At 41.6% G+C, this 144,179-nt stretch overlaps 1 protein-coding gene across 5 annotated transcripts; it reads right to left on the bottom strand.

Moving 5' to 3' along the window:
• Positions 1 to 52,481: 52,481 nt before the first annotated feature.
• LOC148022040 (aminopeptidase (DUF3754)) lies at positions 52,482 to 125,327 on the bottom strand. Of its 5 annotated transcripts, none has more exons than XM_087697641.1 (17): positions 125,223 to 125,327; positions 124,999 to 125,061; positions 124,581 to 124,709; positions 124,331 to 124,425; positions 114,087 to 114,200; positions 77,372 to 77,476; positions 77,220 to 77,291; positions 76,726 to 76,838; positions 76,498 to 76,635; positions 70,307 to 70,375; positions 70,121 to 70,220; positions 53,938 to 54,009; positions 53,746 to 53,846; positions 53,525 to 53,654; positions 53,192 to 53,251; positions 52,979 to 53,089; positions 52,482 to 52,871 (listed from the first exon to the last, which is right to left on the bottom strand). In XM_087697641.1, the coding sequence occupies exons 3-17, from the start codon at positions 124,687 to 124,689 to the stop codon at positions 52,776 to 52,778; spliced, it is 1,485 nt and encodes a 494-aa protein (XP_087553767.1). In that variant the 5' UTR covers positions 124,690 to 124,709; positions 124,999 to 125,061; positions 125,223 to 125,327; the 3' UTR covers positions 52,482 to 52,775. The 5 variants fall into 5 exon arrangements, with proteins under 5 accessions (XP_087553767.1, XP_087553764.1, XP_087553765.1 ...); XM_087697638.1 differs by having other exon boundaries at positions 124,983 to 125,061; positions 125,223 to 125,323; XM_087697639.1 differs by lacking the exon at positions 125,223 to 125,327 and having other exon boundaries at positions 124,936 to 125,216.
• Between the last annotated feature and the right edge of the window lie 18,852 nt (positions 125,328 to 144,179).

Genomic DNA, 144,179 nt, shown 5'->3' with positions numbered 1-144,179 from the left:
GGACACGTTACAAATGGGCTACTAAGAACATACTGCCAAGGAATAGCTCTCGGATGGCACATTACACTTCCCCCCCAACTCTCCTTAGTGCCACTAGAGGAGAAAACAAGCAATGGCAACTATATCAAAGAACAATCAACTCGAGAAGTGTAAAGAAGCTAATTCCCACATGAAGCTATTAAATTAAAAATACAAAGAAATAGACTAGTTAACCAAGAAACCATAGCCAAGGTGGCTAGGCATAAAATGATATTACCATTGTTAGCCGATAATCAAATGATGAGAGGTTGCAACATGGTATGAACCCCAAACTATGATGGCCAAGAGTATGTACCCTATTGATGGTTGGAGGTAGAGACCTCAAGTATATAATGTTGTAAAATGGAAAAAATATCTTAGGCTAGTTACAACTTAGCCTTTTATACTTAACCCTAGTAGACAAAATATTGGCTAAGGAATTATGCACTTTTACTCTATTACAAGTCATCTCGGCCTAGAAGAGCTTTGTCCTCAAAGCTCCATTTGGGAACAAGATACAATGATGAGTACAAGAATAGATTGAAATAGATGAAGCCATGTTGAAATAGGAGTCCATGCTAAAGAAGACCAAATAAGTTGATGAAGAAAGACCATGTAAATGGAAAAAATTGATGTAGGCTGTCCAAAATAGACTGTAGTACAAATCTAGCCATATCTTGAAGTAGAAGTGTCTGATTTCCATGTGTGAGGTTATAGAAATGTAGATGACAATATGTAGTATCCAGCTATGCCATCAAAATCAAAATTTGATGAAGATGAAGCATTTAACTTTAGAATAGAAATTTATTACAACAAGCTAATTATTGTCCAGTGAATGAACTATCATCTTGAAGAAGCCATGAAAATTGTTCCAAATATGAAGCAAATTGCCAAAAAGATTCTTCCATAGGCAAACCCTTCCACTCAATAAGATACTCTGCAAGAACTCAGTTCCTTAGAACTTTCTCCTGCTTACCAATAATATTTTTAGGTTCATAAATGATCAAACCATCTTTATCAAGGGGAGGTAGTTCTTCAAGAACTTGGATTTTAGGGCCAACATACCTCTTGAGTTGAGATACATGAAAAACATTGTGGATGCATGTAGTTGAAGGTAAATCAAGTTGATAGGTAAGATCCCCAACTCTCTTGATTATTTGGTATGGACCATAATACTTATGAGCAAGTTTCCTTAAGAGAAGCATAATGGGATTTTGGAACCTTTAAGAAACCCATTCACCTTTGTCAAACTCCACATTTCTTCTTTTCTCATCCGCATAGGCCTTCATTGTCTCTTGAGCTTTTCCAATGTTGTCCTTGCATTGTTTCATAAGAGCCTCCATCTTCTCTAACTCTTCACACAAGCATTAGGATTTACATCATCATGAAACAATGCGGAAGGCACTTGAACCTTGTAACCATATAATGCTTCAAAAGGAGATATTCCAATACTCATGTGATGAGTATTATTATAACAAAATTCTGCAAGATGAAGCCAATGGTCCCATGCGTTATGTGTGTCATGGCAGAAATGATGCAAATAAACTTCTAGCCATTTGTTGACCGTTTTAGTTTGTCTGTTTGTTTGTGGATGATAAGCCGTGCTAGGAGTCAAAATAGTCCCCATAGAAGAGATTAAACTCCTCTAAAATCTTCCCATAAACTTGGTGTCACAATCAGACACAATCTTCATTGGCATTCCATGAATCTTAAAGACATATTCCATAAACAGGTCAACTACTTGCTTTGCTGTAAATTGAGCCTTTGTTGGAATGAAATGGGCTGATTTAGTCAACCGGTCTACTACCACATAAATGCTATTCCACCCGTGCTTTGTTGTAGGCAATCCTATTATGAAATCCATGCTAATATCAATCCACTTTCCATGAGGAATAGATAGTGGCTAAAGCAAACCACTGGGCAGAAGTGTGGAATCCTTATTTTGTTGACATGGAAGACAACTCATGACATAATCTTTAACATCTCTCGAAATCCCTTTCCAATAAAAGCTCTTATGAATATTACACTACAAGATATAGGCCTTATACCGATGTTTAAAGCGACGAAAATACAAACAACAAAATTTGCCCCCATCGTCGCAAAAAGCGTCGTTATTAACGATGCCATAGAAACGTCGCTATTGGCGTCGCTATCAGCGTCGCATTTTGCGACGCTGATAGCGACGCCAATAGCGATGCTGATAGCGACACTTTGCAATGCGCATAGCGACAGCAATAGCGACGCGAGCAGTAAATTTGCGACACTAATAGCGACGGTAACAGGGATAAAAAAATTTTGTGGCCTTGCAAAAAAAAGAATGTATACTGAAATCATAAAACTGATACATGAAATAAATACATAATCGCATAAAAAGTGATTGGTACAATCATGACAGGATATCACTAATACATAGAAAATGTCTACATAGATCAGGCGACTAAAAAATAAAGGTGTGTGAGCTCCAAGGATCCAAGGGCGAGCTACAAATCCTTGTCCCTCGAAAGCTCATCCCGCCGCAAAGGAGCATCGAACGGACTCTGCAGAAAAAGAAACAATACATCAATCCACCATACAGTAATGCATTCAAATATCTCATGGTAACTACGGATAAGAAAGATGAGTGACTTACAGGGCCGCCGCGTCTATACAATCGGTCGATCAATGCATTGAGACCATGCCTCTCTGCATATCGAGTCTCAAGGCCTATCGGATCGCGATTTGTAATGGAGTGATGCAAAGGAAACAAAATGCTAACTGTTAGAAATATGATTGTCAGTACAAAGAATATTTCAAAAAAACAAACAAGCAAAACAAAAGAAAAACTTATAAAGTCCTCCAAATATGTCATGTGGCCACCACTCCCAAGATGATGGACCACTCCGACCTCGAGTCGTGCCCTCGTCGCCTTGCGCTGCTGACTCCAACGTCCTGGAGAATCTGTAGCCTCCTCCCTCAGTCGGCGCCAGTCATCTGCATCTAACCACTCGGGCTTTGCAGCCCCACTCTTGATTGCCTTGCGTGCGTCGGATCGTCTGTGTGACATGTATGCACGCATGCAATCCATCATCCAGCCCGTAGAGAATCTATCTACTGCGGCTGGCACCGGAAACTCCTCATGCAAGGATGCTACTATGTAGTCCTTAATCCCCTTCGGTATGTTCTTCCAATGATCCAGGACGTTGTGCCGAAAAACTTGTTGGCGCAACTCTCTCATGCGAGCCATCACCCTCCTCCCCTCATCATTCATGATGATGGCTCCTGACCTACTATCGACCAGATATCCATAACCCCTAGGAGTTTTCCTAAGATGGGTCCTCTCCCATCTGCGTCCACGCTCCTGGGCATATCCAAGAGACCCCTCTACATCCGGTATACCGACAGGGGTAATCTCTCTCAGAGTGGCACCCAAAGGGGTGGCATCCAAAGGGGTGCCACCTGCTGATGGCTGCGCAAAACCAGAGTAACTGGAGTAGACGTCCCCACAGGTGTGAAAATCCTGGAGGTGAAGCAACTCCAGCTAAACGATGAGACGGAGACACCACATCCATGTCTCCACAACAGCATCCCCCTGATCCTGATGCACTCCCTCCCTCTGGCCCAAGTTGTGAGCATCAAGATCATCTGCTCGAAGTCGAAGCATCTGATCGCACTAAAGCAGATCTAGCAGAGCGCCCTGACGAAGAACGAGACAACTCCTAGTCTGCCATCTCTCTGAATCTCGCGAGCTGGTCTAGAGACATGCGTGCAAAGATGTCCTACAACTCCTCATCGCTCATCCCTCGACTCATCCTGAAAATGTCACTTGCACAGATAAAAAATAATGTTAGAATAATCAATTTAAATCATACAAAGCACACTAATATAAATCATTTTTTAAAAATCTCTCTTAAAATGCATATCTTATGTACCTTTATAAGAGATTGGTCAACGAATTGAGTAAGTGGATGCTCCAAGTATGAAGTATCCTATGGTCCCATGTTAATCTCCTGACACAACTCCGCATACACTGGAAGGTCAATAGACATGTCACCACAAAAGAATGAGTCCGCCTCATTCTCAAAAAATTATTGGACTCCTGTATTTCCATCATTGTTAGCCGATACTGGCTCCAAGCTTTTGACGGTCTCCACCCCTTGCAATATCGACCCCTCTATTTACATATTATCTTCATCTACGCTCGGAACATCGCTTTGATCATATACTCTTGCACTTTGGGGAGTTGAAGGTATAACATACCACCATCGAGGTTGTCAGGGGTTTGGATAGAAGATTACATGTTCACAAACACGTACAAGAGAGTTCAAATCATTGTGACATAAACCATGTCGTAATACAATTAGCAAGCAAATGGCTCCATGCACCTGTTCACAATGGGCCGGCAACACAAAGGTGTCGCGCAAATCCGTCCATTTTTTTTCGAAATCTATTTCGATAAATCCATATGGACCTCGTCGAACTGTTGCTCCAACTCCTCCAAGTACCACTTTGAACCATTGCACATCGAATAGTATCATGGAGAAGCTACGGTAATCCACCATAATAATACTTTGCAAGTTCCCAAAATACTCCATCTCATCCACAACCGTGTTTGGATCCATTACTCATCGCCGGCTCTCTTGCTCGAACCTTGCCATAACACCACAGTCCATTGTGGAGCACATTTTGTCAATGCGCTCCACGCAAAAATGCCGTCCGCGCGACCACGCTGCACTATATATTTTGTACTGTACATTGAAACACTCAAATTAGATGTCGCATATAAAATTTAGATTCGACAGATTCTAAACCCCTCATCACCTTTGGACTACATATCCTCGACAATTCCCACTCCTCCATTGAGACCTCTGTCCCTTCCCGAGATGCTGCGGTCAAGGCTCCATGCAACCATCGCGTTGACATAAACCGTGGCATCTCCTTCATGCCTTTGGGATATCGAATCGGTCGATGAGGTGTACTACGTCGGAATTCAACTCGCGCTTCCTCTCGATCTTGCCTTGCAATCTGGTACTTGGCGAGCCATGTCTCCATGGAGGCATGGTGCAACATACAAAAGCAATTCACCTTCTCTTCCATTGAGGCATCCATTATTTTTTCTACCCCATTTCTAACCACCACATCTCCAGTCAGTCTATCATCATCCTTCAGCGTCCATATCATTTCATTGTCTGGTTCCACCATTGGTAGCCATTGTGAAATATGCACTAATGCCTCTGACACCAACCAACCTTCGGCCATGCTACCTTCTGGCCGAGCTCGTTGTCGCACAAAGCCTTTCAAGGTTTTCATGAAGCGCTCCAGAAAGAACATCCATCGTATATGGACAGGTCTAGCAATCTCCACTTCATCCACAAGATGCACAAGAAGGTGGATTTGTATCGTGAGCATGCTAGTGGGCAGGTATTTCTCAAAGAGACAGACCGTCTCCACTGATCCCCGCCTCGTGGATTCAATAGAGGACGTCTTAATCTCTTTCTGTGAGATCCATTGCACCAAAGTCGACAACTTGTAAATGGCCCCACGAATTTCTGGAGTAAGGCATCCTGTCGCGATCGATAGGACAAACTGCCACAAATGAGAAAGCATTATGAATAATGGCCACTTTCCAAATTGCAAAATGCCCATGCTAATTACAATCCATTCGTAGCACAAACCCGACATATCTTATGCCAATCATGGGATTTTAGCCCCGACAATTAGTCATCTTTAGAAAATGCGGACGCGAGAGAATGCATCATACCCGTCGGAGTGCAGATAGACTTGATTACTTGCTTCACAATGCGTTCTTCTTTAGTGGACAAAACCCAAGGAGCGCAAGGAAGCTGCACGCAACCATCAGCACTCAACTGCGGCCAAAGTGCCTTCATCTTACCTACCTCCTTCAAATCCATTCGTGCCCCTATAGTGTCTCTCTTTCCTGTGATGTGGTCCCATAGCAAGCTGCCCACATTCTTGAAAATATGCATGGGATCCAACAAGTGGTTGACCTGTAAGTGGGTCCAATATGGCAACTCGTAGAAAACTGAGAACCGTCGCATTCCATTTGGATGTGATTCCGCGTGGACCATTTTCAGCTCGTACCAGCTTACGGCGTTCATATGTGTTGGAGGTCATCCAAGGAAACCTTCCCTGAGTTCATGATTCTCCAGCAAGAAAGCGGCATGTCCTTGATATACCATCTTCTTCATGGTTCGTGACCTTCGGGAGTCTACTAACTATGGCCCGCACAATGGACATGCATGATAACCTGAGGTAACCAGACATGTTCCAACACCACAACCTAGTGAATACTTGATTGAATGAGATAAAATATAGATATTACCAGCAAGAACAGAGGCCTGCTCACCTGAGCACTCTCCCAATCCCGGAAAGTCATGCATCGTCCACATGAGAATGGCTCGAATATTGGCTGACCAGCGACCATCGCGCCTGCCCATATCTTGCACAGTGACCCCCTCCTCCCACAAAATCTTAAGCTCATCGACTAATGGACGAAGATACACATCCATATTTTTTACTTTGTAGCGGCCTGGGACGAGCAAGCTAAGGATGAGATGTCCTTTCTTCGTAGAAAGCCATGGAGGGATTTTGTAGTTGACAAGGACTATAGGCCACACACTATAAGAAGTTGAGCGCAGACCAAATGGGTTCATGCCATCCATTGCGAGACCGAGCCGAAGATTCCTTGGCTCTCGCGCAAAGCCTGGGAAGGTAGAGTCAATGTGGCTCCATGCGCGTGAATCCGCTGTTATTCGTTGAACTCCATCCGTGGACCTATTCTGCACATGCCACGTTGTCAAGCTCACCATGCCGGACATACGAAACATGTGGTTTATGCGAGGGATGAGCAGAAAGTGTCTGAGAACTTTTTGAGGGATGGCTTGCCCTTGCAAGTCCTGTCGATACCTGTGAGCACCACACTTTGGACATGTCTCCATAGTCTCGTATTCTCCTCGAAAAAGTATGCAATTGTTGATATATGCATGGATGTTATTGTAGTCCATGCCAAGCTTCCGTAAAACATGTCGTGCATCATCACGAGACTCAGACATGGTATTTGCAGGTGGTAATATATGATATTTCAATAACCTTGAAAAAGCACAAATGTTTGTAATAATAGTGTCAAAAAAAAATCAATGAAGCCTATATGCAAGGTACCTAAATAACTCGGTCACACTCATATCGCTCCACCCGTATTTTGCTTGCACACTTAAGATTCAAGCAGTGTCTTCAATCGAGATACTCGGCACCCATCATATAATGGTATGGATGCTTCCTCTCTAAGCGGATCAGAAGTCTCGACATCCATGGGAATCAATGCATTGATCATTGCCTCCATCTCAGGCTCCAAGATTGTAGGTAGGTCTGGAAGGTTGTCTGTCTCCTCTGGCATTGACGGTATAGATTGGCCTTACGAGTGGTGGATTGGCTCCTGCACTCCATCCATCGCACGCCCATGAACTCTTCTAATTGGTCGCAAAGGGTGCACTCCCCCTTGGGACGAGACATCACCTCCCTGGATAGAAAATTTGCCAGCAAGACCCAATCTTATTGTATATGGTTTTCAATTAGCTTGCGAGTACAATGCATGATTGATATTAACTTCAAATTACCGTTTGCTGAAAATTCGCAATCGCTTGATCAATGATCTCAGATTGAAACTCGCCAAATCATTGTACATGTTCTATAGACAATTGGCGTTTTCGTCTAATTGCCAACTTGCATTGAGAGCAAGGACATGGGACACACTGATTAAGATACGCCTCGCGATCTTGAACAATAAGACCTTCTTCATTTTCCATCTTATCTACATTACAACAAACAATTTAATGACTTGTAATACAATTTGGGAAAACGAGGCTCAAATGGATAGCTTTATGGAGATGTATGTCAAGTTGCAAGTTGACCATAAGCTCTTGCTTGAGAGGTTTTAGCCTCTGCAAGAGATTGAGAAGCAAATTTTGTAAAACATTGAGGTTGATATTGATGCATCCATGGTGTTAAAATCTAAACTTCAAGTTATAAGAAATGCTTTACTGTTTGATGTAAAGAATGCATGGGACATAGTAGTTGAGAGATTTATTGATGTTATATCTCGGCCATATACCATGCTCAAGGATTTGCTTGTCCCGGTAGATAATTATTCATTATTGTAATTAAAAAAAAGCAAAGTGCATACCATTACCATAATCTTGGATATGCTATCGTTCCAATATATACACACACAAGTGGACTACATCTTGAGAAGACAAAAGCTATCCATTTGAGTAGACATACATCTCCATAAAGCTATCCATTTGAGCATACATCTCTTTCTCTTTCTCTATCTCTCTCTCTCCCTCTCCCTCTCTTTCTCTCTCATTTCCTCTCCCTCTCACAATATATCCTAACACTCTCCAAAAGCAAAAGGGAGAGGGAGAGAGAGAATGCACTCTCCCTCCCTCTCCCTCTCCCTCTCCCTCTCCCTCTCCCTCTCCCTCTCTTTCTCTTTCTCTTTCTCTTTCTCTCCCTCTCTCATTTCCTCCCCCTCCCTCTCCCTCTCTTTCTCTTTCTCTTTCTCCCTCTCTCTCTCTCTTTCTCTCCCTCCCTCTCCCTTTCCCTCTCTTTCTCTCTCATTTTCTCTCCCTCTCACAATAAATCCTAACACTCTCCAAAAGCAAAAGGGAGAGGGAGAGAGAGAATGCACTCTCCCTCCCTCTCCCTCTCCCTCTCTTTCTCTTTCTCTCCCTCTCCCTCTCTTTCTCTCTCATTTCCTCTCCTAAACAAGCAAAAGAGAAAGTGATTTAAACCTTAAACAAGCAAAAGGGAGAGGGAGAGAGAGAATGCACTCTCCCTCCCTCTCCCTCTCTCTCCCTCTCTTTCTCTCTCATTTCCTCTCCTAAACAAGCAAAAGAGAAAGTTATTTAAACCTTAAACAAGCAAAAGGGAGAGGGAGAGAGAATGTACTCTCCCTCCCTCTCCCTCTCCCTCTCCCTCTTCCTCTCTTTCTCTTTCTCTCCCTCTCTCATTTCCTCCCCCTCCCTCTCCCTCTCCCTCTCTTTCTCTTTCTCTCCCTCTCTCTCCCTCTCCCTCTCTTTCTCTCTCATTTCCTCTCCTAAACAAGCAAAAGAGAAAGTGATTTAAACCTTAAACAAGCAAAAGAAGGAGAGAGGGAGACTCACCGATGAGATATGGTGAGTGTGCGGCGGCTCCTCTTTGCGATGAAGGCTCCTCCTCTCCTTCACGAACAACGGCGGCGGTGGTGGCGACAAGTCTTCTTCCTCTCCTTCTCTCACGTCGGTCGCTCTCTCCCTCGCTCTCGCTCTCAAAACATAAAACGCGAAAACGCGAAATAAAGCCGCGCTCGATTTCGGCCCATTTTTTTTCCCTGTGGACCATCGCTATTTGCGTCGCAAATAGCGACGCCACTACCCGTCATTGCTAATCGCCGTCGCTATAAGCTCAAATCCTTGTAGTGTTATCAAATGTTTTGAACAAACCAGGATGTCTAGCTAAAAGTGAAGAGTACATCTCTTCAAAATGCGGTCATTGAAAGATGATTTCGGAGTTAAGAAAACTCATCCTTGATACTATAAAAGACCAATATGCCATTCATAATTTGGGTACTCTTCTCCTTTGCCTTGATGAAATTCCTTCATCATTTTAGAGGCTTGCTCATCAAGCAAATACTCTTCTTGAATGTCATTGATCCAATCCTTATGCATGGTTGAAATAGTAGACATAGAACATGTCCACATTCTTGATAAGGCATCCTCCACCACATTGTCTTTTCTAGCCATATAAGATATCTCAAATTCATATCCTTGAAGAGTAGCTAACTATCTTTGTTGCTTAGGAGACAAATTTGGTTGTGAAAGGAAGTATTTCAGCACACAATAATCACTTTTGACCTTGAAATGGCTGCCATGGATGTAATGATGCTACTTTTTAATAGCATGCAATATTGCCAACATCTCTTGCTCATAAACATATAATTGGCTCTCCTTGCCATCAAGCCTTTAGCTTTCATAAGCTATGAATCTATGTTCTAAACATAAAATAGCCCCAATTCCTCTTCCATTAGCGTCCGCACTTATGATAAACTTCTTAGAGAAATCTGGGCATACAAGGATAGGTGCTAAAATTAAAAGAGATTTCAACTCATTGAAAATTTGATCAATGATGGGGTCCCAAAAGAAAGCCTCCTTTTTTAGCCTATCTGTCAATGGAGCCACCACATGAGCATAATTCTTGATGAATCTCCTATAGAAGGATGATAACTCAAGGAATCCTCTCAAAGAGGTTGCATTTGTAGGAGTAGACCATTCTTTAATACATTTCACCTTATTGGGATCTACTCTAATGCCTTGCTCTCCCACCACATGACCTAAGTATTCAACTTCATTTTCCATGAAAGAACACTTTGTCATCTTGGCAAAGAGTGTGTGTCTTTGTAATGTGTCAAAGACCTCTTGTATATGCTTTAAATGCTCATCCTTAGATTTGCTATAGATAAGGATATCATCAAAGAAAACAAGGACTATTTTGAACAAGAAGGGTTGCAATATTCTATTTGGGAGGGCTTGAAAAGTAGCAGATACATTGGAAAGTCCAAATGGTATAACCAAGAAGTGGTATAACCCTCTTTCAATCCTAAAAGCTATTTTGAACTCATCTCCTTCTTTCATTCGAAATTTGATGATAACCCAATCGAAGATCTATTTTGGTGAAGACCTTTGCATCTTTAAACTTATCCAAAAGATCATCAATTAGGGGAACAGGATACCTATTCTTGAACATTAACTTGTTCAAATCTTGTTAATCAATACACATAAGAAATTATCCATCCTTCTTCTTGACTAAGAGCACAAGAGAGGAAAACGGTGATTGACTTTGCTAAATTAGACCCATTTGTATCAATTCTTTGACTTGTTCCTCCACTTCTTCCCTCTCAAACTTGGACAAGTGATAGGAAGGTTATTGATGAGCTTTGTGTTGGGCAATAAATCAATATGATGGTCAACCTCTTGCTTTGGAGGTAAAGATGAAGATGGCTGAAATAAATCCTTGTATTTCTCCAATAGCTCTTCCAATCTTGGATCCCTTTTCTTTATAGAAGAAGATGGCTAATTTGATGATTGCTCTTCATCCACTTTCGCAAGCAAAAGAGTGAAGATACATGATTTGGCATTGATTTCTTTTTGTAATTTCTTTATAGAGATGAGTTCTATATGTTTGTGGTCTATGCCTTTCAATTCTATGTGTTGTCCTCCTTACCAATTAAATTCCATTTGCATTTGCTTCAAGTCTCAAGTGAATTTTCCACGTGTCTTCAGCCAATTACATCCAATAACAATGTCAATAGGCCCCATATCCAAAGTGATCAAGTCCACTTGTATTGTGCAAGAGGGTGATAGCTCAATTGAAGTACATGGACACACTTCTTTATGTAACGTACTTGCCTTGATTTCTTGACAGATAACGTTTTAGTAGTCGCCCAAAGTTTACCTTCCAACCGTCTCCATCCGTACTCTAACCAGAATGATCAGATTTTGTCTGGCTAGTTAACCCTAGGTCTACCCCGCAAGGGAAGCATGCTGCCATTACCCACGGAGGATCTGACTTGAAGGTTCCTAATTGACCTAATAGTCACATATCAACAACTAGCTCACATCCGGAGGTGTCCTTCGAGAGGCTTCTTGTCTGGAAGGAGCGACTACCATTACCCTTGGTTCATGGAGTACAACACTTTTTTTCCAGTAGCAGACTAAGGATTTATGAAATCCCCTGCATTGATCTGGCACAACCACTGTACCTTTTCCCTAAGATAATTTATAGTTTGGATTCCGAGACCAAACCTAAGCAAGTCAGCGAATCAACACTTCCTAGAGTTTCTTCCTAATGTTTGTTTTTGGGAAAACCTCTTGGCTAACCGAGACCACCTTGGATTCATCCACCCTCTTCTCTTTATGGAAGTTCTTAGATATCTAATTACCTACCACATTACATGAAACATATAAAAACAGCTTCATTAATTAAAATCCCTTTATGCATAGTTGTTCGTTTACATAATTTACTCACGGACATACAATCAAAATAAAACAAATTCATTGATTATATTCCATAATGTGTGTTCTCCCACCCATACAAGAGAAAAAATACAATTTCACGTGCTGACTCATCTGGCGCATCTGCATGTCACCAAGATCAAATCCACCTATAGCTAGCGTTATAGGTGTCCCAAGTAGAACTCGGGCCATATAGGGACCAAGTAGTTTCTAGATGTGAAAAGGGATTTACTAGCCAGAGCCCCCTGGCACCCTATCCACCACCTACTTAATACGATCCCTGTTAGGAGACCTCTCGCCATTCCGCGGCGGTAAAAACATCCCCTCTTGGTATGGGGATTCAACACCTATCCTTGGGGGAGGTATACGTTACCCTTAGCCTTATACTTATCCATACTATCCAAGAGTTAGACAACCATATTTTGGAAGGGGAACCCCTTTGGCTCTCCCTGCGCCTAATGATTCAAAGGTGGTCGCCTCAAGGATAGACATCAACCTGATGAGAATCCCTAGACCTCCAGTGCCTATCATGATCCATCCACCAAGCAAAGCTCCAGTGCACTTTGTGGAGGAACCACTAGAGGAAGGTTCTTACTTCAACCCTTATGTCTCTTAGGACGAAGAGAGAAACCCCATATTGATGGACTATAGGCCTATGTCAATCATGTCCTTACGTAGAGGAAGAGATAGAGGCCTAGGAGGAGCTCAAAACTAGGAACCCATAGCATGTCGGGGACATGTGGCCATATGGGGCATATCTTGTCTCGTTGCCCTGAAAAGGAGCAAGCAAATAAAAAGGTCCTTGAGGTGTCTTGAATGTGGAGTCACACATTTGTTTGCCAATTTTCCTAGCAAATACCCTCCACTAGCTCAGCAATCATGCCATCTATGCCACTCAAACTCTTTTCTATCGAGTCACCTAATAACGATGCCCCGCCTATTCCATTTAATGTCATGATACAAGCCTAAATGATGTAGGATGGTATCTCATTACATGGACCTAGCAATTTGGATGCATCCTCTAGGAGTAGATGATGGAGGAAAAAGAGAATTGAGGCAAAATTAAAGATCAAGACAGAGTGAGACCACTTTAACCAAGGGAAAACAGGTCGCGGATGTTGAATAGAAACATCTACTCCTAAGAGAAGAGAGAAGGGAAGTGTTAAGATTGGAGAGTACCTTGACCCCAACCAGCAACAACTTAGGGCTATGGATAAGGTTAAGGAGTGGATAAAAGACAAACAATCTCACTTTCAAGATGTCAAACCTATCATTGAGGATGAGATTAATGAACTCTCAACCTTGATCCCACCAACCTCTCCCACATATCGGAGGGTAGGAGAGACAACACCACCATGTGAAAAGATGCATGGGCATGATGAGGGGGCATGGATACATAAACAACTCACAAGCATTGGCAAGGAGCCCATGGAGCTGAGGAGGGAAAGATGGATGGAAAATTTCTAACCTCACTAATAATAACTCCTGTGACATTGTCATTGAGAATTGCTTAGGCAATAATTAAAGCGATGGGTAGAATGTAGTAATGACCATGAGCCGCAAGATTGTCCCAATCATGATGCCATGACACACATACCAAGCCTAACACTGAATCCAATATTGAAGTATCCACAAGTAAATGCCTTTTGGGAGGTCATTGATATGCACGCAGTCTTACTTGTAGTTGCCTTAGGGGATGCTACATGAAAGGGGATAGTTGACACAAGAGTAGGGGTTAGTATACTTATTCACGTTGCCTTAGGGGATGCTAAATGAAAGGGGATAGTGGACACAAGAGTAGGGGTTAGTATACTTAGTCACGTTGGTGAGTGAAAATGAGCGACCGAGGACATGATGCTGCGTGAAGTCAAGTGGGGTAACACATGCAAATATCTTTTTTTTTGTCTCCCTAACACTTACTCATAGCGACAGTCAGGTTGATAAATGGAAATCCCAAGTGGTACCATGCATGTTCAACACGTGGTTGTGATATTTTAGTTTTGAGACACATTCCTCATGTAGGAAGAGAAGAAAATGTGTTCTCGCTTCCAATTTTGAGTCCTTGAGTGGAATTTTACGTGGCAAGGGGCATGTTTGCCATCTAGCAATTAAGAGGAAGCAAGGGGCAGTTTGGAAAATAAGGGAAAGAGTAAAAAAGTGAAGAGTTTTTTTTTTTTTTAAAGAAGAGAAGTGTTTGATACAACACAACAAGCGTGAGAGAGAGAGAGAGAGAGAGAGAGAGAGAGAGAGAGAGAGAGAGAGAGAGAGAGAGAGAGAGAGAGAGAGAGAGAGAGAGAGAGAGAGAGAGAGAGAGAGAGAGAGAGAGGGGGGGGGGGGGAGAAGAATCTTGTAGGCTGAAGAAGGGAGAAATCTGAAGCTAAGAAGAAGAAGAACAAATTGTCAGAAGAAAGAGACCATGAAGCTGAAGTTATTGGAGCCAAGGAGCATGATGGAAGGGCTACTAAAGTCAATGGGTTGATGCAAGTTTTTAGTTTTCATGTGATGGTAATAAGAGTTTTCTTTTTGTCTTGTTTCCTTCTACTGCTGCATGGGGCAGAGAGTTTGCAGATCAGTTCTGACATATGGATATGAGTGAAAGACAGCAAAGGGATGTTCTTCATCATGTTGAGAGTGATGTATGTTAGTTGTTATCTGAGGCTTCCCATCAGTAGAGAAGAATGGAAAAGAAGGATCTCTACATCTGAAATTGGGTATATGGTCTGGAATATGTGTTATGGGTAGATGTTGAATGAATGGGTTCAAGTTAGAGGAAATCTGAAAGGATTTGCAGCCAAGAAAATAATGGATCAAAGTTTATAAAGTTCAAAGCTCCCGCAACTCTTCATCAATGCAAGATATGCTAAGATGTATTTGCTGGTATGCTGAAATGACAAACTGAAATCAAAGAATGTGTCTTCCCATTTTCAAGTTTGGTTTCCCATGAAAGTCATCATGATTTCTCATTGCTATATCAATGCAAATTCTGTTTTGATGCAGTAATGGAATTTTTACAATAGTGAAATGCTTGTAGCCATTGAATTGGTATGAAAATTTTTCGTATAAAGCTTTGGTTATCTATGTATTTGGATTGTATTTATGTGTGCTTTGAGAAAAGAATAACGGAAAGGATCTACAACTAGTTTTACACAAATTGAGGTAATCATGCTTTTTGGGGCAGTTTGCTGTGTGGGGTTGCCATTCCTAAAAAATAGGAGTTGTGTGAATCTGAAAGCTCGTGTTGTGAGAGTCTTAGCCATGGTTGTTTCAGCGTCATATTCTCTCTAAAAGTGGTAAAATCTGAGCTTGAATGTTTAAGATGCTTAAGTGTTGAGTTAAAGTCTCAGTGAGGAGTGAGTGATCAAAAATATTTGATCATGTGTTCAATGGTGCTATCTCGTGGGATTTGTTGAGGTGAGATCCTCGGTCTTTATCCTGTGGTGTTGACTTGGGGGTTGTTAGAGGCCGACTACCCAATTCACCTACCATAGATTGGTGCCTCCATTGAGGATCTTCGGTGTTGAGGATCTCTTGCTGATCTTATCAATTGGGAAGTGTAAGGTTTGAAAACCAACCTATACACAAACTCAAGCATGGCGGCTTTTGGATATGAACCCTTCTTGGTACTGAATATGAGGATGCTAATCAGTCTATCAAAAGATTAGAGTGGATGGCTTACCAAGATCGAATGATGCAGATAAGCTTCGAATGATCAGCATCTTGCTTGAAGGCTCTACAAGATTATGGTGGAACTTACTGAATGAAGAGACAATGGAAAATTGGAATGAAGTTAAAAATGAGTTCCTTACAAGTTTTGCAACTTAGCAAACTCCTAAGAGTTTACGAAAATCTTTGGAAAATATGTTTCACGGAGAAAATGAGGAAGTGCCTAAATTTTCTACGAGGTTTGAAGAAAAATGGATAAAAATTACACAGAGTATGGAGCAACCCCCCATGATGTTCTTGAAAAAGGACAAGTTTGTTTCATTGCTTAGGCTTGAAATTAGAGAAAAGATTCTGATCAAAGACCCTGATATATATGAAGATGCAAAGGAAAATACAACTAAGGTCGGATCAATCAAGAGGTATCATTGTGCATGCATTTTTACGGCCTAATTAGGTTGACACTGTTGCAGGAAATGCAGGACAGTAAGTTGTGAATCTTCATGGGGCATTTGAAAGAGCGGAGAATGGGACTCAACAAGGCCATAGAAAATCCAATGATGATTTTATTAGTAAACTGCAAGAACAGTTGGCAAATCTGAATTTGAATATGAGCCTATTGCAGGCAAGGTAGCCTCAAATGCAACCTAGATTTAGAGGACCTCCAAGAAATAGATGGGAAAATTTTGAATGCTTTAATTGTAGGGAGAGAGGTCATGTTGCTTCTGATTGCCCTTATCCAAGAAGAACAGGAGGGGAGATGTATCCCATGTGCCACAAGGGAATGTTAGGCAAGATGCTAGACCTCAACAGGAACAAAGGCCACTTGAACCAGCTAGGCAACAGTTGGAAAGAAGGCCTAATGAAGGCACATCAGGTATGAATGTGACCAAAACCAGCATGTCTGATGATGGGAAAAATGTAGATGTTTTTGCTAACAAGAGAGTGTGAGAGAGGGATACTTGAACTGAAACCCAAAGGGCAGCAAGGATTAAAAAAGGAAAACAGGTTGTAGACGATCCAGCAGGAAAGCTAGACAACAAAGAAAAATTCAAATGGGGGACTTTTTTTTTGGGAGTCAATCAAGTTTCTTACAACTTGCTTGAAGGTTTAAAAGGTAAAAAGCTGATGTTACATATGGTCGGCTACTGCAGATGAACTCGTCTTTGAGGAGGCAATGACATGGTTTGGTTAGCATCAAGAAAGGAAAAACCCAAACTGGGCATGTTGAAGTGGTATACCTATCAGATGTGAAAGACATTATATCTTTCATGGACGCATGGATACATGGAAGGAAAATTGATCAAGTCTATGTTGATGGTGGTGCACAAGTTTGTGTAATGACTGAAGAAGCAATGTTGCAAATGCATCTTAAAATGACAAGGAAGTCATTGTTTAAGGTTAAAATGGCAAATAACTCAAAAGTGAAATGTTTGGGAGTCACTGAGAACTTGGAGACCAACATTGGAGGCCAAAGAGCATGTTTGGATTTCCATGTTATGCCTGCAAAAATTGGGGCATATCCTCTCATTTTGGGAGGACCATGGTTGATTGGTATGAGATCCATACAAGATTGGTATAGAGGTCAATTGGAACTCTATCTAGAGAAGCTAGCCCATAAGAGGGTGATCTTTGACATGAAAATAGGGTCCGTCATTCAAAATGGACATGAAAGTGATGTTGGAGGTAATGAAAGTAGTGATTCAGAAAATTCCAGCCTTGATGAGGAAGATAGAGAATGGGAAGCTAGCCTACTCTCTAGGGATGTTAACCACTTCAGGTTGTCAATATAGGGTTCAAAAAGAGAGGAAAAAGTGGTAATTATTGCTACATGAAGTACAGACTTCATGTAGGAAACATGTGATTAGCAACTTGAAATGAATGTTGAACTGCCTAAGCTTATGAATATGCTGGGAAATGACTTGACTAATGATGAAAGAGGTGAATATTCAGCCATTTTCAAAAATACCCGAAACTATTTGCTACAGAATATCACCAACTAAGGGGTACTAACAACATTATGTACCATATCAAATTGAAAGAAGGGTATAAAACAGTGGCTCAAAAACTTAGGAGACTTGGTACAATTCAAGAAAATGTACTTAAAGCTGAAGTTGCTTGATGCTGAATTTATCTATCCTATTGATGATGCAGAGTGGGTGTCTCCTGTTGTAATTAGACCAAAGAAGAATGGAAAGTGGAGAGTATGCGCTGATTTCAAGCCTCTTAATGCAGCTAATAAGAGGGACTACTATCCTCTTCCATTTTAGGATGAGATCTTGGATCAAGTGACTAGTCATGAATTTTACAGTGTGTGTGATGGATACTCTAGATATTTCCAAATTAGAATAGCAGAAGACGATAAGAAGAAAACAATGTTCATTATCCCATGGGGACGCTTTTTCTATTGAGTAATGCCTTTTGGTTTGACGAATGCATACGCTAGCTTTTCAAGATGGGTTAGTTGGGTATTTGCCCCTTTCATCGAGAAATCTTTGTGGGTATTTATGGATGACTTTTGTGTGTACAACTCAAGGGAATTACACTCTAAAAAACTTGATGAAGTTTTTTGCAAACTTAATGAGAATGGTGGTCAGTTGAACGCTAATAAATGTAAGATAGCAAGAACTAGAGTGATACTCTTGGGTTATGAAGTGTCTGCTAATGGTATTTCATGTGAGCCTAGTAAAGTTGAGGCTTTACTTCTTATGGATTCTCCAAAAATTGTAAAATAACTAATGAGCTTTGTTCAAAAGTTGACGTATCTATCAGGGTCATTCCATATGCTGGCAAATATGTATATCCTTTACTGAAAGCAACTCAAAGGGATCCTTTAGTTTGGATCCAAGTTGAAGAAGATGCATTCTTGCAAATTAAAGAAAAGTTAAGCACTTTGCCAGTTCTTATGCCTCCAAACTGGGATGAACCTTTCTTTATTAGTATCATGTTGGGAAAAATGCAATGAGAGATATTTTAATGTAGAAGGGAAAGGGGATGTCTTATATGAGGCTATTGTTTTATATAAGTAGATCCATTGGAGCAACTAAAAAAGCTTGGATGGAAGAAGAATTGTTGATATGGGGGCTGGTATATGCAGTTAAAAGATGGAAATCATACTTGATTCAAAAACCATTTGTAGTACTTACTAGTTCCCAATTGCTTCCACAGGTTTTGCGATGTGTTGAAAATGCTCCAAGAGTTACTAAGTGGCTGTTGGCTTTGCAAGAATTTGAATTTACATGTTTGAAGGAGGATACTGTAAGAGCTAGCTTAGCTCATATTTTGACTTATAAAGAACCTATTGAAATTGTAGCCGTTATAAGATGGAAACTAATTCCGCATCCACAAAATCATGAGGAGATGAAGGATAAAGATGCTACCTTGTTTTTTTATGGCTGTTACAGAAGAGTGCTGAAAAAGGGAGGAGTGGGTTTTGTCATTATGGATGCTGAAAATTGAGAAGTATTTTCTAGAAGTCAAGAAAGTAAAGAGATACAAAGTAACAATGAAGCTGAAATACGAGTTTACATGCTGGCCTAAAACGGTGTATTTAGTTGGGATATATGAAGATAGTTGCAAAAGAAGATGCTATGTTGGTGGTCAGAGAGGTTCAAATTTTTTGGAAAGCCAATAAAGATATTTTAAAGGACTAGCTGTTTAAGATAAAAGGCCTTGTGAGGCAGCTGCAAAAATTTGAACTTTGGCATATTGGAAGGGAGAACAACAATGAAGGTCATGAATTGGCTGAAAATGCTCTTTCCCAGTATGTTGCTGCCATGAGGGTGGATAATCCTAGATATGAGGGTAGGGAAAGCCTTCATCTAATTGAAGAGTTTCTAAAAATTGGGGAGCTAAAGTCATTGGTTGATAAATACAAAAGGTATGCCATTGTCAGAAAGGCTAGGGCATATGTGCTCATAAACGATCAATTGTACATGAAGGGGATTGATAATGTACTAAGAAGGGTGCTGGATAGTTCTGAGATTCCTGCTTTTTTATCTTCTTGTCATGAGGAAGCATGTGCTGGTCATTTTGGTTTTGAGCTTACCAAAAGGAAAATTGTGCTAGCAAGACTTACTTGGCCTAATCTAAGTGTTGATGTTGCCCATTGGAATAAAAGTTGTCATGCTTGCCAATCATATGCAAAAAGGGTACTAATTCCAAAACCTGCTAAAGCCATTGTTACCTATGGACCGTTTGAGAAGTGGGGTTTGGATTTTATTGGATCTTTGCCTGGTGCAAAAATAGGAAAGTCTTACATCACATTATGACCAAATGGCCTGAAGCTAAGGCTACAAGGAATTGCAAAAAAGAGGATGTAACTCAATTCCTCATGGATGACATATGCTGCAAATTTGGAATACCAGTAGAAATAGTGACAAATCAAGGTCCTGGTTTCAAAAATAAGCTATTGAGAGAATTAACAAGGAAACTAGACTAGAAACACAAATTTGCTACTTCTTATTACCCTCGGTGCAATAGACTAGTGGAAGCATTCAATGGAACGTTACAGAAGATTCTCGTTAAGATAGTGGAAGATCATCCTAAAGATTGGGACAATTATCTACATCAAGCTTTATGGGCTTGTAGAACAATGTAAAAGACAAGTACAAGATTCGCCCCTTTTCACTTAGTATATGGTCAAGATGCTTTATTACCTATGAATGTCATGTTCCCTACGATAAAGTTTGTAAGAAAGCATCAGTTAGATCAAACATAATTGGGAATTGACAGAGGACTGAACTTGCATACCCTACAGTTGGATAGGCAACAAGCAATGAATTGTTATGAAAAATAGATTGTGAAGAGAAGGGAATGGTTTAATACACAATTCAAGAAGAAGAATCTTGCAAAGGGAATGGTGGTTATGAGATATGACAATAGCTTGGACTCCACTTTTCAAACCAAGTTTCAAGTTAGATGGGAAGGACCTTTCCTCATCAAGCTGAAGTTTGAAAATGGCACTTACTTGCTACAATATTTAGATGGGACTATTCACAACAGTCGAGTCAATGGGTTCCATCTAAAGAAATATATCTGTAAAATCCTGTAAATAAAGGGGATGTAGGTAATGTACATACTATACATAAAATAGGTTGCTTCCAGTTTACTGTTTGGGGCAAACTCGGTTTTTTGAAATTTGGTGTTGATCAGATGGTCGTAAATGATGGACAGCATATTTAAAGTGTGCTTTGACACCTACTAAAGGTCTAGTAAGTCAGTTTGCATATTTGGCTTACAAGTACAAGGGTCGTACTCAATTCATTTCAAGGAACCAAGATTAACATAATGACATCACTTCAAACCATCAAGATGATGAATATTTTCATGGGTGTGACCCCTTCTACAAATCTGTTTATAGTCGCCCCAGTCATGTGCCTCATAAAAATGAAGTGCCAAATCAATCCAATCATGAGGACCATCAAGAAGAAAGGAGATCTTCTCAAGGATAGCAACCTTTTCAAAGGCAACCATCACTTGGACAACCTTGTTTTGATGGATAGCCTTCTTTTGGTAAATCCTAACATAGCCAACAACACTCATTTGGACAAGATATTCATAGGTAGCATTCTTTTGGCCAACAACATAGCAATGGATGACAATATCATTTTGATAAAGAATATAAAGAGAAAATCAATCTTCCTAACTTTAAAGGTGACAATCCATCTCCCATAGAGTTAGAGGAATGGATCAACAAGCTAGAAATGTATTTTTCTCTTTATCCAAGGATGGAGGAAGTAAAAAAAATATTATGTTGCCCTACAACTTGAAGACTATGTTCACACACAGTGGTGCTACATGAATAAGATTGGTCGAGTGTTTCAATCTTGGAAAGCCTTTAAGAAAACTATGGTTGATGCATTTATTTTACCTATGGAGAAAAAATAGTTGCAAAGGAAGTGGTACGTACTTCAATAAAGGGGCATGACAATAAGAGATTATTTAAGTATGTTCTTGAACCTATCAATGTATATTAAAGGTATATCATACTTGTAAAGTTAAATAAATGCATGTTTGGCCTTGACCCAAATTTATCTTTAAATGTTGGTGCCATGCAACCCGCCACTATGCATGATGCCATTCAACTTGTCAAGGGATATAGGCCAAAATAAAGGGATGCAACTAATTTTCAACCAACAATAGTGGAAAACTCTCAAACAACCCACTCCACAAGATCAGGCTAGTATTTCAGCCAACAAAGAGAAGGTTTTAGACAAGAGCAAAGATTTTCGAGCACATATAGCAAGGTCCCTACATCTCTTACAACTTATGGATGAAAATAGGGCACAAACTTTAAGCCTATTTACTTAAGCAAAAACTAAATATAAAAGGGAATTTTTTGGGGGCAAACCCTTAGCCATTTATGTGCAAAGCAAAATGAAACTAATGATAAGCTAAAGGACATGTACATGAAAGGTTTATATTTCAAATGGGATGAGAAGTGTACTTCCAATGCAAAATGTAAAGCAAAGAATGCCAAGGTCTTGTCCAAACAATTAATCCTCAATTAGAGTGTATCTTAGTACCTCTCTTTATGATGGCCCACGACTTAATGCCACAAGTTTTCACCAAGGGCTCTCCTAACTCTATGAATAGGCTTGAATTGTGTAAGATATTGAGTCAATAGTAGTCACGTTTTAATGACAAACTCAAAGCCAAACTTCTAATCTTTAAGGGGTTATTTAATAGCCCCACTTGGACATGGACTAACATCCATGAAGTCCTATTTGATAGCCCCACTTGGAAATGGACTAACATCCATGAAGCCCTATTTGATTATCATGGCAACTCCTTCATCTCCCTCATTCATGAATGTCAAGGAGGAGCTGAGAGGTGAGAGAAAGAAGAGCACATGAGAGAGAAAAGAGTGACAAGGAGAGAGAAAGGCTAAAAAATTAGGAAAGAAGAGAGAGAAGCCATGGAAGCTATGAACAAGGAGGTAAGATAAGAGACAATAAATGTACTATTATCAAAAGATGTGAAAATTTACATGTCTCACCCCTTTTATACTATGCCAATATGACAAGGTATTATTAATAATTCCACACTAAAATATATATTCTTCTTAGCTTCTTATAATCCATCTTTACCCAAAGGTTTTTGCCCGCAAAAACAAACTTACAATGGCGACAAGATGGATGAAATAGAGTACTACTCTAATTTCAACTATGCAAAGTATGGGAAATGAAAGAAAGATTGAAGATATATTGATTGAAATGAAGACATAAAGGTAAGCCTCAACTGTATACATGATCTTGATGTCTTCAAAAAGGGATTGAAGCCTTTAAATCTTCAAGAAACAAGCTCAAGAATGAATAGATAGCTTGTCATAAGAATAGACCCTAGTGAACAAATGATATCATAACTTCTGATAGAAGTATCCAAATAAACATTCCACAGGTCAAAATGTAGATATTGAAGAGTACTTTGTCACTATATAGCTGGCATATTTCTAGACTGCTATGTGAACCTTACTTGCTCCATAATAATTGGCTCCACTGTAGTTATGTGTCTTAGCCCACTAATGCATCCCATAGGTAAGGAAACTCATCTAATATAGTTTCAAGCTACCAAGAAGCTTCTTTGGGTGGCAAACCTCTTCACCTAATGAAATACTTAATGATAAAATGAGAACAAAGCTTCTTCTCACACTAACCCATAATCTCCTCAAGGATATATTGAATATAAGACCTTCTTTATCTATAGACAATAGCTCATCAACTGTATCCATATGAGTATCATAGAAGGGCTTGAGCTAACTAACATGGAACACATTATGAATCTTAGTAGAAGAGGTTCATTCTAATCTATATGCCAAATTTTCAATACGCTTTAAGTTCCTATAAGGTTCATAAAACCTGTGAGCAAGCTTGTTACTATATCCATCCTTCAAGGTAGAGTAACAAGACTTTGGTACTTTTGAAAAAACTAATTCTCTTTCTTGGAACTCTAAAGATCACCTCTTCTCATCTACATACATCTTCGTTTGATCTTGGGTCTTCCTAAGATTCATCTTACACTGCTGAAGAAGAGTCTGCATTCTTTCCAATTCTTCTTTTCCATGAGGATTGATTTTGTCATTAAAAACAACTATGGATCAGAGCACCTTATAACCATACATAGCCTCAAACAATGAAACTCCAATACTAGCATGAGTGGATTTATTCTCAATAAAATACAACTAAGTGTCCCACACATGCTACACATCATGATAGAATGGTGAAGGTAACTCTCCAACCACTTATTTACCCTTTCTCTTTGGCCATCAATTTGTGGATGATAAATTGTAGAAGGAGCCAATTTAGTGTCCATGGAGTTGAATATTCCTACCAAAAGTTACTCATGAACTTTGAATCCCTATCATGTACAATCACATGTGATAATCCATGTAATCGAAAGATCTGCTCCATAAATTGATTAGCCACCTATGAAGCAGTGAATTGTGCCTTGGCAAGAATGAAATGGGTTGCCTTGGTTCCACTACTACATAGATACTATTCCATCCCCTTTTTGGTAGTAGAGGTAAGCTAGTGATGAAGTCCATGGTAATGTGCATCCACTTGCCCTCAAGAATAGGTAGTGGCTACAATAAACCACCTTGCTTATGGGTGATGTGTTAATTCTACTGACAAGGCATATACTTCTTAACAAAATCTTTAACATCTCTCCACAATTCTTTCCAATAAAAGCTTTTACTAATCTTAGCATAGGTTTTAAAGACTCCAAAATGTCTAACTAAAGGCAAAGAATGTGACTCCTTTATAAATTTCTGTGTGAAAGAAGAAATAGAGAGAATAATGATTTTTCCATTAAACCAGATTATGCCATTTTTAAGCTAACAATGTGAGTTTTTATCCATGAGACCTTGTTGTACATACCTACATTCTGGAAAGAGAATTAGGTACCACATTGTCTTTGCCCCTCATGTGAGTGATGTCAACATCATAATTTTGGAAAGTAGATACCCACCTATGCTTCTTAGGAGTAGGATTTAAATATGTGAGGAAATACTTTAGGACCGTATGATCATTTTGAATTCCAAATTGGTTTCCATACAAGTAATGGTACCACTTCTTTATCACATGTAAAATAGCCAATATCTCTTGGTTATAGACATTCATAGCCATTTCCTTATCCATAAGCTTGTGAATTTCAAAGGCAATAACTCCATGCTCCTATAACAAAATAGCCCCTATGCCACAACCAATAACATCACACTCTATGGTGAAATCCTTTGAGAAATCCAAGCATACTAGAATAGGAGGAGAAGTAAGGAGTTTCTTTAACTGGTTGAAGCTACTATATGTAAACGCATCCCCAAAAAAAGCTTCCTTCTTCAACATGTCAATCAAAGGAGCTGTTGCAGCTACATAATGCTTAACGAATCTACAATAAAATGACAATAGACCAAGAAACTCTCTAAGTGAAGTAATGGTAGTAGATGTTTGCCAATCTCTAATACACTGCACCTTCTCAGGGTCAACATGCATTCCTTTTTCACTAACAATATGGCACAAGTACTCCATCTTAGTTTGCATGAAAGAGTACTTTTTCTCCTTAACGGAGAGTATGTGATGCCTCATTACATCAAAAACCTTCACCATATGTGTGTAGAGTCTTACTGTAAATCAATATGTCATCAAAGAAGACAAGGACAAACTAGAAGACGAAAGGTTGCAAAAACTTATTCATCAAACTTTAGAAGGTAGCTGGAGTATTAGGAAGCCCGAATGGTGGTGATGATATCCTAATCTCAAGTCAATTTTGGTAAAGAACCTAACTGCCTTGAGCTCATCAAGCAAATCATCTACTCTAGGGATTGGATATATGTTCTTCATTGTAAACTTTTTTAGATCCCTGTAATCAATACTAATCCTAAAGGATCCATCTTTTTCTTCACTAACAAGATCGGAGAAGCATAGGCTGAAGAATGAGGCTCAATAAACCCCATCTCTAGAAGCTCCTTGATTTGATTGGCTACTTCTTCATGCTCACATTTAAACAATCTGTAGGGTGGCTTATTGATTGGCTTTGTATTTGGCTCCAAATCTATAGGGTGATCCACGGCTCTCTTAGGAGGTAATGAATTAGATACTTCAAATAAATCCTTGCACTCCTCAAGAAGAGCCTTCAAAGCTAGATTATCAGGGCTGAATTCTTAGATTGATCTTCAATATCTTTATTTCGGTGTAAAATAAAAATCTGAGAGTGCCTCTTGTACTCCTTTTTGAGTTGTTGAATGTGACAAGCTAAAAATCAGATTTACTAAAGATTCCCTATAAATGGATAGGGTGTCCATCAATGGCAAACTCCATATATAATTGTGAGAAATCCAAAGTAATATTTTCTAAGGTCATCAGCAAATCACCCCCAAGTACAACATATATGGATCCCATTTCCAAGGCAATCAAGTTTATCTTTCTTTCATAATTATCAGCCAATGGTAAGGGAACCTGTGGACATATTTGAGTGCTAATTTCTTCTTCACCATTTGCTACTTGAACTCTTATGGGCTGATGTAAATCAATGGGAAGACAATTCAACCTATCTACAACTGATGTATTCACAAAACTATGCATATTGCCACTGTCTGTCAAGGTAAACACATCCTTCCCATAAATGGTACCCTTCATACGAAGTGTATTAGGCTTCTTAGAACTTGTCCAAGAATCCATAGAAATGGAACAAATAGTGGCAACATGTGTCTCATCAAGAATCCTTTCCAGATTAAAAGGAATACTACCAACTGGATCAAAAGAAAAAGTGTGAGGAGTATCATAAAGCTGTTATTGCTCACTTTCCTCTTCAACATCTTCATTTTCAATGGTAGTCATAAATGCATTTGCCTCATCATTATCATCCTCTAAATCTTCAAAGACTAATATACTATGGACCTTGGCTTTTGCATTCTTGTATACAAACTTTGTTGGATGGTCAGCTAGATACTTCCCTCCACATTTAAAATATAAGCATTTTTCTCTTCTTTCTTTGTACAGGTCCATAAGAATACATTGGCTGAAGTATACCTAAACTTGTTGTCCCCATGTCTAAAATCCAATCTTGGACTATTTGCTACATGAATTTTCCTTGAGGTCTTGAAGCATTGCATGATGGAAAAGTTGGTATTCTAAAGCTCCCACTTGGTGTGCGATTGCCGCCATAAACATTACCAACTTGTCCATGTTTTAAAACATTCATTGGCTATCCAAAAGTAGGGTGAAATTTGGACTCTCTTCTATACTTCCTTCCATAGTATTCTACAAGGTCAATGACTTGGAAAAGAGTTGTGGGATGACTTTGAAAAGAGTGGTGAGATTTTGTGTCATAACATTAGCTAATAAAGAAGGTTCTAAACCATATATCTACTTGTGGAGTTTATCTTTATCACTTATACTCTCTATATACATAGTGAGGTTGAGAAATTGGTTTTTATAATCCCACATACTTAGGCCTCTTTGCTCTAGTCTATATCATCTTCATGCCAATTTCTTTTTTTCAAGGTGAGAAACAAAACCTTATTCATTAGTGTCTTGGATGCATCCCAATTCTCTACTCTTTCTTAATGTATCTTCACCAAGTTTGTGCAAACCCTTCCAAATTAAATGAGGTAAAATTTTAAAATCCGTTCCTCTAGTTTGGATGGTGAAGATGACTGCAAATTGTACTTTGCCAAAATTATTTTATCTTTCAATTCTCTCTCATGAAAAGGTTGTTGTTCCAAAATAAATTGATCATTATTAGTAGGTATTAGACCTCCAAAATGAGATTGTACTCCTCCAAAAGGTGGTTGCGAATTAGTGTGGAACCTTGCCAATGGTAGAGGACCTCTAGAAACTTGAGGATTCCACCCATAAGCTTTGGGATTAACACCATTCATGTTGCCCAAATAGTCTTCATGCCTTTGTAAAGTCTCTCTTACTTCATATTGACTATTTGGAATGCCCTTTCATCCAATAATTCCTTAACTTTGACCATTAAGATTAGGTGGCTAAAATGGGACTGGTGGGTCACTATTTGATTGTGCTTTCTCCCTAGCATCCTTTGTTCTCATTTGCATTTGCATCCATTGAGAGAATTGAACCATAATTTGTGATTCTATCAATTTTTCAATTGAAGCCTTCTTTTGGATAGTGGAATCTATCCACTTCTCAATAGAAGACTTCGTTTGATGACTAGACAAAACCATTTGCTCAAGTCTAGATAATAGCTCTATATCTCTTCAAGCATCTATTCTCATGTTCACACATGGTATGATTAAGAGCACTAAGTTCTCCTTTCATTTGAGACTCTTCAGAGCTCTCTTCAAGTGTATTTTCCAACAAAAGTATCTCTAATTTATCGTGCATATTCATCTTGGGCCTTATTCTTCCCTTTATGGTCTACCATGGTAGTGTAGTCCTATAGGACCCCCTATGAATAAATTGGCTATAACTTGAGCTAGAAAACTCCAATTTCTAAATTTATTTATTTAAAATTGAGAAATGACACCCTCTTTGAGATGAACTCTAGCAAGTCATGATAGGTTTAGAATACAAAATTTCTAAGGCTGTGAACTGTTTAGGCATGCATCTTGTTTTAACCTGTAAGTGCCATGTTTCCACCTATGAGAGCAAAATGGTTGTACCTAAGAGCTTCCAAACCCTATGGGGAGCTTCATAGAACATGTGGGCAACCTATAGTACCTACATATGTACACCAATGATGAATCTGGTACTTGTAATGACCTATTTATTCATTGCAGTATCCTATAATAGCCTTGTTTCACCCTATTTTGATCTTCAAGAGACTTGAATCTTTGGAAGTGCTTGAATCTTCAATTCTCCACTCATGGTACTTGTGTGAGGGATAAAATGTTAGGACATGCTCCCTACATGGGCTTCGAATCATCGGGAGATGGACAAAGTTTCTCCTGGGCCGATTGGTTGTACCCCTTCGGGATCTTTAATAGTGGGGGAGGGTCACCTCTCTATTGTCCCACTATCTCCCCCGGCATCCACCTTTTTCCTTGACGGGAGTCTCAATATGGCAATGGCATGCTACTCTAATCAATTATCATGATATGCATTACTAAGATGTTCATTCAACTCATTTTGAGATGCAATAGAATTGAAATTAGCAAAATGAGTAGGAAGAAGGTCTTATCATGTAGTGACTCACTGCTGACTTATCCTTTACAATGGATTATAATACATTTTGTCATGAATCAAAAAATCATGAGCAAATGATTGGATTAGAGTTAGCAATTTAAACAATTAGTTTGTTCTTTAACAAATAGAGTTGAATGTTATCTTGTAAACTCAAGCAAAAGCTTCTAATTCAATGTTTGAATCAAGCAAGCTATGCACTCCATGAATGGGCTCATTAACCAATGATGGGCTGAAATTTGATGGGAACTTTTCAATTCTTTAATCTCTTAATCAAATGGATGAAAGTCAACAATTGGATGGATGAGAGAGATTGAGAATTGAAGAGAAATACCTCTTATATAGTTTGTTGAAGGTTTGAATAATCCCAAGTGCTTGAATAAGCCTCTACTTGCTCAATGTTGATGAAATAACCTTCAATCCACGTTCCTTGAATGCTTGGAATCGATCTTGAAGCCTCAAAAGCTTGAGATTAAAGCGTGAACCCGTTTCCCCCAAATCTTGGCTCCATGGAAGCTCAATCTTTGCAATTTCTTCAAGGAATCTTCATAAGAATGAATCCCAGGGCTGAAAGATGAAGAATCTTCAAGAAATTTGAGAAAGCCTAAATCTTGCACTCAAGCTTTCATGGCTGCCCTAGAATTGCATACTAGGGCTTCAAGAAAGCAAAAGGATGAGAAGTAGAGCTTCATTTGGGAGTTTAGACATCGGAGACTTGAATTATATTGTGCAATGATGATTTAGAAGCATCAATGCTATCCAAGAGATGAAGAAATGAAGAAGAACATGGCTAGAAAATCAGCACAAATTTTGGGATGCTTGCTAAACCATGTGGCATCATCCATGGTGATCAAGATGGTATACAACTTACAGAGTTTAATCCCTGGAAGCTTCCTATACCATCCATTCCTGAATAGAAGCAAGATTCATGAAGAAAAATGAAATTGAAGGGCTAAAGGTTCCATGGAGATCTCATACATAAAGAAGAAGAAGCTCTTTTCCAAAGAGTAACCACAGTTTGTTCTTCTCCTAAGTATGATTAACCCCTATTTTACCAAGTTTCCTTCAAAATAGCTTATAATGGATACACAACTTGCCATTTTAGCCATGATTTGGCTAAATCTCTCTAAGGTATTTGTCAAAGCTCCAAGATTAGTCTCTGCTCCAAGTAGAATGCCTACAAGTACCTGCCATGTGGCTCATGTACCTACTGTCCAAGATTAATTGTGGAAATTTGAAAAAACATATGTTTAAAAATGAGAAAATCAAGTGGATCAAAAAGCTCTAATACCACTTGTCGAGGAGAGAGCTGAGAGGTGAGAGAAAGAAGAGTAGAGGAGAGAGAAAAGAGTGACGAAGAGAGATAAATGCTAGAAAATTAGGAAAGAAGAGAGAAAAGTGATGGAAGTTGTGAATAAGGAGGTGAGGTAATAGACAATAAATGTATTATTGTCAAAAGATATGAAGATTTACATGTCTCGCCCCTTTTATACATATATCAATGTAACAAAGTATTATTCATAATTCCACACAAAAATATATCTTCCTCCCAGCTTCATACAATGAAAAAGGGATTGACATTGAGGACAAAAGTAAACTCGATGAGGAAGAACCTATGACAAAATGACCCTAATACCGATTCACTCAACTAAGATACTAATGGCCAAATCATAGGGAAAATATCCATAGATATTAAGCCCTCATAGATGCAGGTTTGCTTATTGATAAAAGTGTAGCCATACTTAAAATAGAATTGGAATGGTTGGAGCACTTAGAGATATTTGATTGTAAATGAATGGAATATCAACCTACAGAATTGGTTTCCACTTTTGAAATACGCTTGGGGCTGATAATTAAAAAGTCATAACCTTGGATGCTCCACACTGTGCCTTTGACGCTCTACTAATGGAAACTATTGACTCAAAAATAGATGAGAGTGATGATTCAGATCTTGAAATTCCACCATCTTCTAAGTTTTGCAAGGTTAAATCAAAATTTCCAATCAATCTTTGGTACAAAGACCTTAAAAAAGTTGCACTTAAAAATGTGTCCAAAAACTAAGCTAGAAGAAGCCAATGGATCTCTAAAAATGATTTATGAGATATAAAAAAGGAGATTGCATTATTGTTTTACTAGTACAAAAAGGGAGGTTCAAACTAGCAAACCCACTAAGGATCAGGTAAAGGTAAACCTTGTTGAACCAAGGAAAACCCCTAAACTAGTCTATGTATGAGGACCTCCGTATAGAAGATAAACAATGACTGGCAGATCTACTCAAGGAGTATCACGATGTGTTTATCTAGAACTACTCAAACCTCAAGGTCATTTTACCCCAAGTACTAACACATATTATCCCTTTATAACCCATCAAATGAGCCTACTAAATAATGACCCTACCCCAATATTCATACTTTCTATGCACATTACGTTTGAGAAGAGCTAGAAAACTACAAAAAGTAGGCTTTATTTACAAGATTGAGCATAGAGTCTATGTATTACCCCATCATTATGGTACTGAAGAAAAATGGAAAGGTTTGAGTATGCATTAACTACAAGAAACTAAATGTTTGTGACCAATTGAGACTATTATCCACAATCTACATGGATCATATGATTGAACACATGGTAGACAAGGAAGCTTATAGCTTCTTAGATAGTGTTTTGTGTTGTAGTCAAGTGCAAGTTCACCTTGATGATTGGCCTAAGATTTCCTTCACCCCACTGAATGGGAAGTGTTTGCATACATTGTCATGCCATTTGGCTTGAGTAATGAGCTAGCCACTTATGTGCATTTTCTATACAGATGTGCTGAGACAATGGATAAAAATATTTATGGGCAAACTTTGTATCCATTCCAGATGGCATGAACACCTAAAAAAGCTTTGATTAGTCTTTGAGAAATGTTAGGAGTACCATCTCTTCTTGAATCCCTTGAAGTTCTAATCTTGGATTAAAAATGATTCTATTTTGGGCCATGTGGTATCTCGAAAAGGCATTACAATGGATACAACTAAGAACAAAATGATAATTGAGACATCCAATGTTTCCTTTGACATACTACGTACTATCACTACTTTGTGTTGAACTATGCTTCTATATTATGAGCTCTTTATAAGCTACTAATTTTTTGAGAATGGATGAAGGAATGTCAAGCTTTGTATGAATATTTGAAAAAGACTCTCATGACTGCACCAATTTTATGAGCCTTGAATCGAACCATCACTTTCCACATGCATATCAATGCCTCCAAATTTTACACTACTTGGGGCTATCTGGTGCCAACCCGATAAGCATAATATGAACTTCCAAGTGAGCTTTGCTAGCAAACATCGCATTGAAATAGAAATGAATTATTCCACAATGGAACAAAAAGTATTAGCAATCATGTATGCCATCAAGAAGTTTCATCACTACTTGTTTAGGTTGATAAACCATGATGCATCTAGTATCCTTTTGGATAAGTGGTGGTGGATGTTCTATGTAGTGTTTGGTGCGATGGGATCTATGACTTAGATGACAAGATGGATTTGTTTTGATCAACCTATAAACTTTCATGGATGAAGCAATGGCATGGGGCTACTACTATGGTTCTTGATTCCAAGTTTGTGTAGCGTATCATAGGGCAATCATAGGGAAAGGAAATTGATCCTAATGATAGAAGTGTATTGGCATGGTCTGCTTAGGGAGCCAAATGTATATATAGCCTTGATAATACCTCAGGCAGATAGAAGGGCCTTAGGTACCCATCAAGGTATCATACATGGCGTGCACCAATTAACACAGAGCTTACTACATGTTCGTCTAGAATGAGCAGTAGTCTTTGGAAATTTGGATCTTGCTTGGGAGGTGGACTGGGGTATTTGATGGGTTTGAGGTGGCTGAGCATTGATGCTTAAAGGTCATTGGTTTTGATCTTTTTTTATTATCAATTGTGAGAGGAAGACCATATTGGTTATGGGAGCAATTTGCTAAGATAGTGGAATGGAACTACTAATTGGGGGTCATAGAGTTGAGCCCCCATGACTATAGACTGAGATGAACCTTCTACTAGGAAACTTTGAGTGAATGCATTGATCAACACAGTTGACATGGCACTCAATGATGAATTTGAATGAGAAACCCGATAGGATTTCAATTCTAGCCTCTTCTCTGCTTGTTAGAACATAGAAGAAGATTAGAATGGTTTCAATTTCTATGGTAAATTGTAGTTTGCAACACTTGCCCAAAATTGAATAAGGTTGGCCTCCATAGGGCTATAGTTTTGCATTTGTAGGTTACAACAATGATTGACCCAATTCTTGCCAATAACAATAAGGAAGGTTACTGAAATCAATACCTTTTTCGACGAGCATATCAATGGTTACATCCTGGTGGCAATCAATCGAATGTGGAGGTAAGCATGTGGGATTATAATGTCATTCTCTAATACTAGGTTACTAACGGCTACTTTAATATTGAAATTCCCAAGGACAAGACTAATTGAGGATTGATTGGCAAGTTGTGTACATTGCTCCATTTATGTGTACTGAGTTTGCTCATTCATCGTGATGGATCATAGGACGATCTCACATTCCTTCATAGATGGCTCATATAAGGAGGAGTGCCCTACAAGGTAGTAGTGTTTAATACTACTGCCATTAAAGTGGTCATCCAAGGTTTCTAACTCTACATTGCCTATCCTGCTGATGACATAGACATTTTGTCCAAGGCCTCAAAACTTAAGCTTTTGTTTGTGGCTTGATGGAGTATAATAGCACAAGGTCACCTTTCTCAAAGTTCATAACTTAACATGTTTATTGAATCAGGCCTTTCGTCAAGCTTTGTTTGCATGCAAAGCATGAGTTGAGAGTAATCATGTTCAATTAAGTGCTCAAGTTCCATATGGCATTCAGTCCAAGATTTTGTACCTTCCCAGTATTGCTATATTGTGAAGTGAAGACTCAGGATAAGAAACTTAATTCGCATAACTACATCAGTCCTGTAGTGTTGAGATATCAAGCTCCACTCGTGATATGCCAGGGTGACCGTTGTGTATTTATATCACTGACTTGTCAGTTGCAGATGCGGTTGGTACACCGCCCATGAATAATAGCTACATGATAGCTATCCTTATCTACTCTAGTTCGTGGCTCAGTTAGTATGCCACCTTAGTTAGTTGAGTTTGGTTTGAGACCCATATATAGGGTTCTTCTATTTCTTTATACGAGAGTTCTTTTGGCTTACACAACTAAGAAGAGGAAAACTATTTTCAGCCTCCACCTTTGTGTGTATTCCCCCATTGTGCAAGCAAGAAAGCTACAAGTGAGACTCCTTCCTTCTCTCCCACAATCTTGACATGGTATCAGAGCCTTGTTCGTGGTAAGGAGCTCAAGAAAGCAAGCCAATCTCGCGGCGTTCTGGTAAGAGGAGCAGTGTTGCTTTCATTTTCTGTTTTGGGAGCAAATCTCTGCAGGTAGCACAACCGGAAAGTACAGGAGTGCATTGTCTCAGGTTGAGACGCCCTTCGCGGTGAAGCAAGAGGGCAGTATATGCTGCGGGCGAGGGCTCTAGCCCTCGGCGACCTTATTTTTTGGATTTGAGGCCATTTCGGGGCCTATTTTGGAGGCGGAATTTTTCTGCACGCACTCAGGAAAAGGCCCAGTTTTATGCTGTGCAGCCACTGTTCTACAGGTCGGTGAAAAGTTACAGTAGACATTGCATCGTATGCTTGTGCGTAGAGACATTGGGAGTTACAGAATCATCCCTGTTGCCTGTTGATGCAAAATCGTCACTAGGAAGTGACTGTGTGGTCAAATACCACTTTCGTTAGTTTTGCAGATTTGCCTTTGTGAGGCTGAGGCTGTGTTCTTTGCAATGACATAATTTTTTGCAGTGTTCTGTAATGGCGTCTGATTCTCTCTCACAGATTGTCACTGAAAAGCTTGACAATAACAACTTCCAAGCATGGAAGTTTAGAATGACGAATTTCCTTATGGGAAAAGGATATTGGGAATTTGTTGCAGGAAATGAAGAAGAACCAGTTCTTCCTGATGTTCCCAATCAACAGCAAATGCAGGCATTTAAAGCATGGCATGAGAGAGCCAGGAAAGTTATGTACTGGCTGTCTATCAGCATTTCAGACTCTATGATTGTGCATATTCAAGATGCAAGTACGCCAAAGGAGGCATGGGATACTTTGTCAAAAATGTATAGCACAAATACGCAAGCCAGGAAAATGCAGCTCAAGCAAGAGGTGCACAATGTGCAAAGAGAAAGTATGAGCATCAATGACTACCACATGAAGGTGAAGAAGATTGCAGATGCACTTGCTTTCATTGGGTCACCAGTGGAAGATGATGATTTAGTCTCAGTGACCTTGAATGGTCTAGGAAAGGATTATGCACAGTTCCGAACATCCATTTCCGTCCGTGAAAGATTTCCTGATTTTGAGGAGTTAATTGCTCTTCTAATTTCTGAGGAGCAGAGAAATGGTGGTGCATCTTCTTTAGGAGGAACTTCAAAAGAAGTTGTCTTCTACTCAAATGCTGGAAGAGGTAGAGGCAGAGGTAGAGGAGGCCGATATGGAGGCCGTGGTAGAAATCAGAATATGCAGCAAACTCAAGAAAACCAGTCTATGGAGGAGGACGTGGTAACTCTAGAGGCAGGGGGAGCCAAAGAGGTCGTGGTGGATGGCAAACAGGCCAAAATGCAAACAGTAATGTTGAATGCTACTACTGTGGTAAAATGGGTCATATGGCTAAAGACTACTATAAAAAGCAGAATGACATCATGAATGGAAAACTGCAACAAGGGAATTATGCATCTTCTAGTAGACAGGGTGATGACAGAAATGAGCATTTGTTTATGGTGCAGCACATGAACAATTCTGTGACAAGTGTAGAAGAAAGCAATGATGTATGGTATGTTGACTCAGGTGCATCAAACCACATGACAGGTCATGCAGAATGGATGGAGGATGCAAGGAAAATGGAAAAACTAGGATTTGTGGAGACTGGTGATGATACTGCACATCCTATTGTGCAGATTGGAAAAATTCCTTTGTCTATGCAGGATGGGAAAAAGAAATACCTGTCCGATGTATTTTATGTCCCGAATATCACCAAGAATCTGGTTTCTGTTGGTCAAATGGTTGAGGAGGGCTTGCAAGTCAGATTTAATCTTCATGGATGCTTTGTTGAGGATATAAAAAATAAAGGTCACTTGATAGCAAAAGGAAAGAAGAAGGGCAGAATGTTTACGTTGGATGCAGACATGCCTGAATTGAGTGCAGCAATGTTTGCACATGGGACCGGTGTAGTTGCAGATATTGATATCTGGCATAAACGCATTGGTTATGTTAATGTATAGCGACTTAAATCAATGCAGGCCCAAAATATTGTTGCAGGATTGCCCAAATTCAAGGTTACAGAAATGCATAAGGTATGTGAAGCCTATCAGTTTGGAAAACAGGCAAGGAAACCATTTCCTAGACATGTTCAAGAGAGTGAGAAGCCATTGGAATTAATCCACTCTGATGTGTGGACTACTAAAGCTGCATCTCTTGGAGGCTGTCATTATTTTGTCACTTTTATTGATGACTATAGCAGAAAAGTCTGGGTGTATTTTATGAAAAAGAAAAGTGAAGTTTTTGGGCACTTCAAAACTCTTAAAGCTATGGTTGAAAAAGAAACAGGCATGCATATAAAATGCCTAAGGTCAGATGGAGGGGGAGAGTACCTCTCAAATGAGTTTGCAAGGTTCCTGCAGGAGCATGGCATAAAGCAGCAATATTCATGGAGTCATACCCCACAACAAAATGGAATTGCAAAAAGGAAAAACAGGCATATTGGAGAGGTATCTCGTGCCATGCTCAATGAAAAAGACTTGCCAGATTTTTATTGGACTGAAGCAGTTGCTACAGCAGTCTACATAATGAACAGGACTCCCACTGCAGCAATACATGGAATGACTCCAGAGGAGAGGTATACTGGTAGGAAACCTGATATTTTTCATTTGAAAATTTTTGGTTGCATTGCCTATGTACATGTGCCAGATGAGTTGAGATCCAAGTTGGATCCAAAAGCTGAGAAGTGCATCTTTATTGGTTACTCTCTGCAGCAAAAAGGGTATAGATGCTATAACCCTTCTACTCGTAAGTTTACAGTGACCAGAGATGTTGTTTTTTATGAGATGAGTAGCTGGTATAAACCAGTAAATGTGATTGATGATGTAGATGCACAAAATGGTAATGCTGCACAGAATTCACAGCAGCAGTCACAAAATATTAGTGGACCTGGAGCGTCCTCGGGTTCACATTCTTCGCCATGGACAGGCAGATTGAGATCAGGAGAATCTTCTCAAAGCAATGCAGATAGTGGTATTCAGGTATCACGAAAAGGAAAAGAGAAGGTAGATCAACCCATGTTTGATGTGAATGCAGGTCACTCTTATGTGGATGGTGAATCCAGTGGCTCAGAACAGAGCATTGATGATGAGTTGGGTATTCCTTCTATTGTTACACCTGGAGTAAGGAAGACCAGGGATGTTTTGAGAGCACCTGGGAGTGAACCTACTTTGCGCAGGTCTACCAGAGCTAGGTATCCTGTGGATAGGTTGAAATATGATGGATTTACAGCCATTCACTATGCATATATGGTCAAAGTGATACAGGAACCAGAACCCACTTCTTTTGAGCAAGCCATGGGAAAAGAAAAATGGGAGAAAGCCATGGATGAAGAAATGGATGCCTTGGAAGCAAATGCTACATGGGAATTGGTACCTTTTCCTAAAGGTAAAAATGCAATTGGCTGTAAGTGGGTTTATAAGGTGAAGCACAATGCAGATGGTTCTGTGAACATATACAAGGCAAGATTAGTAGTCAAGGGGTATGCACAAACATATGGCATTGACTATGAAGAAACATTCAGTCCGGTTGCAAGGATGGCAACCGTAAGAGCAGTCATTGCTATGGCTGCATCAAAGGGATGGTCTTTACATCAGATGGATGTAAAGAATGCCTTCTTGCATGGTGATTTGCAAGAAGAGGTCTATATGGAGCAGCCACCAGGTTATGTGCATGCTGTTTATCCTGAGTTTGTTTGCAGGTTGAAAAAAGCCTTGTATGGCTTGAAGCAAGCACCTAGAGCATGGTCTGACAAGATAGGACAATATCTTGTCACTATTGGCTTTCAGATTTCCAAGGCAGATTTCTCACTTTATGTGAGAAAAACATATAAAGGTATTATGCTACTTGTCATTTATGTTGATGATTTGATTATGACAGGTGACAGTGATGAAGATATCCTTCATGTGAAAATGCTATTGAAGCAGAAGTTTGAGATGAAGGATTTGGGAGAGCTGCGTTATTTCTTGGGCATTGAGGTGATTAGATCACCAAGTGGGATACAGCTCTTGCAGAGGCAGTATGGATTGGACATGCTGTCCAAATATGGGATGACAGGCTATAAGCCTATTTCAGTTCCTTTGGAGCAGAATGTGAAGCTGAGCACAGATGCAGGTGAGCTTCTAGAAGACCCTACTATGTACAGACGCATAGTAGAAAGTTTGATTTATATGACTATTACCAGGCCATATTTGAGCTATGCTGTTGGATTGGTAAGTCAGTTTATGCAGGCTCCAAGGAAACCACATTTGGATTCGGCTAGACGCATACTCAGGTATGTGAAGTCCACATTGCAGTATGGACTATTTTATGAGACTGGGGTTCAGATACAGCTGCATGGATACACTGATGCTGATTGGGCTGGTAGTATTTCTGATAGATGATCTACCAGTGGATATGTGTTATCTTTTGGGAGTGCTGCAGTCACTTGGAGCAGCAAGAAACAGCCTACAGTTGCCTTGTCCAGCACAGAGACTAAGTACAGGGGTGCAGCAATGGCTGCATGTGAGGTAGCTTGGTTGCATAAGCTACTTTATGATATGCATCAGCCTACAGATGGGCCAGTTGTCATTTATTGTGACAACATGAGTAGTATACACTTGGCAAATAACCCAATCTATCATGCTAGAACAAAGCACATTGAGGTGCATTATCACTATGTGCGGGAGAGGGTCTTACTAGGTCTTATTGATCTAGTTTATGTCAACACAGAGGATCAGGTAGCTGACATATTCACGAAGGCATTGGGCGCAGAGAAGCTGCGCAAGTTCAGAGACCTGCTTGGTGTGTAGGAATTGGGATTGAGCTCGAGGGGGAGTGTTGAGATATCGAGCTCCACTCGTGATACGCCAGGGTGATCGTTGTGTATTTGCAGATGTGGTTGGTACACCGCCCATGAATAATAGCTACATGATAGCTATCCTTATCTACTCTAGTTCGTGGCTCAGTTAGTATGCCACCTTAGTTAGTTGAGTTTGGTTTGAGACCCATATATAGGGTTCTTCTATTTCTTTGTACGAGAGTTCTTTTGGCCTACACAACTAAGAAGAGGAAAACTGTTTTCAGCCTCCACCTTTGTGTGTATTCCCCCATTGTGCAAGCAAGAAAGCTACAAGTGAGACTCCTTCCTTCTCTCCCACAATCTTGACATATAGGTCAACCACAAGGGTGTTTGGAATGTTGCCACCTTATAGGTTGTTCAATAAGCCCAAAGTGTAGTCATGAGCTTATTATCCCAATTTGATCAAGAATCTAAGATAGTTTTTCTTAGGACAGTAATAATATAATTTTATTAGTCACTTCCACTTGGTTGTTTGCTTGTGGATAGTAACAAGTAGACTTGTGATACAGGACCAAGAATGTGGACAAAAGGTGTTCGATAATGTCATTTAGAAAATGAGCTCCATGATCATTGACAATATCAATGGGGCATATAAAGAAAGAGATGACTTTCTTCCACAAGAATTTATCCATGGTTCTAGTATCATTCTATCTTGTGGCTCTCACCTCTACTCACTTAGTCATGTTGTCAGTGGCTATGATAATCTAGTGTGCTTGTGAGTATTGGGCAATAGGGCTAATGGGTCCCATAAAGTTTATCCCCTACTTCTCATAGGGCTGGTGAGTGATTATAAGGGAGATCTCCACTTTATCTTTTTTTGTTGAAATCTTGGTTCATTGACATTTATCAGAGTGTTTGATGAAATGCCTTGCATCTCAAAAGAAAGCAAGTCACTAATGGGAGTGTAGAGCTTTTCATACTATGGTATTTGCATCAAAGTATCCTTCTACAATCCCTTCATGTGCTTCTTATAGTGTCCTCTCAATTTTTGCTTATATATGCATCTTCAAAAAGAAGACCATCATGCCCTAGTCAACAAAATTGACTAGCAATCATCTGATAGGGTCAAGGAAGAGGTAGGTGAGATATGTATTTTCATCAATAGGTCTCTCAAGCTATTCAATATCTAATACCTGGATGATATTCTCTACCTAATGGATGTGAGGTATTCCTTAAAGAGTTCATATTCTTGTAGAATGTGGAACAAATGGATGTTTGAGAGATTATCATTAGTGACCCAAAATTACGTTGTTTTGTGTACGATTATTGAGAAGTCAAACTCTAGTAGCACCGCTAAGATTTCCTTTGTTCTCCCCGAGACACCTATATCATTACAAACCATGAGCCTAGACGCGATGACCTAATGCCTCACAAAAAATATCCGACTAACCCACCATCCCCAATTGCTCTATTCACCATGCAAATAGGGCAACTTTGCTGGCAATTACAAAGGATCTAGTACTTTATCTAGCAGCCCCAACGTCCCTACATACCCTACTTTTAATGCTTCAAGATAGTAAAGTGCTTCAAAGCTAGTAATAGGCCATAAAGTTGAGCCTACACAAGGTGATAGTAGATCCAAAAGTAATTCAGCAAATATTGGCAAGTTTATGCCTATGGATCTTTTTAGAAAACACAAAGAGAAGGATCTATGCTTCAAATATGGTGAACAATAAATGACTAATCATGCATCTAAGTGCACATACAAGAATGCCAAAGACAAGAATTACAACATGGTAATATGTAAGGATATGGATGAGGAAGTCATTGAAGAACCAACAATGAGTGCACAAGCTAAATTTGAAGAGCATGATGAGGATCATGAGCCCAATCAATCTTATGAGCTAGCTGATGGATTTCCATTTGACCCTAATGGGCATGTTCCCTTTGACCCTTGTGGGACAAATTTTCATACTACTACCACTACCTTTGTTCTATTTCCACGGATGTTTTGACAGGTTCTAAAAGCCCTAATACACTTTGTATGAAGGGTACCATTTATGGGAAGGATGTGTTTATCCTAATACATAGTTGCAGTACACATAGTTTTGTGAATAAGTCAGTGGGGGTGGACAAGTTGCATTGTTTTTCCACTAATTTACAACCCAAAAAAGTTCAAGTAGCCAATGGTGAAGAGGAAATCAACACCCAAAATGTATCCATAAGTTTCCATATTTGGCTGAAAATTATGAAGCAAGGTGAACCTGATTACTCTGGAAATAGACCCATAGATGTTGTACTTGGGTGTGATTGAACTAGTGAGGTTAGGGGAGATTGCTATGGATTTCTCACAATCATACATGGAATTTGCCATTGATAGGGAGCCTATCCATCTATAGGTAATCCCTAGTAAATCAGATTTTCAGCTTATCACCATAAAGTGGCTCAAGGAGTATAAGAAGCACTCTCAAATATTTGGTCTACATGTGAATAAAGAGGTTAAGGATCAGTCCAAGGATTCAGTTGAGCATCCATCTTTAAAAAATCTACTTAAGGAGTATAGGGATTTGTTTGAGGTGCCTACTTTATTACCTCCCAAGAGAATAATGAATCACCCTATAGGTTTAGAGCCATATTCCAAGCCATTTAATAAGTCACCCTACAGATTGTCTAAATGTGAGTGTGAAGAACTAGCCAAGCAAATCAAGCAAATTCTAGGGATGGGGTTCATTGAGCTTAGTTCTTCACTATATGCTTCACTAGTCTTGTTAGTGAAGAAAAATATGAATCCTTCAAAATGTGTATTGATTACAAGGATCTAAATAAGATCACAATGAAGAACAGTTATCTAATTCCTAGAGTAGATAATTTTCATAATGAGCTCAATGCAACTAAGTTCTTTACCAAAATTGTCTTGAGATTAGGATATAATCAAATTCATATGCGAGAGGGTGATGAGCTTAACATAGCCTTCAGCATTGATCTTAGGTTATACCATTTTTTAATGATACCATTTGGGCTTATCAATACCCTACCAATCTTCCAAAGTCTAATGAATAAGGTTTTGCAACCTTTCCTCTTTTAGTTTATTCTTGTTTTCTTCTAGTGACATATTAATTTATAGCAAGACATTGGAGGACCATTTGTTATATATGAGGAAGGCTTTTTATGTATTGAGGCACCACAAATTCTTTACTAAGGAGAATAAATATTGTTTCATGCCAACAAAGGTGGAGTACTTAGACCACATTGTTAGTGGGAAAGGGATATAAGCTAATCCTAAGAAGATGCAGTGTGTCAGAGATTGGCCAATAGCTACCACTACTACTCACTTAGAGAATTTATTGGTCTATTATCATTCTACCATAGATTTAGTAAGCATTATGTGGCTATAGAAGCTCCTTTGACTAATAGGTTGAAGAAGGAAGCCTTCTTTTGGGATATCCTTGTAGATTGCAACTTCAACTAATTAAAGGAACTTCTTACTTCTGCTCCTGTTTTGGTATACCTAGATTTCTCTAGATAGTTTACCATACAATGCAATGCTAGTGACCATGACATAGGGGCTATATTACTATAGGAGCATGGAGTTATTTCCTTTGAGAGTTGTAAGCTCATAGATAAGGAGATGTCTATGAATGTCTATGACCAAGAAATATTGGCAATTCTTCATGTGGTAAAGAATTGGCACCATTATTTGTGTATGGCAACGGAATTCAAAGTAATCATAGGATTCCAAAGTACTTTCTTACCCAATCAAATCTCACTCCTAAGTAGCACAGGTGTGAGGTGTTTGCCAGGATCATTCCAAGGCGCACCTTTTTGTAGTCCATCAGTAGATTTTCCAAAGGACGCTGCTCGACGCTCCATTGGAGTATCATGGGGTTTGTCACTTAGACCCTATTGAGTCTACATGGATAGATGAGAATGTTCTTTATCAACAATATCCACGGTTTCTCTCGAGATGAGGACATCTCGATTCCCTAAGGGGAGGAGGATGTAATATACCTGTGCCTCTAATATATTTTTTTTAACATAAATGTAAGTTAGTAAGTTAGTTCATAAGTTAGTGAGGTCAATTAGTTGGTAAGTTAGTTCATTAGTTAGTAAAGTTAAATTAGTAAGTTAGTAGGTAAGGTTATGGGTTAGTAAGGTTAGTAAGGCTAACTTATATAGCTTACTAACCTTAATAACTAATAACTAATGTTTTTAAAAAGACTTTTTTTAAAGAGGAGATGTCAACTAATCACCACCGTAAAGAGTGCCTCCAAATCAAACAGACCACGGGCCATACCATCATCATCCTTATCATTGTCATCATCATCTTCTTCATCGTCATCATCATCATCATCATAATCATCTTCTTTATCACCAAAAATGGCATCGACAACCTCACTACCTCTTTTTTTTTCTTTTCTAAATTAAATAAAGAGAAAATAAAGTAATAAAGAGAGAGAGAGAGAGAGAGAGAGAGAGAGAGAGAGAGAGAGAAGCTCCCACTCTGAAGGAGTTGTCTTGACGCAAAGATAGGAGAAAGGGAGGGGAAGAAAGAGGGAGCATTCACTCCCTTCTACCTATATAAAGGCATGCCCTCTACTCAGTTTAGAGGTCGAAGGAGACCCCGAGACGTTGCGAGAGGGAGGTAGAGAGAGGCTACGAGAGGGAGATAGAGAGAGAAAGAGTTAGAGAAGAGGGAGAGGGAGTTACCCTTAGAGGCTGCGAGAGAAGGAATTAAAGAGAGGGTTAGAGAGGGAAAGAATTAACTCAACCCTCTGTCTCGGTCTTCAACTCGGAAATCTTCTCTCACACTCTCCCATCCTAAATTCATTCCTCCTTCTCTATCTCTCGAACCCACTTGCAAACAATGGCTCCAAAACAACAAGGTGCAAAGACCATGAGATCCATCGCAACCGGTCATAGAACGGGTATTGCTAGAGATACGCGAGTGCCCAAGGTTTTCGAAGTTGCCATTACCAATGGAACATCGGGTGTGGCGAATGCAAGTGCAAGAAAAGACAAAATTCCCAATATCATCATGCCAAACCAGGTTATTCACAACTCAGAAATAGGCTATTATTTTCATATCGCCACATAAAATAATAATATTGTTATCAAAATTTTACATAAAATATTAGCTTTACATTAAATGGTACAAGAACTACTTGTTAGATTTCATGGAAAACATCCATATAAGAATTAAGTAGATAAAATATTAGCTTTTATATTTACACTTACATGAAATGACAGTTTCATCTAGAGAGCGTATGAATACACGCATAAATGGTTAACTACTACCCATGATTTGTACTTAGATTAATCAAGATTATAATCCGTAGAATCATGATGGAAATAGTTGTAGGAGGATATTGCACGGAATGAGTAAAGGACTCTATGTGCACTCTAGGTTAGTGGGTAGCCCATTTTATTCCCACAAAGACAGTTTATCACCTCATAGGTGGCTAGTATGTTTATGGAGCAAGTCTTTAGACTACATGGATTACCCCAAGTGATTGTGCATGATAAGAATACAAAATTTACGAGTAACTTTTAGTAGGTGGTATTTAGCTCCATGGGTACTAAGTTGGCTCCTTTTACAACCTATCATCCACAAATTGATGGCCAAACAGAAAGGGTAAATAAGTTGTTGGAGACTTACCTTCACCATTTCTATCATGATATGCAGCATGAATGGGATTTCTTGTTGCATTTGGCTAAGATTTATTATAATAACTCTACCCATGCTAGTAAGGGGCCCTTACCCACAATCATCTTCAATGAGAATATTAACCCTCATGGGAAGATAAGAAAAGGTAATCTCTAGAGTTCTAGGAAGAAGAGTTAGTTTTACTAAAAGTACCCAAGTCTCATTGCTCCACATTGAAGGATGGTTCCAATAATAAACTTACTTAAAAGTTTTATGGAGTCTACTATTAAAATGTATGTGGTCCCATCAACAAAGCTAGAATGCTATAAAAGAATGTACTTGGCTCATATTCCAATCCAAGCAATAGAAGAAAAATCTTGGAACAATGTCTTATAAGTGTTTCTCTCGTTAGGTTCTTCTACTCGTTTTCTTCATTTTCTTAGTTGAAATTTCTCAATTTGATTTCTTTTCACCTTAACTAGCAATCTAGCTCTAAATCCACCATGAATTTTATCATGGCATCAGAGCTAGTTGAGCTAGTTAGCTAGTTAAGGTTAGGATAAATTAGATTATTCTTGTCCTCTTCACTATTCCAATACATTTTAAGCTCCTTATCTCCTCTTAAGTAACTGTTAGTGGGTTAGGGATTGAATCCTTCTTGAGCCTCCTTTAGCTTCCACTTTAAAGGGAAGTTGCAATACGAGTGACAGAGAAGATGTTGAGATATTGAGCTCCACTCGTGATATGCCAGGGTGACCGTTGTGCATTTATGTCACCGACTTGTTAGCTGCAGATGCGGTTGGTACACTGCCCATGAATAATAGCTAGATGGCAGCTATCCTTATCTACTCTAGTTCGTGGCTCAGTTAGTATGCCACCTTAGTTAGTTGAGTTTGGTTTGAGACCCATATATAGGGTTCTTCTATTTCTCTGTACTAGAGTTCTTTTGGCTTATACAACTAAGAAGAGAAAAATTGTTTTTAGCCTCCACCTTTGTGTGTATTCCCCCATTGTGTAAGTGAGAAAGCTACAAGTGAGACTCCTTCCTTCTCTCCCACAATCTTGACATGGTATCAAAGCCTGGTTCATGGTAAGGAGCTCAAGAAAGCAAACCAAGTTCGCGGTGTTCTGGTAAGAGGACCAGTGTTGCTTTCATATTTCGAGTTTGGGAGCAAGTCTCTATAGGTAGCACAGCCGGAAAGTGCAAGAGTGCATTGTCTCAGATTGAGACACCCTTCGCGGTGTAGCAAGAGGGCAGTATATGCTGCGGGAGATGCCTTTAGCCCTTGGTTGCCCTGTTTTTTTTATTTGAGACCATTTCGGGGCCTCTTTTGGAGGCGGAAGTTTTCCGCACGCACTCAGAAAAAGGCTTTGTTTTTTGCTGTGCGACCACTGTTCTACAGGTCGGTGAAAAGTTACCGTATAAATTGCATCGTATGCCTGTGCGCAGAGACATTGGGAGTTACAGAATCATCCTTGTTTCCTGTTGATGCAAAATCGTCACTAGAAAGTGACTGTGTGGTCAAATACCACTTTTGTAAGTTTTGCAGATTTGCCCTTGTGAGGCTGAAGCTGTGTTTTTTGCAGTGACAGAATTTTTTGCAATGTTCTGTAATGGCGTCTGATTCTCTTTCACAGATTGTCACTGAAAAGCTTGACAAGAACAACTTCCAAGTATGGAAGTTTAGAATGACGAATTTCCTTATGGATGGGAAAAGGATATTGGGAATTCGTTGCAGGAAACGAAGAAGAACCAATTATTCCTGATGCTCCCAATCAACAACAAATGCAGGCATTTAAAGGATGGCATGAGAGAGCCAGAAAAGTTATGTACTGGTTGTCTATTAGTATTTCAGACTCTATGATTGTGCATATTCAGGATGCAAGTACGCCAAAGGAGGCATGGATACTTTGTCAAAAATGTATAGCACAAATACGCAAGCCAGAAAAATGCAGCTCAAGAAAGAGTTGCACAATGTGCAAAGAGAAAGTATGAGCATCAATGACTACCACATGAAGGTGAAGAAGATTGCAGATGCGCTTGCTTCCATTGGGTCGCCAGTGGAAGATGATGATTTAGTTTCTGTGACCTTGAATGGTCTAGGAAAGGATTATGCACAGTTCCGAACATCGATTTCCGTCCGTGAAAGATTTCCTGATTTTGAGGAGTTGATTGCTCTTCTAATTTCTGAGGAGCAGAGAAATGGTGGTGCATCTTCTTCAGGAGGAACTTCAAAAGAAGTTGTCTTCTACTCAAATGCTAGAAGAGGTAGAGGCAAAGGTAGAGGAGGCCAATCTGGAGGCCGTGGTAGAAATCAAAATATGCAGCAAACTCAAGAAAACCGGTCCTATGGAGGAGGACGTGGTAACTCTAGAGGCAGGGGGAGCCAAAGAGGTCGTGGTGGATGGCAAACAGGCCAAAATGCAAACAGCAATGTTGAATACTACTACTGTGGTAAAATGGGTCATATGGCTAAAGACTGTTATAAAAAGCAGAATGGCATCATGAATGGAAAATTGCAACAAGGGAATTATGTATCTCTAGTAGACAGGGTGATGACAGAAATGAGCATTTGTTTATGGTGCAGCACATGACCAATTCCTTGACAAGTGCAGAAGAAAGCAACGATGTGTGGTATGTTGACTCAGGTGCATCAAACCACATGACAGGTCATGCAGAATGGATGCAGGATGCAAGGAAAATGAAAAAACCACGATTTGTGGAGACTGGTGATGATACTGCACATCCTATTGTGTATATTGAAAAAATTCATTTGTCTATACAGGATGGGAAAAAGAAATACATGTTGGATGTATTTCATATTCCGAATATCACCAAGAACCTGGTTTCTGTTGGTCAAATGGTTGAGCAGGGCTTGTAGGTCAGATTTAATTCTCATGGATACTTTGTTGAGGATATGAAAAATAAAGGTCGCTTGATAGCAAAAGGACAGAAGAAAGGCAGAATGTTTACGTTGGATGCAGACATGCCTGAATTGAGTGCAGCAATGTTTGCACATGGGACAGGTGTAGTTGCAGATATTGATATCTGGCATAAACGCATTGGTCATGTTAATGTACAGCGACTTAAATCAATGCAAGCCCAAAATATTGTTGCAGGATTGCCTAAATTCAAGGTTGCAGAAATGCATAAGGTATGTGAAGCCTGTCAGTTTGGAAAACAGGCAAGGAAACCATTTCCTAGATATGTTCAAGAGAGTAAGAAGCCATTGGAATTAATCCACTCTGATGTGTGGACTACTAAAGCTGCATCTATTGGAGGCTGTCATTATTTTGTCACTTTTATTGATCACTATAGCAGAAAAGTTTGGGTGTATTTTATGAAAAAGAAAAGTGTAGTATTTGGGCATTTCAAAACTCTTAAAGCTATGGTTGAAAAAGAAACAAGCCTGCAAATAAAATATCTAAGGTCAGATGGAGGGGGAGAGTACCTCTCAAATGAGTTTGCAAGGTTCCTGCAGGAGCATGGTATAAAGCAGCAATATTCATGCAGTCATACCCCACTACAAAATGGAATTGCAGAAAGGAAAAACATGCATATTGAAGAGGTATCTCGTGCCATGCTCAACGAAAAAGTCTTGCCAGATTTTTACTGGACTGAAGCAATTGCTATAGCAGTCTACATAATGAATAGGACTCCCACTGCAGCAATACATGGGATGACTCCAGAGGAGAGGTATATTGGTAGGAAACCAGAAATTTCTCATTTGAAGATTTTTGGTTGCATTGTCTATGTTCATGTGCGAGATGACTTGAGATCCAAGTTGGATCCAAAAGCTGAGAAGTCCATCTTTATTGGTTACTCTCTGCAGTAGAAAGGGTATAGATGCTATAACCCTTCTACTCGTACGTTTATAGTGAGCACAGCAACTTGTCATTACAGAACCCTGCCATGCATTTGCCATCAACACAAGCCTTTGAATATTTATCCAAATCACAATGCAACAATCCCTTGATTGAAAGAAAAACATTTAGGGTGTTGTTCAATCAACCAACAAAACTAATTGTATTTTTTCCAAACAATATGATAATAGACGCGACAATAATTCCATTTCATATTCGCTCTCCTCCTTGGAGCCAAAGAGTAGAATTTACTTAATATTCCCTCCTTTAGCCTAAGGCATATGCTAAAGGTTCCAATACTATACATGACGTAAGTCCTATCATTCCAATGCAAATTAATCAATCTAGCAAGAGCATTTATGCCTCTTCTCTAAGTGACAATTATCTTTTAGCATTTTCCTACTATGCAATATTTTTTATTGGCTTTATCTTCCTTTCTCCTAAGGTAAGGAGTCGCATGTCATCGATGTAAAGTTTACATAATCTCTCCCATGTATGTACTGTGTATATGCATTTGCTAACTTTAAACAATATTATCCTCGGTAAAGATTAATCAAACACTCATCGATACTCAATACTTTAGTGTCCCATATGTTGCTTATGCTTTGCATGGATTCATCACATAGCAACTAGGTGCAATTTAACTCCCTTTGATACAAGCACTTTACAAACTCCAACTTTGAATATTTGAGGTGCAATTTATCCTTTTCAATGACCTATTCTAGCACCACAAGGTACGGAGCCTAATGTATCTCTTGTGAGCATTAAAACAAGCATCTATCAATTTGAAAATATATTACTTACAACCGGTACTGCAATTGGATTCATAGTGATGCCTTCACCTGAAGCTCTGTTGTTGGTTGTAGGATTGTCATCCGCACGCGACATTCTTCGCTTGGAGGCCATCGTCTGTAAGTAGACTCAAGAGATTAAGAAGGTGGAATAGATTCGAGATGGGAAAGCGAAAGAGAAGATGGTTAAAACGAGGATCGAGATAAAGGGAAATTATACGGCCTCTCGGGGTAACTCCTCTCTCTCTCTCTCTCTCTCTCTCTCTCTCTCTCTCTCTCTCTCTCTCTCTCTCTCTCTCTCTCTCTCTCTCTCTCTCTCTCTCTCTCTCTCTCTCTCTCTCTCTCTCAAGCTCTCTCTCACAATCTCTTGGAGGCGTATACTCTCTCTCTCCCTCTCTCTATTGCAACCTTTCAAGGTTCCCTTATGCTCCCTTATGCCTCCTCATGCCTCATATTTATAATGAATTAGAAAGGAGGGGATAAGTCTGAGAACAAGAGTGAATGGGCTCTTAGAAGACTTAGTGATCTGATACTCAGATCATAAATCCGATGGTTGCATTGGCTCCAAAAGGAGGGTAAAACTCCAAGACACTTACTTAAAAAGCTATTAGTTCGCTTCTTCTTCTTTTCTCTGTTCAAAGTATTGTCTACTGCCTGTAGACTGCGATCGCGGCATGCGCGATTTTGCCTGTCACTTTTTTTTATTTCTTTTTATAGAATCTCCAAAACTAACTAAAACATCACTTGTCTTTTCTTTTAAATGACTTTTAGTTCTATCTTTTTAGAATAATATCTAAAATATAATAGTTTTTTTTTCTTCCCCAAAAATCTAATATTTTTGGACCATTCAAACTATACACATTAATACTAGTGATTTCCCGTTCACATTACACTTTTCCTGAAGGGTGGCTACGGTCCTTATCAATCCGAGAAAAATATCAGATTTATGACTCGATTTTTTTAATATATTTTTAATTGAATGAAAATTATTAGCTATTAATGCTAGTCAATTTTTATCTTAGTTAGTCTTTAGTTAGCAATCTTATTAACTTATCAATTGACTAACTAACTTTCGAACTAACCAACTAACTTTTATTACGTGGAAATATTACAATATAGCATAAATCCAACACTCCATTGAATAATAATGTCACAAGATACTTTAACACTAATTAGGCTTCCATATCCACTTAATCAAATGAATTTTCTAAATGAGATACCTTACATTGCCAATACATAACTTAGAAGTGTCCAATAAAGAGTGATATACAACATGGTCACAAGTATAACTTGACTAGCCACCACCACCCTCCCTCCTTTACACCCAATATAGAAAGTCTTATCAAATGTTCAAGGTATGGGTGCTACTACTTTGAGGTAACACCAATGTCTAAATGATACCCAAGTCACCTCTTTGAGGTTCCATGAAGAAATCAAAGTTTTCAAGGGGCCTCCAATCTAATTACTAAATATCATAAATCTAAAATCCAACAAATTTGTGCCAATACTCATAAGGCTCTACAAAAATCTCCATCACGTAATCATAAAAACCCTACTGTTATATTCATCCCTATTAAGAGAAGAGTTATATCATCCACAAACTCCACAACTTGAATTTCCTAAAACTCTAGGATAGGTACCACTAGGAAGATTTTGATATCATTTAAAGATGTTAAGAAAGTTTAACGAGTGTATTCCCACCAAATAGTAATCCCTGACAAACTTATTACAAACAAACTCCAAATTTGTTGGACTTACTCTTCAAATAGTGTTGAGTAGCAATAACAAATATACAAAGGAAAATACTTCTCCCCTTAGAAATCTTAACAGTGCAAACTCCAAACTTGTCAGACTTCACGTTTCAGGAACCTATCTTCCCATTATGTATAACAAGGTTTGGAGCAAGGAAAATGAAGACACATAAAGATGTTATTTTATCTTGGAAGATTCCGAAGGACAACAGTATATAATTGGTCTTTGAAAACCTAACATAGTATTAACATTTTCAAGGCGATCTACCTTGGAAAATTTACATAATTCCCAACCAAAAAAATGAACTTTTTTTCTAATGATATCTTTTTAAAATAAACTCATTCTAAATTTCCATCTAAATGAACTCTAGATAATCATCCTATGATTGATTACCCTCTATTTATCAAAACAAGGGCACAAAACATTGCACATGAAAGATGAAAATCTTCTCCAATCTATTCAAAGCCTATAAAGAATTACATATCCAAGTATGTACATATATATGGTCACCATGACATGTTTAGCGAGTCTCAAGTCAACACAAAAGACCATTTTCTTTCCATCTTTACAATATCAAATGTGATGATGAAGAGGATTAAGACTTTACTTATTGTATACCCAAGCCCTTTAATCCACACACGAGGTCTAGCAAATATTTTCACGATGTTTATCCCTTCTTAACTGAAGAATATGGTATGCATTTTACTCCTCTTTGTCAACCACATTTATAGAAGGTTATCCAGCATTTTTAACCTTGTTTTGCTACTTTCTTTTAAGCCCCATAGTACCTCTGAGGGAATGGCTACACTTGGGAGTTCAATAATCACAACCAAACATTCATAATTAGCTCTTGACCAAATTTCTCCACACAAAATAAGAGCCTAATTCCCCATGTTAATTTAGAAATATATTTTTGCATATGTCTACATTCTGAAATGGGACCAGTAGTACACATAAATTCCAATATTCATGTGTAATGTCTAATGGCAGATATATATGTCTTCTCTCTGGTAGAACATTAGCATATCCATGAATTGCAATATCTGTCTCTTTCCTGGAACTAAGCAGTACACACACAATGTCGTTAGCGAATGTACAAATGTGTTGACATCCACGCATGTAAGCTAAAAGCTGGTCACTTAGGAAACTTGTTCTGTGTACTTTGTTTTGTCTTTAAGCAGGCTTTTGTAATTACATCGTCTTGTTTGAGTCCAATCTTTAAGCTTTGGGCACATAACAAGTTCAAATGTTCCCCTATCATGGAATATTTTGATTGTTAAGTTGAGCAGCCAGACAGTCAATGGCTATGCTGAGGGTGACCAAGGTGAACATGGACTTGAATACAAGAGTTTCAAATCGTTAAGCAAGCAGCCACAATGTTGATCAATGATACGCTGAGGGTCTTCACTTAAATACAAGCTCTTCATTTACATACAAGGTCTTCAACTTACATAAACTGAGATGCAAAGTGCTCAAAATGCCAAATAGAAAATGTGCCATATACAGAAGCTCTTACACTCAAATGGGTGGTCATAGTGCTTGGAAAAAATGCCCTAGTAGAAAACTGTGCTATTTACAGGTTCTTACACTCCATGTGTTGGTTGACACTTTGGAAAAGCTCTGCCATATAACTCCACAGGTAGTGTCAAAGGTACCTTATCCCGTGCCAATAATTGACAACCTGCTTACATATGCTACAAAGCTGGCTTTGCTACTCGCTCTTCTGTTGTCAACCCTATTATGTCATTTGCCCTCTTCAAACTTGCATGACAGTATCTGCCAAGTGAGTCCTGGAAATTTTTCAGAAACAGGAAATTAGAGATTAACCAAAAGGCAGGAATAAAGGACCACATTGAAGATGCAACATTCACATACTTCAAGGTCAAACTAAACTCACCTTGGTCACTATCCCAAGCCTCTCCATTTTCTTGACTGCATCATCAATGTCAAAATTGCATTTTTCTTCAAACTCCTCTTCCATAAGCTGTTCACACCGACTGTCAAGGTCCTGCACATGAATGGCAGTGCACATAAAACTTCCCTCTTCTAAAGAGCAGTGAAGCAAGAAATTTTTTGGCGACTCTGTACAAATATAAATTCAAAAACACACCTCCAGAGTCGCTCTCCCTTGTGAAATTAAAATAAAGTATGCCACAATTATTTCTTTCACCTGCAGAGAAGACAAGATTCGGAAATGCATTCCTTATTGAAAAGTATATAGTGCAGCACTCATCAACACGAATGAACATGTCAAGGTTACACAACAAATTGAACCATGCATCACAGGGCTTGATTTGGTTTTTGTGATTAGTCTCAGTAAAGTGCCCACCATCAGACAATATTTGACTAAAACTTCTACCACATGAAGCCATTGTCTTCAGAACAAAAGATATGCACCAGGCTGCTTCCACCTGTCTACAAAAAAGAAATGACTGGAACAAACCTCTTGCTGGATGACATCATCACACATATGAAGCAGTGTTCCCCTTCCGCTATCAAGCTGTTTCTCATACATTGATCTTGTTATGAGATTCTGATATTCAACAAGACTCTGTTGGAAACTGTCAGATTGACTGCCGAAATTAGTGCATCCACAAAAGTTTCAAAGACTGCACATAAGCCAAGACTTGATAAAGATGCCAGCCATAATGAGAGAGAACTCACGTCAAAAATATCTTGACACAATAACCAACTATGCCACCAAGAATAGCTAAGACTACCCAGAAGTCTGCCTTCGGCATTTCCATTGAGGTCACCAGGGTAACCTGCTTATTTCAGTGAGTTATTACTATCAAACAATCAATCGTGGTTCCAGCACTAAAAGCTCTTGTTTTTGAGACTAAAAGTTTAGCATACCAGACCGATTCCTGCTGAAACGAGCAACTTAGTCCAGTCCATGGGAGTCAATCCAGGGTTCTTTTTCTCTGGCTGATACAACCACAACAACAATCTCATAGAAAATAATTTAACGGATAAATTTTGTAAAAGATACATTTAGCTACTCCAAAAGAAGAGGGATGGGTTTAATCTATTGCCTTTTTGGGTTTTCTTTTCTTTCTTTAGTTTTGTTGTTTCCTTTTTTAATTTTTGGGTGGGGATTAACATCACTAAAGTCATGATCCCAATACATACATTGCTCAGACAAATGAAAGGAAACATTGCCTAAGCTAAAGCTAAGTTCTGAAGCTGAGAAAAGCATGCTAGACGACTGTAGATCTATAACCATGCTAGGCAGGAGCAGGGCACATGCACATGCAGCATGAGAAAGCATGATAGTGCTAAGGGGGAACAAGAATCCTGAGGAGAAACTGGCTCAAGTGGGGAATTGTGTGTCATCTGAGAATAGCCCTCATGGACGTGGACTTGACTTGGATGGTGAGCCGGGCACCCTGTGAAATGTGTAACAATTGAGCTGGATTCATCCATGCTAGCAGTCTCTGTCTCACCTCTTGGGCCGTGGGCAAGTGAATCTGCAAGCCTCTATGGCTCTATCCAGGTCTACTGTATAAGGTATGCTGTATACAAAGATATGCAGATATGTACACGGGCGCAGTGCGTGTGACTGCATGTCTCCACCTCGATGATGCAACCTGCTGTCCACCTCGAAGTACGCTGCAATCTGCCCGATCTCCTGCTGGAATCTGCAATCACAAGTGAGAAACAGTGTGCTGGCTGCCGGCTATAAATAGCCTGAGAAAATGCGATAAAATATGACAGATCGGCTGCATTAAATGCAGCCGACTGGTACAGATCTGGCCGACCTGCACCAGACTGCCACGTGGCAGCTGACCTGGCTACTGGCGTGGCAGCTGGTCTGCTCCGTCAGACCCTGTCGGATCCGTCAACCTGCTCCGCACACTGTAAACCTCTCGGGTGGCTGTCCGGCTGGAAAACACACTGTATACTGCTGTGCAAACCCTAACTGTGTAGAAACCCTAACTGTGCCTGTCCAGGGGATGACAATCTCTGTCCAGGGGATGACAATCTCTAACAGACTCCCCCTATCCTAGTATAGTGCATGTATGGTGACTCCCTACAACCGGTCTATGACTCACATAAAGGGGTAGTTCCTTCGATTAACACCTGGACTTTACATACACACACATAAACAGAGACCTCTCTCCCTCGCTCAACACCAAATTGGCCCCCAAGACCGGCGCCCCTCTCGGTATTTCTTTATCAATTAAAAGATTGAAAATTACAAAAATGGTAATGTTCCAAACTACATAACCTGTGAACAGTTGGTTTTCATCTCTTCTAAGTAAAATCCCAGCTACATACGAACAATACAGCATGTCCAGATCAACATCCCTTACTGTCCAGCATGTGCACAATTCACTGTTCTTACTGTCCAGCACACTGTTCTTACTGTTCAGCATGTGCAGAGTTCACTGTTCTTATTCAACATGAGCAGAGTTCGCTGTTCTTACGATTCAGTATGTGCAGAGTTCATTGTTCTTATTCAACATGAGCAAAGTTCACTGTTCTTACGATTCAGCATGTGCAGAAAAAAAAACACAGAATTGTACCTTCGATGGAATCAATCCATCATGCAAAGCATTTCTTCTGAGAATAGAGGGAGAGGTGATCAGAGGGAGCAAGCTCTACCTCCGTGCTTGAGTCAAAGACGTAGAAGTACTCTCCATGGCTGGTTTTCTTGTAGCAATCTGCCCTCAACTCCTCCAAACTTCATTCTCTCATCTACCCCTTATGCCTATTACGTTTTTTTTATGTTCTCTCTCTCTCTCTTTCTTTTGGGAATTTGTGCCACATGGCATACATGTAACAATTTTCCCGTTTAAACCTTCCGGTCTAAAATTCTCCAAGATCAGTGCAAAATTTGACCTCGGCACAGACCAGAGAATTAATCCTCGTGTAAAAATGAAGACAATGACGCGAACAGATTCTAGGGTCCAAAAATAGTAACTCCCTAAATTTTAGGGATGGTGACCCCTACATTCCTCAAGTTGTTATGTGCAACTTTTATCATTGTGACCACATCAAAAGTGTAATGTGGCTCAGTTACAGTGACTTTTATTCCGTGAGTATTCTCACATGTGCACCTTCTATATTGGCCAGGCTCATATTCCTGCACCATCTCCAGTGGCTAAGCACACAAGCCCAAACCACTGACATTCTATTCTTCAGTGCCCATTCAATATCGAACTGGTCCTAAGGCTCAAACAAACTCATTAGTCCAATTTGTCCCAATGGCTGCCTCTTCTGGCCATGCAAAGATCCCGCTTATTCCAAGAGAACTCTAGGGGTAAAAAGCAACAACAACAAAAGAAAAAAAAAAAATATTTATATATGTAAATAAGAAAAGCAACTGTAAAAAGTATCACCACCTGGTGACACTCCCCCAATGGAAGATGTCCCTTGAGCAAAGTAACAATCTACAATGTTAATGTCTTCGATGCCACAAGTTTGATCATCAAGCAATGGACTATCCGAGTAGAAGGCTCTACAACAAGTGGCCACTCCGTAGTAGGTAGAGCCTACCCCTATGACGGATGATGGATCCACCAAAGTCCAACACCACTAGGTAGATGCAAGGCAACAATCAACTTTTATCATTGCAACCACATCAAAAGTGTAATGTGGCTCAGTTACAATGACTTTTATTCCGTGAGTATTCTCACATGTGCATCTTCTATATTGGCCACGCTCATTGTCCTGCACCATCTCCAGTGGCTAAGCACACAGGCCCAAACCATTGACATTCTATTCTTCAGTGCCCATTCAATATGGAACTCGTCCTAATGCTTAGACAAACCGTTAGTCCAATTTGTCCCAATGGCTGCCTCTTCTGGTCATGCAAAGATCCCGCTTATTCCAAGAGAACTCTGGGGGTAAAAAGCAACAGCAACAAAAGAAAAGAAAAATAAAATATTTATATAAGTAAATAAGAAAAGCAACTGTAAAAATTTATCACCACCTGGTGACACTCCCCCAATGGAAGATGTCCCTTGAGCAAAGTAACAACCTACAATGTTAATGTCTTCGATGCCACAAGTTTAATCATCAACCAATGGACTATCCTCGGTTCAAGTAGAAGGCTCTACAACAAGAGGCCACTCCGTAGTAGGTAGAGCCTACCCCTGAGACGGATGATGGATCCACCAAAGTCCAACACCACTAGGTAGATATAAGGCAACAATCCAAAGCTCAACACCCCAAACACATACTCAAACTACAAGTGATACACCTCATCATCCCATTCTTTCCCATCCGTCCCCCCCTCCTCCGCCCCCCCCCCCCCCCCCCCGCCTGCCAAAAAAAAGAACAAACCCATCCTCTTCTCACCACCTCTCCCCATCCACTAGTAAGACATTGAGAAACACATACCGTCAATCTCACCTACAAAGAAGCAATGAACAAGCAAAACTATGGAGACTAATAAGCAGCTCCACTTCATCTTCATCTACTAAGGGTTGCCCTTACCACACCCAATTTTTTCTACAAGAATTCATTTGCAATGGACCTTGGACATATTTGAACATTGTGGGCTATCCCCCTTCCTTTGGAGGTTGGAACCTTTGTTCTTGGCAAAGCCCTAGATGGCAAGATACATTTACTAGCCCCTCTAATGGTCCATGCTATGCTTTCATCATTCGAGCTCTCTCTTGGTTCAAACAGACACTAGATAAGACCATTAGGCGTAGATGGAGGAACATAATGTTTTGCTAGTTCAAAAGGAACTAAAGCTGCTCTTAGAAGACTAGCCATTCTACATGATGGACATACACTGGGAGCATTTACAAGGTATCCCCACCTTAGCATTATTCTCCATAGCACAAAGCAGTGGCACCTTCCCATGAAATCCTATGTGGCTAGTACCATAGAGGACCTACTACTAGAGTATAACAAAGACCCACTTCATGGCTTGGCTATTGGAGTCTCAATCTATCGAGCAAGAGGCCAACATGTGATGTCTCAACCTTGGGGAGTGCACATCTATTCAAACCTAGGGTACCGTCACATGTCCTATACTTCTACCTCTTTCATCTCTGTGACTATACCAAGCACAAATTTGTTACAGTCAAGTCTAGACTGTTTAAAACCAGTCCCCCATGAAGTGCCATCACATGTCCTTTACTTCTAACTCTTTCATCTCTTTGACTATGTCATGCACAAATTTGTTCAGCCAGGTCTAGTCATCACCATGAGTTTATAATCGATATATTCGTATATCAACATGCTTCAGTTCAATGGAGCGCATGACCCAATAAATTGATTGTTCAATAGGGTTTGCGCTCATTGATGGTTGGATATTCTTTTATGGCATGAACACAAGCCATCTTTCTCATAAGTTAGACATGTCAAGAAAGTACTTCCACATGGGTCTTTCAAGTTTTAGGAGTATTCAATCAGCACACATGCCCAAAATGGTGGGGGGTATCCACATTTATAGGACTCCAACCTTCCTTTCCTGTTGGAGAGAACATGAGACTATTCTAGCAAGACAAACTCGAATTCTTTGAATCATGCTCAATATCCGGGATTTCTACATTGGGATCCTCAACACCAATGCCGACAAAAGTTAGAACTACAGCTACATTCTAAACTGATGTGGTAACAAGTCTACTAGGCATTATTGCTTATTGGAATGTTGGAGATAAGTTCAACAATCTAGACACTTGGGAGGATCAACAAGGCAATGCTACAATTTCTCAATGTATTGCAAATATAGAGCAGGAGGCTTGGAGGCCTCTCTCCATGTTGGTGCCAAAATTGTGTGGAGATGCCCTAACTTTCATCAAAGAAAAGGCTTTGTGGAGAACTGTAACCAGCCTATCTTCTCGGATAGGGTGGTTTAACCTGATTAAGCACTTAATTACAGCAATCAACAAATGAACATAAACGGAAATGCTCACTTTACCTTCATAAACTTGGACAGTGGGCACCCTATTGGCCCCAAAACCGGCGCCCCTTTCGGTATTTCTTTAATTTCAATTGCTAATGGATAAATTACAAGCCGAGATTTCATAATCTCCTTGGCTGATTCAAAAGCCCCTTGCTATTCCAATAATCAGCAAAGCATTCGGGCAAATTGCCCCTTGATTTTCACCCAGGACTTGCTCTAATGGAACCCCAGCTGGTCAAATGCTGCCCCTTATTCACAATAGATGGGCTCGCATCTGAAATCCTCACAATTCCACAAATTTCCGGTGCTGATTTCAGTGTATGATGCCTTTGACTGATGGCACAGGTCCCAAGGTGGCTGCTAAACCCTAATTACTGCTGTAATTTAGGGTTTACAGCAGTAAACTCTCTATTGTCCACCAAATTTGACTGTACTCTGCTACCAATGGCTGAGAATTACTGAGAATGCTTGAGCATAGACTAGAGGAGATGAGAGAATGTTGTAGAGAGAGAGAAAATCAACTGAAATGTATCTTTTAATTCGTAGCTCTGATGGCACCAACAGCTTCAAAAGGGGGGTAAAACACCAGCTTTGCTAGCTTTGCTGGCGAGCCCTCCTCTTCTACCGCCGCCTCTCTTGAGGCGGAAGAGAAAACCTACTGCCCCCTGTCCTGTCGCAGCGCGCAATCAGTCGTCATCGCCTCTCAGAGCCAAATCTGATCACCTCCTCTCCCTCCACCAAGCTCAGAATGGCTGCAATTCAACTTCCACCACCCTCCAACAACCTTCTCCCTAGTTGTATGGGAAAGTTTTGCCAAGTGGCAGCCTTCCTAATGCATTTTCAGCCATTAAATTAATTTTTCAAAATTGATTAATTCTGAAAATTAATTTCAGCCCTTTTGACTCTGCCCAAAATTAAACATGCCCATCTGTAATTAAATTGGCTAGGCCATTTGCAACTTGGAGTGGTTCCCAACCTTTGTTGACCCTTAGACTAGCATTAATTAATTAATTAATGCTAGTCCCTAGTGTCACCACTGACACTTAATGGCCAAACAATTATCCTAGGGTCCAACCTCGCACCAACTGACCACCAAAACCCAGTTGGCATAACTTAACACAACTTTTGCCTTTAACACCCACTGCATCCTCGAGGTCCTTGGCTCGTTCCCATGAAATAACTGCCATGTGTATCACATGTGCTAAACAACCTTGCACATTTGATTAATAACTTAATCAAATGTTACTAGCAAGATTAAAGCATCTCAAAATTTCACGTCCCCGTGTGACAGACCTCCCCCAGTGCAATCGTCCTCGATTGCACTGCATTGGGCCAAAGCAAAAGTATATAGCACTGGAATTTCAATTTGGCATGACAGTCACCACAACATTGGCTATTGTTGTCGAACCTTTGCATATGCGCAAAACTTATTGAAATTTTCCAGCCAACAAAACATAATAGAAAACTGAAAAACAGTCCAAAACTATTGCTAGATACTCATGTTTCTCAACCGTTCTGACTTCAAAACCATAGTAAAGCATATTCTCAGCATAAACCATGGCTGAAACAATCAATGACATTCATTTACATGCGGCTGTCCATGGAATCAACTGTAAACCATTAAAAACTGAGCATGACCTGATCATAAACTGATCATGAACTGATATGAGAACTAATCACAAATGGCTGCAAATGTAACTCCAAACTGATCACAAGCTGATGGTAAAAAAACTGATCAGAAACTGAGGCAAAAACTGATGCAAAATTGATCCCAAAGTGATCATAAACGATTCTCAAATTGATCAAAAACTGAGCTGAAACTAATCAGAAATTGATCTCAAAACTGAGGCAAAAACTCATGCCAAACTGATCCAAAACTCATGCATAAGTATAGTCTCAGAGCGGCGGTGACAACCATACTCATATACATGTATCTCACAGTGACTAGTACATCGAGTAGTGACCTCATGGCAGACATACTGTCAACACAGTACCTTGGATCCATGCTAAATACATCCGAGATCCACTACATACGAGAGCTGTCCAAAACCAGTGGAGTGGAAGTGCTACCTCCCCCTTAAGCATCAGGCAATTGCTCCGAACCCCCGCTCTGCTGAACTTGAGTAAGTCCGATCCAAAGTCAGCTCTAACTGAAAGGCATCGAGATAAAGTTGCAACAACTGAGGATGGTCTGCCAAGTCATCCTCTTCCATCCATATTGCATCCATTGGTGAATAGTTTTGAAACTTCACCGAATATCTTCTGGAAACTCTACCTCTGACCTTCCTTTTCTTATGTGCCAAAATCTGCTCAGGTGCCAAGATCTCATCTAGTTTCTCAACCTCTAGCTGAATTTCAGCAGATACATCTTCTGGCACATCACCACAAAAAGGTCTCAACAAACTGACATGAAAGGCATTGTGTATCCGCCAATGTGGAGGTAATTTCAGCCGATATGCAACATCGCTGATCTTTTCCAACACTTGAAAGGACCCATAGTATCTCATGCTTAACTTTGGATACAACCTCTCTCTTCCCTTCATCTTTTTCAGCCTTGCCTTTTCGAAACGCAGCAATATATAATTGCCCTCTGCAAACTATAACGCACGTCTATGGGGATCAGCTACCCACTTTTGCTTGTCCTGTGATCTTTGAAGTGCATATTTCATATTTACATAGGTTGCATCCAAGCTTTCCACAAAGCGATCAGCCTCAAAGATCTTATCCTTAGTGTGCAAAATAAGTGGAACCTTCTTGCCACCCTCAACCATCTCAAATGGAGCCTTCCCAGTGGAACCATGCACCGTATTGTTGTATGCAAACTTAACCAATGGCAAATACTGCTCCCACTGTGTCTTGTGGTCTAAAACATAGCACCTCAAAAGATCCAACACTGTGAAATTTGCTTTCTCAGACTGACCATCTGTCTGTGCATGAAAGGATCATGAGAATTTCAGTGTGCTACCCATATTCTCAAACAACCCCTTCCAGAATAGACTGGTCATCGGAGGGTCTCGATCACTGATGATCGACTCAGGCATACCATGATACTTGAAAATGTGCTACATAAATAATCGTGGCATATGATCAGCCTTTATCTTCTTCCTCACCGGAATGAAATGGGCTTGTTTACTAAACCTGCAAATAATAGTCCATATCCCATCATTCCATGTAGATGTCCTAGGAAGCTCAAAGATAAAGTCCATAGCAATGCTTCGCCAAGGCCTATTTAGAATAGGCAAGGGCTGCAACAAGCCCAGCATGTTTTGCCTATCATGCTTTACCTTCTGACATATGATCCATGCCCTAACATACTGCTCTACATCATGCCTCAAAGTTGGCCAATAAAAGAAATGATCCACTGCCTTGACTATTGCATCAATACCTCTGTGTCTTGCATAGGGAGGAGCATGACTTTCAATGATCACTCTAGGCCTCAACTGCTTTGTGACACACAGTCGTCCATGCATCATCAAAAATCCATCTCTTAGCATAAAATGCTCATGCCTTTGGCCATTGCAAAGCTGATCATAAACATTAGCAAAGTCCGAATCAGCAGTATATCGCTCTTTCATGGCATCCAACTCAGTGTGATAAACCATAGTGACGACTAAAATTTGTGGCTTATGTGACAATGCATCAGCCACAACATTCTTTTTACCATCAATGTGTACAATCTGAAAATGAAACATAGAGAGAAAATTTGCCCATCTCATATGCTTCTCTAACAACTTTGTTTGCGTCAGAAAGTACCTCAAAGTCTGATGGTCTATCTGCACTGTAAAATCAGCCCCCAACAAATAATGTTTCCACGTAGACACTACATGAATTATGGCCAAGAGCTCTTTCTCATAAACCTATAAATTCTTCTCTACACCGTGGAGAATTCGGCTCTCATAAGCCACAACTCGGCCATCTTGCATAAGGACACCCCCAATGTTGTTACCACATGCATCACACTGAACCACAAATGACTTCCTTAGATCAGGCAACACAAGCACAGGATCTGAAGTCATCTTTTCCTTCAACTTTTCAAATGCTGAAATTTCCACTGTTGTCCATCTAAATTGCACATCTTTCTTTTGCAAAACATGCAATGGAGATGCAATTTCAGTAAAAACCTGCGTACATACTTCCTATAGTAAGAACATAAACCCAAGAAGCTGCAGATCTCATGAACATTCTTCAAAGCTGGCCATAAACGTATTGCTTCAACCTTAGCAGGGTCCATACGAATACCATCAGCCGATACAATATGTCCCAAGAAGTGGATTTCATGCAAAAAGAATTCACTCTTCTTGTCATTGATAACCAGCCTATGCTTACGTAGCTCATTGAAAACAATGTCCAAGTGCTTTCTATGCTCCGTCTCATTCTTTGAATAGACAATCATGTCATCAAAGAAAGTACCCACAAATGCTCTATGTGGCCGAAAGATGCGATCCATCATCCGATTAAAAGTGACAAGAGCATTCGTAAGTCCAAAAGGCATGACAAGAAATTCATATAACCCAAAACATGTCCTAAAAGCTATCTTAGGCACATCCTCTGGTCTAATGCGTATCTCATGATACCCACTTTTCAAAACTATACGTCTGAATATTGTTGGCCCCTACAATTTATCCATAACATCATCGATCTGAGGGATCGGAAAGCGGTTCTTTATCGTAATCTTGTTCAGAGCACGATAGTCAATGCACATACGCCATGAACCATCCTTTTTTCTGCACCAAAAGCACCGGAGAACAGAAAGGAGATGAGCTGGGCTGAATCAGTCCTTTTTCTAACAGCTCATTTGCCTGACTCATAATCTCCTCCTGTTGGGCTGCACTGACTCTATAGGGTGATTTATTAGGAGGGCTACTTCCAAGGATAAGGTCTATGCCATGATCTTCAGGTCTTTCAAGTGGTAGTTGCCCTGGAAGTGACTGAGAGAAGCAATCAACATACATTTTCAGAAATGATATGCAATCCTTCTCTAATTTAGACATATTTCCAACATTCTCACTATCATCCTTATCCTTAGCAAAAACTAAATACATTGAAAGATGATTTTTCATTACTTTAGAAATAGCAGCTGCAGATACAACAACGACAAATTTCCCTTTCAACTTTACATCAAGTGTGAGTGTCTTTCCCTTATGTTGAATAGTGATCTCTTTTGCATATGAATCAATCACTGCATGCATACGGTGGCACCATGGCATACCAAGCAACACATCACAACCCTCAAGTGGAGCAATGTAAAACTCTTCGCTGTCCATATATCCTTGTATGTGTAACCGAAGCTTTCCAATGAGTGATGTGACAGGTTCTGCATGACCCTTACATGCCATTCCAACTTCCCCCATGGCTCCCATCTCATCCTCTTTGATGCCTAGACGGGCTGCCATGTAGGTAGAGATGAAGTTGGCTCGTGCACCATTATCAAAGAAGATCAACGCATGCTGATCCCTAATTTTTCCCCATGCTCTGCACAACTCAGTAGCATCATCATTGGGCTTATCGCTAACAAAATCGGATACCAATCCCACTGATGTTTTGGGGCTTTTACCTTTAGGATCTCCCTGATTTTCTAATTTTGCAGCTTGCTGCCTATTGGGACAGTTCTTTGCAATATAACCCTCCTGTTCACAAATAAAGAATTTATTTGCAGCCATCAATTTCCTACGTTGTGCCAATGTTTTCGAGCCCTTTCTTTGCTGTTTTGGCCTCTTTTCAGGCTGGTTTTCAGATATGCCCCTTTTCTCAATCTTAAACAACTTTTTATTCGGCTTCTCCCCGCTCTCTTGGAAGCCCAAATCCTTTCCACACAGCAAAGCATCGGCTGTAGCAACAATCTCTATGAGCTGAGACATGCTAGACACGGCGGATTTTATGCAAAGATCCCTGATTCCTTTGGGCAGCCCACATACATATTTTTCCACTTGCTCATGAAGGGGTACGGCACGATAAGAAGTGACGGGCAGTAATGCATCCCAAAACTTCTTATTGTATTGCTATAAATTCTTGCATTCCTTTGCATCAAGCTTGTTCCAAGCTGTCATGATGTCCACCTCAAAGGTACTAGTCAACCAATTCGATGCAAACATTTGCTTGAATTGTACCCGTGTTGACGGTGCTCTACCTTGCATCAAGAGCGTGGACCACCACTGCAATGCATTCCCCTTCAAGAAAGTGGCTGCCTTTCGAATCTTAGAAGATTCGGTGAAGTTTCCCCTTGAATAGGCTGCTTCAAACTGCTGAATGAAGGTCAAAGCTTTCAACCTATCTTTCCACGAATTTCCGGTGCTGATTTCAGTGTATGATGCCTTTGACTGATGGCACAGGTCCCAAGGTGGCTGTAAACCCTAATTACTGCTGTAATTTAGGGTTTACAGCAGTAAACTCTCTATTGTCCACCAAATTTGACTGTACTCTGCTACCAATGGCTGAGAATTACTAAGAATGCTTGAGCATAGACTAGAGGAGATGAGAGAATGTTGTAGAGAGAGAGAAAATCAGCTGAAATGTATCTTTTAATTCGTAGCTCTGATGGCACCAACAGCTTCAAAAGGGGGGTAAAACACCAGCTTTGCTGACGAGCCCTCCTCTTCTACCGCCGCCTCTCTTGAGGCGGAAGAGAAACTCTCCCTCCACCAAGCTCAGAATGGCTGCAATTCAACTTCCACCACCCTCCAACAACCTTCTCCCTAGTTGCATGGGAAAGTTTTGCCAAGTGGCAGCCTTCCTAATGCATTTTCAGCCATTAAATTAATTTTTCAAATTTAATTAATTCTGAAAATTAATTTCAGCCCTTTTGACCCTGCCCAAAATTAAACATGCCCATCTGTAATGAAATTGGCTAGGCCATTTGCAACTTGGAGTGGTTTCCAATCTCTGTTGACCCTTAGACTAGCATTAATTAATTAATTAATGCTAATCCCTAGTGTCACCACTGACACTTAATGGCCAAACAATTGTCCTAGGGTCCAACCTGACACCAACTGACCACCAAAACCCAGTTGGCATAACTTAACACAACTTTTGCCTTTAGCACCCACTGTATCCTCGGGGTCCTTAGCCCGTTCCCATGAAATAACTGCCATGTGCATCACATCTGCTAAACAACCTTGCATATTTGATTAATAACTTAATCAAATGTTACTAGCAAGATTAAAGCATCTCAAAAGTTCACGTCCCCGTAACAAGAACTCTTGAGATTATGGATGATTCGGTAGCATCCTCCGAAAGCATATTCATCATTTCAGATGCTAGACTATGGCCCTAAAGAGACTACAATGCTACATTAACCTAGGCACTTCCATCCCTCCTCTGTGAAAGCCATCAAGAGAAAGAGAGAGAGAGAGTTATCTCCCATTAGACTAGAGAGGGATGTACTCATCTATCTCCACACTACCCTGGAACACCCATGCTGAGACCCGGTCTTGGTAGAAAGGCCTCCTATAGAAGTGTATAGCCAACCCATCACCTCCTCTACTTATGATTCTTCCATAAATATGCCCATAGAAAAATCACACAAAGTACTACTTTTGAACAACTCTTTACACATCATGTCCCCTTTTGAGCACACAAGGCTGCAAAGACTCAAAAGGAGAACATCCTCCTGTCTTTGATAATGGTGAGGGCTAATCTCACTCCAAGATCCTATGCTCAAAGGGTGTGATCCCTAAGGGACACTTATAGCAATGCGTGGATAGTTAGAAAATCCTTGTGCAACACCCTCTCCTCTTGCACACACTACTACCTAGCTCTTAGCCCCTCCTCTTAGCATATTTTGTTAGACTCTCAAATGATTTATTGGCTCTCATCAAAAATCCATGCAACAAAGTTCACACATCTATCTACATACCTCTTTTTCGTGAATAGAGCAAGTGAGGGACCTAATAAGAGGGAGGACCCAAGGTAAAAGCAATGGTGTCAAGTGGTAGCAATTGCACACAATGCTAGAGCAAAGGTCCCAAAGCTATCAACAAGAGATCAATAAACCCAAGGTAAAGACAATGGTGTCAAGTGGTACCATTTGCACACAATGCTAGAGCAAAGGTCCCAAAGCTATCAACAAGAGATTAATAAACAGCCAGTCATTGGAACAGATAGGTTAGGGACAAGGATACCTTGCACTTTGTGCTATTCAGTGAGCAACTTGGGAGTCTTCCCCTGCTCATTCTATTAGTTTGGAGGGATATCTATCAGGTGGCCAACAAGTCAATCGTAGCATAGCTTGGAAGTAGGAGAGGGATGGTGGCTTGTATACAGGAAATTGAAGCCATGATCATCCACAAGTGGCTACCATCCTTGCAGATGCCTATGCCATTGAGTAGTGATTGGGCAGCCCAGTACTCCCCTTTGGGTGTCCAAGTTGTCAAAAGATGATGTACCAGCGAGACAATAGGGTTTGCGAGGAACACAAAGTGAACTCGGCAAACATGGAGAAGAGAAGAGAAAAGAGAAGAAACTGTAATGAATGGAATGATGAAAGTCTAAATCATGGAGTGAATGTGATACAAGGGAACAAGGGTGCAGTAGCACAAGGAAGATGATGAAGACAGCCACGAACCACGAACGGCAATGTCCTCCTAAATGGGTGTGAGGGTGGTGGAGAGGCTAGAGAGAAGAGGTGACGGACTGAATGAATCAGCCGTGAGAAATGAATGAGAAAGTGGCCGATAAATAAGCACAATCAGTCTAAGATGGCGCCCCTTTTTGGGGCTGCAAACCCTAAACGCAAACTGCGGGTGAAGGGTGAAGGGTTTCTCAACACAAGTATAGGTCATATACTTGTTCTTCAACAACCCCATTGACACTTTCTTCACTATGCAAGGCAGTGGCAAGCTAGTAGCGGATTAAGGGAAGTGGGATTGGCCTTCCCTAACCTCCCATGGAGGAGGATCTATTTTGGCAGTTTGAGGGGAAAAGCTTGGATGCTCGATCACCCAATTGCTTGGAAGGATATTCATGAACCTTTGGATGTGGGAGTGCCATCCCTTGGATGAAATGGTTTGGATCTTTGGGGAATGACACTAGACAACCTTGTCAGTTTGGCAAGCCTCTGTGAGTTTCTTTTCCTAGCGGTGATGGGTTGGCAGACACATTTTGAGGCAAGATGATGATGACAAGGCCCCTGCCCATACCTGACAGTGGGCCAAGCAGAGCATCACTGAGCTTTTTAGACGTACTTTCTAAAAGTGCTTACAAAACAGTTGGTGTGATTTGTGAGAGGAGGTGAAGTATATAGTAAAGAGGACTCGCAAGGAAGCAAATACTACCACATAATTCATGGCTCATTAATAGGCAAGCGTCATTCACACTCCAAATTTTACTCCGGAGATTGAGCCAAGGACTTGTGACATATGAGAGCTTCTTTATAGCATGATTGCTAGTATGTCTGAAAGTAAGATGCAGTAAGGCTATCAAGCAATAGCATACCACCAGCTCCAAGACACTTACTCATACCTGCACTTTAATCATATGTACCCTCAGAATCCCAATCAGAGAGGTAACAGGGTAGCTCAGAGTGCATGAGAAAGAGGCAAGAGCCATTCCAGCCATTTGGGATACAAGCATCTTCTATATCTCAACTCCTTGCATGTTTCAGTATTAGAGGTGCCAAACTTGCTCTTCTTACAGCCATTATACAAGACACTCTCCCTAGAAACCTAGAAAGTGACCTGCATCAAGGAGATGTTTGGGATCCTTGAATTTCATTCCACCTTAGCAATGTACATAGCCATGGTGTAGAAATTTGCTTTTATTTGAGGAGTTTTTTGACCAGCAGGGTTTAAAGCACATGCTGGCACTGTTGCCCTTTTGCATTGGCCAGTCTTCCTGGTAGAATTTTATCAGCTAGATTGGGATGCTTCTAAGAGTCAAAAGCAGCTCGTGATTGCTCACAAAGCATCAAAGTGCATACCCACAGGTGCTACAGGTGGAAGTTCATATTGATTATTGTAAACGCATAGACTGGAGAAGACTCTTACAGATCCATGTTCATACGCTGCTGACACCAACCTCATGAACATCTGTTATCTCATCAATCCCCTTAAGAACATCTTCAAGTTTTAGTATGTAATTGACCTACATCCTAACTTGGTAATGCCCTTTTTTTCAGAGGAAAGAAAGATTCTACTAATAAATCCCCCAGGCACAAAGTATCCCAAGGCAAAGATAAAAAATAGGCTGTAAGGGACTTCCAAAACTACAACAGAGGGCGCTGACTCAATAATGCTTGGAAAAGGTTGTTGAAGACAAAATCGACCTTTGAATCATCCACCTTTGGAGGAATTGCAAGGGATTTAAGAGAACAAGGGATATGAGAAGCAACCACCATACCTGATACCAATTTCCACTGCCCCCAAGCAGGATCCTCACTATGACTCATTACAATCAAGGATGGAAACAGCCCAAAATGATTAACTGAGAACTCAGGCCACAACAATGAACTTAATGCTCAATGCGTGTCTCCATTCACAAAGGTTTGGCTCATCACTTTCTGTAACTTAAGGTTTGAGCTAGGTTGAAAACACATTCCCAACAGCACTCAGAGAGATACGCATGATAGTGTTTTACTCAAAAAACAAAACCTCGCAAATTATCACAAGAAGAAGAGAGTATCATCGGACTGGGGTGAAATAGATGTGTTACTCTTTCTTCTTCAAAGTCCGTCTCAGAAAGCTGACACCTAAATGGCAGCACTATAAAGAAGCCTTGACAGGTGGCTTAGAATTTGACAGATATTATTGCTAGCAGATCAAGTTTCTCCAGATTGGGAGACCAAAGCTTCATTTGAGAGTACAGTCCATTGAACACTTTCTGGCTAACAGAACCTTTCTCCCAGAATACAAGAAACATCTTCCACAACTTTTCTTTCGTCATCTTACCTCATGTCAAAGTGTGTATCACTAGACCAAAGCTTTATTTGAGAGTACAGTCCATTGAACACTTTCTGGCTAACAGAACCTTTCTCCCAGAATACAAGAAACATCTTCCACAACTTTTCTTTCGTCATCTTACCTCACGTCAAATTGTGTATCAGTACAACCAAAGTATCACTAGAAGGGTCCCCTCTTAGGAAACAACATTTCTGCTTTTAATATCCGTCGTTTAAAGACGTCAGACCATAGTGCTAATTCTTTCAAGAAAGGATGAAACATCAAAAACTGTATTATTTACCAGAACAAGCTCCATATCAGCCATTGGGATGTTTCTGAACTGCTTAATATGAATTGCTCGATCTCCATATTGTGAGACATTGCTTGGCAGTGTTGCACGTCTGATCATTTTTGCATGTACAGCATCTATTAGAACCAAAAACCAGCCACAATATGATACTTTCAACATTCATGTCATATGTTCTACCTGTACACAAGGATTATCCTCTCAAAAGTAGGCTCCTGCACAGTGGTTTTGCTCAGCAAATTCCTTATACTGCAAGCAGTGAAAAAATGCACAATCAAGCTCATATTCTAGATTTCACTTCTTTAAAAAGCAGAATATCCATTTTTGCATGCATCCATTGATTCACATTCTCTCTCTCTCTCTCTCTCTCTCTCTCTTTTTTTCGTAAATCTCTCTCTCTCTCTCTCTCTCTCTCTCTCTCTCTCTCTCTCTCTCTACCAAGTCCATAATCAGTCCACCCAAAAAAACATGATCCCCAACCCATCACTAATCATTCAAGGATGTGGGCGGAACATTTCTTTTTTTTTTCATAATATTGTGAAAAAAGTACAAGATTACATGATTACAAGATGTAGGATGGCTCTAGGTCATCGTGCATAAACTCGCTGTACAGAAGATCAAATAACTTAAAGAATACAAAAGGCACAGCAAAGAAGCAACAGAGATTACTGCATGCCAAGGGACCAAGTCCTCCCTGGAAAGGAGATCAGTGTGCTGAATAAGGTCAAGCTGCCAATGTAGAAGACCTTTCAACTTGGTGAGGTGGGTTTGCACTTCAGATGTGATTCAAAAACAAAAAGCATTCTGGGTTATCCAATAGTGCCAGCAGCCCCAAAAACGAAGAATGGAGGGGGGTTAGCATTTCTCTTATGCCTCTACCAAAATAGCTCCATTTCTAGCTCCTCTCTTCAACGGGGCACTAGTAGAAGGTTTTCTCCACACTAAAGAGTATGCACACCATGACCCCCATTCACAAATCTAGTAACCCCATGGATGCCAAGAATTACAAGATCGTTGGTAGCCAAGGTATATGGATTAGTATTTAGGGAAGAGCTTAGTGACTTCACGAAAGGAATGCCCTTAGAGCTCCTAGAGAGCCGGTTTTCACAATACTCTTTACATGCTATAACATATTCTCATATTGAGGAGCTTGATTAAGCAGGCTAAGGCCACATACTTTGTTGCTACTTTTTGGATTACAAAAAGCCTTTGATAAAGGCAATGGAACTCGCTTCTCCAAAGACTAAAAGCCCTCCAAATATTTGTAAAGAATGTAGGGGATCATTGCACCATATGAAAGAGTGGTGGGGCGAGTTAGATGCGTAGGTGGTTTATCAAAGGAGTTACATGTTGCACTATTGAGGTGAAGCACAGCTGCCCACTCCCCCTATCACAACACAACCAAAAAAAAAGTACTCTTTTTATTAGATTTGAGTATTTAATTTGTTGTTGAGTCTAGCCACAAATGAGTGGTCACAAGTTATGGTGGACCCATGCAATGGGTTAGAACAAAGATGGTGCACGTTTCCACCTATATGAGCCGATTGGGCACTTAGGACTAAAACTCAAAGCATATAAGGGTCAAACTCGTGCACAAAAAGGATTAAGCCTCAAGAGTGTGGGTTAGATTTTCCCAAAAAACAATTACAATTAGCAATAGGGTATGATCATGAAAAGTTTGCACAATGTGTATGTGTGGGCTGCGATTTCAGAATGCAAACATAGGAATCTCATAGCAAGATTCTAGGAGGATTTTTGTTAAGTGCTCAAAAAGAGCTTTCACATCATATTCATATTGGGGGTTCCTAAATTTTAAGAAATGCCTAAATTTGAGGAGCCTAGGTTTGGCCTTGAAATGCTAATCCAAAAAAGTAGGGATGATAGCGTTTACTAACTTTAGTTGTTTCTATTCTTGATTGTTTTTTGCCAAAGAAGGAAAGCCATAAAGAAGAGAGAACTGTCAAACAGCTTTTCATTCAAGCTTCCAACCATCCCTCCACTTGTCCCACTTCATAACATGATGCTGGATACTTAATTGTGCACCTCCACTTTCCCTCTTTGTACTCAAGCCTTGATCTCCTTTAAAAAAGAGCTCCCTTTCTCTCATCTTTCATCACAATTTCCCCCTTCTCTTGTTGTTGTTTTTAGGACAAGAGACATGTAAATTCACATCAGCATCTCTTTTCTAAGCTCTTCTTCCACTTTAGGATTGTAAAGGAAGCCATGTCAATATATTATAGTACAAGCATGAAGAAAGGCTGGTTTTCCCCTCTTTTCCTACTCTCACTTTGTACAAAAATCAGTTGTATTGTTGCATAACAAATATATGCATGTGATGAATGTGTGAGCATATACATCTTTTGCATGATCTTGTGAGTAAGAAATATTTCTCACTTAAGAGTCTCATTCAGTTCCTCAATCTCTAGTTGAACCTTGTCATTAATATCCTCTAGACATTCCCATAAAAAGGTAAGGAGGCTCTCACAAATGCATTATAAATCCTTCAATGATATTCCAATCAATATATCAATATCGATCCATGAGCTATAGGAGTTTTGAATCAGAAAGAAGATGATTTGAAAGTCGAGATGACTGAGTACAGGCAGTTACTCACCAAGTTTGCCACTATTGGCTTACCAAAATTAGATGACAATAAAGTAACATTGTTCTTGAACAAGCTACCTCCTAATAAATACTTCCACTTTATGCAACAAGGCATTTTGTTACCTTGATTGTCAACCTTCCATGCATTTGAGGTTCACCTTTTGCGTTATGCAAGACTACATGATCAAGTCTAGAAAAAGACCTCTCCCACATTCTAACTTTCAGGGGGCTCCAATATCTTCTTCAAAGGGGAAATTCAGAAGTGGCAAAAACTCTCAAGACAAGAAGGCAACCATTAACAATGAATAGATTTTCCATACACTACAAATGTTGGGGTCATATGAACGAGGAGTGTCACATCAATGACCAAAGTCTCCCACCCAAATCATCTTCATAGCATGCTGCAACTACCTTCATGGGCAGTCAAGCTGCAACTACCTCCACAGGCAGTACTCCCCCTAGACAGCTGAGATAGGGTACTCGAGTTGCTTCCCCTACTGCTCCTCCGCCTCATACCCAACCACCTCAGTGGACTACCACTAGACATGGTTAGATATTATCCAAAAATGAGGAAGAAAAGGCTCCCCTGAACATCCTCATAGCCAACAGTGGACAACATCAGCTGTAGGCCATCTCATGGGCTATGCGTTGATGTCCTTTGATCCATGATCCGGGCTCCCTAGACATTTAAACTGTCATTAAATGCAGATGTTGCCCCTAGTGTCCTAGCACTAAGTGACACTAGGGTTAGGGTTTATTTTAGGGTCTCTTATGACGATTAAGCCGTTAGGGCTTCATATTTTACTATTTAAAGACATCTTGTGCCTCATTTTGCATAAGTGTGGCATTATTCAGTGTAATCGCCTAGAGCATTGTACTCTCCCTCTCTCATTAATTCATTACTTCTCATTCACGATTAAATATTGTCGTACATCGATTAATTCTCTCATTCTCATTTATTTTCATTAAGTTAATTGCACAATCACTCCACGGCTAAGCTAACAATGGTATCAGAGTGACTTTTGTTCATTGCCCTCACCATTGCTCGCGACCATTTTCTTGCCGCCATTGCCATTGAGTGCCACGCCTCGGCTAGCTGCCGCCCAACGCCATCGCCATTGAGCTCCTCCCACTCGGTTGCCTGTCCTCGATCCATTGCCCTTGTGCCGGCTCAATTCTGTCATGACTGCCTTTTCGCCGACCTACCAACGACACAAGCGCCGCATGTCCCACCGCTATGTCATTGTTCAACCGCCTGCACACAAGGACAGATTGACCACCGCTCTATCACCATTACTTTAACAAGCCCAATTCAATTTAAAAGGGGCCCATTATCTATTAATTCTCATCTTTTTAATCAGCAAGCCCTTGTTTCTACCATCTACCCCATCTAAGCACAAACTGTGCAAAAGTTGGGGATTTCCTTCAAATCTCCCAACCCAACCTGAATTTGCACAGAAAGTTTGGGGCTTTTCATTAGCTCCACCAAATTCTTCGTCAATTCAAAGAAAATCAATAGTGTCATCATCGCATTTGGGGCTTTTCATCAATTTGACCGAATTTCACTCCAATTCTGTCACCAAATTTGGGCTTTTCGAGAATTTGGCATTCTTCATCAAGATTGAGGCAAAATTCATCATCAAGCGGCAACATTTGGCATCTTCCGGGTAAAATGCTGCAAAAGTTATCAAATTTCTCTTCAGTTTCCCAATAAAATTTGGGGTTTTTCATCATTGGAGCCCAACTACACCCCAATTTCTTTAGAAAATTTGGGGCTTTTCTTAAATTCATCAATATCGAGACTCAATTAAGCTTAAGGTGTGGCATCGGCATTAGTTGAGTAAAAATTTTACCCAATTTCTTCAATTTCTCTTCATTTTTTAGGTAAATTTTGGGGCTTTTGCCCAATTCCACCACCAAGGCGCCCAAAATTTGGGGCTTTTGCCTGAATTCATCGTCTTGGCCCTCGATGTGCTCCAAAATTATCTTATTTTGCTGCTGGCCCTGTTCTTTCCCGACACTGAAGACAAAATTGATTATTTTGGTGTATTATCGGGTGAATTTTCAGTATATTCTACGGCTGTCCACATTATTGAAGCATTTCCAGCCATTAATCTCTGATTTCAGCATATTGCTGATTACCACCTTGATCTGGTAATATTTATTTCTGAAAATTATTTTCTGCATATTTTTCTCTCTCCTCAGCAAAAAAAACAGCAAGAGAAATTATTATTCTTTACATTGTTCAACTTCATTGAGGTGGGCAACATATCTTCTATCAGTGATTTATTATTGTTCGGGCATCTATTTTCTCTCTCTTCACTTGGAAAATATTATTTTATTGCTGATCATCACTTATTGCCAGCAATAATAATGATTTGTTGGGCATGCTCGGCGCCGACAACAAGCTCGACGGCACCAATTACCCAATGTGGGCTTACATGATGTAACATGTTCTTGTTGCAAAGAATCTATGACATATAACCAACGGCACTGAGCAAAGACCAGCTTCTCCAACACCGGCACCACCTCCTGCTTCCACATCACAAGGAGGTTCTCATGATGTCGAATCATCATCTTCTTTGATAAAACCTCACGCTCAAGATCAGATTCGAGCAAGGTGATGATGATGATGATGCTTAACCAAAACAATTATTTGATACAAAGGTGAAATGTGGACAAAAATCATCAAAACTCAAATAAAAGAAATAGTCTAGATTTTCCTTTTTGGGGCTGTTCTAGATCCCAATAAGTTGACCTTTATTTCTTACTTTATTAAGAATAGCTTTGACCTGCTCTTTCCTTGCTTCGCGATAAATTTACTAGTTATCGCAAGTCTCAAAATCAATGCAAATCTAGTGAAACAATGTCATAACTAGAGAGATATATTCACACCTTTTCAATGACGAGGGAGATACATTCACACCTTTTTAATGATGTCCAGAGGTACAATGATGCAGAAATACTAGCCTGGTGGGATTAAGGAAAAAAAACAGACAACTCAAACGGAACCCTTCAGAAAATATTTGTATTGTTATAATTTTACACATTCACCAGCTTTGGTGCTTAGATTAGTGGGCATCTCAATAATATAGTACCTTGAAAGTACATAGAAGTCTAGTTTTGTCTGAAGGGGTGTGAAGTTGAATTGGGACCCATTGCTTTTCTCCCAATAAGAAGAATGTGTCAATATGTTTACTTAGTTATTACCAAGGAACAGTCTGGATCAGCAGTTCAGGTTTTGCAAATATAACATGGACATCAGAAAGAAGCACTACAATTAGTCACCACCAGTATCAAGTTAAGGATCTCATCTCTGGCTAAAGGGCCTGTAATATCCTCCTTTTTCCAGAGAAAAGAAAATGCTATTAAGAACCTTGTAGCTCTGCCTAAAGGCCTATAAGATCCTTTCATGGCATGGTTATTCTTTTAAGTTTCACTATTAAATCCTGAACTGTCTAGGCAACTGATTAGTGAAGCTAATGACATCTCAAAGATTGTATGTCTTGTAGAAACTTGGAAAACCTCCAATATTGTCTGTTTCTTTCCAGGTAAAAGAAAGTGATGCATCATGCACAGGACATAAATTATTGAACAATGTTGAGTCCTTTAAGTCACGATCTTCATTAGTTCTTAAACAGCTATTAATTAGTATGAGAAAGATCTGTTCATTAAGCTTCAAAATGAAAGATACCTAATTCTCATGTTTTGGATGCAAAAATACACTCCAATTTACGGAGAAAATGAACATTAGAATGTACAGATACCTGATTTTCATGTTCTGAATGCGAATACGCTCGACATACAAATCCTCCACGTCAAGATCATTGTTTGGCACACTGTCAAGAATTCTGCTGATACTTGGAGTTTGATCTAGTTGTTTGCGGAAAGCTAGCTTGTGCAACCTGAGTGCATATGTAAAGCTCTCAGTCATCTAGATTAACAGACAGGAACTCTAATGAGCAATGAGTAAATAAGCATTCTACAAGACAAACCTTGATTTGGTAAGTAACTTATCCCAAATACGAGAAATCAGTGAATCAATTTTCTCTGTGAAAAAATATCCTGTGGTTCGATCAACTCCAACACCTTGTCGAAAGATAACATACTGCAACATAAAACTTCAACATCCCTTATCACATGAAATTTAGCAGTAGCATGAAAACATCATCCCATATGCATGCAAACTTCACATGATAAAAAAGACATGACCGGTTCACCTATTGACTAGTATTATTCACCTCTATCACTTTCCCAGTCAATTTGAACAATTTTACATTTGTTAAGGAACTTCTTCCCTTCTTTACTACATTCTATGCCTCAAGTTTTAATAAAATTTTGGGAAGAAAAGAGAGAGTACTTGTAGGTTTTGCTCTTGCAAAAGAGGCACCCAAACCACTTCGTATAAGTCACACAGGCCACAAAGACAAGCATAAGCAGATATGACGTGCAAGAGTGACTTAAGGACATCAGAGAAATTTGATGTTACCTCATTCATAAACTCAGGCAGTTCTTCTACAGGATGCTCTGTAAAGTATTGTTGAAAAAGCTTCTTATCAAGCTGCAAACAGTATAATAAAACAAGTAAATAAATCCTAGGACCCTTTGAAAAAATTCACTTTCAATGCAGATCGATATTACCTTGGATCTGTCCACTGCAATTGGCAGATTAAGAAGATATTGTCCAGACCTTGCTATTTCAAACTCCTCTTTGCTCAAAAGTTTGTAATTGCTCTTTTCCATGATCTGCAGTGCACGATAAACCTCTCAAACAAGTCATACACCTTCTTTTCCTCCTGCTGATCAATATTGCAAACTAGTAGGAGAGCGGTAAGGTCTTTATACACACATACAGCTTCTACTTTACCTGTCATTTCGTATCACATCAATTGGTCTTTAGCAGGCAATATAATAAGTCCCCCCCTCCCCCCCAAAAAAATTCCCTCCCACCCTGTGTGTGCGCATGCACACAGGCGTGTGCAGATGTGCTTCTGCATGCAGGAGGGAAATATCTGCATATAATTTCTCCTTTAAATGAACTTGGGATTATGTTTCGATGTTTTCTAGGTGTCCGAAGCTCTTGGTAACCAGGTAATGTCAAATTTTAAAAACACTATGTAGAAAAATATTTGCAAGAGATTGAAGGCTCTTAGGGACTGGGAGACCCAAATTGTATTGTACTCTCTCTCACTTTGTCACTGTCACTCACCTGCTCACTCCTCCAACTCCAACACACTCACAACAACTGGTATCAGAGCTCAAGGTTCTGCACATGTCCCAAAACCAAGGGCAACTGACAGTGCAGGCAACTCGCAAACAAGTCGCGCTGAAGATAGTCACGGATTCTCAGCTCAGGTGACATGCAGGCAGCCTACGGTAGGTCCAGCGAGGAAGCGCTGAGCGCTAGCGACAGGGGTGACGAGCATGGAGACTAGGCATCAGCACTGCACACATGGGCTGTGTGCAAGTCCAACGGTCGTGACCAACAGGGACCAAACAAGTGACGACCAAGCGTGGGCAACCTGGTGGGTGTTGGGGGTAAAGGCGCCTCCGTCGTGCCGCCCCGTGTATTACTACACTGACAGTACCCGCCACTGCACACTGCAGGTGGCGAGCGCCCGTCACGTCACTTTATTCTTTATTCTTTTAGTGACAGTTTGAATAAAGGAAGGCCCGGTCACACATTGTGACTGTTGGAGTTCCCATTTCTTGTCTCTCTCTTTCTTGCTCTTGCTCTCCCGCCATAGCTCGCGTGCAAGCTTCGATCCTTCTCACCTTTCAACTGGTATCAGAGCTTGGCATTCTCTTGCTCGAGCTCGACTCGGTGCTTCCCGACCTTCGCATCGACTCGCTTCACGCATTGGGTCTCCATCCCGGCAGCCATAGCCGACCTCTTGAGCTCCCGACTCTCCCCGGCTTCCCGAGCTCCATCCTGGCCTTCTTGAGCTTCATCAGGGCCTTGCCCTTGAGGTATTGCTTCAGCATTTGCAGGCATTTGAGTGTATTCTCAGATTGAAACAGGGCAGGAACAAAGGGCAGCCACTCTTCTTGAGCTCCATAGCTCATATCTTCCCTCCCCTTTGCATTGGGCCTTCATGGCTTGGTATGTGCCTACCTTGGGCCATCATTGAGCCCCCCATTACCCCCTTTTCAGCCCATGTGGAGCAGCAGCAAGTTCAGCACCAACAAGGCAGATTGCATCATTTTTTCCAGGCTGTGAGCACTCATCTACTTCAGCTCCACACTTGGCCATTGCTTCTTGCTCTCTACCTTGATCAAGAGGGCTATAGACTTCATGTTTGATGTCATTAAAGCTTTGGGCATTGGTCTTGATCTTTCGGGGCTGATTTCTTCAGATTTGGGACTGTCATAAACTGTCATAACAGGCTGAAAACAGGGCAGCACCATTGGCATTAGCATTTGTTGCTTATACTCCATTCCGGTTGTGCTATTTGATGCCCGTATGCGGTCTACATGATGCCTAGTGCCTTGGGAATGTATGCACATGATTATGCCATGATTTTGGCTTGAAATATTGGCTGATTTGGGACTGTTATTTACTGTTATACAGTGCTGGAAACAGGGCAGCCACACTTGGCATTGGCATTTAATGCTTATACTCTACTCCGGTTACCTTGTTTGATGCCCGTATGCGGTCTACTTCCTACCCGGATGTATTGGGGATGTATGCATTTGGTTTGACCATGATTTTGGCTTGAATTTGGGGCTGAAATCTACTGTTTAGAACAGTAAATACATGCTGGAATAACAGTGGGCTGAAGGTACTTTACATGCTTTGGCACTTACCTACCGATACCGGATGTATGCTTTGAGCTTTGGCATGATATCTCTGACATTTGGGGACGACTTGGAGCATATGTATGAGATTATGGGATGCTTTTGAGCTTCGCATTAGCTCCGTCTTCACTGGCATTTGGACCGACTCGGCATGCTCGTGGACCGCCTATGCCTCATGTCTCTGCTTGACAGTTAGGCTTTTGCATTACATGCTTTGGTTCGTGACATATGCTATTTGGTTCGTGTATGCCATACCGACATTTGGAGCTTGGATTTGGATGTATTTGAGCATTCCTGGCTTACTTGATCACTGATCTTGGTTGCTATTTGGATGTCATTGAGTTGACCGAGAGCTTATTTGGGCTTATGTATTGCTTCATGGTTAATACGACCGGTGCTTCATGTATGTCATGCTCTCTCGGATGCGCTTGATGCATTGACAGGGTCACTTATCACTGGTGCTTTCTCTTGGGTTATTTGAGCTTCTGAGCTCGCTTTGTACGCCTTTTGTGCCAGTGGGAGCATTTTACATGCTTTCTTGACCTTTGACAGTTGCATGCTATTGGAGCACTTACATGTATTTGAAGCAGTTTATGTCTTGAGCAGCTACATATACATTGAGACTTTGGGATCATACTCCAATCTTTATGGATATGCATTGATGTACTCTTGGTTCACAGGATGCTTATGAGCTGAGTCTCATATTTGGATCTTTCTCTTTGAGCAGATACCTATTTGTGTCAGGTTTTGGCAGTTACAGGAACACTTTGCCTAGAGTGTCTGGGGGTGTGCCTTTCACTGGCAGATGTTATTTTGACATGCTTGGTGTTGAGCTCATGTTCTTTTCACTGTCATTGGCCTTGCTTATGTCCGTTTCATGCCGGCTTTGGACCTAGCATTGTTTGCTTGACATTGGATCCTATTTTGGGACAGTTTGCTCTCTAGACTGCATACCTGCAATTTATTACAGCAAGCAGTTATTGGTGGACTGAGGTGTACTTTTCATGCTGAAATATCCTGATTTGGTGTACCGCACCTAGTACTAAGTGGGCAGCAACTTTTGGCACACTTTGCTCACCCTTTGGACCCCGTTTTGGTCATTTTTGGGCAGTTTCTGCAGTAAAACAGCAAGCAGTTTTGGACTGTTTGGGCATTTCCAGCCTGCATAATGGCATCATCTTCGCATGATAGTGCCATCTTTAACATTACAAAGTTGGATGGTACCAACTACTCTTACTGGAAGAGTCAAATATGGCAGGTTTTGGTGCAGAAATCTCAGATTAAGCCACTTCGGTTGAGTGGGGAGCAGCCTGAAACTATGGACATTGACGACTGGCTTGAACTTGATGAGCTATGCAAGTCCACGATTGTATTGTCTCTCACTGAACAGGTACATTATAATGTATTTGAGGAAGCACAGAGTGCATGGGATCTATGGAATAAGATCAAGAATCTTTATGATAAGAAAAGTCCGGCGAGTCAGATGTACTGGTTGAAGCAGCTTATGGATCTGCGCATGAAGGATAATGCGACTATGTCTGCTCACTTGAGCCAGTTCCATGCTATACTGAAGAACCTGGCTTCGCAGGATATCACCTTTGGAGAGGAAGTAACTCCTCTTTTCTTGCTTGGAACTCTGAATGAGTCATGGGATGTATTCCGCACTGCTCTTTGTGCCTCTAGTGCTACTCTAAAATTGGCAGATGTTGAGAGTGCTCTTCTTCAGGAAGAGGTGAATCGCAAAAACTTGGATGCCTCTCGTGGTAGTCATGCTTTGACAGTTAGAGGCAGGAATGACAGGTATGACCGTGGTAATGGCCGAGGCCGTGACTCGCAGAAGGGTCGGTCTAAATCTCGTGGTGGCAAGTCGCGTAGTAAGTCGCGTGGACGCAATGCAAATGTCACTTGTCATCATTGTGGGAAAAAGGGCCATATTAGACCACAGTGTCATGAGTTGCGCAATGAGAAGCGCAAGGATAAGGGGAAAGATAAAGTGCAGGAGAAGTCCTCTGATCGCAGCATAGTACCTGCGAAGTCCAACGTCAAGATTGAGGAAATTAATGTCACGCAGACTGAAGAGTCCGATGGTGGTGATGAGTTTATACTTGCAGCTAGTTCTTCTGATGCTTCACACTTGACTGAGACACCTAGTATGTATGCACAGTGCTGGTTATTGGATTCAGGTGCGTCCTTCCATGTGACGCCTTACCGTGAGTGGTTTCACTCTTATCGTACTGTATCTGGATCAGTCAAACTTGGAGATGACAGGTCTCTTGATATTGTGGGCTGTGGAGATATTCAGTTGCAGTTTTCCACTGGCAGTTCCTTTTTGCTCAGGGATGTACGTCATGTACCTGCGCTTACGCGTAGTCTTATGTCTGCAGGACAGTTGGATGATGCAGGATTTCATGTCTGTTTTGGGGATTCTACCTGGAAGATTACCAAAGGCAGACTTGTGCTTGCTAGTGACGCCAAGGCTGGCAGCCTCTATCCTCTTGTTGTATCTGGGTCTTCTGTAGACCATGTTTTGGCAGTGGGCTCTATCCCACATGTATCACTTTGGCATGCCCGTTTGGGGCATATGTCTTTGAAAGGAATGAAAATGTTATCTGGTTTGCAGTATCTTCCGCCTTTGGATTATGCATGTTTTGACTCGTGTGATCATTGTCTTTATGGTAAGCAGAATAGGTCTACGCATAAGAAATCGGGTAGGCCACGCATGAGTGAGCCCTTGGCATTGGTGCATTCCGATGTTTGTGGGCCTATACCTTGCATGTCTATGGGTGGCGCGAAGTACTTCGTTACCTTCATTGATGATTTTTCTAGGAAAGTGTGGGCTTATCCCATAAAGCAGAAGTCCGATGTCTTGGCAGTTTTTCAGAGATGGCTTGCTCTTGTTGAGAACCAGACTGGGTATAGGCTGAAATGCCTTAGGACAGATAATGGGGGAGAATATGTCTCGCATGCTTTTGAGCAGTTTTGTGATGACAAGGGTATTAAGCGTCAGTTGACCGCCCCTTACACCCCACCCCAAAATGGTTTGGCTGAGCGCATGAACAGGACTATTCAGGAGCGTGTGCGCTCTATGCTTAGCCATGCAGGCCTACCCCCGAGTTTTTGGGCTGAGGCAGTTAGTACATCAGTGCATGTCATAAACCGATCGCCTTCCAGTGGATTGGATTTCCAGGTTGCAGAGGAAGTTTGGGCTGGTAAGCCACCCTCTTATGCGCATCTCCGTGTCTTTGGATGTGAGGCATTCTGCCATGTGCCCAAGGACAAGAGGAGTAAATTGGATCCAAAGAGCATTAAATGCATATTCCTTGGCTATGGTGAGTCAGGAGAGATGGGCTATCGCCTATGGGATCCGCAGGCGCGGAAAATAGTACGCAGCCATCATGTCGTCTTCCATGAAGACAAGATGCACAGGCAGCCTGAGAAGGTGGTTGAGATCCGCAGAGTGATCTTTCAGGAGGAGCCTAAAGCTCCAGCACAGCTAGTAGTACAGCCTGCAGCAGTTCCTCCACAGGGCCAGGATGTTGGACAGGTAGTTAGACAGGCAGCAGAGCCTGCGGTGAGACGGTCTGCTAGAGATAGACGTCCACCTGACAGATTTCAGCCCTCTATGCATTATGTTTTGGTTACAGATGCAGGAGAGCCTTTCACTTATGATGAGGCTATGCGCAGGGGTGACAGTCACTCCTGGGAGAGGGCTATGCAGTCTGAGATAGACTCCCTGCATAAGAATGAGACTTGGGATTTGGTTGCCTTGCCTAAGGGCAAGAAGGCTTTGCCATGCAAGTGGGTGTACAAGCTGAAAAGTACCCCTGGACACCCCAAGCCGGCATACAAGGCTAGATTGGTAGCAAAGGGTTTTAAGCAGGAACATGGTGTGGACTTTGATGAGGTCTTCTCTCCTGTGGTTAAGATGACCACCCTGCGCTTAGTCTTGGCTTTGGTTGCACAGCTTGACTTAGATCTATATCAGATGGATGTCAAGACGGCTTTTCTACATGGGGACTTGCATAATGAGATCTATATGGATCAGCCTAAGGGCTTTGCAGAACCTGGCAGGGAGCACCTAGTGTGCAAGTTGAAGAAGAGCTTGTATGGCTTGAAGCAGGCACCTAGGGAACGGTATCATAAGTTTGATGCCTTTATGCAGTCACAGGGCTACAGCAGGAGTGCTATGGATCCGTGTCTTTACACGAAGAAAGCCCGTGATGGCAGTTTGCTTATCTTGGTACTCTATGTTGATGATATGCTGATAGTAGGGAAAGCTCATGATGAGCTAGATGCTCTTAAATCTCAGCTAAAGAAGAGCTTTGAGATGAAGGATTTGGGACATGCCTCACATATACTTGGGATGCGCATTAAGCGCGATAGGCATCAGGGACTTTTGTATCTCTCACAGCGGGAGTACATTCATAAAGTCCTTGAGCGCTTTCGCATGCAGGACGTAAAGCCTATTGGCTGTCCATTACCTTCTTATGTGAAGGTATCACAGGCCGATTGTCCGCAGACAGATGAGCAGAGGGCCGAGATGGCCAAGATCCCTTATGCATCAGCCGTGGGCAGTTTGATGTATGCCATGATAGCCACTCGTCCAGATATTGCACATGCAGTTGGTGTTGTGGCACGCTATATGGCTACACCTGGCAGCAGACATTGGGATGCCGTGAAGGGTATCATGAGGTACCTGAAGGGCACAGCAGATATGTGTATTTGCTATGGCAGCCAGGATACAGGGGTCGTGGGATACACTGACTCCGATTATGCAGGACATGCAGATAGTAGGAAGTCCACTTCTGGCTATGTATTCACCTATGCTGGAGGGGCTATCTCTTGGATGTCCAGGGTTCAGAAGTGTACGGCTTTGTCTACCACTGAGGCCGAGTATGTTGCAGCCACTGAGGCTTGCAAGGAGGCCATATGGTTAGGCCGTCTAGTTGCTGACCTTGGGATTGATGCTACACCTACACTGCATTCGGATTCTATGAGTGCCATTCAGTTGGCTAAGAATCCGGTCTTCCATGCGAAGACGAAACACATTGAGGTGAGGTATCACTTCATACGTGGTGTCGTGGAGGACAGGTCTGTTGACCTTGTCAAGATCTCCACTGACGAGAATCCTGCAGATTTGCTCACGAAGAGCCTCACTACTGAGCGCTTTGCCTTCCTCAGGAGGTTGATGGGCGTTGGATGAGATGTCACCTTTCCTCACCTATGTACATTTGTACTGTCTTTTCTTTTTCTTTTCTCTCTCACTAGGGCAGATTCGCCTTTAAGTGGGAGGTTGTTGGGGGTAAAGGCGCCTCCGTCATGCCGCCCCGTGTATTACTACACTGACAGTACCCGCCACTGCACACTGCAGGTGGCGAGCGCCCGTCACGTCACTTTATTCTTTATTCTTTTAGTGACAGTTTAAATAAAGGAAGGCCCGGTCACACATTGTGACTGTTGGAGTTCCCATTTCTTGTCTCTCTCTTTCTTGCTCTTGCTCTCCCGCCATAGCTCGCGTGCAAGCTTCGATCCTTCTCACCTTTCAGTGGGTGCTGCACGTGGGCTGGCGACGAGCGTGACGGTCGACGAAGCGCACGCGGCGGATGGGTTGTCAGTCGTGGCGGCAGATCAACGGATCCCCCCCCCCCCAGTCTTTTTTTTTCTAACACAAAATTTCAAATCCCTTTTATCCCCTCTCTCTGATGGGTGTTCACACGTGGAAGCACAGGTTCCAAATCTATGCAAATATGGCCTGGAAAGTTGGGGCTTTTTCCAAATTTGATCCCATTTGTGCTTGGCGGTGATATTCGTGTCAGAAATTGCAGACATTGTGCATGTTGACCTCAATTAAGTTGGGGATTTTGCCAAATTGGTTGGAATTTCACTCATTTGAGTAAAATTTCTTGACATTGGACCCGGAAAAATTGGGGCTTTTCATGTTTTACTAAAGTTTTGCTCAGCTGGGTCAGATTGGCTGACATTAATGCACTGTTGGCTCTGGAATTTTTGGGATTTTGTGAAGATTTTGGTAAATTTCTGCAATATTTGCCCGTGTGGTGGCTGGTTTATGTAAAAACAGCAAAGATTTATTACTGTTTGGGCAAGAACAGCAGTGTATTTGCTGGTTCAGCTTGTGCTCTTGCAGCTCAATGCATTTACTCTTGTGTTCGTGATAAAAATGGCTGCAACTTCTTCCACTTCTGACATTAAGAGTTTGATGGAAATCAAACGGTTTGATGGTCAAGGCTTTGACCTTTGGAAAGACCGTATGCAAGGCATATTGTTCTTAAACGATTTTGAGGATGCTTTGTAGGAAGATAAACCCGCACAAATGTCTAATGTAGATTGGGCCAAAGTCAACAAAAAGGTTGTGGCTTATATAAATATGGGTGCCACTGATGACATTTTGACATAGGCTTAGATACTGGCTATGCAATGGGAGAAGTTGAAAACTACCTATGAGATCACCACACCTGTTAATCTGGTGCATTTAATGCGCAAGTTGGTGAATATGCAACTGGATGAGTCCAAGCCTGCAGCTGAGCACTTGAGTGAATTTATTGGCGTTTTAAATCAGCTCAAGGATGCCAATTTAGATTTTGATGGTAAGTTGAGGACGATCTTTCTGATCATGGCGTTGCCCGATTTTTGGGAGACTTTGGTGGTTTCTCTCAATAATAACCCCAATCTCTCATATGATGGTGTGAGGGGTTCAATCTTCAATGAAGAAATTAGACGTAAGTCTAGTGGAGAAGGCAGAAACTTAGCTTATAATGTTAGAGGCAAGGCTAAAAAGAAAAATGCAAATGTTGGACAGAGAAATAGAAGCAAGAGCAAAGGAAAGGAAAAGAGTGATATTACTTGCTATCAGTGTGGTCGGAAGGGCCACAAGAAGCCTGATTGCAGGTACTACAAGAAGGAACAAGAGAGAAAGAAAAATACAGGAGACAAAAAGAAAAAAAAGGATAAGACAGATGCATCTGAGGCAGCCAAAGGCAAGGAAAAGGCCATTGTGGCCTCCACTGTAGTCATAGAGGAGCTTTCGAATGCAGAGGCTGATATCTTATGTGCAGTAGATTATGATGCCCTTGTATGTCACATGCAGGATATGCAGATTACCAAGGCTGATGTGATTGATGCACTTTTATCAATTGATGATGGTGTCACTTACACTCGGATTGTAGACTCTAGTGCCTCTTTCCATGTAACTCCCTACTTGGAGTGTTTTGCTATGTTCAATGTAGGCAGTTATGGAAAAGTATATCTTGGAAATAACCATGCTTGCAGCATTGATGGGATAGACACGGTACACTTGTCTTTGGATGATGGGCAAGAGCTTGTGTTGAAAGATGTCAAATATGTGTCTAGCATCAAGAAGAGTTTACTATCTGTTGGTCGGCTTGACTTGTATGGTTACACTACACTATTTGGTGGTGGTTTGTGGAAATTGAAAAAGGGTTTCATGCTGATTGCAGAAGGAAAGAAAGACACTTTGTATTGTTTACATTGTAAAGCTTTGAATGGCAAAGTTTCTTGCAGTTGCTGAAATTGGTTGTCGTTTGGAGATGTGGCATAAGAGATTAGGCCATATGAGCCAAAAAGGACTTGATATCCTTACCTCTTTGAAGAAGGTTGATGGAAAAGGCTCTAAACTTGACTTTTGTAATGAGTGTCAGTTTGGAAAGCAAATGAAAATTTCCTTTTACTCTAGTGTCTCTCATAAAACCAATGTCTTGGACTTAGCGCATTCTGATGTATGTAGCATACCCGTGAAATCATTGGGTGGTGTTGCATATCTTCTCTCTTTTATTGATGATTGTTCCAAGAAGATTTGGGTTTATTTGTTGAAAAAGAAAAGTGAAGTGTTTACTGTTTTTAAAACTTTTCATGCATTTGTGAGACCACTCAAACAGGTAGAAAGCTAAAATGCTTGAGAACTGATAATAGGGGTGAGTTCACATCTACTGAGTTTAAGTCTTTTTGTGACTTACATGGAATCAAGAGGGAGCTAACAACTCTTTACAGTCCTTCTTCATTGGGTGGTTGAAAGATACAAAAGGACTTTATGTGAAAGAATGTGGTGCATACTGTCCACTGCTAATCTCCCTCATGAATTTTGGGGAGAGGCACTTAAAACCGCGGTTCGCATTTGCAACCGCTCTCCAAACACATCCTTAAATAATGGCATCCCTAAGGAGGTTTGGTCTTGGCAAATCAATCTCATATGGCCATTTATGGATATTTGGTTGTGATGCTTTTGTGTATGTTAGAGATGAGTTGAGAAGTAAACTTGACCCGAAATCCACCAAAGGCATTTTCATGGGCTATGGTGATGAGGGTGAATTTGGCTATAGAGTGTGGTTACCTTAGTCCAAGAAAATTATTCGCAGTCATAATGTTGTGTTTAATGAGGTAAAATTACTGAAAGGTACTTTAGCCTCCGATGAAGACATGAAAAATGTCAAATTGCAAAATTGCAGCCACCTATTACTTCAGATGATGAGCCTCATGGTGCTGTACCACAAGCTAAAACTGATGATCAGCTGGTTATTTTTGAGCCAGATGATGATGGATAGCAAATATAAGCACAAGGAAGTCATGGACAGCAAGATAGAATTGCTGATTATGAAAATGCAAGTGCTGGTAATGAAAATGAAGGTGTTGTACAGCATGAACAGTATGTTGAAAATGTCTTACAGCAGCCAACAAATGCTGAAAATAACATACCTCCATATGTAGACCCAATTCCTGAGAATGTACATCATTGGGTACGTAGGTCTACACGCTTAAGAAGGCAACCACATAGATATGACCCCTCTTTGCACTATGTGATGCTTATAGATGAGAGTGAGCCTCTTACATATAAAGAGACCAAGTCATGCAAATTCAGCAGCAAATGGGAGCTAACTATGCAGAAAGAGATTAAATCTTTGTTTGCTAATGATACTTGGGATCTTGTGTCGTTGCCCAAAGGAAGAAAGCCTCTTCCAAACAAATGGGTTTACAAAGCAAAGACAGTTGATCGAAAACCCAAGTACAAGGCAAGATTGGTTGCCAAAGGATATGCACAGAAGGAAGCGATTGACTTCCAAGAGGTCTTCTCACCTGTTGTGAATATGATCACTCTACATGTGCTTTTTGCTCTCACTACTATATTGGACTTAGAGCTGTACCAAATGGATGTGAAAACAACTTTTCTGTATGGTGACATTGATGAGGAAATCTAGATGAAACAGCAAGAGGGCTTTGTAGTTCCTGGAAAAGAGCAGTTGATGTGTAAACTAAAACACAGCTTGTATGGGCTGAAGCAAGCACCATGGTAGTGGTACAAAAAGTTTGACACTTTTATGCTCTCTCATGGGTTTACACGCAGCCATGCAGATCATTGTTTGTACATAAAAAAGGATACAGATGGCAACCCCATCATACTTGTTTTGTATGTGGATGATATGTTGCTAGCTGGAAAAAGAAAGACTAGCTTGGATGCTCTCAAAGATCAGCTGAAATCAGCTTTCTCCATGAAAGATTTGGGGAATGCAGAGCATATATTGGGCCCAAATGAGGATTCGCAGGGATAAAACGCAGAAATTGTTGTTCTTATCTCAAGAAAAGTACATTGAAAAGGTACTGGAAAGATTTAACATGGCTGAAGCTAAGCCTTTTGGGGTGCCCTTACCTCCATATCTTAAGCTTAGTAAAGCCAACAACCCACAAGATGACATGGAAGCCAATGCTATGAAGGGAGTCCCTTATGCATCAGCTTGTGGCTCTCTTATGTATGCTATGGTAGCTACTTGTCCAGACATTGCTCATGCAGTGGGAGTTGTTAGCAGGTTTATGTCAAATCCTAGCAAGACACATTGAGAGGCTGTCAAATGTATTATTCGATACCTAAAGGGTACACAAAGAAAGTGTATTTGCGATGGGTAGGGTGCACTAGTTTGCAGGGTTATTGTGATGCAAATATGACATGTGAATTGGACACTCGCAGGTCCACTAGCGGGCATGTCTTTACAGTTGCTGGTGGGACCATTTCTTGGTACTCTAAGTCATAGAACATCGTAGCTCTAAGTACTACTGAAGCTGGATACATATCAGCTACTAAAGCTTCTAAGGAAGCTATATGGTTGAGCAGACTTACAGAGGATCTCGGCATGTCTATGAGTACTCCAATGTTGGGATGTGATAGCCAAAGTGTTGTGTATTTGGCTAAGAATGCCATGTATCATTCACGCACAAAGCATATAGATGTGCGATATCACTTTATCAGACAGATTCTGAAAGATAGTCTAATCACATTGATCAAGATCAAAACACACGACAACCTTGCAGATGTTTTCACTAAAAGTCTAAGCAAGGCTCAGTATGAGCATTGCATATGACTAGTGGAAGTTGGTTAGAGATTCACTTTGGACCTTTAAGTGGGAGGTTGTTGGGGTGTAAAGGACCTTTTATTCACCTCCGTCGTGTATTATTTAATTGTACATGTGAATGCACCCTTACATGTCCTAAGTATAAATACATTCTATTCTTTGTGTACCAACACGTTGTTGGTACACCCAAATCGTATTATACTCTCTCTTGCTCTGTCACTCTCACTCACCTGTTCACTCCTCCAGCTGCAACACACTCGCAACACAAAGAAACAAACCATGAACCAATGAACCTCTATAATGAAGCTCTCTAGAAGCTAAATTTGGCGACTCCTAAAATTTAGGAGTTTACTATTTTTGGAAGTTGCTCAAATGGAAAATATATTCACGTCAAAGGCTTTGGAATTTTGCAAGAAATAATTTTGTCTTCAACAACTATCTCAAATTCTTAACCATTTGAGAGATTTTTAGAGTAGAAGGTTTGGAAGCTTCTTTCTCCAGAACAGTGATGTGGCATCTAGAATAGAACATATGTCATTTCGAAGAGATAAGTGTCCCTAGCTTGTCATTTTCAGCACACTTGTCATTTGTAGCCTTTGCTTCCCACTTTTGAGCACCCAAGCATACTCACATGACTATGGTTAGAAGTCTCACGTGTTGTACCAACTGACATGAATGCAAACCTGAGTAATGTACTGAGATTGCAGATGCCAAGGTACTGAAATTATAGATGTACTCAAATTGATATGACATGAATGTACTCGGAATGACATGAATGCAGACTTGGGTGAATGTATTGATGCACTGACTTATGGACTAGGCAATGATGCATTGACTTTGATTTCGATCATGTCCTGGAATCTGCAGTAATGCAGTGATTGGGACTGCGACTTGTATTTCTGCAGCGATTGTAAACAGTGTGAAGGCATTTGGACTCATAAAAGATTACTGGGCTTACAAAAATTTAGTGAGGGGGTTAGGGAAACCTTGAAAATTTGTAGGAATCATAGACATTGCTCTGATTTGACAATACAAAGTACAAGCTGAGTGGCTTTGGGCACAATGTGTGAAAGATGGATATTGTAAACAAATATAAGCATAAAACCATGGAAAATGAAAATCTGGGAGACAAATCTGATCAAGAACTAACACAACCGTCCATGGAAGCAATGTTCAATACCCCTTCTAAGAACACACAGTACAAGACATATGGTCGTAGGGTCCATGATTGGACGGTCTCCCCAGCATCTGACAAGCATGAAAAGACCTCACGTACCATGAATGAAAGGAAGTACAAAGAAATTCATCTCATGATTCGCTCTGAACTACGAATTATGAGACAAGAATTGAAAAAAGAAATACAAGAGCAAGTCAAAGCCAAATTAATAGTAAATCAGAAGGCAGAAATGCAAGACATGCAGATAAAGATTAAGAATGACTTACAGGCACAAATGTTATCCGAAATGCACATACTGAAAACTAAAATGTAAAAAGTGATTGATACCTACAAATTTGAAATCTTAGAACTGAGGGAAGAATTTAATACATTTAAGAAAAAAGAAATGAACGTGCAAAAAGAACTACAAAAAGAAAAAGAGGCACTAAAGGCATGTAAAAGGGAGATTCACTCATGGGCAAAAGTGGCAAAGACAACACAGAAGCAAATAGAAGAGGCCAGCCCATGGATTGAGGTAGTAAAAAAGAATAAGGAAACATCAGTGAACAAGACTAAAGTAATGAATGCTACTTTGGAAGAACAGGCTAGGAGACGGGATAGGGTTTTGCATGTACATGTAGTAGGGTGGGAGGAAAAGAGCAGCCCATAGGAAGATGCTAAAACACTTGTCGACAAAATTGGGGCTTCAGATGTGCCTATAGTCAACGCTTGGAGATTGGGGAAAGAGGACTCTAAGTCCAACGCTCTACTTCTTCACTTTGGGGACACAGAGAAAAAAAAGGCCTTCCTCTCTAAGAGGAGAGCCCTCAAAGATGAGAAGATTTATTTGGTGAGGACCTTACCCCAACATAGATAGCACATCGCAGAGAACACATGCCCAAGGCATTGGTAGCTCGCAAGAGGGAAAATGGGCTGTTTATAGGGATGGACAAATCATCACCACTGACAAAAGGACTTCATGATAGTACGAGGCCTATAAGACACTTCAAATATCAATATGGAATTGTAATGAAGCCCTACGCTTGGATGCTAGTTACTTTGCAGATAGCTTCTAAAACATTGATATAGCAATGTACACAAAAACACACCAATAAAGGTAGCCAATTACCAAACGTGCAAGGATACAGGTAGGAAAGTGCATTTCATCCAATGGCTAGAAAACCAAGCAGCACTAGGGGTTCTAGAGGTGTGGCCATACTATACTAGGAAGACCTCAAAGGGATAGTGCAAGTAATGAAGAGAGATAATAATGCATGATACTTATGGATTAGGATACATGTAGAAAGACCACAGGATATATTCATTAGAATATGCTACTTTCCTCATGCAAACTCTACCTATGTCACATAGGATGGATCTCCCTTTGATGTACTTTACGAGGATATCATGAGGTATGCTAGCATTGGAAACATATTATTAGTAGGAGATTTCAATGTACACATTGGAGATAGACAGAGTGACATTTATATATATGATAATGACATGTTCAAAGAGATGGACATAGATGAAATAGGCCTACGCAAGAGAGCCCAAGATAAAGAAGTCAGTATCTATGGGACACACCTATTGGCTTTGGGAAGTGCACATAGACTAGCCATCTTTAATGGTCTGCCACAATGGTCAAGATCTGACAATTTGACATATTGCAATCACAAAGAAGGGGCAAGTACTGTGGACTACTTGATAGGCTCACCAGCATTGATACCAAACATCCAAAACTGTAAGGCATCTAAGAGACCAATCAACATAGCAGCAAATCATGCTATTATGGCATTCATGCTCTCTTGTGGACATATGAAACATGAAACACCATACCTCCCTAAACATCCCAAATACTACTTAATAGAAGACACCTCACACATCTACAGTGGTTCTCTACAAACCAATTTACATACATTGGACTTGAGCAAATCGTTGGAAGAATGTACAAGGGATTTAGCAAAGGCCATACATGGATCAACCATGTATGCATTCCCACACACCTTGCCCCAATGTAGACCCACACGCTCTACTGCTCCGCAAAATAGCTAGTATGGTGATGAGTGTAGAGTCACCCAAGCTCACTTATAGAGAGAAGTAGAGCTAGGCACTCAAACACATCGTCAAGCAAAGACGTGCTTCAAATGCCTTGTGTAGAAGAAGAAACAAGCCTACTTAGCGAAAGTAGAAGCAGAGATATATCAGCTATTTTTGGGACGGGATAGCAAGAGTATATGGAATATGTTTCGTGAAAGGCAACCCCCCATACAAATTACATTAGCATATGCTTGGCTTGACTATGGGAGACAGCTGTGTGACTTGCCAGGACAGCCACCTATGCAGCCCCCATAGATTACATCACCATATGCTTGGCTTGACTGTGGGAGACAGTTGTATGACTTGCCAGGACAGCCACCTATATAGCCCCCACAGGCCTATAGGCCAACACAATGGTCTTTCTTCACCTAGAAAATGATTAGGGATGCGATTTATAGATTACAAAATGGGAGGACATAGGATGAGGATAGACTATGGACTAGTGGCAAAACACTTCTCACATGCCTATGACTTACTAGCACGTATGTTCGATAGAGCAATATGTGAAGCTTCCCTATGAGTTGGTCACACAATACTATATTTCCACTATTTAAGAGTGGTGATCCCCTAATCCCTAGCAACTACAAGACTATCATGATCGGTCATACTTTGGCCAAGATATATTGATCTATATTGGAGCATGAACTCAGTGAGGGGGCTGAAATGCAAGGCAAGAGAGCACAAGGACAGGCAAGATATATTGATCTATATTGGAGCATGAACTCAGTGAGGGGGCTGAAATGCAAGGCAAGAGAGCACAAGGGCAGGCATGTTTCAAATGAGGAATCAGAACATACCACGTTGGACCGACCATATTCTCACACTTAGAGCCATTATTGAGGAGGGCCGAACCCAAGACAAGAGGACCTATTGATGCTTTGTAGACTTTCGCAAAGCTTTTGATACAGTGTCTCGTATATGCATCATGCAAAGATTGCAAGATATTGGAGTACCAGAGGGTATACGATGGGGTATCTATGCATTATATTAATCGTGACAGGTCATTTGCGAGCACTTAGCCGGCTATCAGAGAGGATTGACAATACCATAGGAGTGAAACAAGGATGTCCGCTTTCACCCACAGTGTTTGGTCTATACATAGATGAAGTGTCTCATTACATTGACCGAGAAGGAGGAGCCGGGTGCTGATACTGATATTATTGTATGCTGATGATATTGTTCTCATTTCAGATTCACCGGAGGGGTTGCAGTGCCACCTAGATGATTTGCACATCTTCTATAGAGATAGAGCCTTCACAGTGAATCTTGGAAAGAGCAAAACCATGGTTTTCAATACTTCAGTAGCATGGGTGACTAGATCTATGTACCAGTTCACATTTGGGGGAGACATAGTGGAGCATGTGAGGGAATATGTCTACCCGGGAATCACCTTCTTTAGTCCATGTTTTTCGTTGAGAGGGGCATCAGAGGCACGTCTAGCACGAGGATATGCAGCACTAGGGGCACTCAAGAGTCAATGTGCTCACATACAGTTCCAGGAGCCCCGTACCAAACTATGGCTGTTTGACACCCTAGTCACACCTACACTACTATATGGAGCAAAGGTATGGGTTTGCAACTTGTACCACAAGCGTCTTAGCCCACTCACTGATCAAACTGGAGCAAAGAGGGATTATTATGATGGCTAGGATAGCATGGAAAGGCCATTGATCATGATGATAGCACGTATGATTAGGAGTGAGCCCTTCATCCCACATCCCATTGTCATAGCAGAGCTAGGGGCAGCACCTATAGTTATGGAGGCACTCTTTAGGGCAGTGACCTTTCGGCACATATTATGGGAACTTCCACGTCATAGATACTACAAACTGGCACTAACTTCATCTAGACAACTAGCAACAAAATGCAAAAATAAATGTTGGTTTTCACAAATGGCTATTTGGATGAGCCTACATGGATTGAATATTGACTACCTTCCACCTTTTGATTATAGCCTTGACTTCCCTACATTTTCTCTCAGCCGTGATTAGAGCTAATATCTTGAGGATTGAGACAACAAGGACATGGATCCACCCACCACTCCCTCTAGGATCAAGAATGGAGTTCTACAAGAGTCATTTCTTGTCTCTCTCTGATAATAGATTCACTATTCGGCCAGCATATATAGACACCCATCTCTCACATTGCATATGGGCTGCTATCGCACAGATTCGTACCCCCTCACATAGGCTTCAAATGGAGACAAGCAGATGGACAAATACCCTAGCAGAGGATAAGACTTGCCAGCTTTGTGGTCGATAGTCTGAGACGGAAAAGCCCCGCATATGCAAATGTACAATATACTGTGACATACAAGGATGGTACCACTGCCTCTTCCGTGATGGTTTTGGACCCCTTCGTCGTGTCATGGAGTACGAGGACCAGTCCTCCTGGAGCTCCAGAGGCATTGCACAACACTACTGCAAAACAAGAGGCCAACTCATCTAGAGGGACCCACACAGAGAGCAGTGACAGACTTTTTCCGTAGACAAAACCCTACTAACACTACTAGCCTAGCAAAGACAGAGCCATCCCGCCAGACACCTTACATGCCATGTCGTGGAGTCACATTGGATAGAGCCATTCGCCTTCGTTGAGCACGACGACCCCGTCTACCAGGACCACATCCGAGGAGGCCGCACCACAATCGAATCAGAGCCATTATCACAAGACACCGAAGACTCGCCACCAGGCATATCAGTGAAGGGGCTAGGGACCACACCATAGCTGAGATCATGTGCAGATCTTGAGATCAACTATAGCCTATAGTCTCCACCACATTTTTGTACATGGTTCTATCAAATCTGGTTCTCCTTTTCTTTTCTACCAATGGGACAATACTACGCATGATTCAACCCTAGTATAGTCCCATTGTATAGTTATTCTCAGCATGGTTTCATAGGCCACCCACTTATTTTTAATGTTATCTTTACCTTACTGATGAGATGACATTAGACATGGATGTACTCTGGATTTTGTCTCACAAGCTACATTGGCCTTATGTAGACGTTAATATATCTTTCTTTCTTTCTTTCTGGCTGACCTACACCAAGAGAGGCCATAAATGCTCGTCGGCCTGCAATAAATGTTGGTCATTGATGAATAAAATGCTAAAAAACTAGAGGTGACCCTGGAAAATCCTAAATGACAATGACAATGACAATAACAAAGTTCGGCAAGTGTAGGCAAACTGTGGAAAGCACTAATTGGCCTAAGGATGCACACAGGAAGCCAACCAATAAAGAAAATGCACCTAAACTGCTAGAGCTCCTATGTCTCTATCAAACTCTGATAGGAGCTCACAACTAGGAGATGATAGACTGGCATAACTAACATAGACAAGCGATTAGGCTGATGACGATGGCAACACCAAGCATGGAGGATCGGAGTGTGCACTTGCAAAGGGAAGACTAAAGACTAAAGAGTGTGTATATCTGCCGAGGGGGAGGAGGGGGAGGTTTTTTGCTATAAAGTGACCAACACCAAGAGAGGCCATAAATGCTGGCCAACCTGCAATAAATGCTGGTCACTAAAGAATAAAATGACAAAATCCCAGATGACAATGACGTCTAGGAATGCACACAAAAAGCCGACAAATAAAGAAAATGCACCTAAACTGCCAAGCTCCTGTTTCCGACAAACTCTGACAAGAGCTCACAACCAAGAGATGACAAACTGACATAACCAACGTAGGCAAGCTAGCACCCCCTCCTAGTAGACATCCTAGCTATAGGTGCAAAAGTCTCAAAACAGTCCAAGCCTCCCCTCTAAGCAAAACCCTTGGCAACAAGCCTAGCTTTGTGCTTGTCCAGGGGGCCATCTACAAAGTTCATGGGAAGACCTCGTGGCTAAGGATGTGAGCGTGTGAAGCCCACTCTCCTAGGATCTTGTCCAAAGAACAGCACCTGTAGAAGCATCCTCCCCTGTCACCACAACTTGTGTAAATACCATGCGGGTACCAAAGCATGTAAGACCATGAACGGACAATAGGGTAAAACCTAAATCTGATACAAAGTGAACTTTGACTGAAGAAGATTGTCTGTCTAGCAGTAAAGGAATAGTCCCCACTCCTCAAACAAGAGTGAAAGAGTTGTCACCAATGGTGACTGTGCCCACTCTGGTACTCAGATAATACTGCATGGGTATCAAGCCATGTAAGACTATGAACATAGAATAGGTTAAAACCTAAATCTGGTACATAGTGAACTTTGTTTGAAGAAGATTGCATGTCTAGCAGTAAAGGAATAGTCCCCACTCCTTGAACAAGAACACGAGAGTTGTCACCAATGGTGACTATGTCCCCTCTAGTGCTTAGATCTTTAAGCCAATCCTGTTTGTAGGTCATGTGAAAAGAGGCCCCACTCTCAACGAGCCAAGGCTTCTCTTGAGAAGAAAAAGCTAGAGTTGTATCCTCCTCCGCATATGCATAAAGATAGTCTTTGTCATCGTCAAGGCAGCCTTCATATCCTTCAAATCCGCCTTCTCATTTGGCTTCAAATGGGGGTACTTTTGCTAGCACTTCTCCTCGGGATGAGTGTCCTTCCACAGTGTGGGCACTTAGGCTTATTCTCCTTCTTGTCCTCCTACTTCTTGTCCTTGGCCTGTGCCTTCTTCTTCCCTCCATCTATACCTATAGTAAATGCCTTGGTGGAGCCAGAACCACCAGCCCCAACTCTAAGTCACTTGTCATGCTCCAAGAGAAGCGGTGAAAGCTCCTCCCATAAGAGTGTCTTGTGGGTCCTCCATGTGATAAGGTTGGTGCAAAAGACATCAAACCAATGAGATGGCAGCTAAGTCAAAAGGATCGTAGCCATGTCTTCAAATTATATCATCCAACCAAGAGAGACAAGCTGATCTCTCACATCCTCCATCTTCATGATGTGCTCCTTCATAAAGAAGGAATCATCAAGACTAAGCATCCGCAACTTCTTCAAGGGAAATCTTAAGGGCAAACATCTCGTGCTAATACAAAGACGCAAGCTTCTTACACACTTTTGCTGCAATCTTCAACCTGCGCACATGCACAAGGATAAATTCCTACAAACTCGTTTAAAAAAAAGGATCTGACTTGAGAGTTGAGCAGATCCCACAAGGTTGCATAGTCCACATAAGTCCCATTTGCTAGATCCTCTATATGACGGGGAATGGAATCTCAAACAAGAGGCCAAAGATCGAAGGTGTCGAGTATACACTCCACCTTACATGACCACAAAGAATAGTTCGAACCATGAAGGGATGGAATCTTAAAGAAGAGCCCAAAGATCGAAGGTGTCAAGTATACACTCCATCTTACATGACCACAACGAATAGTTTGAACCATCGAATTTGTCTTCTTTGGGAATGGAATCTTAAACAAGAACCCAAAGATTGAAGGTGTCAAGTATACACTCCACCTTACATGACCCAGCTTACCTGACCACAATGAATAGTTTGAACCATCAAGCTTGTCTTCTTTAGGTAACGAAGGTAAGACAAGCACTTGCACTAAGGGTATCAAAGATGGCATCTTCACTGAGAACAAAGCCCTTGGTGAAAGATGAATAGAAAGGGGACGGGTGCGAATGGGGGACTCCTCTCGCCAACTATAATTGCAATAATCACATCTCCACTCAAAAGAGTGTCTAAAAAGAAGCTCCTCCTCTAAGTCATCAAAGCTCGTGAACTGATAAGACATCTTTGATCCTGCAATCACCCAAAATTCTACATTTATCAAAGAAATAAATGTTGCCTACCACGAGGAAGCTATTGCCTACCACGAGGAAGCTGTTGCCTGCATAGAAAGTTATCGCCTATGCCCAAGAAGCTATAACCTACAACAAGATGATGTGACCTACACCATGAAGAGGTCATTTGCTGCAAAATGAAAATTTGCATTTTTTGCAAAACGCAAAAACAGATGCCGGCTAACACACGTATGTTGCCGCCTGGGTCCTAGAGGCTATCACCTGGTTGTCAAGAAGATTAAAATGGACCACCTATACGAGCTGTAAATGCAGTAAACATAGGCTAAAAATCTGTATTTTGAAGATATGGGCTGCTTCTCCATGATGAAAACCTGCTCTTCTGCAAGAAATCTCCAAACTGTGTCCTCACTTAGGTGATGATACCATGTGAGAGTGCACAACGGAAGAGAAACACAAACACAGAGAGAAGCAAAGAGAGGAAGAGAGGAAGTAAAAGATAAAGGAAAAATATTGCATTGACCAAAGAATGTTGATACAATGAAGATGGATTGATCAATCCCTGCATGCAACCCAAAGTGTCAATGAGGGCACCAAATGAGGCTGATGATGATGGTAGCACCAAGCACAAAGAATTGGAGTGTTGGAGTGTGTGCACCTACAAAGGGAAAACTGAAGACTGAAGAGTGTGTGTATCTGCCAAGTGGGGGGGGAGGGGGCTAGCTATAAATAGCCATAAATGCCAAAATCTGGTTGACCAGCACCAGGAGAGGCCATAAATGCTAGCTGATCTACAATAAATGCTAGTCACTAAAAAATAAAATGCCATAAAAATAGAGGTGACATCAGAAAAATCCCAAACGACAATGACAATGTTCGGCAAGTATAGGTAGACTCTGGAAAGCAATAACTGGCTTGGGAATGCACACAAGAAGCCGACAAATAAAGAAAATGCATCTAAGCTGCCAAAGCTTCTATGTCTTTGTCAAACTCTAACAAGAGCTCACAACCAAGAGATGACAGACTGACATAACTAACATAGGTAGGCTAACAGATATGACTCGGGAAAAGAGTTCAATGCCATGTTTATCAATTCTACATCCTAAATGACCTCATCAACATTGAGCAACTACTCATGCAAATCTTGTATGTGTGTGAGGTGATCTGTCATACCATCACCTTCATCCATATTTACATTAGCCAACTCTCTATGAAGATAGGATATCCTCGCCTCATTGTGTGTTGCAAACATGCGCTCAAGTACATCCCAAGCAGCCTTTGAAGTCCTACAAGACCAAATGTGTAAAATAAATGTCCTTTTCATTGACAAGGCAATCAAAGATAATGCATGTATATCCTTGGAGTCCCACCTTTGTTGATCCTTGGTAGGAGGGGGAGGAGGGGGAGGAGGGGCACCAGCACCAGTACCACTAACTTGTCCCCGAGCGTTATGCTAGGGTATTTGAGGTGCAACACCTCCTAGTCGTTGCAAATCACCAATGACATAGTCCCACAAGTTCTTCACCACCAGAAGGTTGTGGACCATGAAACTCCACGAGTAGTTTGTGCCATCAAGTTTGTCCTCTTGAGTAAGGACACCAAGGATGCTCCTCTAATCATTATGCCCTTGGCGTGTCATGCTATTAATGATGCACAAAAATCAGCAGCCAAATACTTCAAATCGCCACTTGGACCGCTCATTCAGCCAATTGAACCACCAATTCTGACCGCAAAAACTGCGACTTGGAGGTCCCGATCTCTACACGCTTCCCAAGGTGCCCATAATTTGGGACTTTCCTCAATTCGACTTCCAATGCACAAATCAACACCTGGCAACACAACATTGCGCAATTTCTTCTCGATTTATGCAAAAAATTTGGGGCTTTTTGGTCTAGAGGCTTCGACATGCATTAGAGGCAGATTCCAACTATTGTTCATTGTCGGCACGCATCCTAAGCGATATTTCTACAAACATGCAGATTATAAGGTATAAATTTCTTTAATTTCTTTGAAATTTTGTGAAGAAATTTGGAGGTTTTGCCCGACACGCATTCCAAGGCAGATAACAGGTAACAGCAACATTAAATTGTTGTGATAGTCAAATTTGGCAGCAAATTTTGGGAAAATTCAGTAAAATTTGGTGAGACTCAGCATTAAATCGCTAAATTTTGTATTTTTGGGCATGCATTTCGAGGCAAGTGCAGTACAGCAATGCATTGCTGTCATTTGTAGACTGAGTGCTGATATGTGCAACATTGGGCAAGGCGGCACTGTGCTGAGTACTACAGCACTGGTTGGCAGACCTAGGCAGTGCAGGTGCTGCAAGCAGGCGCAGCACTAGCATTCCAAGTGGCTACACTGGTGGTTCTGGCGGGCAGCAAGCTGGACAACAGCATAGGGTGGAGCACGCTGGGCAGCGCCTCTAGTGGACTGAGCTGGCATGGAGAACAGTGCTGCTAGGTAGCAGAGGCTACAGAAATTTAGCCTATGAGGCACCTTGAAGGCGGCAACAGCACCCAAATCTCAGCTGAGCTGAGCTGTTCGCAGCTCTGTCACTTCCTTGTGCCAACCAAGACTGATGGCAACACGACCTCAGGTGCAGCAACACCAGCTGAAAGTTAGGTCAAGGTGAGTTAGGCTAACTTACTCTAGTCCCTAGTGTCACTAATCTAATGCCAAGTCACTAGGTACACACACTAAATTGACACTTCTTAAAGTGTCCACACCACACAAATTACATGGACACTACCCAAAATTGGCAAATTCTAACACACACAGACTACAACAACTATTGCAACAATGTCTCTTTCATCCATCACGTCCCACTAGTGGCTCTCTCCTAGTGTGAGAGATGCTCAGTCTCCAAATTTTAGCACCATACAGGGTATCAATGTGACAAGTTTGTCAAATAGCCAAGCTTAGTTCAAGGTTCTTGAAAATGTGTCCACTAGCACCTAGGGCAGCTCCTCAAGTTAGTCTTGCATATGATACTTCTTTCATGCAATACTATGGGCCCTTTGGTGTAGCATTGATGTATACAAATGATCTAATAATCTCCATCAAAGGCAAGCTAAATGTATTGATCTAGTTAACTAGGCTTGCACTGTATTAAACACCATCACTAGCTTCCCTAGCTTTGATAGAAAACAAGAGAAAGAGTGTCATGGGGACATGAAATGTTGAGATTTTTTAATCTTGCTAGTAACATTTGATTAAGTTATTAATCGGATGTGCAAGGTTGTTTAGCACGTGATCAACACATGGCAGTTATTTCATGGTAACAAGCCACCCCAAGGATGCAGTGGGTGTCAAAGACAAAAGTTGTAATAAGTTATATCTGCCAAATACTAGGTGATACCCGGTATCAGATTTGGGCTTAGACTAATTTATTGGCCGCTAATGTCAGTGGTGACATTAGAGACTAGGCATTAATTAAATAGTCAATGCCAGTCTAAGAACTAACAAGGGTGCTTGGAAGATAAATTGGCCTAGCCAATTTAATTATTGGCTGGTGAAATTAATTTTTTTAGCACTAGAATGATTATCAAATTAATTTTCAAAATTAATATTTTGAAAAGTAATTTAATAAGTTAGATAATGCTAGAAAATGACATTAGAAGGCTGCCACTTAGCAAAACTTGCCAAGCAAGTGGAAAAAACGTTTATAGGGGCTCGTGGAGTCTATTCCAGCCACTGTGAGAGAAAAGGAGATTGTTAGAGATCAAGGAGATGCTGCTGATGTGATTTACAACCACTAGAGACCTGTCCTACAGCAAGCGACAACAATTTAAAGCCTTCCAAGAGCAAGTGACAGCAGCCCAAGGTCCTTCTAGTACAAATAACAGTATATTGGAAGGGGTAGTAGTCTTTCTAGTAGTCCTAAGTTGTAGGTGATAGCTTCCATGGCTGTTTAAGCAGAGCAGCAGTAGCTTTTCAACATTTCTCGTGACGAAACTCTAAAATTTCTCTCTCATCCCCTATCTCTCTCTTAAGTTATCTCAGCATTTTCCAACTGTTTGAGAAATCATAGGAAGAGCTTTCAATCAATCTCTATTGTAAATCCTAATTACACTAAAATTAGGGTTTGGACAATTTCCTTGAGATATGTGCTTAAAATTGAGGGCCTAGGACTTGAATTCCAACAAGAAATCAAGGAATTTCAAGGAGATTCAATAAACCAACCAGCCAATATCGAATTTGGGGCCAAATTTATCTTTCAAGGAGCACAATGAAGACCAATCCCCAAGCAAACCAAGGGGCAAATTGATTTGGAGGCTTGCTGGTCAGTTTTGACAACAAGAGGCACTTAGATTAGCGGAGAAAATCAGAGGATCTCAGTTATACTTCTTCCATTTGCAATATAAGATTTAAAAATATTGCATGGGGCAACAATTTTGGGGGCAACAAGGTGTCCAATGTCTCATTATTAAAGTGATAAAGTATGCTTTTTCAATTTATGTGAATTTTGTGCTTGTTGTAATTAGTACTTAATCAGGTTATTTACCACCCTATCCAAGGAGAAAGGCTGTTTTTTCATGGTTCCATCGTCAAGATACCACTCAATCCCTTGATTTGGTGGGCCTAAGGTACCTCATTATCAAAAGCTTTGCTCTAGTGCTGAAATTGTATTCAGCTAAGCATTATAACAAGAATCTATTCAGATAGTGAGATGGGATCAAGCTGGGATGATGCCTCTCAATCTGAAAATTCACAAAGTGTTGGGAAAAGTGCAATGCCTAATCTTAAGCAAGGCGCGCAGCATGGGCAGCAAGCTGATAATGTTGATTTAGACCAAAATGTGGGTCCTTCTAAGCCTTTAGAAATTGATAACCAACAAGCACAAGAGGAATTTGATGACCATTTTAAAGATCAGCCGATGACAATAGCTAGAATGTTTGTGCAATTGGCAAATGATCCTCAATTTATGCACTTTTTGAATCCTTAAAGCAAGGCGACAAAGACAAGGAGAGGAAATCATCTTCAAGAGGTTCAAGGCAGCAAGATGCACCAAAGGAAGATCCAAGACAGCAACATGACGTTCCAAACATGGATAGTTAGCATAAGCAAATGCCAATGGGACAATTAATGCATACGCAAGGCCAACTTGGAAGTGCCAATCCAATGCTTTTTGGATAGCAGGGGATGTATATACAATGATGGGGCAGCCATGATACTTTGGTGGTCGCAATAGTTTCCATGCTATGGTGGACTTGGGACCTCATATATGGATGTATGACACAACTCCTTATGGTATGCAGCAACCAATGCATAGTGTGCAAGCCCCAATGTATCCACATATGGTCAATAGTATGCATAACCCCATGTATAGAAATGTTGGTATAATGTTGGGGCACAATGTGGCAAGTTTGGCAATGCATATATGCAACCCAATGTGTTTGGAACTCATGGTATTAATGCTAGTCATGCAAATCCTCCGTATATTGTTGGCCATGAGGACAAATGTAACTAGTAATGCATGCAACATATGGGAAAATGTATCTTGGTATGGTTAGTAGTATGCAAATTCCCATGCACAGTCACATTGCAATGGTCCAAAGTATACAAACAATAATGTTTCCTAATGTATATGGTGCTCCTAGCATGTCAGGTACACATGAGGGACTATTCAATTGGATACAATGTTGCATATTAGTTAAGTTGGAATTGCAACAGTGTGAAAGTATGAAGCATCACAATGCTCAAGGGGAAGAAAGATCTACAACCTAGTGGAGATTTCGAGGCAAGTAAAGTTAGAGGTAAAGTTTCCATATGCTTCTTGGTGAAGCTTCAACATTATTTCATCAATAGATGCAAAATGGATAAAAGAGGATGACTTTGCAAACCATGCTCAGTTGTTGCAGCTTCACCTAGATGCCTTTCAGTTAGAGCCAACTTCAGTTCATCAGGCTCAATCGTGTTCAGTAGAGCAGGGGTCCGAAGTATTGTTTGATCCTCAAGGGGGAGATAGCACTTCCACTCCACCAATTGTGGACAGCTATTGTATCTAGTGCATCTCAGATTTATTCAGCATGTATCCAAGGTACAATGCTAACAATATGTCTGCCATGAGGTCACTACTCAATGTACTAGTCATTGTGAGATGTATGCAAATGAGTATGAGTTTCACCTGAGCTGAAACTATACTTTTGCATCAGTTTATGGTTAGTTTCGCATGAGTTTTTGCTTCATCTTTGAGACCAAAATTCTTACGAGTTTCAGCTCAATCTTTGATCAGTTTGAGAAGTGCTTATGGTCAGTTTTTGCATTAGTTACTAATCAGCTTTTGCAATCGGTTTGTGATCAGTTTGGGGTCACATTTGCAATAGTTTGTGATCAATTCTCAAATCAGTAAATGATCAGTTTATGATTAGATTATGTTTAGTTTCCAATGGTTTACAACTAATTCCATGGACAGCAACATGTTAGTAAATGCCATTGATAGTTTCAGTCATGGTTTATGCTGAGAATATGCTTTACTATGGTTGTGAAGTCAGAACAATTGAGAAACATGAGTTATGGATGTAATCCAATGGGTTTCTAATAACAATTCTAGGCTAATTCTTAGTATTATCTGATGTTTATACTAGTTGGAAATTTTCGGCAAGTTTAGGCATATGGCATGGTTGGACAACAGTGGCCAATGTTGTAAATGTGATGCCTTACGAAAATTCGAGTGCAGTATGCTTTTCCTTTGGCACAATGCAGTGCAATCGAGGACGATTGTAGAGATTTCAAGGGAGAGATTTATCACAGGAATGTGAAAATTTGAGATGCTTTAATCTTGCTAATAACATTTGATAAAGTTATTAACCAAATGTGTAAAGTTGTTTAGCATATGTGATGCACATGGCAGTTATTTCGTGGTAACATGCCAAGGACCCCGAGGATGCAATGGGTGTCAGAGACAAAAGTTGTAAGAAGTTATGTCTAACAAGTACTAGGTAGTACCCAGTGTCAAATTTGAGTCTAGTCCAATTTATTGGCCACTAAGATTAGAAGCCTGCCACTTGGCAAAACTTGCCCATGCAAGTAAAAAAAAACGTTTTTAGGTGCTGGTGGAGTCTATTCCAACCAAGAGGTTGTCAGAGAGCAAGGATATGCTACCGATGTGATTTGCAACCACCAAGGTCAGTTCTACAAGTGACAACAATTTGGAGCTCTCCAAGAGCAAGTAACATTAGCCCAAGGTCCTTCTGATATAGATGACCGCATATAGGATGGGACAGCAATCTTTCTAGTAGTCCTAAGCTGTAGATGACAACTTCCATGGTGGTTTGAGCAAGGCAGTAGTAGCTTTTCAACATTTCTTGCGGTAAAACTCTGAAATTTCTCTCTACAGCATTCTCTCTCATCCCCTAGCCTTCTCTCAAGTTATCTTAGCATTTTCCAGCAGTTTGAGCCATCAGAGAAAGAGATTTCAGTTAATCTCTGCTGTAAACCTTAATTACAACAAAAATTAGGGTTTTGACAGCCACCTCGAGATGCATGCTCAAAATTGAGTGCCTAGGTTGTTGAGATGACAAGCTCAACACATGCAGACATTAATGATGAACCGCCTGGTTAAATGGGTCCACACGTCTACACTTAGCACGTCGGTGGTCATTATGACTCTCACATGGCCACTAACTCATTACTTATTATATTCAGGTTGTTACACCTATTTACAACTGGCATAGTTATAGCGTCAGTTGACTAGTGTAGTCAGTTATGCATTGTTTGACTTAGTAGGCCACTTTCCTTTATGTTGTATCTTATCTATACTTTGTGTACATTATAAAGTGTGTGGAAAAAGAAGAAGAAACCAGCAAGAAAACGTTTTGGCCTCCATCTCTCTTCTTGTCTCTTGAGTGAACTTCTCCTTGTGCATTCTGTGTGTGTTCGGCGCAACATCTTGAGCAAGTCCCCCCACCACGCGATTCTTGACATAGTATCAGAGCTGCACCACTTTGAGGCTGGTTTTGAAGGCTAAAGCGAAGGAGAGGAGCCAAGGATTCGAGCAAACAAGCAACGGGTAAGAAGCTCTTCCATTCTCTACTTCTTCTCTTGGATAGTACCTATGGAGGTACCGAAAGCAGGGCAGAGCAAAAATCTCAGATTGCAGTGAGATTTGGTGTGCACGAAGAGCGCTGTGTATTCTGCAAATCGGCCCTTTAGGACTTTCCCGCTGCTATTTTGACCATCTGAGGTCATTTCAGGCCCCGTTTTAGACTCGCAAGGTTGCGGACAGCAGTTCAAGGTATCCAGCAATTTCAGCTGTGTCTGCCTTATACAGGTGCACAGGTTACAGATTTTAAATCTGTAAGTTCAAATATGTTTACCAGCGAATAAACACAAGGTTTATCTGCAAACTGGTTGCAGATTGTATGTATTGTTAAACAGACAGTGAAAAAGGCTCTCTGGTGTATTGCTGTGCACTACAAGTCAAGGGTTACAAAAGATTTGCTTGCTGTTTAGTATTAGTTTTGTGATAATGGCAGAGAACAATGGAAACCCCATCATTGAGAAGCTCGACAAGAACAACTACCCTTCATGGAAATTCCGTGTCACGTAGCTCATCTGGCACATGAATATATGCAACACAGCCAAATACCTTCAAGTGCGATACATCAGGCTTATTGCCAGTAAAACATTCTTTAGGAGTCATCCCATGAACTGCAGTTGTGGGAGTTTTATTTATAATGTAGACGACAGTATGGACAGCCTCAGACCAAAAATGTTTGGGCATATTCTTTTTAGCCATTAATGCCCGTGCAACTTCTGCAATATGCCTATTTTTTCTTTCTGCAACACCATTTTGCTGTGGGGTATACCTGCATGTGAACTGTCTCTTTATCCCATGAGACCTCAGAAAATCACTGAACTCATTCGAGAGGTACTCTCCCCCTCCATCTGACCTCAAGCACTTTACTTTCAAGCATGTTTCTCTTTCAACTGCAGCCTTGAAAGTTCTAAAGTACTCAAACGCTTTACTCTTTTCCTTTATAAAATATACGCACAAATTTCTAGAACAATCATCAATGAATGTGACAAAGTATGAACTGCCTCACCTTATGAAATTCTGCAATTCTAAATGTAGGCAAACTTGTAACCAACCCTTTGGACTACATTAATTTTAGCCTTTGTACATTTGCATGTCCAATGCGTTTGTGCCAAATTTCAATATCTGCAATAACACATTTTCCTTTAGCATACATAGCAGCATTCATAGTAGGAATTCGAGCATTCAGAGTAAACATACACCCAACTCTACTTCCCTTTGCAACCAACCTACACTTGTCATTGAAGTCTTCTACAAAGCAACCCTTTGCATTAAATCTGACTTGCAACCCTTGCTCTACTATCTAACCGACTGACACCAAGTTCTTTGTAATAGATTGCACATGTAATATATCTGAAAGACTCTTTGTCTTACCATCATACAAGGACAAGGGAACTTTCCAATGTGTGAGATTGGGTGGCATGAATCATCACGCGTCTGCACATAACCTGTATTTAGCAAATCTTACATCTCTCCAAACCATTCTGCATGGATGGTCATATGATTAGATGCACCTGAATCAACATACCAAACATCATCATGTGTTCCCTTTCCTGTAACAGCATTCAGCATATGCTGCATAACAAACAGACGTTCATTTTTGTCTTCATTTTGTCATGAAGACAATGCATAGTTTCCTTGCTGCAACTTAAAGAAGCTTGATCCAAAGACAGAAAAATGTGTCTTTACTCTTTAGAGCAGAAAGGGTATCGCTGTTATAACCCTGTCACATGTAAGTTCAGAGTGAGCAAGGATATCATCTTTGATGAAATGAGCAGTTGGTATGCATCTAGTGGTGATGCATTGGATGATGATGATAATCATGACACTCATCTGCAGGCTGAAAAGCAAGAATCACGGACTCTTAGTGGACCAGAGACATCATTTGATAGTCCTTGGTCTGAGAGACTAAGGAGCATCTCTACATCTTCAGGTGCATCTAGTAGCACTACAGATAAAGACAAAGGAAAGAATAAAGTGTCAGATGGCATTGAGCAGTTCTTGATGGAGACTCCAGTGGCTCAAAGAGCTTGGGTGATGAGCTTGGTATTCCTTTTGTCAGGATACCAGGTGTACAGAGAGCTCATAGTAATGTAAAGGCTCCATTGAGTGATCCAGTGGTACGCAGATCTAGCAGGGTCAGATACCCTGTTAAAAGATTTGGTTTTGAAGGTTATGCAGCTCACCATTATGCTTATATGGTGAAACTAGTTGAGGATATTGAGCCCACTTGGTTTGAGGATGCTATTGGTCATACTCATTGGGATGCAGCAATGGATGAGGAGATGGCTGCATTAGAGGCCAATAAGACTTGGGATCTAGTATCATTTCCGAAGGGCAAGAAAGCTATTGGATGTAAGTGTGTTTATAAGATTAAGCACAATGCAAATGGTTCTATTAGTAGGTACAAAGCTAGGCTGGTTGCAAAAGGCTATACCCAGCCATGTGGCATAAATTATGACGAAACCTCCAGTCCAGTTGCTAGGATGGCAACTGTCAGATATGTGATTGCTTTGGCAGCAGCCAAAGGTTGAAGGTTACAGCAAATGGATGTGAAGAATGTCTTCTTGCATGGTGATTTGCAGGAAGAAGTGTATATGGATCAGCCAGCAAGTTATGAAGATTTAGAGCATCCCACATATGTGTGTAGGTTGAAGAAGGCGCTCTATGGGCTCAAGCAAGCACCTAGAGCATGGTCTGACAAGATCAGAGAGTATCTTGTCAATATTGGTTGTTATGTTTCTGATGACGATCACTCACTTTATATGGAAAAGGGAGATGTAGGTTTGGTCATCATAGTCATCTATGTGGATGACTTGATTATTACAGGTGATAGTGATAGTGGGATTGCTGAAGTCAAGGATTTTTTGAAGAAGAAGTTTGAGATGAAGGACTTAGGTAAGCTAAGGTACTTCCTTGGCATTGAGGTAATCAGATATGATGATGGTATATGGCTGTCCCAAAGACAGTATGGCTTGGATATGTTGTCTAAGTATGGTATGACAGCATGCAAACCACTTTCAGTCCCGTTGGAGCAGAATGTAAAGTTGAGTGCTGATGTTGGGGATGAGATAGAAGACCCTACTATGTTCAGGAGGATAGTGGGGAGTTTGATCTACATGACCATTACAAGGCTAGACTTGAGCTACGTTGTTGGTCTTGTGAGTCAGTTTATGCAAATACTTAGAAAGCCACATTTGGATACAGTCAGACACATATTGAGATATGTGAAGTCCACATTACATTATAGACTTTTCTATGAGGCAGGTATAGATATACAGGTGTTTGGATACACAAATGCAGATTGGACTGGTAGTATGTCTGATAGAAGATCTACCAATGGATACATGTTCTCTCTTGGTAGTGTAGCAGTTACTTGGAGCAGCAAAAAGCAATCTACAGTTGCTTTGTCGAGTACAGAGGCTAAGTATAGAGGTACTGCTGTTGTAGCATGTGAGGTAGTATGGCTGCAAAAGTTATTGGCTAATTTAGATGTGCAGATGGAAGGTCCAATTGTCATTTATTGTGACAACATAAGCAGTATACAGTTGGCTAGAAACCCTGTGTTCCATGCCAGGACAAAACATATTAAGGTACACTACCACTTTGTGAGAGAGAAGGTACTAGCAGGTGAGATTGCCTTGGTGTATGCCAGCACACAGGATCAGATAGCTGATATCTTCACGAAGGCATTGGGTAAAGAGAAGCTTCAAAAGTTTCGAAGCTTACTTGGAGTTGCAGAGATGCAGTTGAGCTTGAGGGGGAGTGTTGAGATAACAAGTTCAACACATGCAGACGTTAATGATGGACCGCTTGGTTAGATAGGTCCATACGTCTACACTTAGCACGTCGATGGTCATTATGACTCTCACATGGCCACTCACTCATTACTTATTATATTCAGGTTGTTACACCTATTTACAACTGGCATAGTTATAGCGCCAATTGACTAGTGTAGTCGGTTATGCATTGTTTGACTTAGTAGACCACTTTCCTTTATATTGTATCTTATCTATACTTTGTGTACATTGTAAAGTGTATGGAAGAAGAAGAAGAAACCAACAAGAAAACGTTTTGGCCTCCATCTCTCTTCTTGTCTCTTGAGTGAGCTTCTCCTTGTGCATTCTGTGTGTGTTCGGCGCAGCATCTTGAGCAAGTCCCCCCACCACGCGATTCTTGACATAGGAGTTAAATTCCAACAACTAAAATCGAGAAATTTCAAGGAGATTCAAGATTTGTGGCTGAATTTATCTTTCAAGGAGCACGGTGAAGGCCAATCTCCAAGCAAACCGAGGAGCAAATTGGTTTGGAGGCTTATTGATCAGTTTTAACAACAAGAGGCACTTAGATTAGCAAAGGAGATCAGAGGATCTCAATTATACACCTTTCATTTGCAATATAAGATAAAGAAATACCACAAGGGGCACCAATTTTGGGACCAACTGGGTGTCCAATGTCTAATTACTAAAGTGATAAAGTGTACATTTTCAGTTCATGTGAATTTTATGCTTGCTATAATTAGTACTTAATAAAGTGTGCATTTTCAATTCATGTGAATTTTATGCTTGCTATAATTAGTACTTAATCAAGTTATTTACCACCCTATCTATAGAGAAAGGCTGATTGCAAAGAGAAAACAAGCAGGCCATAGAATGAGAGCAGTGTGATCTTTCGAATCTTCTTCCATTATGATCAACAAACAAAACCAAAGTCAATAAGTATAGAATAGAACTAAACTAACTATGGTTGAATTAGTGTGACACAACTAATTCTCCTATACACACAAACATGACATAAGAGAGATCACTCCCTCTCGACCTCAAGTAAGATACTTCACCCCAAGTAGCTCTCTAAAGTATGTTAGCTTTCTTTAGCTAGTGACTTGAGAGAGATATAGCTACTTGGTCTTCAGTCTTCAAATGGATGAAATGGTAAGTGTATCTCAATGTGCTTTGTCTAGGCATGATAAATTGGATTACTTACCAATGCACACTACTTATATTGTCACAAGAGTCAGATTGGCCTATCCATATGCAATCCGAAATCCTGTAGTAGCTTATGAAGCAAAGCCATCTCACATCCAGCCAGTCCTACACCTCTACCTCTATTATGCCATTGTGAGTTGCTTTTTGCTCCTCCAACTCACCCCTCCACTACCAAGGTTGAACGTAACCATTTGTGGATCTCCCATCATTGGCACATTCTGCCCAATCTATATCTATGTATCCAATCAGTTTTATCAACCTTGTCCATGCTCATAGGAGAGTCCATACTCATGGGTAACCTTGACATATCTCATGATCCTCCTCAACACATCCAAGTGAGGCTTTCGGCTTTTGCATAAATTGACTAATAAGACCCACAAAATACCTCAAATCAGGCCTTATAATGGTCAAGTAGATCAAACTACCAACCGTTCACCTATATAGAGTTAAATATTGTATCTCGGCTCTATTTCTTGCCATGAGCTTCAAATTCTGAACCAAGAGGTTGCCCATCAGTTTGCATTCCTTCATCCCAAACCTAATGAGCTTATCCAACACATATTGCCTTTGATTGAGCCTATACCATCAAGTGTTCTCACCATCTCTATGCAAAGAACAGATGTCAAATCCCCTATATCGTTCATGTCAAACTCTCTCTATAACATGCTCTTGACTTCATCAGTCCAATAATTATCATTGCAAGTCAAAATCAAGTGATCCACATAAATTACAACCATCACATAACCTGCTTCTGTACTTCTCGAGAACAAACTGATATAAGATTTCCCAACTATAAATCTAAGTCTTTTTAAGTATGTCCTTCTCCGCTTCTAATGTTGGGGGATGCCTGGCCTTTACCATGGCAACACTGGACTCAAGTGAATCCATCATCATCATCCGCTATAGGGTGGAACTCTATCTAGCGACTAGTCTCCTGCTTACCCCTGCACCACATACACTTTCTACCCTGATGTCCAAAAGCATCCAATCTGAGACACTAACTAGGTTTTCCTTGTGACAATGATCTACTAATTGAGGGAGGAGTTAACAGCCACAATCTATAACTCTTTAGGTATTCTCTTGAGATCTGCAACTACCACCATGCCTTCAGCACCCCTGCCCTTATAATCGCATCTGTGAAGGATGCATGGAACACAATGCCAAAGAGGCTTCCAAAGTCCTCCATCAGCTGGCAGCACTCCACCCCAAGGCCTAGAAAGAGGAGAGTAACAGGTGCCAAGGCAACCTATGGCACATTCTAGTCAATGCAAAGAGTAGAATGGAGCTATTCAAGGAGCTGTCCCCAGGAAGGTGAATGGCCTGCAACCTGTTCATGGATCACAGTCTCCTTCAACTTCTTGTGGCCCAGACTGTTTAGAGCTGCTCCTCAAAGAAAATCACACACGAGTTTTTTGCTTTGAGTGCAACCTCAAGTTGTGCCAATGTAAAACCAGAGGTTTCTTTTGTGTGCACTTCTCTGAGGACCTCTTGAGCAAGTTGCTACGCCGACCAAAGGATGGGGGAAAGGCTACTGCAGGGGAGAGTAAGATGAACACAGCTGGGAAGAGAAGTGAGGCATGAGGAAGTGGGTTGGTGTGGTGGGCTGATACCACAAGCACGCAGTTGGCTGCAAGGGTGGCATTGGCAAGATGTCAACAGGAAAGGGGTGGAAAGGGGGCTGAGGTGGCAGCACACAGGTAGGTCGCTGGTGGGACAGGCAGGTGGAAGGGGTGGCACAAGCAGATGGAGCAGCAGAAGCAGCGCAAGGGGCAGCATCAGCAACTGGGGAGAGGTGTCAGCAGCACAGGCAATGTTGAAGCAAGCAGGGGAGATGTGAAGGAGCTGTGCTATCAGCAGCAGCACTGAGCAGCAAGCAAGGGGGTGGCTAGTCAAGTCACTTTGCTAAAAACTTTAAAATTCTAATTGATGCTTTCGTTAAATGTGGTTGCTGCCCCAGATATGGATTTGACTGCGTGCGAACCAACAAAAACAGTTGCACAACAATGTCACGCAGCTTCTTACATCTTTGTGTCTAAGTACATGATTTTAGTCCCTGCTTACAAACGATAGCATCAAAACTTTTTATTCACTTTGAAAAATCTGAACGAGGATTAGTTACATGCTTTACCTGAATTTGAGAGCCAGAAAAAGAGGGAGAATAAAATAAAACATGATTAAGAAGCAAGAAAAGTATGATTAAAAGGAAACATTATCTTAAGTCTTCATACCTTGAAGAGATGATCCAAAAACTGCCGCTCAAATTTATCAACTTCCTTCACAGTGAACCTTTGTTTTTCCAGTTTCTTAGCACCGTATATTGGATCAAAAAGAGAATACAATTGCTGACAAGGCCAACATGTAAAGCAACATGCCGAGTGTGAACTTGTCGTACATGAACAACTCAAATTCATGATTTGCAAAATGATACTTATGAAAATCAAGAATGCAGCACACATAACAAGCAATATTACTGTGATAATGGCCTCTGAAAATATGCTAACGAACTCAAAGAAGAACAAAAGCAAGAAGAAACTGAAGATTGAATGAATAGTGAAGGGAAGAGATACAACTAAGGGTGCTCAAGGGGCAGAGAATGTCCAATAGCTATCGTCTCTCATAGGAGTGGGCGGAGGGAGAGTCTCGAAGTGTCATCCTCCATGAACAGATCCCAAGTGCTGCAATTCACCAATGTCAATGAAGAATGATGCCAAGGAGCTGAGGAGAAGGCTGTGATCACCAAAATGCAGCATCCCACAATCTATGGAGGCTGTCCGGAAAAGTAGACAGCAGTAGGAGATGATTATGCAGCCTGGCTAAGTGTGCAGACTGAGAAAAGAGCAGCAGCTGTTCCGAACACAGCCTGTCTAAAAGGGAGTGACTGTCCAACAGGTCTCCAAGCTGGTATTGTAAGCCAGTCCCAGTGCCATTGGATCAGAATATGAAGCTAAGTGCTGACGTGAATGAGATATTGGACAATCCCACAATGTACAAGAAGATAGTGGGACGTTTGATCGTCAGTACTATCACCATGCTAGATTATAACTACATAGTTGGTTTGGGGAGCCAGTTTATGCAGGTTCCCTGTAAGCCTCATTTGGATAGTGTGGGTTGTATGTTGCCATATCTTAAGGCCACATTGTACAGGGTGGAAGCTGGCTAAGCAGAGCAGAGTCACCAGCTTACAATGTGGCAGTTTCCAGGGGGCAGACGGCAGCCTCCAACAACATGCAGTGGTGCCGACATATGTATGAAGAAGGTGATGATGGTGATAATGGAGAGCAAGCACAAACAAGGGTGAGGAATGATGAAAAGGAGATGGAAGGGAATACCTACAAAATGTCCTTAAATAGGAAATTTTTGGGCCTTTGTCCTACCACTTAATAAACTATCTTTTTCTTTATTAATTCTTTGTGGGGTTGTTTTTGTGGAGTTAAATTAGGCCAAAAGCATGATAATATATATAAGAATATGATTGAGGCCTTCAATTTTACATGCTCAAGACTACCTTCTACCTTTTTGAATCATAAGCATCATTAAACATAGCACATATCTACTCATGTGGTTCCCAATGTGGGAATGCATTACCATCGCCTTAGTGTAGGGCATCTCAATTCAGCAAGCTATAATTGGCTTTAATCTTGTTTCTCCAAATAATCAAGGTTGGGACCTACAATTCGTCATAAAGAACAAAAATCAACCTTTCTAATTATAGATTCATCTAACATATGGAAGTTGAATGATGCATTTTTGTTGTTCTCTAATTTCATCCCATACATAATATTCAATCATATGGCATGGTTTGATAGGTCTATACAATGTGGAGTGTTTTTGGCAATTGGAACTCCTATAATGTTTGAGATTTGTACTTTGTTATGACAAGCCATTATTGAGATTCTAGTATTTTTTTGCGCTGTAGGTTCCTCTTATAGAGACTTCTTACATGGGTGACATAGTCTCATATGTTGTCTTTTTCTTTCTGACTGACATTCACCAGTTTAATAATGAGATTATTAGAGTATCCTATCTCCCAAAATCTCTTGATAAAGAGATCCTTTAGCTAGGTGAAGTCATTACATTTAGTATTATCTAGACTGGTGAACCAAGTTTGTCCCTTGTCTCCTAAGGCACAAACCAAATGCTTGTGCTCATTGAGCAAGGTTCATGAGGTTATTAGCCTCACATACCTGCTCAAACTGCCCAATGAAGCTATATGGGTCATTCTTTGCCAAGTATTTATCAAGTTTATTCACAACTATAGTAATTTCTTTTTGGCTCCTGGCATTTAGGGTAGCAATGATGCCACCAAGGCTACCCTACTTTGCTCAGTGCTAGTAGTATCTAGCAATCTCTTGGTGACTAGCTCGCTTATTGTAAGATTGGCTTCCAGAACTCTCTCCCTATTGGCATTGCCTCCTTTCTATTCCTACTTGATATGGCTAGGATCTTGTGAACCTCATTGAGCTCTCTCTCATGACATAGCCTATGAGCCCTTTGCTCTTGATTATAACTTGATATGTGATGCAATGCCATCCTTGTCAATCTCCCCTCTTCTTCAAGGTCAACTATGACGTCTGCCACTAATCTTCCATGGTGCACTATCCTCATCTATTGGTCATATTGTGTGATAAGTCACCGGATGTCATCGGGGTGCTTGAGCTAGTGCCTGCCATCATAGTTGCCTCCTCCTGACCCACTAGTGCATCTATGAGGTCAAAGAAGTTACCTAGAGATGTATCCCTAATCTTGGTGAGCCTTTCCTTCACTTGGCAATGTGATGGTTCAGTCCCCCTCTATGTCTTTGTCCTTGGTTTTCTGGGTTTCTTGTTCGATTCCTAGGGTTGTACTCCTATTAGTGGGTTCATTTTTAGGTTAACTCCCCTTAATGTGTTCCTTGTTAATCCCCCATTCACAATTGTGAAACACTTATACACCATTGCAAAGTTATTTCTTAGCATTGTTTCATAGGCCACTTACACCTTATTTGTGCATCATGCTTTTCTCTTATACATCCAATGACTGAGAGATCAGGGGCTCAACTTTACAAAACATAGGATTTAGTCAATTTAATATTATCTTCACCATCCTGATGAAATGACATTAGACATGGATGTACTTTGGATTTTGTCTCATAGGGCACATTTCCCTTACGTGTATGTCTTTTTTTTTCATAATAGATAATTGTATTAATTACGAAAAAAGTACAAGATTACGTGATTACAAGATGCACGATGGCTCTAGGCCATTGTGCATATCCTTGCTTTACAAAATATCAAATAACTAAAAAAGTACAAAAGTCATGGCAAGGAAGCAGCAAAGATTGTCGTATGCCAAGGGGACCAAGTCCTCCCTGGAAAGGAGATCCATGTGCTGAATAAGGTTAAGCTCCCGATGTAGAATACCTTTCAACTTAACGAGGTGAGATTGCGCCCCAAATTGTGGAATCAAAAATAAAAGCATTTCAAGTTGTCTAATTGTGCCAGCAACCCCAGAAACGGAAAAACGGAAACAAAATCTTCATATGTAGTTGTGTCGAAGAAGGATATTTGGACTAAGCAAAGACCCAATCAAAGGAGCGTAGTGAAGTACCGACCACATCCCACCAGATACCATACATCATCATGTCCTCCCTTTCCTACAACAGCATTCATCATATGCTACATAGCAAATAGACGCTCATTTTTATCTTCATTCTATCATAAAAGACGATGCATGGTTTCCTTGTTGCAATTTACCACTACGAATGTCATCCTTCTTAGCATAACATTGGGATGTAATATAATCAATTTTGCCACAATAATGACAAACAATACCAAAATTACTAAAACCTATGTTCCACCATTCACCTCTTGTTGAGAAACCCTTCACCCGCAGTTTGCGTTTTTGTGTTTCTACATTTTGCATTTAGGGCTTACAGCCCCAAAAAGGGGCGCCATCCTAGACTGACTATGCCTATTTATAGGTCACTCTCTCATTCATTCCTCTTCTCTCCAACCTTTCCACTACACCTCTTCTCTCCAGCCTCTCCACTACCCTCACCCCCCTTCAAGAGGACATTGCGGTTCGTGGTTCGTGGCTGTCTTCATCATCTTCCTTGTGCTACGACACCCTTGTTCCCTTATATCACATTCACTCCATGATTCAGAACTTCATCATTTCATTCATCAGAGTTTCTTCTCTCTTCTCTTCTCTTCTCTTCTCCATGTTTGCCGAGTTCACTCTATGTTTCTCCCCGCAAACCCTACTGTCTCGCTGGTACATCATCTTTTGGCATGGTATTAGAGCTGAATCTGCTCAAACAGCGGCAAAGATCCTCCACTCCAGTGAAGGCAAAGACCAGTGGCGGGTTCGGCATCCACTTCTCTTCTTCCATTGCATCAATATCTCGTTTTTGCAGGTTTCAGGTGTTTTCAGCTTACTGCCCACACCCCTTTCGCGGAGGACATCGCAATCTCAACTGTCCCTTGCTGTCATCTACAAGCTGGCACTTGTTTCCAGCCTTCCACCTGCAGTTTGCAGCTGTTTACAGCAGAGCGACTGTTGCTGATCACTCTCCATTCAGAAAACAATCTCGTTTTTGCAGATTTCAGTCTCTTGCTACTGGTCACATCCTCCTCCAACTGGCAGCTCACTTCCAGCCCTTCCACTACCTTCCCACCCCTTGAGGTGGACATTGCGGTTCGTGCTTCACACTGCCCTCACATCCCTTGAGGCCGACATTGTGGTTCGTGGTTCATAGTGGCTGACCTCTTCCTTCTTCAGCAAGGCACACTGGTATCCATGGCTTCTTTACCAACAGATGACCAAACTATTGGATGCTCCTACTGTGGCATCACCGAACACACCATCAATGCTTGCCGAGTTCGACCTTTACTCCCCACCCCTCCAGAGTACATGCGTCTTCCACCAGGCACTCCTTGTGCCACCTCTCCTTTCTAGACCACAGAGATTGTTCTGCATCGGCTATCAAAGTACTATGCTCAAGGCAATAAGACGCATCTGCTGCGCACTAAGTCCTATTGAGCCCATGGAGGATCGATTGGCGCTACAATCTCCTAGAGATCGTTGAATGCCAACGGCAGTCTTCTCCCACTTATTTTCAGGTACAGTGGCTTCCACGACCTACGGATCTGCCACCAAGCACTCCTTGTACCACCTCTCCTTTCTGGGCCACAGAGATTGTTTTGCATCGGCTATCAAAGTACTATGCTCAAGGCAATAAGACGCATCCGCTACGCACTAAGTCCTTTTGAGTACATGGAGAATCGATTGGCGCTACAACCTCTTGGAGATCGTCACAATGCCAACGGGCCAACGGCAATCTTCTCCCACTTATTTTCAGGTACAGTGGCTTCCACGACCTACAGATCTGCAGTCCACTCCATCGAGAGACAGTGATTGTTTGATACCGTCTCCTTGTCAGTCTGCTCCTTCGAGAGACGGTGGCTGCTCGACTCCTTCCTCTTCTTCGGCTACCCAGTCCGCTCCACTGAGAGACAGCGACTATTGCCCACCTCTTGCTCATTTTGAGCCCCACCCTTCCCCACCCTCGACTACTCAGATTCGAGAGGCTACCTCTAGGAGCTCTTCCACACCCCAGATATCTTCTTCAGCACGACCGGAGGCACTTCCTTCATCATCAGACATTTCGGAGTCCGTGATCCATGAGTTTTTGGATTCCCTCTCTACTTCAGAGGGGGATTCAGAGGGGGATGTTATTTCTTTGTCCTCAAAGGGAGCATCTACTTCTTCTTCAACTTCAACGGAGGCCCTTCCACCTCCCACCTCGGAGGGGGAACCTACTCCACATGAAGTTATTCACCCATCCTCTACTTTCTTGGGGTGGCTATCTTTGACCAGTCATCTCTTCTACTGATACCCAGGATCTTCAGGTACCACCTAGATCGGGACTTCAGAGGTTCAGTCGCGACTTGGTGACAAGGCCTTCGTATTCTTTCCAGCAAGGATGCATGGAGCTAGTGGCTTCTCTCCCAAGGTTGTGTTTCGGGTTCTCCAGTTCACTTAGTCTACTGGTCTTTACTGTAGATTCCCTTTCCAGGGAAATCTTAGATCTTAGGGATCCTCTACATCTTCTTCCTCCTCTTCTCTTCTTGCCTTCGTCACTTGGTTAGCATGGAGCCATCTCCCGAGATTGAGTATGGGCATCTACTTATGGTTCTCAGCACCACACAAAGTCCGACATTCCTCCTATGCATTGCATGTTTTCATTGTCTTTGTACTAGGGCGCTTGGGCAAGTGAACAATTTCTCCATGAGGGACACTGTCCAAGTGACACTTGCTGCATGAGCATTCTTTAACATGCAGCATTGCATCTCCACCTCACTCTTCTATTGTTCCCCTTTTTTGGGCCTGAGAGGGGGTGTTGAGAAACCCTTCACCTGCAGTTTGCGTTTTTGCATTAAGGGTTTACAACCCTAAAAAGAGGCTCCATCCTAGACTGATTGTGCCTATTTATAGGCCACTCTCTCATTCATTCCTCACACAGCTGATTCATTCAATCCATCACCTCTTCTCTCCAGCCTCTCCACTACCCTCACACCCCTTCAGGAGGACATTGCGGTTCGTGGTTCGTGGCTGTCTTCATCATCTTCCTTATACTACGACACCCTTGTTCCCTTGTATCACATTCACTCCATGATTCAGAACTTCATCATTCCATTCATCAGAGTTTCTTCTCTCTTCTCTTTTCTTCTCCATGTTTGCCGAGTTCACTTCGTGTTTCTCCCTGCAAACCCTACTGTCTCACTGTTACATCATCTTTTGACACCTCTTCCTTTAGAGCTGCCCTATCCCTGAAATTACCACGGCCTCCTGAAACCTGCATTTCATTGAACTGTTAATTTAACCTATTTTGTTGATTATCACCAATATGTCCCATACCACAACCTCTTGAAGAGAATCAGCCACGTCTCTTTCTTCAACTTGACTAAAATGCCTGGACCTATTCACCACTTCTTTCAGATGATTCACTCTACATATTGATCTCTTCAATGATTATGAGAGAACTCATCAAAAATTAGAAGCAGCTTCCGTACATACACAAAAGTAACAAACGATTTTCAAGTCTTCTTATTATTAAGGCCACCCAAAGTAGATGAAAGTAAATCATCATTATTAAGCAATATACCAATAGCTGCTAAGGCATCTACAATGCTTCTCACTTTCAAAACATGCTCATTTATAAACATCTTCCCTTTTTTCAAAGCATTCAACTCTTACTTCAGTTGAATCTTCCGTATTTTGGTATTTATTGAAAGTATATTCTCAAAGATTATCTAGGCTGTATATAAAGTTTCTACATTTTTTATTGTCCCAACATAACATTATCAATGACTGCAGATGGCCAATGCGTCACCTTTTTATCTTTTGCATTCCATTCTTTTCACACCTTTAATTCTTCTATAGTTTTGCAGAATTACTTAGCTCTGACTCCTTTTCTTTACCTGAAACAAACTCATAGAGATCTTTTCCAATAAGAAAGTTTGTCACATGAAACTTTCATGATGAATAGTCATTCTTATCTAGATTCCCAATGATAGGATTTCCATTGTTCTCTACCATTATCACAAAATTGATACAAAACAACAAGCAAATCCTCTACAATCTTTACAACAAATACACAGTAACACACCAAGCAACCTCTTTCACCGAGACTGCTCAATAATTCATGTAATCTGCAACTTGTTTGCAAATAAAACTTGTGTTTGCTTTCTAGCAAATACCTCAAAACTTATAGATTCAAAATCTGTAACTAGTACACCCACTTTCAGTTGACACAATCAAAATCGCACTATGCCCTGAATTTGTTGTTTGTAACCTTGCAAGCCTTAAACGAGATCCGAAACGGCCCCAAATAGCCAAAAAAGCTAGGGTAAAATCCTAAAGGGCTTATTTGCAAAATATATAGTGCTCTATTCGCACATCAAATCTCACAACAATTTGAGATTTTTGCTTTGCCCTGCTTCTAGTATCTCCACATACATTATTCAAGAGAAAGAGTGAAAGAATGGAAGAGCTTCTTACCCATTGCTTACTTGCTCGAATCCTTACTTCTTCTCCTTCACTTCAGCCTTCAAAACCAACCTCTTAGTTACGCTACTCTAATACCATATCATGAATCACGTGATGAGAAAACTTACTTAAGCTGTTGTGTCAAACACACACCATACACCAAGCAGAAACTCACTCAAAAACACGAGAGAGATGGAGGCCAAAACATTTTCTTAATGGTTTCTTCTTCTTCTTTCACACACAATACAATGTACATATAGTATAGATAAGATACAACATAAAGCAAAGTGGCCTACTGAGTCAAACAATGCATAACTGACTACACTAATCAACTAGCACTATAACTATGTCAACTGGTGATAAGTAGATGCAATAAACCAAATATGATAAGTAATAAGGAAGTGACAATGTAAGCATCATAGTGACCACACATGTACTACGTATAGATGTGCGGACCCATCTAACCAAGCAATCCATCATCAATGTCCACACATGTTGAGCTTGCCATCTCAACAACCTAAACTCTACTAGATACGTAGTGTTGGGCATATAAAATGCCACTCCAAAGGTTACGATAAAACCCTAGGAATGGGTTTGGAGAGACCCCTTTACATAGGCACCTAGAAATGTCCTCTCTTTTGATAGACCACCAGATTAGAAAAAATGATATAAATGAGTTGAAGATTTTAAGTAATGTCAGCAGCAACTAAGCATTGGATTGCTCAGGGTGTCATACAACCTTTCCTTGCTAACTTCAAGAGAAGATTGGACAATAGCTTTTGAACTAAAATAGGTTTCAATCTTTTTGTGGTTATTAGCATACAAGAGCCTAGAGCCTAGAGCCTAGCACTTGGCACTTGGTTCGGTTATATGAAGATCCAATCACCTATATTAGATGCCACAAACTAAAGAAGATGGAGGGGCGTCTATATAGGAAATAGTGAAGCCGTGCACAAGGGCAAGTCGATCAACCACCCAAACATAAAATCTACTACCCCAACTACTAAATATTCCACCCACTAATGCACACTAATAGAGTGCCCAAACCCATAATGTGTACAAAAGTAACATCCTATATATGTATGACTTGATTATTACAAGGAGTCATAGTAAGTGCATAGCTCACACGAGAAAGATGTTAAGCAAGGAATTTAAGATGATAGGTCTTGGTCTACTTCATTGAGCTTAAGGTGTGTCAATTACCCTAGGGCATTTTTATCTCGCAGCCAAGGTTATCTTCGTATGTAGTACGAACTAATCCGCACGGTACGATCCGTACAATATGGTACGGTACATATCCATACAATTTAGTACGAAAATATATATACTTTTAGGCCACTCTCCTTTAAGCCTACAACTTTTTTTTAATCTCTTTTTTTTTCTTTCTTTCTTATTTCTCTCCCCCAAGCCTCTCTCTATCTCTTTCGCCTCTTCCTCTCTCAAATATAGTTGCACTAGTACCACATACGAAAGATTTCATACTATACCACACTTAAAAGTATCGTACCTTATGTATTAGTACCATAAGGTGCCAACTTAATGGATACATCTTTTCCCATTCGAACTGCACTTCGGAATGAGCTAAATGCTCCTTATATTAATATGATTCTCCCATGAGATTAGATTATTTGAGATTTCAACAACTTCTCTCAACCTTCTCTCTCTCAAGCCCACACTTCTCTTATTTGTATGATCATTCATGTATGACGTATACACTCCCATCTATGTAGTTGTAAGTTGTAGGTAACAATAGCGCATGTTGCGCATGCAACATTAGGTTTTGGCATTTTACCCTCAAGTATTCATCTTGTATACTCTAATACCATTGCTATTTAGACTTGAAATATCTATTCTATTATCTTTAGTTCAAAATAATCAAGTTTTTTTTCGTACTAATATCGTACCGTACCTTATAAAATCTTAAGGTACCATTTAGTACCGTATTTTATTGTACTGTACTGTACCTGACAACTATGCTCGCAGCATATATGCCTTAAGTTGTTGACAACCTTTGACATGACTGCTTGCAGGCCTATTTCATGCACCATGGACTCTAGTAGGGTCCAAGCTATCCTAACACACCCAGTGTACACTAACACATTTGTAGGTGTTTATTTATCTCCATGGCCACCTTTACTCCCTCAAAACACAATGTAAGTGAGTCCACGGTCTTGTCTTGTGCAGTACTTTATGAGAGGTGAGTATACAGCTTGTACACATGCCATGCCTCACCTACTACTCGCTACATAGTGCACACATATCAATTTTGCAGAAGTGTGTTTTGTAACCTGCAGTGTCCCTGTGCTAATGTAGGTTCAACAGCTCCTATAAAATTATTGTCACTAGTCTGGTCTAGCTGATTCAAAGATCTACATGCATGGACACCAATATAAAAATCACCTTTCACGCTTAGTAAGACTGTTGCTTTTGGTAGAGGTCTCACCATAAGTTCTTCAAATTGTACATGGTACCAAGCACGGACAGTTGCATCAATTCGCTTACATAATGTCAAAAACTCCTGCTTGTCAGACTCTAGCTCTGCACAGCGTGATGACTAATGAGGAAGGGAATACAAGGAGCGCTATCAATATCAAAAATTTGTTACAAGCTGCCATAATAATACAAAGAACGAATAACCCATCCAAGTCCAGCAAATTTCCTCCTGAGACTGTAGAAGTAAGATAGGCAATAACCCATAAGTTCTGCTAATCCCATTATTAATTTTGGTTTCATGGTCATTATGACAGATTCCCGCTCAATGCGCATGATCTCTTTCTTCTTTGCTTTAGGTTGAGACGCCATGATGACTTTAAAATGGGTCCCTAAACAATAGAAAACAGAGAGAGCTTCATCAGTACCATATGACTCTTTTTTCTTTTCTTTTCCTTCTTTGTTTTTGGGACTGTGTGAGGGGAGTGAAACAAATTTGAACAGAAGGAAGGACAACACATTCTTGAAGTCAATCTAGCATTCAATCTGTTTATGCATTGAAACAGATAACAAACCACAATCAACAAGTTTTGGCAGAATGAGCCAGGCAAGTTTTACCCTGATCTTCAACAAAAATCTACAAGCCAATATATTCAGGACATAACTGGTGGAAAGCCAAACCAATCCAAGAGGGTGTTATTGAGTCTTCAACGCCAAGATGTGGTTAACTGCATTGCTTGCAAACTGCCCAAAACACAGGAGCTCCATCAGGGTTATAGCCTGAGCCATGAGAAAACCCCCAAGTGGGTTATGTACTGCTAAGCGAGCTGATTGCAGGCACGATGAGACCGATGAAATGCAGTGCCAATTTGAATGCAAAGACATGCGTATCAGATGGGTTTGACCTGCCGTTTATGATAAGCAATGCTATCGTCTCTCTGTCGGGCCCAGAAAGCAGACAGAGCTCCGAGTTCCTCATCGTCGGGCTGTAAAGTTTGCACGTCCCGGACCCCACCCATGATATTAGCTCATGAGTGAGAATATTGAAACTTAAAATATACACAATTGACCTCTGAGTGCGAATAGATTTGATAGTACACCTCCTAGGAAGGAGGGCGCAAGAGTTTGAACTCACGCATGACTCACACAATTCACCTTTGCATGTGAATAGATTTGATTCACCTCTCCATGTGAATAGATTTGATAGTACTACCTCTAAGGAAGGAGGATGCAGGGTTTGAACTCACGCACTTCAAACTCCGAGAAAGGAGGACGCAGGATTTGAACTCACGCACTTCAAACTCGACTCACGCCCAAACCACTACACCATGACCCCCTTGGCACAATTCACCTTGTAAATTTTTTTACCTAAGTATGTTTTAACCAAAAGATTTTTCACTATTTGGGCCCCCACCCAAAAAAAAAAAGTTTTTCACTATTTGGGTCCCCACCCAAAAAGCATTGGTGCTAGGTTTAAAAGATAATTTAATTAAGAAAACAACGTGATTAAATTACTAATCACTAAGATCTACCTAAAGAAAGGAAAGGGATTTAATAGGATGCTTTGAAACCAAAAAGAACACTAGCTAAAGAATGGGCAAACTCTTAGCAAAGAGTTTTTTGTTAATATCAAATAAATCCTCAAAATAAAGAATTAAAAATCATATAAATGCTTCATTATAGAGGACAAAGAAAAGTTTTTATGAATGATGATTTATTTATTTTCTTCCAGCAATAAGTGTATGTGAAAAGTATGAATTTTAATAAGAGTACTACTATAAAGACAAGGTGATGTAATCACAATGCACTATACTTTGAAAACAAAAAAGAACAAGAGCTAAAGAATTGGCAAAGTCTTAACAAATCTTTTTCTATAAGCTAGAAATTTTCTCCAAATGAAAAATAAGAAGTTATGGCATAACATGGGGCATGCCTTTCTTTTAATTAAATAGCACATGTGTCTTTGTTAAAGTTTTAAGAAATATTTCATACTTTGATTTTAGTAATTAAGAAGTCAAATGTGATGGTATAAATACACTAGTGGTCTGCCTAATGACAAACTGAAGTTCCTATGCTAATTTATTCTAATAATTTGTTTGTCCATCCATAGTCTCTAATAGATTAATATGATGTTGATGGTTGCAATATATAGTTCTGTGCATTGTGTTTTATGAACAAGTTTGAGCTTCTTTCTGTGTATAGTCAATATTGAAGCCACGCTGCTTCGTAGCATTACGCAAAGCTACTACAAAGCCGATTTGCAAGGAATCAAATTTGTCATGTGATACTTTGGTTACCTTGTTTCTTTCTCCCCCACTCCTCAAAGTTTGGGATGTTAACTCTCTCTCTCTCTCTCTCTCTCTCTCTCTCTCTCTCTCTCTCTCTCTCTCTCTCTCTCTCTCTCTCTCTCTCTCTCTCTCTCTCTCTCTCTCTCTCTCTCTCTCTCTCTCTCTCTCTCTCTCTCTCTCTCTCTCTCTCTCTCTCTCTCTCTCTCTCTCTCTCTCTCTCTCTCTCTCTCTCGTCCATCAACTCGTCCCCTAGCCTCCTTAGAGCCGCCCCCAGCTCCCCCACCGATATCCTCGCATCCCCATCCATGTTGAAGAACGCCAACGCCTCCTCTAGCTCCCCTCCATAGCTGCTACTCCATATGTTGTTGTTGCCATTGCTTGCATCATTATAGGAGTTGCTCGCCTACCGGCCCGCCCACCGCCCTGCTGTGGTTTCCATGACTGCTTCTATCGACGTCACAAGATACCCGACTCCCATCCGTCTGACTCCCATCACGTCCGAGTCATCCCCCCTTGGTCCGAGTCAACCCCACCTGGTCCAAGTCACCCGCCTTAGTCAACCAGCCCCCTGGTCTGAGTCCCCTATGGGGTCCGAGCCACCCACCCTGGTCCGAGGCCCCCCAAATCCGCATTGCCGAAACACCCCCCCCCCAAAAACATGGGCCCCACAAACTACACCTAAGGCCGCCAAGGTGTAGAACTTGCCTGCAAAAATGTCAGGGTCCTCCAAGAAAGACCAAAGAGTGTCCCCACGTACGCGAGGGGAAAAGAGTGAAAGATACTTAGCCCTTTGGAATAGTGCCGACAAGGTGAAAGACACCCATGTACAAAAGAGCATCGAGACACTCCATGACATCTGTAAGATCCAGTAAGACATGGATAACATCAAGGAAATGATGAGGGCCATGTGTGACGAAGACATCGAGCAGGTAAAGGAGGAGACAATTCGCAAGATGCAGGAGTGGAAGGATGAAATTTATGAAGAGGTCAGAGCTCACTTCACATCCTAGCAAGTGGATATCGAATCTTCTCTCCAAGAGAGAAACTGGGCCATTGCAGAACTCCAACAGAAAATTACCGACTGCAAGAGCTAGCTTAATCTCATTAGGAGGAAGGAGGGGAGATCACAAAATCAATGCCTGAGAAGGTCAAGTCAAAAATCAATGAGATGAAGACCCAAATGATGAAGGAGATCAACACATGGGCAGTGGTCGTGCAACAGGCACAAGTTGACACAGCAGAACACTCCAAATGAATCGAAGTAGCAAAAAAACCCCCACAAAGAAGGAGGAGTTCATCAACGTAGCCATTGAGGAAGAGAAGAGGAGGAAAATCAGAGCCCTCCATGTTAGGGTGGTCGGGTGGAAAGAGGGAAACAGCCCTATGGAGGATGCCAATGGCCTTTGTGAGAAAGTGGGGGTGAAGGACCCCTCCCCCATGGAAAAGGCGTTGAGGGTAGGCCGTCCTCAAGACAGAGGACGGCCCCTCATCCTGAAATTTAACGACTTAGAGTCATGACGTGCCTTCCTCTCCAAGAGAACAACCCTCAAATGACAAAAAATATATATGGAAGATGACCTCACCGTAGCCCAAGTGGCCCACAAAAGGGAATGTATGCCATAGATCATGGAGGCACGCAAGGCAGGCAAATGGGTGGTCTATAGGGACAGGCGCATCATCATCATGGAGAAGTGCCAATGACGGGGCGCGGCCTATGAGAGACAATTGAGATTTGCAGTGTGGAACTATAATGGAGCCATGATAACAAATGTTGGGCTCTTCCAGGAAACCTTCATGGGCATGGACATAGTAATGTATATAGAGACACACCAGAGCCCAAGCATGCACCTACCAACAGTGAGAGGCTACAAATGGGAGTCAGTGTGCCGCCCCCGGGCAAATCTCGAGAGAGGACCAAAGGGTCAAGTGGAGTGGTAGTACTCTATAGGGAGGAGCTACAACACATCATACAAGTCATGAAGAGGGATGATGAAGCATGTTTCATGTGGATCAGGATACATACAAATCGCCCACGGGATATACATGTCGCCATATGCTACTTCGCCCCGGCAAATTCCCCGTATGCAACATCGAGAGGACTATCCCTGTACCTACCTCTATATGAGGATATCATGCACTACTTGAGCATAGGAGCTGTCTTGCTGAAAGGGGACTTCAACGCCAACATAGCGCAGAGCCAAGTCCCCTTCTTTAAGAGCAAAGACCACATGTATCGAGAGCTGGCACCAGAGGAGTTGGGGATTAGCCGAACATCACAGGACAACGCTGAGTGCATAGAGTATGGAGACTATTTACTAGTACTAGGAGGTGGTGCACAGATCGGATGCTATATGCATACGTAGCGAGCGCCGGAAGGTCCCCAAGAACAAAAGAACTCTACCTTTGCACAAAAAACAAGAGAGAAGACTTGCACGACATGAAGCAAAATACTAATTGGGTACAATCTCCCCCCATGCCTTGTGTGAGCGCTCCACAAAGCATGTATTTAGTATATTATTCATCTCCAAGCTCAAAAATAGCCCAAATTTACAATTAGCATGCTTTAGCTTTTGTGTTTGCTTTTGTCCAACTAAAGAATAAAGCGGTTGAGCGCCCAAAGAGTCCGGTTGTTCCCAAATACAATGTCCAATAACAAATATTTAAATCGTGCGTCCATGTGCATACAAAATAGTAAATAAATGTCAAGCACTTCAATAAATAAGCACGTCAAAATAAATATTGGCGCCATGCCTAAGATGCGCACCCATAAAAAATGATAATTTCTTTTAAATAACTTGAATACACGCTATCGCCCAATGCTTCCCAACGCCACTGTTGCCTGCTCTACACATCAACTGAAGCATTCACAATTGTTAGAAAATAATAAAATTAAACCGACAAAAGTGAATACCTAGCAATCTTCAGCTACAAAATAAATAAATTGGTTAGAACTCAATCCTAACCTGAATTTATTACGAGTGTACACTCTAAACTCATAAATGTCCATTAATTTAAATATGTATTTTGCGGAATCACCCACTTGCACATTAAATTAGCGAGACGTCCGAAAAGGATAGGCGTCCCCATTGACTTTTCGCACAAGGAATCCACCCTGTGTATGAACCCCGTCAATAAATATAATTTTACGGAATCCACCGCAAAACCTCACAGAATCCACCGTGGAATATGGCTCCTCGCATCAGGAGGGGCACACAAACTAGCCATCCTTAATGACCTGGCTAGATGGCCTAAGTCTGATGCACTCACATGCTTTCCACATAAGCATGCATCCAAAGTCTCGAGAGGAGGTACCACAGTGGACTACCTGTTAGGGCCGCCTGCCTTGATCCTAGACATACAAGCCTTCAGCATCTCACCACGCCCACTGGCGGCAGTTGCAAACCATGCATATCTCCAATTTAGCATCACATGTAATTACAAGGGGACCCCTCCCCAACCCCCTCCCCCCCAGTGAGCAACCCTCAAAGATTCCCTAGATACCACTTCACCAGGACGATGGTGAGTGCCTACTCATACATTTGTATTGGAGCCTACAGGAGATGGACCCACACGCATCCCTAGAGGAGCTCACGACACAACTGGCCAGGACCCTCCACACATCATCTGCCGCATACTTCCCCCACACACACCCTGCTCTACCCCTCTTAGCAAGAATGCCCCGTGGAATAGCTGGTACAACAAGGAATGCAAGGAAATCCACCTCCGCCTCCAACAAGGGGAAGATGAAGGGAAATACACACACCACCAAGCTCATACAAACTTTTGTCGCCTACTACGAAGGAAGAAGCGAGCATACCTATCCAAGCTAGAGCACGAGTTTTATCAGCTATTCTTAGGGCAAGACAGCAAGGAGGCATGGAAGGCGTTCCAAGCACCCTGAGTAGAGACACGCATTACCTTCCCACAAATGTGGCATAGCTACGCCACCTCATTGTACCACGTGCCACGACAACCTCCCCTACCTTGGCCATTAGAGGATAGGCCAACTGCTTCCACCTTCTTCAGGACTAAAATGATCAGTGATGCCATTGACAGACTCCAGAATGGTTGGGCCCAAAACCACGTGGGACTAGTAGCAAAACACCTCTCATTCGCTAGAGATACCATCACCCCCCCCCTTAACATGGCACTATGTGAAGGCTTCCCAGCCAGTTGGTCAACTAATACAATAGTACCAATTCTAAAAGCCGGAGACCCCATGGTCCCCACAAACTATCGAATGGTAATGGTTGGCCATGTACTGGCTAAGCTTTACGGATCCATCACGGAGCATGAGCTAAGCAAATGGGCGGAGACACACCAACACTGGGCACGGGGGCAAGCCGGCTCTAACTTGACCACATCCTCACACTCCAAGCCATCATTGAAGAGAACAGGGCACATGGAAAGCAGGTGTATTGTTGCTTTGTGGATTTTCGCAAGGCCTTTAATACAGTTCCCCGAGCTAGACTCATGTAGAGACTGCAGGCACTTGAAGCCCCGACAGAGATAAGATGGGGAATCCTGGCTCTATATGATTTTGTCAATCACTGGATGGGTCCAAGCACCAGGAGGGTTATCAGGGGAGATTATTAGCACTATTGGGGTAAAGCAGGGATGCCCCCTCTCCCCCACCCTGTTCAGACTCTACATTGACGAGATATCAAATTATATGGATAGACTTGGAGGGGAGGGGTCTTGCCTGGGGGGGACACTGATACCCATGCTACTATATGCAAACGATATAGTTCTCCTCTCTAGCACATCGGAGGGACTGTAGTGCCACCTAAATGCATTATGGACCTTTTGCCAAGACAAGGACCTCACAATGAACTTGGGGAAAACCAAGATCATGGTATTCAACACATCCACCCAGTGGATCCACCGGTCAGTGTCCCACTTCAAATACGGAGAGGATATGGTCGAGGTGGTCCAAAAATATGTTTACCTGGGAATAAAATTCTTAGGGCCGAGATTCACTCTGAGGAAGGCCACGACGGACTGACTGACACGCGGCTATGTTGCCTTGGGATCTATGGAAAGCCAATGTGCACATCTACAAATTCAGGAACCTCGGATGGAGCTATGGCTCTTTAATACCTTGGTCACATTAGCACTTCTATATAGGGTCCCGATATGGGGGTCTAGCCTCTACTATACACGGTGAACCACACAAGATTAGCCATTGCCTGAAGGGGAGGAGAGATACAAAGGATGGGGGTAGATGGAACGCCCCCTGGTGATGATGATCTCTCGGTTGATCAGGAGTAAACCATCAATACCACACGAGATCATGAGGACCGAATTGGGAGCACCACCTATAGTGGCAGAGGCCCTATCCCAGATGGTGACCTTCTTGCATAGGCTTTGGAGCCTATTGTGACACAGATACTCCCACCTTGCACTAGAATCATCCAAACAACTCGCATCGCAAGGGGACACTGAATGATGGTCGCTCATACTCAGGCCTAGCTACAACTGCATGGGCTACACATGGACCACCTCCTACCCCTAGAATATAGTCTGTACTGCCCATGCATGAAGATTAGCCGGGAGGAGCTGAACTGCATTATCAGGGCAGATATTATTCAGCTACACACAACTAGGACATGGGTGTTACCAGCTGAGGATCTGGGAAAGAAGATGGCCTTCTATCGAGAGCACCTGCTACGTCTCATGCCTGACGGCTTCATTATACGCCCAATATACATGGATATACACATGTCCCATGGGGTTCAAAGTGCCATCGGGCAACTTCGTATGTCATCACACTAGCTACGGATCGAGACAGGCAGATACAGAGTGGACTCTCTCCCACCAGAGAATAGGATCTGCCAACTTTGCCAGCTAGAGCCAAAGATAGAAGAACATTACATATGTAGATGCCCGGTGTATTACGAGATCAAAGGCCGCTTCCACTGTCTCTTTAAGGAGGGATTCAGACCACTCTCCCAAATACTAGACTTCCCCAACCAGAAATGCCTTGGGCTCTTCCTCCTAGGAGCTACGCCAACATAGGGACCACCTGTTACATGTCTAGGACCAAACAACCCGGGAACACACAACAACGCACCCTCCAAGAGTTCTACAGACCCTTGACCACCCCCTCTACAACGAGGACTGGAGCCAACCAACCAATGGCCCCACCTCGAGGAGTCACCTTGGATAGAGCCATAGAGAGAAGCAGAGCTCGTCGCCCACACCCAATAAGCCCCCGCCCCCACAGAGGAGACATCACCTACATATACAATGGATAGTACAGCGCCACCGAGGAACCATAACCCACCGCTTCAGCCTCTCCATGCTATATAGGCCCATGCGGGACATCTTAAGATGACCACGCTCCATGAGTAGTTCCACACTGCACTTGAAGTGCATCTAGATTGTATTGAGTCTATATACCATTGTGTACCTACTCACCTAGTTCACCGTAACACTAGATAGTAGCTTTATTGGGACTTGGAAAACTTCCCAGATCTTTTGTATGTAACCTTTTGGTCTCATAGGCCAACTTGGCCTTTTGTAGACGTTAATATAACTCTCTCTTTCTCTCTCTCTCTCTCTCTCTCTCTCTCTCTCTCTCTCTCTCTCTCTCTCTCTCTCTCTCTCTCCACACATGCTCTTGTGTATATGTGGGAGCTTTCGCTCAACCACCAAGACCCACGGACCGCTTATTGTTTCAAGCATTCCAAGCGAGCTCTAATGGCTATCTCTCACCTAGCCGACGCGCCGTTGATCTTACGAGTGTAGTGAGCCTACCTTGATGCCAATATGAGTTGCCTCCTCTCTCGCACACACCGGTAGCTCCACGATTCTAGATGCTAGCTCAAGCATTCTCAAGCCTCCTCCATCTCCAAGCTCCATCCACCATAGCTGCGCGCACAAGAGAAGAGGAGAAGAGAAGAGAAGAAGAGAAGAGGAGATGGTGAAGAGCTTCACTCTCTTGATCCCTCACTCTCACACACTTACTCTCTCACACTTTCACACCCCCTCTCTCAAGAGCACACACAAGCAAGGAGAAGAGAAGAAGAGAAGAGCTCTTGTTAGCCACACACCAAAGAATGAGCTTCCATTCACTTTTTGAACTTCATATACAAAACCCTAAATTCCCATGAGCACCCATCCCTTTCTTTTACATGACCGGCCATTGTGGCAAGGTCCTTTATCTATTTTCCCCTTCTAGCCTTATGCCTCTAGCCTACACCCGTTTAATACTTTACAATTGGCACAGGAGGGAGCCTGGCACTCTTTTACACGAACTTTTGGAGTTTTTTGAGGCGCCTTTCATTTAAAATTACGCTTTTGGCTCCAACTTAGCTTTAGAGGCCGCTCGGGTGTCTTTGCTCTTTTTCCATCCTCTTTCCACTTTTTCATTCATTCTTCCACCTTCTTGACTTGGGGTTAACATTACCCCCCTCTGAGACGTGTGCCAGTCCCATGGTACTCTTGGCTGCTGTTGGGGTTTAAGAGGCAGTCATCGAAGTAGTCATGTAAGGGTAGGGCCACATGTAAACTCGGGTGCTCATGGAAGCTTGGTAATAAGGTTGGTTGGAGAAGCCAAATAGATAGCAAGTGGATGACGGGGGGCCTTCGAAGTCGGTGGTTTGTCTCCTTTGTGATGCTTGGAAGGAAAATCAGCCGTGCTCTACCTAAGGGGGGGTGTCGATCTTATTGTGTAGTGTATTGTGCTCGTGCTAGTGGAATAAGGAGTTGGGTCTAACCACAGGCTAGCCTGGGTGATGTCCCACACTTGAGGACCCCATTCGTGCAAGGGAGGTGTGGTGCAAGTAGCTTAGGGTGACAGGTCTAACCATAGGCGAGTGGTATCCCCCTAGGTATGTTCTGTCCTTGATGTGCCCTAAGTGTAAAGTGGGGGAGCAAAAAGGGCGAGGGGGTTAGGAGCAAGGCCAATCAACCGAAGCCACCAGGCATGCCTAACGTGAGGACCCCTAGGTGCAGTGATTGTGCTTTATGTGGTGCTAAGTGCTTCTGTAAGTGAGTTGTCTTGTCCATTCCATGCGTAATGTTCCTCTTGCTCTTCTTTGGATGCTTGTTCGTATTCTTTTTCTTTAAAAAAAAAAGAAGAAGAATAGTATTACACTAGTAGAACGACAGCCTATGCCTAATTCTCCTCGTCTGATTTAGGCGGAGAAGGGGGTTGGATGGATTTGCTCAAAAATCGATGGCTTTGCATGTATCCTTTGAGATTCATGCGGACGTGGAGGGAGGTGGTGGAGAGGAAAGGATGGTTGCATCTAGTGAACTGGCTGTCGTTCATATCCTCTAGGAGAGCTAGGCAAAAAGAGGGGAGAAGGCTAGCCCTTATCATTAGACGCGCCATGGCACAACTGTCGATGGCGTTAGGGTCAAAAAAGAGAGAAGGTAGGCCACGTTAGGGTCAAAAAAGAGAGATGGCGTTAGGGTCAAAAAAGAGAGAAGGCAGGCCACGTTCTTGTGGGGTCGGGTCCTGCTTGAGTAGTAACTTAAGTAACCTAAGATAATTACAAGTAGTTACAAAGGTTGGATCGGGGCATGAAGAGAAATCCGCAAGGAACCGCGTCATGGATTCATTTAGGCTTCCCGAGTCGAAGAGGAGGGCATGTTCGAAGGAGGCAGCATTGGAGTTGTAGATGATGGAAAAATCATAATGCCCATGGAGGGTGGCAACAAAATCCACACCTACCCTATGAGGGTATGCCATGAATGTGGGGTCGTTCCTCTCATAGGGTAGGATGCTGCAAAAAGCCATCCAGGCGAGCATGGTGATGTCGCACACTCGCCTCCTCCATAGGGGTTGGCAGTTGTATCCCTGTACAGTATGTGGTACTTCAAACACCTTGTTTTGCCAAAACTCTGCTTCTTCCTTTCCCCACAGAGCGGGGGTCCTCTCCCTTTCTTCTAGCTACTTCTGTTCCAGTCGGCTATATCAGTCGCAATCACCTCCTCCATCACCTTGAGTGGTAGGACCCTCCACAGGCTATTGGGCATGAGGAAGCTGAAGATGAATGGGTCTTTTTCTCTTTCTTGCCATTCCCAAATCACTAGCTCCGTGTGGAATCCAACAGGGAGGTCATCGGGGCATGGTGGGAGGGGTGCGGATGGCGCACGACCGGTTTGGCTCTTAGTCGCTTCCTGGTTTCTTCAACTAACTTTCTCCATCTCTCCTTTGTTGGGGTAAAGGCGCCTCCGCCGTGCCACCCCGTGTATTACTACATTGACAGTACCCGCCACTACACACTGCAGGTGGCGGGCGCCCGTCACGTCACTTTATTCTTTACATTCATTTTTTAGTGACTAGTAAATAAAGGAAGGCCCGGTCACACATTGTGACTGTTGGAGTTCCCATTTCTTGTCTCTCTCTTTCTTGCTCTTGCTCTCCCGCCATAGCTCGCGTGCAAGCTTCGATCCTTCTCACCTTTCAATTGGTAGTATCAGAGCTCGACTCGGTGCTTCTCTACCTTCGCATCGACTCCCTTCACGCATTGGATCTCCATCCCGGCAGCCATATTCGATCTCCCCGAGCTCCCGTCACTCCCCTGCTTCCCGAGCACCTTCCCGGCCTATTGAGGCACCTTCAAGGCATTGATATTGAGGTATTTGATCATTCTTTTAGGGTTTTATTTCAGTCTACAGGTTGCAAACACCAAGGGCAGCCATGGCTTCAAACCCTTGAAGCTTATTCTCCTCATATTGTGCCTTACACCTATCAAGGCTCAAAGAGGCTTGTCATAGGCCTTTGATAGGCCCTTCTTGAGCCCCCCATTACCCCCTTTTCAGCCCATGTGGAGCAGCAGCAAGTTCAGCACCAATAGGGCAGATTGCACCATTTTTTTCCAGGCTGTTAGCACTCGTCTACTTCAGCTCCACACTTGGCCATTGCTTCTTGCTCTCTACCTTGATCAAGAGGGCTATAGACTTCATGTTTGATGTCATTCAAGCTTTGGGCATTGGTCTTGATCATTTGGGGCTGATTTCTTCAGATTTGGGACTGTCATAAACTATCATAACAGGCTGAAAATAGGGCAGCACCATTGGCATTAGCATTTGTTGCTTATACTCCATTCCGGTTGTGCTATTTGATGCCCGTATGCGGTCTACATGATGCCTAGTGCCTTGGGAATGTATGCACATGATTATGCCATGATTTTGGCCTGAAATATTGGCTGATTTGGGACTGTTATTTACTGTTATACAGTGCTGGAAACAGGGCAGCCACACTTGGCATTTGCATTTGATGCTTATACTCTACTCCGGTTACCTTGTTTGATGCCCGTATGCGGTCTACATGATGCCTAATGTCTTGGGAATGTATGCATTTGATTTGCCTATGATTTGGCATTGTTTTTGGGCTGGAAATTGACAGTTTTGGACTGTTTAGAGCTGCTGTACATGAGCGGGCTGAAGCTCATTTGTCACATGTATTGCTTCTCTATTGATACCGGATGTATGCTATGGGTTATGTCATGATGTATTACACTTTGGGGATCGACTTTGAACTCATGATCATGATTCTGGAATGCTTTTGAGCATCACATTTGCTCCGTTGTTATTGGTTTGTCATTGGCAGTTTGATCGACTTGACTGGCATTTGGGTCACTTATGCCTATTGTCTGTACTTGACGGATAAGCTCTATGCATTACATGCTTTGGTCCGTGGTTGATGTCTCTTAGTTCGTCCATGCTTGACAGATATTTTGGAGCTCTGATTTGGATGTTTTGAGCACTTCCGACTCACAGGGATATTGACTTTGGCTTGCTACTGGATGTATTGACTTGACAGAGATCTTGCCATTGGGATTATGTCTTGCTTAGTGGTTGCTACATCAGTTGCTTTGTGTATGTCATGCTCTTGGGAAGCGTATGACGCATTGACTTGGTCACTTGTCATTGGTACTTTGTCTTGGGTTGCTTGAGCCCTTAACTCGATTGTATGCCTTTTGTGCCAGTGGGAGCATCTTGCATGCTTACTTGACCTTGAGCAGGGATTACATGCTATTGGAGCAGTCTATGTCATTGAGCAGTTATAGATGTATTGAGACTTTGGGATTATACTCCGACAATTGGATGTTGCATTGAGTATATGTCTTGGTTCACAGGATGCTTATGAGCTGAGTCTCAATTTTGGATCCTCTTTCTTTTGAGCAGACACCTATTTGTATTAGGTTTTGACAGTTGGTTCTACATTTTGCCTAGATTGTCTGGGGGTGTGCCTCTTACTGGCAGATGCTATTTGACATCTCTTGGTGTTATGTTCATGTATTTCCACTATCATTTGGCTTTGCTTTGTCCTCTTTATGCCGGCTTTGGACCTAGCATTGTTTAGTTGATATTAGATCCAGTTTGGGGACAGTTTGCTCTCATTATTGCAATTCTGAAATTTATTATAGCAAGCATTTGTTGGTGGACTGAGCAGTATTTTTTATGCTGAAATATCCTAATTTGGTGTACCGCCCTAGTACTAAGTGGACAGCATCTTTTGGCACACTTTTCTTGCCATTTGGAGCTCATTTCAGTGGATTTTGGGCATTTTCTGCAGTAAAACAGCCAGCAATTTTACATTGTCTGTGCATTTCCAGCTTGCATTATGGCGTCCTCTTCGACTGATAATGCCATATTTAACATCACAAAGTTGGATGGTACCAACTACTCTTATTGGAAGAGTCAAATTTGGCAGGTCTTGGTGCAGAAATCTTAGATTAAGCCACTTTGGTTGAGTGGGGAGTAGCCTGAAACTATGGACAATGACGACTGGCTTGAACTTGATGAGCTATGCAAGTCCATGATTGTATTGTCTCTCATTGAACAGGTACATTATAATGTATTTGAGGAAGCACAGAGTGCATGGGATCTATGGAATAAGATCAAGAATCTTTATGATAAGAAAAGTCTGGCGAGTTAGATGTACTGGTTGAAGCAGCTTATGGATCTGCGCATGAAGGATAATGCGACTATGTCTACTCACTTGAGCCAGTTCCATGCTATACTGAAGAACCTGACTTCGTAAGATATCACCTTTGGAGAGGAAGTAACTCCTCTTTTCTTGCTTGGGACTCTGAATGAGTCATGGGATGTATTCCGCACTACCCTATGTGCCTCTAGTGCTACTCTGAAACTGAATGATGTTGAGAGTGCTCTTCTTCAGGAAGAGGTTAATCGCAAAAACTTGGATGCCTCTCGTGTTTCACATGCTTTGACAATTAGAGGTAGGAATGATAGGAATGAACGTGGGAATGGCCATGGCCGTGACTCTAAGAAGGGTCGGTCTAAATCTCATGGTAAGTCGTATGGTAAGTCGCGTGGGCGCAACGCTAATATCACTTGTCATCATTGTGGAAAAAAGGGCCATATCAGACCACAGTGTCATGAGTTGCGCAATGAGAAGCGCAAGGATAAGGGGAAAGAGAAAGTGCAGGAGAAGTCCTCTGATCGCAACATAGTACCTGCGAAGTCCAGCGTCAAGATTGAAGAAATTAATGTCACGCAGACCGAGGATTTCGATGGTAGTGATGAGTTCATACTTGTAGCTAGTTCTTCTGATGCTTCACACTTGACTGAGACACCTAGTATGTATGCACAGTGCTGGTTATTGGATTCAAGTGCGTCCTTCCATGTGATGCCTTACCGTGAGTGGTTTCACTCTTACCGTACTGTATCTAGATCAGTCAGGCTTGGAGATGACAGGTCTCTTGATATTGTGGACTGTGGAGATATTCAGTTGTAGTTTTCCACTGGCAGTTCCTTTTTGCTCAGGGATGTACGTCATGTACCTACGCTTACGCGCAGTCTTATGTCTGCAGGATAGTTGGATGATGCAGGGTTTCATGTCTGTTTTGGGGATTCTGCTTGGAAGATTACCAAAGGCAGACTTGTGCTTGCTAAAGGCGCCAAGGCTGGCAGCCTCTATCCTCTTGTTGTATCTGGGTCTTCTGTAGACCATGTTTTGGCAGTGGGTTCTATCCCACATGTATCACTTTGGCATGCCCGTTTGGGGCATATGTCTTTGAAGGGAATGAAAATGTTATCTGGTTTGCAGTATCTTCCGCCTTTGGACTATGCACATTTTGACTCTTGTGATCATTGTCTTTATGGTAAGCAGAATAGGTCTACGCATAAGAAATCGGGTAGGCCATGCATGAGTGAGCCCTTGGCTTTGGTGCATTCAGATGTTTGTGGGCCCATGCCGTGTATGTCTATGGGTGGCACGAAGTACTTTGTTACCTTCATTGATGATTTTTCTAGGAAAGTGTGGGCTTATCCCATAAAGCAAAAGTCTGATGTCTTGGCACTTTCAGCGTTGGCTTGCTCTTGTTGAGAACCAGACTGGGTATAGGCTGAAATGCCTTAGGACTGACAATGGGGGAGAATATGTCTCACGTGCTTTTGAGCAGTTTTGTGATGACAGGGGTATTAAGCGTCAGTTGACCGCCCCTTACACCCCCGCCCAGAATGGTTTGGCTGAGCGCATGAACAGGACTATTCAGGAGCGTGTTCGCTCTATGCTTAGCCATGCAGGCCTACCAGAGAGCTTTTGGGCTGAGGCAGTTAGTACGGCAGTGCATGTCATAAACCGATCGCCTTCTAGTGGATTGGATTTCCAGGTTGTAGAGGAAGTTTGGGCTGGTAAGCCACCCTCTTATGCGCATCTCCGTGTCTTTGGATGTGAGGCATTCTACCATGTGCCCAAGGACAAGAGGAGTAAGTTGGATCCAAAGAGCATTAAATGCATCTTTCTTGGTTATGGTGATTCAGGAGAGATGGGCTATCGCCTATGGGATCCGCAGGCGCGGAAAATAGTACGCAGCCATGATGTAGTCTTCCATGAAGACAAGATGCATAGGCAGTCTAAGAAAGTGGTTGAGATCCGCAGAGTGATCTTTCAGGAGGAGCCTAGAGCTCCTGCACAGCTAGTTGGACAGCCTACAGCTGCAGCAGATGCTCATGGTCAGGGTGTTGTAGAGGCAGCTGGGCAGGTAGCAGAGCCTGCAGTGAGACGGTTTTGCTAGAGACAAATGTCCACCTGATAGATTTCAGCCCTCTATGCATTATATTTTGGTTACAGATGCAGGAGAGCCTTTTACTTATGATGAGGCTATGCGCAGGGGTGATAGTCACTCCTAGGAGAGGGCTATGCAGTATGAGATCGATTCCTTGCATAAGAATGAGACTTGGGATTTGGTTGCCTTGCCTAAGGGCAAGAAGGCTTTGCCATGCAAGTGGGTGTATAAGCTGAAAAGTACCTCTGGACACCCCAAGCCGGCATACAAGGCTAGATTGGTAGCAAAGGGTTTTAAGCAGGAGCATGGTGTAGACTTTGATGAGGTCTTTTCTCTTGTGGTTAAGATGACCACCCTGTGCTTGGTCTTGGCTTTGGTTGCTCAGCTTGACTTAGATCTATATCAGATGGATATCGAGACGGCTTTCTTACATGGAGACTTGCATGATGAGATCTATATGGAGCAGCCTAAGGGCTTTGCAGAACCTGGTAGGGAGCACCTAGTGTGCAAGTTGAAGAAAAGTCTTTATGGCTTGAAGCAGGCACCTAGGGAATGGTATCATAAGTTTGATGCCTTTATGCAGTCACAGGGCTACAACAGGAGTGCTATGGATCCGTGTCTTTACACGAAGAAATCCCGTGAAGAGCTTTGAGATGAAGGATTTGGGACATGCCTCTCACATACTTGGTATGCGCATTAGACGCGACAGGCATCAGGGACTCCTCTACTTGTCACAGAGGAAGTATATTCATAAAGTCCTTGAGCGCTTCCGCATGTAGGACGTAAAGCCTATTGGCTGTCCATTGCCTTCTTATGTGAAGGTATCACAGACCGATTGTCCGCAGACAGATGAGTAGAGGGCCGAGATGGCCCAGATCCCTTATGCTTCAGCCATGGGCAGTTTGATGTATGCCATGATAGCCACTCGTCCAGATATTGCCTTTGCAGTTGGTGTTGTGGCACGCTATATGGCTACACCTGGTAGGAAACATTGGGATGCCGTGAAGGGTATCATGAGGTACCTGAAGGGCACAACAGATATGTGTATTTGCTATGGCAGCCAGGATACAGGGGTTGTGGGGTACACTAACTCCGATTATGCAGGACATGCAGATAGTAGGAAGTCCACTTCTGGCTATGTATTCACCTATGTTGGAGGTGCTGTCTCTTGGATGTCCAAGGTTCAGAAGTGTACGGCTTTGTCTACCACTGAGGCCGAGTATGTTGCAGCCACTGAGGCTTGCAAGGAGGCCATATGGCCAGGCCGTCTAGTTGCTGACCTTGGGATTGATGCTATACCTACACTGCATTCAGATTCTATGAGTGCCATTTAGTTGGCTAAGAATCCGGTCTTCCATGCGAAGACGAAACACATTGAGGTGAGGTATCACTTCATACGTGGTGTCGTGGAGGACAAGTCTGTTGACCTTGTCAAGATCTCCACTGACGAGAATCCTGCAGATCTGCTCATGAAAAGCCTCATTACTGAGCGCTTTGCCTTCCTCAAGAGATTGATGGGCGTTGGATAAGATGCTGCCTTTCCTCATCCCTTGTACCTATGTACAGTTGTACTGTCTTTTTCTTTTCTTTTCTCTCTCACTGGGGCAGATTCGCCTTTAAGTGGGAGGTTGTTGGGGTAAAGGCGCCTCCGCCGTGCCGCCCCGTGTATTACTACACTGACAGTACCCGCCACTGCACACTGCAGGTGGCGGGCGCCCGTCACGTCACTTTATTCTTTACATTCATTTTTTAGTGACTAGTAAATAAAGGAAGGCCCGGTCACACATTGTGACTGTTGGAGTTCCCATTTCTTGTCTCTCTCTTTCTTGCTCTTGCTCTCCCGCCATAGCTTGCATGCAAGCTTCGATCCTTCTCACCTTTCATCCTTTAGTGCGGCTTGTCTCTCCGCGGATGGATCAACATGTTGCTGTTCTTGGACACGCGGCGAGGGGGGTTGTGGGATCACCTCTTCTCTGAATCTCCCCATAACAAATTCAAGCTCAGCCTCCTCCCCATGTCAGTCTTCTTATTGTGCTCCTTTTTCAAAGTCCATTGCGTCAATTTCCTGGGGGGTTAGGCCGGCCAGTAGTAGGTATTTTCGTTGCTCTTCTAGGCTCAGCCTAACCTCCGCAAGTTGGGGTGGCATCTGCAGCCCTGCATGCAGCGCTTTGCGTGCGATGCTCAGTTTTTTCTGTACCACCTCCAATGACTCCTTTTCCTTTGGGTGGGTCGTGTCCATTAGTGTGTTAATGAAGGCCTTTTGCTAGGCACTGAAGGCTTTCTGGGCGGCATCTGCTTTACTCTCTGCGAGGATTTTTCCTTTCTCCACCAAAGCGAGACACTGTGCTAGTGTTTTCACCCTTTTTTCGTTCTGCGCTGCCCATTCCTCAGCTCTCTTGTTCATTTCTTCCATGCTTTCTCCTTACTTCTGTACTAGGGTTACGAGCTTCTACTCTCGGGCTTTCAATTCCTTGCTCATGTTCTCTTGCTCTTTCCTTCCCAAGTGTAGCTGATCGGATCATAGACTCGATCATAGACTCGATCTCCTTTTGCTACTTCTCCCTCTCCTGCTTTCTCTCCTCTTCTTTTGCATTCAATTCCTCCATCGTTTGCTCGATGTTGGCTATTTTCGCCTCCAATTCCCCATGTTGCATCAGGAGGAGCTTATACTCTCTCTGCATCTGCACCAATTCCTGATTCTCATTCTCCAGCCGTTGCTTGTAGCTCTCCTCCATGTCCTCCTTGGCCTTTAATTATTGTTTGAGATCAAAGATTTGTCGTTGCTTCATGGCTATTGTGCGGGTCTTTTCGAGCTAGAAAGTGGCTATTGACTCCTTTTCTACCACCAACTCAGCCACATCCATCTTCTTTTCCTCCTTAGCCTTCTCCAATTGGGAGAGCAACTCGGCGACGTACTCGTCGTAATTGGCTGGTGGCATCACTGTTGTGTGGATTGGAGTGGTTGAGGCTTCCACTTTCTAACGTTGCTAGTCCTGTCTCAACTCAGCATCTGCGGCTGGTCTCTTTTGCCCCGTAGCTGTGGTCTTTGTGCTCTTTCCTTGGACCATTTTTTTATTTGATAAAATATTGCATCCATGCCACGAAGTTGGAGACCTCTACACTGGTGGGGATGCTAGGAGTGAGGGTGGTTGGTTTGGTGGGAGGCACCATGAGGGTGGGGATAGGATGGATAAGGGCCTTACCTTTGCCTTCAAGGACAACGGCCGACATGATTTCTGGTACATGCGTGCTGGAACTAGGCCCTTCTTCCCTCAACGGGCTCTAGGCTCCCAGATCATCGGCCCTACTCTGCTGCTCAATGGATCGTCATATGGCTTCGGCCAAGTCCTCCTCCTCCTTCCTTCTTAGTTCCTCTTCTTCCTCCACAGCTCTTCTTTGCCTTTCTTCTTCAACTTTCTTGTACTCCTCCTCCAGTTTCTCTTTTTCTTCATGTTCTTTTCTTTTCCTCTTCTCGGCCTCTTGTTTTGACACCTTTTTAGCCTTGTTGACTTATTCCTTTGCTTTTTCTTCTTCCTGTTTCTTCTTCTCCCTTTCCTCGGCCTCCTTGAGGGATTCTCTT

This window comes from Lygodium microphyllum, chromosome 17, assembly GCF_053477565.2.
Source record: "Lygodium microphyllum isolate KBCC chromosome 17, Lygodium_microphyllum_v1.1.10, whole genome shotgun sequence".
Lineage (NCBI taxonomy): Eukaryota > Viridiplantae > Streptophyta > Polypodiopsida > Schizaeales > Lygodiaceae > Lygodium > Lygodium microphyllum.
This window is presented reverse-complemented; position numbering and strand designations above follow the sequence as displayed.

Bases quoted from the DNA above. Each gene is read 5' to 3' on its own strand.
- LOC148022040 (XM_087697641.1), bottom strand. From the start codon at position 124,689: ATGGCGTCTCAACCTAAAGCAAAGAAGAAAGAGATCATGCGCATTGAG. The intron at 77,292-77,371 runs GTAATATCGATC...TACTGTTTGCAG, and splicing joins TTGCAGTGGACAGATCCAAG to CTTGATAAGAAGCTTTTTCA. The intron at 53,090-53,191 runs GTGTGTTTTTGA...ATTCATGTGCAG, and splicing joins AAGGGAGAGCGACTCTGGAG to GACCTTGACAGTCGGTGTGA.